The sequence below is a fragment of the Molothrus ater genome, chromosome 17 (assembly GCF_012460135.2).
Source record: "Molothrus ater isolate BHLD 08-10-18 breed brown headed cowbird chromosome 17, BPBGC_Mater_1.1, whole genome shotgun sequence".
Classification (NCBI taxonomy): Eukaryota; Metazoa; Chordata; class Aves; order Passeriformes; family Icteridae; genus Molothrus; species Molothrus ater.
This window is the reverse complement of record NC_050494.2, coordinates 6153686-6279261: the sequence shown is the minus strand read 5'-3', so window position 1 is coordinate 6279261 and position 125576 is coordinate 6153686. Positions and strand designations below refer to the sequence as shown.

Genomic DNA, 125576 nt, shown 5'->3' with positions numbered 1-125576 from the left:
GATTTCAGGTGTAGAACCTTGAAGGTTTCTTCCAAAAGAGAGGGGACGTAAGTGACCCCAGTGTGAATGGAAGAGCAGCCCGGCTCCCAGCCTTCTCCCACATACCTCTCTTTAGACACAGAAAAAAACCCTTCCCAAAATATAAAAGCCACTATTTGGATGTATACAAGCTCCCAGGCAGAAAGCACATAAACCAGGAGGTTTTCCTTGGTGTGTTACATTAAATAGGAAGGCTGGTGCCTGTTGTGGCTCAGCATTAAGCCCATTCTGCAGCACACCGTGGGATAGAAGCTGCTGTGCTCTGTGAAATGAGCACATTTTAGATCCTTCCCCAAGTCACATTTTTTTTCCGATAAGCTTTATGGAGAATTAGTGGTTCAAGACTGCCAGCTGTCCACAGGTGCTGCCTATGGCAGAGACATCACAGCATCTCCTAGTCCTGCTTTGAGGAAGGAAACGCTGTATAGCCTTATTTATTCAGTGCAACAAAACCCTGGGATGCTATTAGACAGAGTGTTTTGCGTGGTCTGCACAAAAAGGTTGCTGTTCCCTCAGGGAACAAAGGAAGATGTTCCTTGTGCTTGGTCTGTCCCCCCATCCTGATAACTAAATGTCACCCCACTGAAATGACAGGCCTGCTTGTGCTAATCCAAAAATGCATATTAAGAGTCCAATATCTCCCTTAGGAAAAGTGTGGCTAAACAACCTGTATTCTCCATTCTCAAACAGTTAATACATCAATCCATTAAAAGTTTTCTGTCTACTGAAAGTCCTACCACAGCTGTATGGTATTTGTGGCCAGTGCCCAGAAGCAGCAGGAGCAGGGCTGCTCCCAGGGAAGGGGTGCCAGGAGCAGCCTCTGCACAGGGCAGGGACAAACCTGTGGCCAGACACAGTCCCCTGCCATGGGAGGCAGAGCAGGAGGAGATGGCAGTGCCTCCTATCAACACACCAGCTCCAAAGTCATCCATGGAAAGCCAAACATCAGTTCAGGATCAGGTCTGAGACAGTCTCACCTACAGCCTAGGCAGGAGCTAGAAGCCCCCCAGGCTTGGAGCTTAAATGGATCTCCTGACAGAGGGGGTAAATGTGAGCCCCAAATGAAGGTTTTTGGGGTAATTGCAGCCAGGTAGTGCACTCAGCCCTGACATCCAGGTTCTTCATTACTGGTGATGCATCCAGAATGGCAGAGGTCATATGAATATCAGATACCAAGATGAGTTTCCAGCACTTCCTGAAAGAAAATATGTTATTTAATTCAAAAACTAATCAAAACTTGCTCTGGAGTTGGTGAGTTATATGAATTACTTCATCAAAGCTAGGCTAGGCAGGCAGTAAAGCAGAAGGAACAGAATGAACTTATTACAGACAATGATATCTCCAGGTCTGAGTTTTGAAAGGCAAAGGAATCAGTGAGGAATGTATTACCATATGTTTAAGAAGAGATTTCAATAGCACCAATCAAGGCATTAACAGCAGCTACAGGCACAAATTTAGGTGCATTAAAACTATTAAGACAGCTCCTGTCTACCGGTCCTGCCAGCACATTTGATCAGAGGAGCAAGAGGCATCTGTGAATCAAAATTTGCTTGCAGGTTGCCAGGCACAGAAGTTACCTAAAAGTGCTGACAACTGGCTTTTTTTTTTTTTTTTTCATTTAAAGACTGCAATAAAAAATTTAAATGGGGAATAGAAGTTTAATCTCAGCTTTATGCTGTGTCCATCTAAATTGCTTGTTTCACTACATCTTGGAAGCTGTGGGACCAGCCATGCTTGAGTCCTTCCCTGCTCCTGTCTGCCACAGAGTGGCTTGGGCTGAGTGCTCTAAACATCATCCCTTAGCTTTGGTGTCATCTGCTTCTCATTTGACTGCTACATTTTGCTCCTCAGGGCCAGGGCAAATATGTGTCCTGCAGGGCTCTTTGATTATTGGCTGGGCCAAAACTTCCTAAACCAAAACCATCTGCCTTAAAGTGAGCCAAAATGCACTGACAGCTGGAAATGGGATGGACAGTTAAAGGACTAATGCCCTCTGGATGCCTGGAGGAAACTGTTTGTTTTGGCTGCCTGTTTAAGGGAAACAGGGATTTGCAATGAAGCTGGAAATTGTTAATCTCTAAGAGTTCTTCTTCCTTGATTGACATGGACAGCAAGATCCTTGGGAGGGACTTGCAGAAGTGAGGATAAACAGGGAGGAAGATTCCTGTGATGTTGTAAATAAGCTGAGAGTGCAGGCGAGAACAAATAAACTCCAAGATTTACTGCCTCCAGAGCAGCACGTCTGTGGCTGCCCCAGTGGAAGTGGTTAATTGATTGTTTCCCCAGTGAAGCAGGCTCTGACTGATTGAACCATGGAAAGCTCTGATAGATTTTTCCTGCTGGCTCTTTCTCTTCCCACTAGTCACGTAGCTTATATTTTTGCCTTTATTCTTAGGTGTCTAGGTCAGCCTAGGAAGTTCATTTTTATACTGGAGCAAGAGGATATGCTGCCCTCTCTCTCTTGTACTCCCTGTGGTTTTGTGTATGCTTGTTTGGAAATAAAACCAAACTCTCTGTTTTGTGTATGTTTGCTCTTTCTGCTCTCTCTGCCCACTGCTTGCTCAAAAAATAGTCCACATGCTGGGAGCTCAAATGCAGCACAGAAACAAGCCCTGCTAGTGAAAACACATGCATAAATCTGTTCAGAGTAAATACAGCATTCCTAAGGGTGAGGAGGGTTGGGCTCCTCCCTGTCTCATGCTACCCCTTCCCTGCCCTGAGCAAAGCTGATGCTGGAGCCAGGCAGCTCATGGCTGGCAGCACACAGTGTCCTCCAGCACCCGAAAACAAACACAGACTTGACCATCCCTGCTCTTCAGGGCTCTAATTGATTCCACTTAGAAGTTCCTCTTGGCCCTTCTGGGCAGGCTGGGGGGCAGGAGGTGAAATGTGCTGAGCATGGATACCCAGAACCAGGGACTAAACAGCAGAGAAGGATCTGTGGTGGCATGGCATCAGTGCAGGGTGATGCCCAGAGGCACTGGCTCAGGTGCCCAACACACCAAAGTACCACAGCTTCACTGGGTTTGGTTGTTGTACACTTACATAGCAATATATATTTTAAGTTATTTATTCTTTCTTGCTATGTGTATAGAGGGAATACTGCAGGCTGATGGCTCAAAGAACCAGGCACAGTATAAATACAGAGTGAAAGCCTTTATAAATACAGAGTGAAAGCCTTTCTCTTCCCCAAGTGCTCACTGTCCAAGAAGCCAAGACAAAGAACAGAAGGAAGTATAATTTTTTTTAATTCAAGTTCAGGGTACAAAGCATATGAGTTTTGGTTGGCTTGCCCAACACTGTATAAAGAAAGTCTCTGTTGGAGCTAGGAACTGACTGTAGGTTTCCTGCCATAATCTCAAAACTACCTTCTGCTTTTCACTAATAGAAGAAATGTTCTAACCTTAGCAAAATTAAATTATAAGCCAGACAGGTTTTTACAACATCCTTTGTTGGCTGGGATCCAGGCAAGCCAGGAGTGCTCTGGTTTGTCACAGCTGAACCACATAATGCCCTAAAGAGCAGCCAGGCTGCTACCTGTGTGGGGCCTTTCACAATGCTCTGCACTTACTTCAACCTGACAGCCCATCTAAAAGCACAGATCCTGTTGTTTTAGTCACATCTCTCTCACGCCCTCTCTAGCTATCAAAAACAAGCCCACAAAGGTGCTAAATGACTGGTGAGACGGAGCCCAGAGGATGAGTAATGAGAGGCTGAGCCGTCAGCCTCGGGTCCCTTGCTAGCCCTGCTGCTTCTCACATTTGTCTAGCCAGGGTTCTCCTGAGGCAAGAGAGCTCAAGGCTGCACAGCACGTGCTGGGCTCTGTTTTTACTGTTGGTATCTACTAAAACTGCATGGGTTCAGCCCATTCAGTGACTTCCAAGCCCTGACAGCAGGAGTTTGGATGGGCTGGACACTCCCATGGGGTATAATAACTCAGCAGACCATCTTCTGCTTCACTGTGCCCTTCTCAGTGCTGGGGTTTGGGTCAGGCTTTTTTTGGTTCAGCCAGGATGAGTAAAAGGCTGTTAAATCAGGCTGATTCTCTTCTGATGACTAAAATGCACATCCAGACTGATGAAGTGCAGGGTAGTGGTGATGTGCAGGCACATTGTCTGTTGCAATATTCACTCACGTGTGAAAGGGAAGAGGAAGCACCTGCGTGTAGAAAGTGCTGTTAAGAGCAAATACTTGCTTATCCACTTCCCTGATTTATAATAAACAAACCATCTCCCCAGGGGCTGTGCTATTCCCCAGCTCTCCAGGCTGGGAAATGGCTAGGCACAGTGAGGAAAAGCTTGAGATCTGGGAAAAAGAGAATGGAAGATCAAAAGCAAGAAGGAGGCCAAAAATGCAGAAGTGTGGGAGGCACAAGAGGAGAAGGAAAGGACTGGGGAGTTTAGCCAGTCCAGAAAAGTTTTGCAGCCAGAGGCAAGTTCAAAAGATCTGAAGAAACGGACTTGGGCACATCCTGTGGCTGGGAGAAAAAGAGACACTAAGCAGGAGCTCATGTACACCAGCAGCCCATCTAGCTCCTCCAAAAAGAGAGAAGCCCATCTGGAAACTCCATCAATCGTCATGAGCATCAGTGTTTTAGAGCACCTGGCTGACTGGCCACACAAGAGAGAGGGGTGCAGCTCAGGCAAGGTGGGTGCCTGTCCTGTGTGGCTGTAAAAACACAGAGGCTGCTGGAAACCTGAACCACGGGGGTTTCATTCTATGAAGCATCTGACAGAGCAGACATTTTGTGGCAAATTTCCCAAGGGTTTGGGAGAGGAGTTTGGCAGATTGTGGCAGAATGAAAGGATGGAAATCTGCAGACAAACCATTTCCTTCAGTCCTTTCATTCATACCAGCTCGTGGTGTTGGCATTGTCACAACAGAGGCAATGCTGGGAATGACAGGTGGAATTTAGTGCATTTGGATTTTAATCAGCAATTATTGTAAAACACAATGATGCTTCAACTGGTGGGTAATTTAGCTCCAATTCCAAAAATATAGACTCATCCATTCTAAATGTCCAATCTCTTCCCTCCAAGCAAACTAGCACATAGAAATGTATGAATGATAACCAAGCAAAGTAATGATGGCTGGAGAATTAAGATGGCTCAGAACTACCCAGCCAAATTACATATTAATAGAATGGCAGCCATCCCAGGCCAGGCTTAGAGAGACTCAGGCTGGCTTCTCTCACTGACACTCCAAGGGCTGTGTCTCTATCTGATTCCCCTGTGCACTCACACAGGCACAGAGGAAAGGAGAGGAAATATTTAAATACTGTTGTAGCAACAATATTCAGTGCCAAGACTGGGAAGTTCTGCTACCTGTGCAGCTACAGCATTTCTTGGCAGGAATACAGAAAACAGAATCATAACATCACAGACATTTCATCTTTCTGGTGTTCTGAGTTTGTGAATTTAGCTTTTTAGCTAAGAATGCATTTGTGAGCTACCACCACACCTGGCATTCAGAAGCTCTCAGAGCTGAACATCTCCCAGCCACTCTGGGAAGCATTCCATAGCAGGGACCTGCCCATGCCCTGGACAGCACTAAACCAGCTCAGACCCTCCTTGGGAGAAACCCAGCAAATGAGGGCACATGAGCTCTGTGCTGCTGAGGCTCAGGCTACCTGGGAGCTGGTTTTGTTTGGGTTTTATGAAATTACAGAATATTTTGAGTTGGGAGGCAGCCTCGTTCCACCCCCCTGCTGTGGGCAGGGTCACCTTCCACTTGACCAGGTTGCTCAGGGCACCATCCAACCTGGCCTTGGACATTTCCAGGGGTGAGACAGCCACAGCTTCTTTGGGGAACCTGTCCCAGGGCCTCACCCCTCTCATAGGTAAGACTTTCTTCCTAATATCTACTCTAATCCTGCCCTCTGGCTTTTTGAAGCCTTCTCTCCTTGTCCTGTCAATCCATGCAAATCCTTGTCCAAAGCCCCTCTCCAGCTCTCTGTATGCCCTTTATACACTGGAAGGGGCTTAAGGGCTCCCCAGAGCCTTCTCTCCTCCAGGCTGAATAGCCCCAACTCTCCCTTTGAGCATCTTTGTGACCTCCTCTGGTGTCACTCCAGCAGCTCCATGTCCTTATGTTGTGGTCCCCAGAGCTGGATGCTGTGGCAGCAGCTCTCTGGCCACAGAGAGAAACACAACTGTCCCAGGCATCATCCTGGGGAAGGCTGTGAGAAGATCAGAGAAAAGAATGAGAAACAATTCTTATCTTCACTTGCTGCACCTGGTATTGTGAACATGGGGAATGTGTTACTGAGATTCGTTTACCAAAGGGTGGTTTCTTAATTAGCCACTGGTGATGGTGTTTGGATTTGAGGACCAATTAGGTCAGCCTGTATAGTAACTGTCTTAAAAGAACAATGGGTTTCTTAATAAAGATTATTATTGATCAGCCTTCTGTGAATCATGGACTCTATGCTAATTATTACCCATTTGGGGATGCCTTGACACTACAGGATGCAGCCCTGCAGGAGTGGTGTCACCAGAGACGAGGGAGAGAACAGCCCCCAATGTGCTGATCTTGCTGCAATCCCTGCTATAAACGTCCCTTAGAGCAGAGACCTCTCAGCAGCCCAATGATAATTTAATTTAGTTTTAATGTGAGGATTTGGGTCCTTCAGTTGCCAGAACATATAACCATGTGGATAAAATGTTCCTTACTGCCACCTGCCTCATCCCAGCATTTCTGCTTCCCTGCAGGAGGGGCCCTCCAGGGCCATGGATGCTGCTGAAGTCAGTGGCTTTTGGGCTACAGCCCCTTTGCACACAGCTCCCAGCCTGGGAGGTAACCAGTTTGTGAAATATCTCTTTTAAACGAGTCTGCTGAGTCTCCAATAAGAAGAGGACAGAAATAATCCTCTGTGAGGCTTCCTACAGATGGGTTTTAGTACCTGTAAATGTTGTAACAAACGGATTTGCTCTGGGATTGGATGGACATTGGCAGATTTATGGAATGAGGTGATGCAGGTGCAGCACAACTGGAACTTGTGGGGACAAATCCCTGCAAGCACTTGAGGGTATTTTAGATGTGTTTCTATCTTGTGCCTGCACCTGGGCTGGGGGTGGTCTCAGCCTAAAGGGTTTTTGTGCCCCACAGTGCTGGGCAAGGCACTAGGAGCCAATGGAGAAGGGAGAAAATGCCTTTTCTTCACCTCAGGTGCTAACAACAGTTTGGTGAAATGTGTTTCCATGTTTATGGCTCTACCACAGAAGCTGCTTTAACCCTTTCCCTTGTTTTGCCTTGCCTTTTCCCTCCTCCTTCCTCCAGGCTGTGATAACTGTGTCCCCAAAGGAAAGGAAGATTCACTTGTCTGCAGTTAGCAGAGGGGCTAAATTTGTTATACATTATGCACATTCTTCACGATGCAGCATTTCTTGCTTGAACTTGAGAGGAATAATGTTACATAAGAAGCCCCTAACAGATTGTCTATAGAACACTACACAAGACAAATAGTTCAAAGCTGTGACTCAAACTGTGGAACTACAAACTGAAAGCAAGGCCAGTGCTGATCAACCAAGTGACAACACATGTTTGATCATAATACCCTAAAACATTGCATCTGCTTGAAAATAAACAGAGATCCTTATGACCTGTTGTAGTTATCACCAGCAAGCTCACATTTAGCTTCACAACTCCATTCTGTCTTCTGACAGTCCCCAAAAAAAAAAAAAAAGTGAAAAAAGTGCTCTACCTTTCAAAATGCCTTATCTATATATGCCATCAACAGACTGCTCCTTCAAGTGTTGTAACTCCTCTCTTAAATCTCTAAGTATAGAAAACTATAGAAGGAAATATAGAAGGAAATGTAGGGGATTCTGTACTGGGCAGAATGTGTATCTTCTGAAAGTTTAAAATTAAAGCAGCACACTATGAAATTCACCACAAGCATGTCTTGGAAATATATTTTTACAATGATTGTTTTAGTACTCTCAGAGTTATTATATTTCTTATCATCTGCCTATAAGGATACACTGGTAGCACCAGTGAAAATCCAGATAATGTTTTCATGTTTTTACAGACACTATATTTCACCCCAAGTACTGGAATATATCACTCCATTTCTTATCTCACCTGTCTTGTTTTTATTCTCCTCTTCACATTTAATTTCAACTCTTTTTTACATTTGCAGTCTCATCAAATCATTCACCCTTTTTTTCAGTCTGTTTCAGGGCATGGTTGCCAGCATTCCTAATGCAATTCAGGCTGCGTTTCACACTTTTCACAAGGAAAAATTTTCAAGTTCATTCAGATTGCTTCCAATCTTCAAAATATTAGTCCTACTCATTCAAATACTTAGTAAAAGTACTGTAAAACACTTTGCCATATTTTGCTTTTGCTGCCAAAAATACTCCCTTACTTTAGAATTCAGCTATTGAAGTGTTTATCATCATTGCCTGAAAATCTGTCCTTTTTTTACTTCAATTCTTATCATTAATGGTTTGATGTCCCCCATTTCACAAAGATATTGTGCTGAGTTGCCTTGAATCTAGTGGAAAACATCTTCAGTGTGCCTCTGACAAAATGGAGTTGCAGCAGTGATTCAGGACTGCTGAAAAGCTGCTTCAATAAAACAGGACACTTGTCATATGAAAGCAAATATGGTTTGAATGCATCCTAGAGGTCAATAAATCTGCTGCTGGCTGGCTGTTGAGATAACTACCTTGTCTTACAAGGTCTGAGATTGCTTTTGGTTTATATCAGTAAAACTGTGGGGGTTGTAGAAATATGGGCAGGGGGGATTCACTGCTCCTAATGCATCAGCACAGATTGTTCCAGCTCCTGGCTGGATCCCTGATGGACTGGGGGGACAGCACAATCCCTTCCCTGGAGGTCCAGGTTTAGTTTTGGTTTGTTTTGGTTTTTTTTAATTTTGTAAACACCTTGTTAGTTTCTTTCTCTCCTCTCTCTCTAAAATTCACATCACCAAAGGAGATGAGGATTTTGTTTATCCAGCAGCACCTGCCCAAGGTCTTAATGGGCTGATGACACACTCCTCAGCATCTGTAGCAGCTCACTGTGGGGTTCAGGGTCTGGAATCCACTTTTGTTTTCCTTGAGCAAAGGGCCAAATTCAACCTGTATGTGTGAGCTCTTGCAGAGCTGTACCTGGGTGTGTAACCCCAGGAGATGGGGTCCTGTTTCCCAGGGCCATTGGGACTGGGCTCTGTTCCTGTGCATCATCCCAGCTCCACTGACTGCTCCACTTCTACCTTGGGCACAGATGTGCTCCTGCTCCAGCAGATGCATTGCTGCCCTGGGCAAATCACTTATTGGAGCAGATGCTGATTTTTGTTTTTCAAGGCAAAATGCATGCAATGTGGAGCCCTGGACAGCCAGCAGGAACTGCTCCCCCCAGACACACCTTCCCCATCTCCAGCTGATGGCTCTGCAGGCATCTGCCCAGCTTCCCTGTGCCAGGGGCTCTGCTTCCTAACAAAGCTGCTTTCCATAGTGCCAGTGAGTGTTAGAGGGGCCTACACATCCAAACATTTGAAGGAAATGTGAAATACTGACATAGGAAGAGATGGGTAATTGAAAACCAGGGTTAAGCCACAGCTCTGAATTCCATGCAAATTCCCCCATAATGGATTTTGCAGCAGCAGCCCTGAGCTGTACCTGAGCAGCTCTGAAGGGTCTGCTCCCATCACCTGGCTGCTGGGGGGCTGCAGGGGGCTGCAGCACCACCTCTGCTGTCCCCACCTTGCTGGCACAGGACTCAGACAGTGTGGGAACACTGCTGTCCCCACCTGTATTTTGTGGGCATTTTGTGCATTGATGCAATGGAAAATCCACTCAGTTCCTCCTCAAGCAGAGGCAGGAGCTGTCTGAACACCTCTAGGACATCTGCTCTTGTCACATCTTCAGTCCTCTTTGTGTCTCATCAGTGCACAACTTTATTCTGGAGGTTTGTCCTTGATAAGAGGAGGAGGAGCTCCTCACCAATAGTAGGGTTTCCCTGATTTTGCCTGGTTTTCCCAGGTTTTAGCCCTGGGTCACATCCCTGCTCTTCCCTGTCCCCTCCATGAACACCCAGGGAGCCAGAGGAGAGCAGTGCTGTACCAGCACCTTGGGATGCCCAAGGGCCACTGCTCCTCTTGGCTGCCAGTTAGGGAAAAATCTGGAAATTGGATCCATCTCCAAGAGACTTTGATTTCTTAATTTGCTTTCTGCTTGATTTAGCTCTTTTCTGAAACAATCTCAGCAATGAAAAGCCTTTTCAGAATAGAACAGGAAGGTTTTCTTTCTTCTGAAAACACTGAAACAAGATGTTTTGATTCTGCCAGATTTTTTGTTTGTTTGTTTTGTTTCAAAACAAAATTCCAGTGAAAAGCAGTAAATTTTGTGAAGTACTTTGATTTTGATGGCTCTGTGTATGCTGGCTTCGATATTTTTCTGGCTATCCCCACTTGGGAGAAGCAGGAGGGAAGGCAGAGCAGATGTCACACTGTGCATTGCAGAGCTGGAGATCTGGCACCCATCTGGCAAACAGCCTCAGGAAGAGTGGGAACATGGTGTGGGTGCAGCTGGGCCACAGGAAGGGACAGCACAGGAAGAGGGAGAGCCATGGAAACCTGTCTGATTACAGGGCCAGTAAGCACTGATGGGCCAGCTCTGGCAGCAGAGCTGATTCCCAAGTGACCTTGAACAAATGTCTGAGGCCCTGTGACCTGTGAGGAGGCAACAACCTCTTGTAGCACTGTGTCTACTAAAAATTGAGGCTTTTTAGAGCTGGGGCATCTTTTAATTGAATCACAGAATCACTCAGGTGGCAAAAAACCCATAAAATCACTGAGCCCAGTTTAACCCAGCACTGCCTACACCATCACCAATCCATGTCCAAGACACAATGTGTGGTGGTGTTCACAGGGGTCCCAGGACAAGGGAAGAGATGAGAATCTTGACTCCATGTTTCAGAAGGCTGATTTATTATTTTATGATATATATTATAGTAAAAGAAAATTATATATTAAAACTACACTAAAAGAATAGAAGAAAGATTTCATCAGAAGGCTACCTAAGGAAAGGCAAGGAATGGTAATAAAATCTTGTGACTGCTCACAGCCTCAACACAGGTGGCTGTCATTGGTCATCAAATAAAAACAATTTCACATGCTGGGTAAACAATTCTCCAAATCACATTCCAAAGCAGCAAAACATGGAGAAGCTGAAGCTTCCCAGCTTCTTAGGAGAAAAGATCCTAACAAAAGGATTTTTCATAAAACATGTCTGTGACAACATCACATCTACATGTCTTTCAAATCCCCTCAGAGCTGGTCACTCAACATGGCTTTTGTGTTGTTATTTTGAACACAGCCTTCATCTAGACTGGACTAGCAAAGCAAGCAAGAGCAGTAATTACCTGGACCTGTGAGTTTTTGTTAAGACAGGCAGTGTCAGAAGAATTTAAATGCAGATCCCAGCATCCTGCCGACACAAAAAGAAATCCAGGCTTTGCAAAGTCAAAGAGAAGCAGTTTTGTCCTCCTGGGAGCTACAAAATAGGTTGGGATGCCAAAAATAACCTGTTACTAGTTATAGATGCTCCAGCTCTTTTACCAAGACATGAAAACTTGAGCTGGGTTTAATACAAGACACTTGTTTAGTGTCACTGTGACCTTCTGCAGATTTGCCACCCCAGCTTTAACCAAATTAAAGACTAATCCATCCTGTCACTTCATCACTTTATTATTGCACAAAGCTTCCTCAGTGAGATTCAATCCTTCTTGTAATGGCTCTGTTTCCTCTCTGAATTTATTTGCATGAAAACCTGGTTCCTGAGTAGTTGGTCAGGAAATAGGGAGGGATTCAGGCTGCAGCTCTCAGGAACACACAAATGAAGTGGAGGCTCTCACAGGTGGTTTTGGGACTTGGGGTTGCTGCTCCCTTCAGTTTAGGGTCAGAGACCCAGCTGGCTTTGGATGTTCCACAGTTTCACACCTGCACTGACAGAGCAGCAGGCTGTGCCAGAGTCCAGTGAGAAAACATTTGGCCCTTCTGAGAGAGTCATGGCCCAAGGATTTTTCTAAGGGAATTAATCTAAAATGCAAACCAAATTCCTGTTCTAGAGACCATTCTGTGGCACAGGGAAAACAGGAAATCCTCTGAGCTGGGCCGCAGAGGTGCCCTTAGTGCTGGCACTGGAGTGACACAGGCAGGGCCCACACAGGGTCCTTCTCCTCCCCACCTTTCTCCTCCCAGCTAGTCCATATTTCAGGAGCTCCTTTCCAGTCTCTGTGTGTTCTGGAGAAACCATGAACTGGACAAGAGGCAGAATTGTGTCTGGAAATGGAGATGGCTTAGAGGAAAGATCAGCAGCCTGGTGCTCAGGGCTGGGAATGATCGCATCTCCTGCTCCTTCTGGCCTGGCTGCTGCAACGCCCAGGCCGAGGGGAGAGGAGAGGCAGCAAAGGGGGTCACTGGAACAGAGATGAGATAAACAAAGGATAATTTTTCAGGCAACAATTCATCATTTAAAGCTGAAGCAGAGAAACATTTTTGCAGCTAGCACAGCATTAAACAGATGGGCTAAACCACTTCAGCAGCAAGCAGGTGTCTCAGGGCTCTGAAAACCCACCCAGCCACGGCCACAGGGCGATTATCCTGGGTGACCCAGGTGTTTCCAAGACAAGAAGGCCAAATCCCTTCCTGCAGCCACTGCTTTTATTGATTTATTTATCTGCACAATGTGCCAGGGGTGTCTCTGGAGGATGCCTGCAATGGTACAGCCCCTGCCTGAGGAACAGATGCTCCTGGAGAATCATTTCCATTTGCAAGACCTCACATCAAGAGAGCAAACATGAGCCATCCGTGCTGCCTTCGCCCCAGCCTCCCCCTCTGTCCCAGCTCTGCCCTGCTCTTGCCATGGCCACAGCTTCTGTATTTTTTTCAATGCCAAAGCATGCAGAAACAGGCTTGGTCTCCATCTGGTTTGCCTGTTTTTTCAGGTAGAGCCCTGGTTTCATCCAGGTCGTGTGGGAGGTGGTACAGAACCAGGCAAGGAGAGTGGGAAGGCCCAGGGTTAGTGTTACACTCTGGCACTTGGCATATTCAGGAATTTTCTGAAGCCAGACAAGGGGCTGTGGAGCACTTGGGTGGGTAAAACCCAGGGTGAGGTTTGGAAGAGTGGGAGGGCTGTGGGAAGTGCAAGGCAGACCCTGTTCTGGCACGGTGCTGTGGGAGATCCCAGCTCCCCTTCCCGCTCCCTTCCCAGGTGCAGGCTGGGCCCAGCCTGTCCCAGCCCGTGCAGGTCAGGGCTCAGGCACAAGGAGGTGGCACTGGGCATTGTCCTGCCTGTGCCAGGATGTCATCCTCTCAAACATCCATGGCTCTGGGGCCGTGCAGCATCCAGGGAGCATCTCCCCTTCCCTCCTCCACCTGGGAGCTCCTCAGGCAGCAGGTACATATCAGTGCTGGGGCAGCCTGCTTGTCTGCTCCAAAATCAGCCCAGGAGGAGGAGGAGGAGGAGGAGGAGGAGGAGGGCTCAGAGCTACCCAGAGGCAGCTGATGCTGCTGTTGCCGTTGGCAATGGTGCCCTCCGCTCCCTCGGCACCTCGCTGTGCAGCTCTGACGTCAGGGGCCTCTGACAACTTTGCTGTCAGTCAAAACCCTTTTCACAAACAGACACTGACAGTTTGCAGTGCAACCACCAAGCCTGGCTGGCTCCTTTCCTTTCTGTCCTTTTTTTAAGCGCACAGATTGAAATTTTAAATTGCTGGTCCATTGCTGGCCTCTTGAGCAAATGAATTTTCCCGTGGTCCTTAGAGCTGTGTCCTCTCCTCTGCCAGGTCCCCACCCACTGCCACAGCCCTCAGACCAGCCCTGACCCTGGGAGCCTCCCTGCAGCAAGAAAGAGCCTCCAGCCTTGGATTTACCGACACCATGAAGGTCTCAGGGTGATGGTGACTGGAACAAAGTCCTGCATCTCCTGGGGCTGGTCATGTTTAGCAGGTAGTTGAGACCCTACAAAGGCTCATTTTCCCCCTTCTCTTTCCATTTATCTTTCTTTCCTTTTCTCCTTTTCTTTCTTGCAGGAGGAACCAGAGCTGGCCCTGCTTTGGAGATCCTGGGTCCTCCAGCCTGAGGCTCTGAGGGAAGACAGAGATCACTGGGGTTCAGGTGCTTGTGCAGGGAGGCAGCCAGCCAGTGCCTTTTTTCCCTTTATCCTGAGCTGTGCTGGATCCCAGGAAGTGTAATATTTGCTCAAACATCTCAGTAAATCCCCCCTGTGCTACAGGAGGTCACCTTCCCTAATCTGTGATGTCCAATTGCGTAACTGAGGTACTGAACAAATAGCTTAAATTTAATCTGTGTTTGCTTCCACCTCAGGCGTGACAAACCAATTCCTGGGCAAGCACAGTTTCAGCACAGGGTTGGGAACACACACTGGTCATGGAAACCTCGAAAAGAGCAGAAAAAATTAGGGAGATAAACCAAGGAAGGTTTTTCTGCCTGCTGCAGCACCTCTGCCTGTCAAACATCACTCCAAGGCTGGTATTTCCATGCCTTCAGCAGAGATCAAGACTTGCTGTGTCCAGGTGAGGTCCTGGGACAAAAGCAGGAGACATTGCTGTGGATCTCAGCAGGAGGATGCAGTTTTGAGGAGCTTTGTGTCAGTGTTGTGAGGCACCAACTCTCATCATCCCTGAAACCCTCCCACCCCATCCAGCACCAAGGGGAGGGTGGCAGATTAAAGACAACAGAAAAAAAGCAGAGAACAAGGGGCAGCAGGACTGCAGCAGGGCTTGGAAGATGTTCTGTTAACAACGCGGGTGATGAGAGGCAGGGAGGGATTTGGTTCTCTTGTTTCTCTCCACGCTCATTTTTCTTTGGATCATTAATGACCTTTCATTCAACAGCAGAGATATTAATAGGATCCTTCCATTCCAAATGTCCCCATCTCCCCTCTCTGCTCCCCCTCTCTTCACACTTTCTGGCACTCTAACAGTTTCCTTCTCATTAATTAAAACAAATAACAAGCTTATACATCTCATCAGGGTAATTCAGACTCTAAACATATCAGCCATCTCTTGCCCCAGGCACTGTGGATGGAGCAAAACCAGCTTTTTCTCTCCCTGACGTGGTTTCTTCTCCCTCTTGGAACAAGGATGTGCTTTAAATGTCCATCCTCAGCCAGACACCACAGTGAGCAGGAAATATTGTGCCTCTAAGCACCCACTGGGTCCTGCCTGCTCTGCTGCCCTGCCCTGAGCTGCTCTGGCTGGTGCCAGCCCCATGTCAAGAGCTGTCACTCCCTTCTGCATGGCACAGATGTCCCAGGTGCTCTGACCCCTGGTAAGCAGTGCCTCACTCCCTGCAGCCACTCATTGCCTCTGGACCCGCTTCCCAGGCTGAGGGATGGACAAACAGCCCTTGGCACGCTGTGGTTTGGATCTGGCCCTTAAATGCAGCCCCCTGCTGAGCCCCTCCATGCAGGGATACAGCCCAGCCCTTCCCATGGCAAACACAGCACAGGGCTGCTGCTGCTGATTTCAGGCACCAAATTCATGTTTTCTACTCCCTTAGCTGAAAGTCTTTGAGTGGGATCACATCAGACAGTAAGAGGGGCCGACACAGAAATGGCTGGGGGCTCACACCACTCCTGGGGATGGGAGGTAATTCTGCACATGGATCTCAGGCAGCTGGGGCATGTGTGTGGCAGGAAGATGCCCCCATGGCTCCGAGCCTGGCACTGCCAGGAGGCAATGAGCATGGTTTCCAAGGGAAAGACAGCAGAAATTGAGTGAAAAGGAGCACATGCTCTTTTATACCAGGGCTGAAAAACAGCACCAAATCTCTGTCCCTGGAGGTAGCCAGGGAGAGGAGACTGCTGCCCAGCCCACAGAGCATCTTCTGTACAAGAAAAGCCTTAGCTTCAAATCTCCTAATTTACCCTGAGTTTTTCTGTTTAATAGTATTCATAGTGGGAGCCATCTGGACTTGGTACTTTATTAGCTTAGAATAATTCAGCTGCTTTGTTAATCTCATCCCATTTCATAGGGTTCATTCCAGTTTGCTCGTGTAGCACCCCGGGACAGGGCAGGGCTGCTGCCCTCCCTCTCCCTTCACCCATCATGCTGCCAGTGTGGAGCAGCCACCTCAGTGCAGGTCCTGTCTCTCCAAACACGGCCTCACAGGCTTCTTTAACATCTCTGACTCTCTCAGCAGGCAGTTGGAGGCTTCTAAATCCACTGGGCTTTCCTACTGGTAACTGGGGACTGCAGCGAGTCCCTGCAGCTCCTCACAAAGCTTCCCCAGCCCCTGGAGGGGCAGAACTTGGCACTCCCCAAGGGCCCAGAGTTCCAGTACCACATCCCACACTGGGGGCACTCCCCAGCCCCCCAGGAGCCCAGCAAGCCAGGCTGCTCCTCAGCCACAGGAGCCACTTGCTGCCCCAAATGCTGGCCTTGTTACAAAGCCATAACTGAGCTCCTATCGTGCTAAATGATCACATTTCTCTCTATTGAGAGAAACCAATTTGCCAGCAAATTTTCTTCCGCTCTGCCTGTAGCACTGTACCACTAAGCGGTCATCAAACTGGTGCTGGGCTTCCTGAGCATGTACAGAGGGACAACTCCCATGGACATCATGTTCCTCTCCTCTCCTCTCCTCTCCTCTCCTCTCCTCTCCTCTCCTCTCCTCTCCTCTCCTCTCCTCTCCTCTCCTCTCCTCTCCTCTCCTCTCCTCTCCTCTCCTCTCCTCTCCTCTCCTCTCCTCTCCCCCTTCTCTCCACTCTGCCAGGGAAATAGCAGGAACCACGTGAATGAGATCATCTGCTCCAAAATTACTCACAGTGAATTAATCACCCAGAGCGGCAGCACTGCAGTGGGAGTGAGCCAGGGTCACTGGCAAGGAGCTGGTGGCTTGGGGAGGAGGCAGCAGCCCTGCACCAGGGATGGTGCTGCTTGGGCAAAGGTGCTGCAAGGAAGGGCCCTTGTCTTCCTTTCCTGCCACTTGCCTCCACAGAGCCAGTGCTTCACACCACCAGGGTTAGGGTCAGGCTGATGGAAGAGTGCAGCCAGCAGAAAACATCAAATTACTTCCCCCTGGCACCATAAATTAGAAGTGCTCATCCTGCTGAGAGAACCAGGTATGAAGCCAGCCCTGAACCTGGTGAATATTTCCCTGCCCTTTGCCTCTCTGCTGCCCAGCAGAAAAGCAGGGATGGGCAGGGAGGATGGTGCTGCCCTGGGAGGATGCTGCAGGCCAGGGATTGCAAACAGCATTTGCACAGCTGTAGGACAGAAAGGGGCCTTTGCCTGGATCAGTCTGTGATGGCAGGTGACACAGCCATGGTGACAAGGACAATTTCATGGCAGTGTGTTACCACACTACTCCTCAAATAACATTTAGTAATAATAATAATCCATGTACCCAGGATGCTTTCAGAGGTGCAGCTCCCTGGTACCCACCTCAGGTACCCTGGTGCACAATGCTGCCCCACTTTGCTCATCCTCTCCAAATGAAAAGTGCAAAGGTGAAAAGGTCCTAGGGACCTGGCACAAGCTGAAATTACCCAGACTCAGACAATTTAGGACACCGTGTGAATCCCCACAGGAATAAAGCAGCTGAGCTGGGCTGGAAAGAGCAAAGCAGAAGCAGCAAACAGAGCTGGGAAGAGGGTGCCTTTATAGAGCAGTGGGTGAGCCAGCAGCAGGAGGGACAGGGAGCAGAGCAGGAGGGACAGGGAGCAGAGCAGCAGGGACAGGGAGCAGAGCAGGAGGGGACAGGGAGCAGAGCAGCAGGGACAGGGAGCAGAGCAGCAGGAGGGACAGGGAGCAGAGCAGCAGGGACAGGGAGCAGAGCAGCAGGGGACAAGGAGCAGAGCAGCAGGGACAGGGAGCAGAGCAGCAGGAGGGACAGGGAGCAGAGCAGCAGGGACAGGGAGCAGAGCAGGAGGGGACAGGGAGCAGAGCAGCAGGGACAGGGAGCAGAGCAGCAGGAGGGACAGGGAGCAGAGCAGCAGGGACAGGGAGCAGAGCAGCAGGGGACAAGGAGCAGAGCAGGAGGGGACAGGGAGCAGAGCAGCAGGAGCGACAGGGAGCAGAGCAGCAGGGACAGGGAGCAGAGCAGGAGGGACAGGGGGCAGAGCAGCAGGAGGGACAGGGAGCAGAGCAGGAGGGGACAAGGAGCAGAGCAGCAGGAGGGACAGGGAGCAGACCATTCCTCCTCCTGCCGTGTCAGCTGTGACAGCGCCTGGCCCCGCGGGGTCTCACAGCCCGCACAGGAGCCCTGCCTGTGGGGAGGTGGCACGGATCCACTGCAGAGACACAGCAAAGAAGGGTTTCTGTGCTGTGGATCTGACCTGCAAACACCTCAGTGTGTGTTTAGTATTTTGCTCCCTGTCTCAGACTGCTCCTTCCTTCTCTCCTGGCCTCTGTGGTTCATTTAGTGATACGTGATCCATACCCATGTTCACCTGGCATGGACCTGCATTCCCTGTAGATAAAATGATGGTCACACGCTCAGGTCTGGCAACAGGAGTGAGTTATTTCCCACAGAGGGCCTTAAAGCACTTTGCATTTGTCACCCCACTTGCAGAGGTGCAGAGACAGGAGTGGGTTTGTTCAGTACCACCTGGCAAGAAGATCACTTGCCGCTGGGTGATGGCACCAAGGATGAGCTGCAGGGAGCTGCTGCACAGGGACCTCCAGGCCAGAACTGCCTGCATCAAGCCAGAGACACTATTTTTTTCTTTCCCAGGTATTTTTGCAGGCAGGGATGTTTTGATAGCATGACATTACCCTTCACAGAGCTGGAGAGGGATGCCACCCTGCAGCTGGGGACAACCAGCTCCATTCAGCTCTGAACTCAGCTCCCAGTCCCAGAGCTGGCTGCCAGCTGAATAAAACCACTTTCAATCAGAGACATTAATGGGGATAAAGCATTTGTCCCAGCTCCTGCCCTCTCTGCTACAGCAATGATGCTCACTCAAAACCAAACATTTGTCTTGTATCCACTGCACACCAGGACATGATATCTGTGTGCTTGGATTAATTTGTCAGGTGGAAGATGGAAATTTGTGGATACAGTCACAGGTGTGAGCCCCTGGCAGCCCCTGGGCCCCCAGCCCCCCACCAACATAACACCACACCTGCAACCACAGCTCTCTTCACTGAGAGCGAGCAGGCACAACTTTTCACAAGGATATTTTTTGGGAAAGGCAGCGAGAAGCCTGAGAGAGGAGAAAACAATTCTTATCTCTATTCTCTACTCCTGTTGTTTTTGCACCTGTGGAATGTGTTAGGATGACTGTTTACCTGAAGTGATTTGTCAATTGGATTCTGCTGAGGGTTGTTTTGTTTCCTTGGCCAACTGGTCCAAGCTGTGTCCTGACTGTCTGGAGACAGTCACAGGTTTTTCTTTAGTACCTTTTGTATAGTATAGTATCTCTTTAATATATTATAGTTATAATATAGTATTAATGTAATATAATATCGTTTTAATAAAGCAATTGTTCAGCATTCTGAATCAATGGGGTCAGATGCCCATCATCCCTAGATGCAGGGGTCAGCCTGTATGTGATGCACATCGTGTGTCCAGCCAGGGCTGTGGCCATCCAGGTGCTGGAACCCAGAAAATTCCTCTGGCTGCCCTGGAGGGCTCCAGCCCCTGCCCGGGGGGCTCAGAGACCTTGGCACAGAGCCCAGGACCCCTGTGCCTTTGATCTTGACCCATGGAAAAAATTACCAACCTTATATGAGGATTTACAAGCCACAACAGTTTAAGTAGAATGACAGTGAATTTAACACGGGGTGAAAAAATAGATTTTTGATGTTTTTAGAATGGGGGCTCAGGGTCCCAAGACTGAGGAATTTGAGCATGCCCTATCCTTTTTCCTTGTTCTTCCTAGCCTCCATCTTCTGGGTGATGTTGGCACTTTTAGATTGGTTTAGAGTAGAAGCTCACTGTCTAACATAGGTGATAGGTATTGGGAAGTTATGGTAAATAATGTACACAGAGTTTTTAGTATAAAAATATAACACCAGAGTGCCTCGACCTGACCTGCCAGACAGACCTGCAGCGGGTCGGAGAAAGAATGTTATAGATAAGAAATAATAAACAACCTTAAGAACGAGAACAGAAGAATTCTGACTCCTTCTTTGACAGCCAGGCTGGGAAAAGAGGCTTGTAGGTATCTCAGAGTCCCTGTGACCAGCAGAGATTCTGAGATCCAGGCACTGACAGAGCCCTGTCTGTGCATTCATCCCACCCAGCATCCCCCCAGAGGAGCTGGGCTGTGTTGTCTGGAGCACTAAGATAATCAGGATGTTGCTTCCCCAAGTGAATGTTTCTGTGGTGTGCCAGTGCTGGGATCCATTCAAAACAGGGATGCTCAGACATGCACTTCCCAGCAGGAGTGTGCCTGCAGAACAGCAAGGGGTGTGTGTATGTGCTCAAGGCTTCTCTGGGGTTTTAAGAAACACTAGGGAAATTAGATATTTTTTTAGACCTCTTTTTGCTTTCCGGAAAATTGCATGCCTTAATGAAATGCTTGTGTGTGGGCTCTAAGTCGTCAGCAGCCCAGATAAAGTCCAAATCCATTTTGTTCATGTTTTGCCTGTTTCAGAGAATCCAAACTATTTCAGGGGGATTTATGCCCATCATAAAATCAAGCTCCTGTCCCAAAACAGCTGTAAGAAGGTACAGCTGAAAATATAAAGGTTTAATAAAAACTTGTGGAGTAATTTGACTCTTAATCCCAAACACAATCTCTCCCCTCAAATAACTGCAGTCCCTGCAAGATTAAATTCTCCCTACGTATTGTTTTTAAGTCTGATACCTTCTATTGAGCTTAGCTGGGTTTTAAGTTCTTTAATCATGGCTCTGTAATTGCACATCTTATTCAGTTTGTCATGGAAAGAGTTCCCAAGGAAGATTTTGTAAAGATTTCTCCATATCTGGCAGTAGGGTGTGACACATGTCTGAATTTTGAAGCTGCACTGTGCAGGGAATGCAAGAGGTCAGTACTTTTGAAAAGCAAGAGGAGGCTGGGGCTTGTGTTCTCATTTTACCTCTGAGCAGCAGGTCCCAGGAAAATCAGGACAACTGCAAATTGTTGTTGAACCAGGTGCCTCACAAGTGATGGGGAGTGTGTTCCTGAGGCAGAATGGGTTTGGGGAAAGGCAGGACTAGTCACCCCCTTTGCCCTGAGCTTCCCTTTCTTCCCGTAATTATCAAAATCCCAATTCACAATGGATAACTGAATAGAAGTTTTAAGCGTGGGCTACAAGGAGAAACAGGCAGTGATAAAAAGAGGCCTGAAAAACTCAGGAGACCTGGTGCATCACCAGACCCTCCTAGATGACCTCCAGCAAGTCCTTTGATCCTTGCATTCCCCTGGAAACACTGCTGAGGAGATGTCCCTCTCCACTGCTCTCATCAGCCTGGACTGCAGCCCCTGGGGCTGATGCATGGTGGCCCATGGAGGCAAGGACACAGAGCTTGTAGCATGGGGTGCCCACATCTCCTTTCTTTTTTTGGTTCCCTCAGGCCAGGAATGCAAAGTTCTCCCTTCCCAGGGCTTATTGAAAATATCCTTCAGCTTTACTGCAGTTTGCCTGGACAAAGACAAGACCCTGCAAAAGACTGGCTGTGTTGGCTCTGTCCATGCAAAAGTCACCAAAATAGCTGCTTCACAAGCTCCCCTAGGGCTCACTGGAGAAATGCTCTGGAAACAGTGCCACTGCAACAAGCAGGTCCTGTCTGCATCTCACATACTCAGCAAAACGTCACAACCTGGTTATATTTAAGTCCTCAGCTTGAAAATCATTGTTGTAACCTCCCCTGTGATCTGCCTGGGCAGTGTCATAATTAATGGTGCCCTTGCTCAGAGTACAAGTGGAACATGTGATGGCTATAAATCACGACAGAGTTTCCATCTGGTCCAGCATCTATTTATACCTCACCAGCCCCAATTAACTTTGAAACTTGGGGCTGGTGTTTAAGGAGAAAAATGGTTCTTGAAAAGTGTGATGGGATATGTGGAGATGTGGATGGGAAGGAAGAGATGGTGGAGGCTGACACTTCTCCACAGAGGGAACTGTGGGCTGGTCTCTGCAAGCACCACAGGCCTGTCACAGGGGTTTCCTACCATCAGCTGAAGGCTGTGACTCTCTGCTCTGTCCCAAAGTGTTTTATGATGCATTGCTCCAACCCCTCTGCATCTTCCTCACCAGATTCTGGGATTGCTTTGGCTGAAATGCTTATGTGCCATTCCAGCAGTGCCCAGGTGTGGATGCACCTTGGGCCTGGCACAAGGTATGCCCAGAGCACAGAGTCCTGTGGAGCTGCTGAGGGCTCTGTGTGAGAAGCTATGGCTGGGACACAGCAGTGAGGGATGGTACAAGGGGTGCCTGGCCCAGAGCATCCCCTGGGCACATCCCCAGCTCTGCAGGGAAATGGAGTGGCTGGGAAGGGTACAGCAGGCACACACATCTCTCTCTCCATCCTTGCTGGGTCAAAGCCCCAGCAATGGGCACAGTGCAGAGATGCTGCCTTCCTAAAGAGAGTAAAAATCTGTGCCTGGTTCTCTCGTACAGAGAGCCCACCCACCTCCCCCATCCATCACTCCCTCACGTGTTTCATCTTTTGCTCTTGCAGCACTATGGCTCCTGGAATCCTGGCCAGCTCCCAGCTCAGGTAATTACACACTGTCTTCCAGTATTTGAACAGGATATTTGTTCTCCTCGGTTTCCTGTCCTACACGCCTGTGCAGGGCTGCAGGCAGCCTGTCACCCTGAGTGAGTGTATTTCCCTGGCAGAGGCACTCATCTAGCTCCAGCACTACATGGACATTTTGTAAACATGGGATTATGTGGATGCCCTCCCCAGGGACTCCAGGTGGGCTCCAGCTGGACACAGTGACCCGAACAGGTGTGGAGCTGTGGCACTTCCATATTTCCACCTTAGCAGGACAACACTCAGCCTGGATCTGAAAACTCCCAAACCCTCAGCTCCCTCTTTGGAAGGCTCTTTATGGCTCACTCCTTGTCACCTCCTCTTGTTTATGGCTCACTCCTTGTCACCTCTTCTGTTGACATCAATCCTTTACAGATGCAATCTCCAGCTTGTACAGATAATACCTGACAGGAAGGTCAGAGAAACAGAGTTCATGTGCATCTGCCCTACTTGAAAATCCCACCAGGTGATCGTGAACAGAGCAGTAGCACAGAGCCCTTTGCCAGCACTCCAGGAGCTCTGCTGAGCCAGGGATACACCACCTGCCTCTGGGCTTGTTCCTACCACACTCCCAGGTGCAGGTGGATCACTGTGCTGGAGCTTTCTCTATGGCAATAGGAACAAGCTCTAGGGAAAAAAAAAGTCCTACTTTCTACCAAATCAGATCTATTCCTGTGCTTTATTGGACTCCTTGTAACGGAATCTTGAAGAAAGTTGGCAACAATTTACTCTTTTTTTTCAGAGTTTCTGGAGCGGGGAAGTCTCGTTAACTAAAGACTGCAGGGAGAAAAGAAAGTTCTTAGAGGAAAAAGTGGAGCACAGTTCTGTTTCCTGAGGGAGGAGAGAAAATGTCCTGGATGGTGGAGCTCAACCCTACTCTCCAAGAAACAGCTAAATGTCCACTGCACAGCCTGCTGAGCTCACCCTGCCCTTGGGCAGGAAGGAATTGATTGTCCTGGCCAGGCTGGACTTGACATTCCACCCTTTTGATGGAGAGTCCTGGGGCTCGATCCCTCCAGCTCTGTGAGGTGCCCATGAAGCAGTGCAGCAGGTCCATGTTGTTTGAGTAGATTTGGAGCCTGTCCTTGTCACCAGTTATCAGCCCCATGCAGCTGCAACAGAGCCCCGGTCTGCAGAAGGACAGGCAAGGGGCAATCCTAAGCTTCCAGCTCTTTCTGTCCAGCCTCTGCTGACTGTGCCACAGATTTGTATTCGCTGGAGTCCTCATGGTGCTGTCAGGCTGCAGCTGATCACCGTAAACCCCTGGAGAACAGGAGCTGCATTGAAAGCCACATTTTCCTTCTTGGGAAGGAACTCACTACTAAGCAGTTCGGAAGATTTGCATTTTTTTCTTTGCAAAGTTTCTGGATTTGAGCTGGGTGGCAGACAGGTGCCAAGCAGCCTGGGAACCAAGAAAGATGCCTGGCACAGGTTTTCCATGTGCAGCAGTGATTACACAGAGCAACTTCCCTCTGCTGCCAGTCTCAGCTTCCCAAGTGAAGGGAGAGCTCCAAGATGATGATTAGGCTGGGCCTGCTATTTTCTCACTCTGTTCCCACGAGGCTTCCTCACTCTGGTGCTCACAAAGTCTACTGGTTCATAGCTTTCCTGTATTCAGGACTGCTTGGAGATATTATAATCCCAAGGGCTGAGCCCTGGGGCAGGCAGAGCAAATGGCTGTCTCCAACAGCAAGAAAATTAAGAGAGGAAAGGGAGAAGATAGAGAACAGTAAAATCTGTGACACCCTAGTGCTCATCAATAATAGTTTCCACTTAAAATGTCAAATTCTTCTATTTCAGGGGGAGTTCTACCAGTAAAGAAAGCAAAGGACGTGGGAGACAGACCCTATAAAAAAGCAAACACCAGTTCCAGCCTATCTTGTGCACCCATGGCAGGGACCAGTGTGCATTCCATGTCCACACTGTGGATGGAAGGGAGAGTCATCCCTGCAGCATCTCATGGGGAAACCAGGGGTGTCTGAGCTGCAGAAGAGGAATAGGTTGGCAGAGGAATCAGCAATTTGATGGACCCTGTGCTGGCTGGGGAGTGGGCTCCAAATCTGCTCAAACAAACCAAGGTGCAAGGGGCTGCACGTGCACATGTTCCACCACCCCAACACAGCCCAGAGTCAACCTGTCAGTGTGAGCTCTCTCTCCTCTCTCTCTTTAGGGAAGTTTCTTCAGACTTTTGTGAGGAAGCCACTGATGAGGAAGTCACTTTGCCCCGTGGACATGGTGGTTGTGTGAGCTGGGCAGACTGGTGGCCAGGACACTGTGCAGTGCCCCTGGCTCAGTTCAGAGCCCACATGGGGTGGCATTTGCTACCAGCCTCCTTCTCCCAGAGCTAATTGCAGCCTTGCTTTGCAGAGCAGGCACACGTTGAGGCTGTGCTTGGGGACGGCTGGTGGCAGATGGTGTGTGTGTGGTGGCGAGGCAGTGCCACGTCACAGGCTCTCTGAGACATTTGGCCAGGCTTCCTGACAGCCGTGTCCCACCACCCAGGAGTTCAGCTTCCTGGCAAAGCCACTCCTGCACTTCTGAGGAGTGCTCCTGTCCTTGTCACCAGGCTGAGCGGACACCAAACCCTTTCTCTTTGCTTCCTTGCAGGTGAGAGGCTCCCTGGTTGCCTCCTGCCCAGGGCCAGAGAGATTTGCCCCACAGCCAAGCAGGGAGTGATGGTCCCTGCCAGCCTGAAACACCCCCACCTGTTGCATCACATCCTAAACTGCACTCTGTGTTCCCTCTGGTGAGGAAGATCTTATTCCCATGCTTTTGGATAAAACCCAGCACAAACAAACCATAACTGATGGTAGATATGACAAATAATGATGATCATGGGGATAGTGGCATCACTGCTGCTCCACTGTTTCTTCTGATTTCTTCCTTTATTTAGATAAATGTGAAGAGAAGAGCACAGAGGCTTGGCCATAGAAAGAGAAGTGGGCAGATAAAGAGGCACTGAAGGGATGTGTTATGAAGGACCATAACACCAGTCCTCTGACAACCAGAGGAGTGTAACAGCCTGGGCAGTCTGAGCTCAGCTGCTCAGGAGCCCACTCTGTGCTTTGTCTTGCTGCCTGCTGGTCACAGGATCTGCATCTGCACTCTGGACTTGTCATCACTGAGATTTTGGAGTGCAGTTCCCAGGACATTGTCCTGATCCCTCACAGTTATTGCCTGGGTTAATGCCATTAACCACAGGGCCATACATGCCACAGGAGGTCCCTAGGCACTGTGACAGGGTTGTCACATCTTGCATAGATCAAGGCTTGGCTGCCTCAATCTATGCATGATGTGACAATGCCCATCGTGGGGCTTCTCCAGCCCCAAAGTGCAAAATGACAGCTTTGTCAGATGACTGTGATGTGATAATGTTGTAACAGGTCTTGATTGTGGCTCCTATGGTCACAGACAGGCTTCAGAAGAGCAGGGCTGCAGCCTCTCCTGCCTTTAGATGGCGTTAACCATCAGCTGCCTGGCAGACCTGCTGACTGACAGCTCTGTCACCAGCACTGCTGCACTCTGTGTGTCCGGTCCGGCTGTCTGTCTCTGCCCCAACACGGGTAGGGTGGTTCTTGGGTGGCACGCGTTTCAAAGGACGAGTCTGGACTCTTCAGCTTTTCGATCTTCAGGTTGTTTATTATTTCTTATCTACAAAATTTTCTGTCTGCCCAACAGAGGTCTGATCTGCAGGCAGTCACAGGCACTCTCTGACCACCCACGGGGCGGTCATGTCTTTTTATACTAAAATCTACGTACATAATATTTACCTTTATTTTCCAATGCTTTTCACCCAGGTTGGCAAGTGCACCTTCACCATAAACCAATCCCCAAGTGCCAACATCACCACAGGAGATGGAGGACAAGAAGAAGAAAGAAGGACGAGACACGCCCTGATCCCTCCATCTTGTCTCCATAACCCCCCTGTACCAAAAGCCTTAAAGTCTATATTTCACTCTCTAAATGTGTCTCTTTTACACCTTTTACTCTAAAGTGATTCTCTTGTCCTCAAACTCTTGTTACTTCTGTGGATGGATCAAAATCAAGCCACCAAACACTCTTGGCAACATTCCAGGATTTTCGAGACCCCCAAGGGTTCTCCTGGCATCTCTGGACATCGGGAACGATGTGCTGAGTTCCCACACCTGTGAAAGGGTTTCATCCCTCTTGCCTGCAGCTTTGGCTGCAGAAATGAACTCTCTGAGCACTCCCATTAGACTGAAGCAGAGGATCACCTGAGACCTGGGCTAGTGTGCAGCACAGGATCAGAACAGCCAGAGCAGTAGATGGCAGGATTTGATTGAGTCCAGGATGTGGTCGCCTGACAGGGGTGTATATTTGGCTCTGTTCTTACTCAAAGGTCATTAAATTAAGATTTCATGAGACCCCCACACTGCTATAAATGTTGCTGAGCTCATTTCCCGCACTGGGTAGTGATTTATCTCACAGCCTTGATAAAATGACTAAGATAAAAATGTCACCCAGTGTCACAGAGTTGTAAGTAAGGTAGAAGGAACAGGAGACTGACACGATGGATTTTCCTAGCAAGGGAAGCATTAATAAATGGTTTCTTTCTGATGTTCTCATTAGTTCTCTCTCATTCATCCTCAGGACCTGCCAAGCACAAATGACACCACCATTCTGCACCAGAATGGAGAGCAGATGCCCCCATGCAACCTTTCTGCATCCAAAACCCCATTTCTATCTCACCCTGCTTAGTAGTTGATGTATCAAGGGGAAGCAAGCAAGATACCACAGTACCTCAAGAACCTTTTACTGTCACATCCAGCCTTGTCTCCTGAAATTTTTTACACTCTGGCAGGAATGGTTTAGAGGAGGCAAGTGGCAGCACCACAGTTCTCTGACACAATCCTTTCTCCCTCCTCATCCAGCAGTGCAGGGGATCACTTACAAAAAAAAAAAAAATTATGTCCTGGATTCATTTCCCTTCCTTTCTGCCTGTGAAGAGGTTGTAGACTCTTCTACTTTCTTAGAATCTAATCAAGAATATATTTTTTTCCTTGACTCTTTACTCCAAGGAATGAATGCCAAAGAATTAGTCGTGTCATGATTAGTCCTGACCATGAATCACATTAAATTGCTTCTGTTCCTTTATTGGACATGCTGGCTGGATCCTGGCATGTGTTATTAAATTACTGCTCTGACAGAGAAGAAATAACAATTGTGTGGCAAGTGAGTGCCATAGGAAAGAGGCAGATTTGGGAGCATTGCAGGAGCACAGTTTCTCTTTTCCCTGATAAACAGGAAAAAATCATGTGTAGGAGATGACTTCAAGCAGGAAGCAGAGCATTGGGCTTTCAGGATTTTTCCCCAGGGTTTCTGAGCACCCCAAAATCCCAACCATGTGTGAGGGGTGTGTTCAGAGCAGGGCCAGGGTATGCTGTGCATGTCAGGTAAAGTTGTTCTGCTTGGGCTGTATCAGATGGATCAAGCAGCAGAGCAACATGGAGAAGAGAAATAGGGGAGCCCTAACACAACACTCCAGTGCTGCAGAAGGCTTCATACAAGCAGAGATATGGCTGATCATCATAAAGATTGTTCAGAGAGAAGAATTAGCCAAGAACTGGAGGTGAAGGGAGGTTAAACATATGCTGAAGGAGGCCCTGTGAGCATCAGGATGTCAGAAAAGTGAATGTTTCTAAACCACTTCTGTATGGAATGAGCACAAGCCATGCTTGAGCCATTTTCTGGATTTTTTCCTCTGAGTGAGCTGTTCACAACCTTCTCCTGAGTCAAATGCAGAATCACAACACTTCTGAACATTATAGCAAAGCTATTAAATGCAGGGAGAAACAGTGTGCAAAGAACAGCGCACGTGTGTAGAGAAACTTGCATCATTGCAGCTTGCTGAGCAGAGATGCTAAACCACAAATGAGGAACAGGAAAAGAAAAGCAACTTGACATTGCACCTTCATGTGCACGTGCAGATCCCACAGTTACACCAGCTTGACAAGATCAGAAATATTTGCCTTCTGCTCTTCCATATTGCTGTTCTGAGGAGTTCATTAACACTGAAGTGTCAGCTTTCCCACCCCTCCTTGCTTTCCTGTTGTGGCAGCAGTGTTGCTGTACCCTTGTTTAAGGTAACAATAAATGAAGAAAGACCAGCTTTGGGATGTGGAAACTCTTCCTCAGATCCATGTGTTCAGATCCCTTGTTTCTTTGCACCATCAGAGGTACAATACAAGCTCCAAAGAAGGACATATATGTGCTGATTCCAGACAAATCAGTGAGTCTGTTAAATTATACCTTGTCTCCTGCACTGCCAAGTTTGCCCTCCCTCTGTCTGCAGCTGATGGGTGCAGTTTGAGTGCAGCTCTGGGACATCTAGTGGCTGGTAGCACTTGTAGTTAAGGGCTTACAGCAGTTTTGTGGTGCTTCCCCCAAGAAATCTGTCAGAAAACCAATTTAAAACAAAAAGACACACACTGCTTCTATTCCTGGGACTACAAAGACTTCATCCCTTGATATATTCATGTTTGCAAAATGTTTAGGTGTGCATTTGTGATGATTCCTTTGCATCTCTGTCTCACCCAGCCTGGGAAGACATCTTCAGCTGTTCTCATTTCATTGTTTCTTTCCCACAGTTTTTTCTGTATTAAAGGCTTGCCATGTTCCAAGCAGCTGCCATTAGCATAGATAATTGGATAATGTTTTGGCAATCCAAGAGTGAATGTGTTAACACATTCCCATGTACTGCCCTGGCCTTTGGCTGATCTGTGAGCATTTGATAAATGAATCAGGCCCGAAATAAAGATGACTTGTAAAAACCAGACAGATCTTTAATATTAATAGAGAAGTGTGAATTGGGATTTTCAAGAAAGCCTCAGTCTGCTATGAGCCCCAATCCTTATTCTTTCAGGATTAAACTTAGACTGGAACCTAAAGGAGTCAAAGAAGCAGCAAGAGGCCTGGTGTGTTTTATGAGCCTGGATAGTCTCCAAGGAGCTGCAGTATCCTGACCAGAGCTCTAGTCACAGTTGATGGCTTTCTGGGGATTGAGAAAAAATTCAGCTATGTCCTCTCTTCAGTCTTCAATGCAGCCTGTACCTTTCCATCCCTGATGATACCTATTAGCCCTGGACAAAGCAGAGAGTGTATCTCAGCCCAGGAGATTGCCACGCTACCAGGAAAAAGGATTCAGTGCTGGAAAGAGCTTTGTAACTGTGCAATCTTTTCTGATTCATGTTTGTGTCTGCACTGCTCTGAAAATGTGACTTGAGGCACAGCTGAAAGTGCAGCAAATGGCCTAGGGCAGACCCCCTGCTCTTTCCCTTGCCAAATCCTTTATCAGCCATTTGGGAATCTCCTGCAGTGAATCCAGGTCTGCAAGATCAAATTAATTTTGTTATAAACTCCTGGGTGTCACGTACTCCAGAGTACAGTTTGTCATGGGTTAGATACTGAGTCAGCTGTACAAATGTTAAGAGCAGGATCAATTTTCCATGATTCTTTTCCAGGAATCCTGCTGAGGAAACTCAGGTGGCCCAGTATCAGCCTTCAGACTGTTTTCTTGCTCTGTTCCTGGAAAGCAGGAGAACAATGCTCATGATGTCAAAGGGTTCATTAAAAGGATGTCAAAAGTGACTCATTTGGAGAGTTCCTCCTGGAGTCAAGGGACTGTTTAAACAGCTCCTTAAAAACACAAATGAATCTGCAAAATGCTGACTTGCTCAGGAACCCAAATTCTGGCCATCTCAACTGCCCCCCACTGCTCACATCAAGGTCAGCATGAAGGAACTTTTTGTTTATGCTGTTGTTGAATTCTGCCGGGGATAAAAATATGTTCTGTGCTTGGAAATCATTGTAATTTCCAAAAGCATGTCACTGAGTAAGTCACAAAGCTAAAGTGAATCTTGGTTTTGGATTCTCTTTTTTGTTTTGCCAGATCAGACTGTCTTACAGTTCAGCAGGGAAATGACATTTTGTTTTGTAAATACTCACACAGAACTTGAGGTTTCCCTTAAAGGCTTTAAGCTTTGTGGAAAAGTAGATCAAATCTAGTAACATATTGAATCTGGTTAGTGAAATTTCAGGAAGTGCAGTGTGATGAAATGTCCTTACTTCGCCCTTGGGAGAAATGGTACCTTCATTATAACCAAACAGCTTTTTCATATGGAAATAGCAGGTGGCAGGAGTAGAAACAGACTTTCATTTTCAGAGAAACAGACGGAACAATTCCAGTAAAAGTGGAATAGCAGAGCTAGGTTGAAATGGTTGGCAGTTTTATTCTGCAAAAATATTCTACTTCTGCCATGAGAAGACGTGTCACTCCTTCCCCTCTCTGTTTTTCAGCCCCCTCAGTACAGCTCAAATAAAAGTGTCTACTGTAAGGACCAGAGTTTAAATATAATTTAGGAAGAAATCTAGTTCAGTTTGTTTGGGAAAACTCTCCAAATCTATCCCAGAGCTGCACACAAACTTCCGGGGAGAAAAAGCAATTAAGAGCACTGAATGCACAAAATAATCCATGGAGCCAGTGTCAGACAAAACTGAACTCACAGCTCTCAGGGCTATGATTTATTAATCCTTTTATCAGGCCTATGCCATTCTCTGAGTTATTTTCCAGCTCTGACTGCTGGCAAGCATTTCCTTGGAAGCTGTGAACTGTTAAACTATTAACAGTCTAGTGGTAGGTGCTTATTAAGAAAAAGACACCTTGAAGCACAAGCCAGAATAAAGAATAGATATCCAGCTGGAGTTGTGCTACTTCAGAACTCTCACCCTGACTCGTCTGAGAAAAATCAAGTTTTTGAGAGTCAATTGCATGGGGAGGTGGATGAACAGTCATCCCCTCCTCTGCAATTGATTCATTGCACTCTGGAATTTGGGATTTGGGGCAGAAATGGAAAGAAGGAAATTGCTGTCCTATTTAGGAGCAGATAAAACTCCACCCTGTGCTGTAAATTCTTTTTTAAAAGTCAGGGTTTTCACAGGATGAAGGTTAAATATTTAATGCATTTATACTAATTATAAAGAAACACTTTGGAGCTCCAGGCAGCTTGTATAGTTCTTTAAACTCACATTTTTAGCCCTTTGGATAGTTCCTGTTTAAAAGGAGAAAAGCAAACACCAAAAACCTAGGCTGGACTTTGAAGTATGGCCTGAAACAGATCCATATTGCTGGGAGAGAAGCTGCCTTTCCCCAGAGACATCCAGAGAAAACGTCATGCCAGGCTCCCCTATGCATTATACCAAAGAAGGAGCTCCACCACTCTGTGTATTAAGGAGATTTTTCTCCCAGTTTTCCATAAGGGGCCTGGACTTGTCCAAGCTGATCTCACCAAATCCCAAAGGGACCCATCCCTCTGCCAAGCTGAGGCTCCTCATCTGGCTGCATCTTTCCATAAAGAATTCCATAAAGAATTTCCATAAAGAATTCCATCTTTCCATAAAGAATCCTGCACATGCTGAGGAGTGAAACATCAAAACCGTAGCCGACCTACCTGTCATTACCCCAGGGAGGGTTATTCCTCCCATAGCTGCTTTTCTAGCAGAAATCCCACTTCAAAGGCACCTGAAGATAGCTGCTTGTGAGGAAGCTGGAGCTCTGTGGGACCCAGGCAGCCAAGGCTTGGAAGAGACACTGGCTTGGAAGTTCTACACAGCAGACTGGTATTAAATACCAAAAGAGAAAAGAATGAGAAATCAGGAAATGGAATAATATTGGTATTTCCTAAAGATCAGAGTTTCCTATGAAAATGAACACATGCCATGCAATTTCAAAATATCAAGACATTTGCCTTTCTTTAGAGCTTCTCAGAAACAGCTAATAAATAAAGTTCAGGGGTTGGGAAGTCACCTCTTCAAACCTCTCTTCATATGCTGCTTTGAAACTGGATTTCCTTAGGGTCACTGAGTTGGCAGTTTTGAAGGGTTTGCTATGTGTTCCTTGGCTTGAATTTTTCTTAGGCATTACCTGGCATCAGAAGTACACACTGACTCTCCAGGTCCCAGCAGCTACAAAATTTACAGCAATATATTCCATTCCATTTCTCCTTGTTTTTTTACACTGCCACTTTTTATGAGCAGAACATAAATTACCTGAGTTTAATTCATGACCTAAAGTTCAGTGCATTTCCCCAGAAATAGCATTCTCTGTTTGGGGCACTACTGCCAAAATTGCATTCCTGGAGCTGAATTCCTATCCCATCCAAGACATTTGTTCCAACCACATTTCCCATCATACTATTTTATACTATTTAGGTCATTTATATTTTCATGCTCCCACAGTTACTTCTTGTAAGTTGCTTTGCAATTATGCTCTTAACTGAGTTCTCTAAAGTCACCTTCAGACCTTTAAACACCTTCAAATTAAAACAACCATTTGACTTTTGTCCAAATCACATTTAATAGAGAAGCTGCACTAAACCACTTGCATTCCTTGGACAGAAGGAAGGACTGAAAGATGCCCAAACAAAGTATTATTTAGTCTAGCATTTAGTTGGCAGGGACCATGAGGAAAACCTGATGCTCTTTGCTTTAAAGGTTGCTTTAATTAAACTTATTAATAGTTCTATCCTATGCAAAATGCTTATGCTTGAGCCCAGTTTAGTTGTAATTTTAGTTCTAACTAACCTAACTCTAGTTTTAATTTCATCCCAGTAGTCTGTAATGTCACAAGCAGCCTATGCACACAGAAAATACATGACATTATGCAGAAGTTTTTTCCCTTGGAGCTTTTTAAAATTTCCTATTGCAGAAATATTAATTTTAAAAATACTGTTTTGCTCTTTCACGTTCCTTGTTGATTTCTTACAAGTCTCCTTTCTTAGAGCCATCATGTGCAATTCAAAGCACACCACAAACAGCACTGGCAAATGATGGAATTCTTAATATTCTGATGAGACTTCTGGTGAACATCCCAGCTGTCAGCTCCAGCAGGTCAGTTGTGTCAGCTGCCACAAACCACTACACCAGTTCCATGTGGGATCCATCACCTAATCCACTATTTAGTGATCTGGGAGATCAGCTTAGAATAACTGAAACATCTGGCTGTACACTCTCATACACAGAGCAGAAGATTGGGAAAATGAGTACCAGAACAGTCAAGAAATAAAATATACTCAGTTGGTGGCGATTGCATTTTGTGAGTGTCTTTCGTACAGCTTGGAAGTGAAACACCCTCGTTTTTCACTCAGGCTGTAGGGAGAGATCAGCTGCAGGGACAGCGATCATGCACTGCCATCAACTGTTTGCTTCTGGTACCCACAGCAGCTGAGACCTACAACTTTCAACACAAATGACCAAAACCAAAAAAAATCACAAAAATTGAGCGACTGGTCAGCATGCATTTTTGAACAAAGCTTTATGCACTTATTTTAGTACAAATCTCAGGTTCATTTTTCCTGTACCAGCAGCCGCACACCTGAGGGCAGGTACGGGCTGCCGAGATCAGAGACTGGAGCACTCGAGCTCTGGTGCCATCTGCTGGGAACAGATATCAGAATGTTCTGACACGGCTGCTCGCACGGGAGGGGAGCCAGCCCTCCCTGTTTGGCAGCTGACACCTTTGTCAAAGAGCTTGTTCCACTTCTTCTACCTGCTCTTGATGTTAAGTACTAACTCAGTGCTAGAGAAGTGGTTTGGAGATGGAAATTCTCTCTCTCTAGTGAATCATTTGCAAAAGACATGAACCAAGTGTCCCTGCAGCCCCAGCCGCCGGCAGAGCCTCCTTTGAAGGGTGAAGCCTGGGGTGTATCCAGGGAAGGGTTCGGGTCTCACAGTCCTTGTGAAGAACCTCTCCTCCAGCAAAGGGACTCCACCTCGGCCATGAGCTGTCTCCTCTTTCAGAGCAAATCCCGTGATCTCCTCCCTTCTGGTTTACTCTTTGTGAGCACTCTCTCAGGGCAGCTGCTCTGTGCTCCCCACGGCAGTGACAGGGTTAACACTGACCAGCTGCTAAAGCCAAATTCCATTTATATCTCACACTTATCTACCTGAAATGTGGCTCTTTGGAAAAACACACGGCAGGATGTTTTCTGCTGGAGAGCCAGGGCAGGCTGGCCTCTCTGTTGTGCTTGTTTACTCATGGATCCAGCCTGTCCCTGAGGTAAAGGCTGTTCTTGCACAGAGTTTGGTGTCTCCTGTTTTAGATCCTTTGAGCTGATGTGCACTTCCTCCTCTGAAAGGTGACACATTGAACCTTGCTGCTGGTGCAAGCTTTTCCAGAGTTGAGGTTTGCTGCTGGTATCAGCCTTCACCATCCCTGGAGGAACTGCAGGGTGCTGTGGTATTCACATTTTTTGGACAAGATTTTTTCGTTTAGGATTTTTTTTTTTCTGGGAAGCTGAAAAGCAGCTAGAGGTTTTAGAGAAAAGAAAAACAAATTTTATTTCATTTGCTTTTCTTGTGTTGTGTTTATTTAGAATGTGTTTGGAGATTGTTTACTTACAGGTGATTGCTTAATTGGATTTTGGTGTGAGTTGTTTTAACTCATTGACTAATTAGGGTTAAGCTGTGTTGGGACCCTGAAAAGAGTCACGAGTTTTCATTATTTTTTTTAGTATTTAGTAAGGTTTTTTTGTATTTTTAGTATAGTATAGTATTTTTAATATAATATAGTATAATATCACGATTTCATTTTTTTTTTTTAGTATTTAGTAAGGGGTTTTTTGTATTTTTAGTATAGTATAGTATTTTTAATATAATATAGTAAACATCATGAGTTTTCTTTTTTTTTAGTATTTGGTAAGTTTTTTTTATTTTTTAGTATAGTATAGTATTTTTAATATAATATAGTATAATATCACGAGTTTTCATTATTTTTTTTTAGTATTTAGTAGGGGGTTTTTTTTGTATTTTTAGTATAGTATAGTATTTTTAATATAATATTATATTAAATAATATTATTTAATATAGTATTTTATTAGTATACTATAATAAAGTAATAAATTAGTTTTTTAAGAACATAGAGCCAGATGCATCATTATCTTCCCTCATCAGTAGACCCTATTTACAATAGGGTGCCCTGCTTATCTCTTGCACCAGAGCAGCCATAGGACTGGGAAGGCCCCAGGGTAGGAAGAGCTCAGGGAGGAATGATCTGTATCATTAACACAGTTATGTCTCAGTGGCCTCTGACCCAGCAGGGACCCAGCTGCAGGAGCTCAGTGAAAGCAGAGGGTGATGCTTCACCTCCATGACTACACAGCATGGAACTGTCCCACCTGGATACCGTGGTGGAGATTGCATGTTCCAAAAGTACCAGTTGAGAAGGACTGCGAGCACCTCAGCGGTGATGATGAGAATTTTGTGTGGACAAATTGGAGGAGCTGTATGAAAGGAGCTCAGTGCATCTCACTGCAAGTAAGAGGCATGAGCTGTAATAACACAGGCAGGAAGGGGAGAAGGGTGAGGGAGGCACAGTGGGAGTCTAAATGAACAGGTGTCGACAGCACACCTCTGCAAACTGAGTATGATACACAGATATGCAGGCAAGGAGTGCAAGGAGTGTCAAAACCAAGTAATTCTGCCATGAATCAGCACCCCCAAGGCCTCAGCAAGAGCACTGGGAACGGCCCAAATAGAAACTGAGAAGATAAGGACTATGGGGAAGATCAGGGGAAAAAACAAGTTTTGCCTAGAAAAGAAAAAAGAGAGTGATGACAGCAACTAATGGAGCTGAATCAGTGTTTGCAGCTTAAGATAACTTGTGGGTGCCAAATAATTTTCCTTCTGACTTTCCAAAGTAATTAACCTTTGGACTGAGACTAAGCAGGAAATTAATGAAGTCCTTCCATCACCAAAAAGGAATCTGACAGTGACTTTGACGGGCCCAGGACTGTATCTGAAAGTAGAAGAGAAAATTGGACTCTGGGATGCTGTAATTGAACTGAGCCCAAATAATAACACTGACGAGTGCTGCTGCCATAGATTTGAGATCTGGGTGCAGCGCAATTGAGTTGTGTGTCCTGTCACTTCTTATCCAAAAGGATTATATGGATTACAAAACTGAATCACTTTACTTGGATTCCTTTTTGGAGACCAAGCTAGACTTCTCCTCATGGCCCAAAAATGTTCTCTTTTGCCATTTCCCTAGAAAATGTAGTTTATTAGTTGCAAAAAACTTATCTAGCCAGTAAGGATCTTGATTTTTCAGTGAAAACATGCAGCTGAAGGGAAGACATTTTTCAGGGAAAACATGCCACTGTTGTAGGGAAGAGTTGCTACTACAACAGCATTTAAAGGTGATTTTGCAATTCAAAGCATTTGTGAAATTTGATTTTGAGGGTGCACAGAATAACCGCAGTTCCTGTTTTCCGAGGATACGTCCCTTCTATGTCCCTTTGAATGGTGTGCTCAGGGAGGTGGCAGGGTCACTGTCCCTGCTGGTGTCTCGGGCCGGGTGCAGCACTCCGTGCCACGCTCTAACTGGCACGGCGGTGGTCAGTTATAGGTCGGACTCGATGATTTTAGAGGTCTTTTCCAACCTAATCAATCCTGTGATTCTGTGACTACCGTGAGGTCCAGCCAAAGAACAGCAGTGCGAAAAGGCAAGAAAACCAGAAACTCTTTCTTTTGTTGCCGGAGAAACTGCTGCACTTCCAGGCCGCAGCACCCCCTGCCCAAACTCCCACCCCAGCGCTTCCCGCCGCACCAGGGAGCTCCGCGGAGACAAAGAGCGGCGGGTGCGGGGGTGTGAGCGCACCGCGGGCCGTGTCTGGGGGGTTCTCCCCGCTCGGGGTGCGCTCACACGGCAGGCGGGCCCCGGTCACCCCGCTGAGCCCCGGGGCCGGGCCGGGCCGGGCCGGGCGGGATGAGCCCCGTCGCCATGGCGACCGTCCCGCCGGGGCGGCGCGCGGGGCGGTGGCGCCCCCTGGCGCCGGAAGGGGCGTGTCGCGCGGCGGAAGCGGGGCCGAGCGCCGCAGGGTGTGTGCGCGTGTCCGTGCGAGCGGCCGCCGCTGCCGTCGCCTCCGCCCGTGGGATCCGCGCGCGCCGCCAGGTGAGGGCCCGCGGCCGCCATCGCGGTGGGCATCGCCATCGCGGGGCATCGGCATCGCGACCCGCGGGCCGGCCCGCCCCGGCCTGCCCCCGCCCGCTCCACCCCGCGCGGGGAGCCGCAGGCCGCGGCGGGCGCGCCGTGCGGGGGTCCCCGCGGGAGGGTCCCCGCTTCTGCCTCCCCGCTCCTGCGTCCCTCGGGCCGGGTAACGGTGCGACCCTCGCCCGGCGGGCTCGGGCGGGCGGCGCCGCCCCTCGGCGAGCGGCCGGCGCTGCCCCGCCCCGCCCCGGTGAGTCACTCGGTGCCCGGGGCGCGGCCGCGCTCACCTGGGCCCGCCCGGCAGGAAGGGCTGCGAGCCCCGGGCCCCGAGCGGCGCTGCCCGGAGCTCGCCGACACCGCCGCACGGCTGGGCCGGCCCCGGGCTTCCCAACGCCGGGAGCTCCGTGCCCAGCCCGGAGAGCGCAGCTGCCGTGGCCGTGCCCGTGAGCCGGCCCACGTAGGTGGTCATGGCCCTGTATGAGCGCTTTAGAAGGGAACAAAATGCGTTTGTTAATTTCCGATTTTGATCATTCGTATCTATTTGGGAATAGGGATGCGTTTAGGGAGGACTCCACAGGGAAAGAAGGTTGGTTCAAGCCAGTCCCAGCTTACAAAAAGGCTGGGCAGTAGCCCAGATCTAATGGCTATGGGTTTTGTTTGAGGTATGTATAACCAGGTGTTAATTGGGATGTTGAAATAACAGTGGTACACAACCATTGTATTGGCATAAATGCATCTCACGCAGAGATCACAATATAGATCGGTTGCTTTTAGATAGATTCCTTATTAATAGTTAAAATACAATTTCCAGTGATAGGAAAACAAAAAAATACGTCATGTAGCACCATAAAAGCTAAATTCCCATGGAAAAGTATCAGAGACTTTGGCAACGTTTGTAATGGTTTGTATCTTCAGTGGCTGTAGGAATATTTGTGTTTTCACATGTTCACTAACACAGGATACCTCAGTCAGAAATTGTAATATTTTATATGGAAAAAATGAGCTTTTATTTTAAAGCAATAATGAGATATAATCTGGTCTAGAAAAGAAAACAAGAACACAAGTGCCTTTTTCTCCCTTCATATTAAAGGACTGCAAAAATATCCCCTGTATCATATTTTGTTTATTAAATGGGTACCAATAAAGTGATAGACTCGTTGCACAGATGGGCCTGGTGCAGTTTTCTCAACCTCATTATGTCAGTACCGCATGTTCTGATCTCTGCTATTTTGATGTTGAGTCGTTTTATTTTTTCCTGAGCGGGCCTGTGCCAGTATGCAGCCTTTTGTGATGCATGTGAATAAACTCGGATGAGGAGGAGCTCAGTAAATAATTATTTGGTTAATGAGGTAAAAGCTCCTGCTCTGATCCGTGTGGTATCCTAATACCAGGCATTACAGTAGTGTGTCTGTTACATGGCCACATTTCTTGCCCCACCCTGTAATATAAATACTGTCAGTTTATTATTAACAAAATTGATTTACCTGTGATATGAATACATTAGTTTGGCATGAACTTAATGCCTGGGGGAAGGTTTTTTGGGTTTACTCACAATTTCCACCTGGATTCTAGCCAAAACCAATTTTGGTTGGAACAAAAAGGTGTTGCCATGTGGGGATGTTGTGCTGTGGAAGTGCCAGCATGTCTCCACCTGCAGCTGTCCTGAGCAAAGGGCCATAGGCAGGAGCAGAGCTCTGCTTTTCAGCCTGGCATTAGGAAGAGCAAGGCTGCTGTCACTAAATTTGAGATGTCCCCACATGCTGTTGGTAGTGGTGATAGGCATTTTATAATTCTCTATGGAGACTGAAAACCATTGAGTGTCATTTTATTCAATTTTACGAAGCAACAAGTAATGATGGCAGCAGATGGCCAGAGCAGGGTGAGGCATGGCTTTACAGAATGTTAATTTTATCTCAACATTTGCATAGAGATTTGAGCTGAAGGCCAGGGTAGATGCAGAGGAGGCTGAAGTTATGTGCTGCACAAGGTCAGCAAGAATATCACAGCTGTGAAGTCATGTTCCTTTTTCCCTCATTATGTTTGCAGGATATTTTACTGAACTTGTTATACCCAAGCTTCTGACAGGAAGATTTTGCTGTTCAGATCTTAACAGAGCCATTCATTTTCTAATCAGTTATTTAACAACCCATGGTAGCCTTTGAGAGAACCATCTAGAGAAACACAACCAATAAAATCAAATGCCTCATACTGCAAGAAAGCAAGGAAGGTTCCTTGCACTCAACTGAAAGAGTTGCACTCAATTTCCTATAAAAAATAAATGTTGGAAGCACTGTCCAGTTGACAGGGAATGCTATCCCCATCATGCAGGTACTTGTGTCAGCATGTGTGTACCTGAATGGTGGAGAATGATTTTCTGTTTATTTTAGAAATTATGTCCCCAGAACTCTTACTCTCTGTAGTTATAGAACTGTAATTTGAGATACCACTCACCTCACGTGAATGTTTATTTTCAGAATGAATTGCCTGTCCAGAAATCAAATAAGGTGTGTTCACATATTGTTTGAATACTGAACTGCAAATTCTGTACCAGTCTGCTGCTTCTTTTGTTAGAATTTGAGTGGACTTACAGAGCTTATGACTGGGAGGTATGATTGCCTCCCATTTCACCAAACCTCCTTTTGTTCCTTTCTCACAGTGAAATATGCAGGTCTGGTTACCTGCAGCTCTGCTCAACTTGTTAGGGACCAGTATGTCAAACCAATAACTACACTGCTTTCTCACCAGTTCTTTTCTACAAAGTGGAAGTGTTGGTCTGATAGATTCTCATGCTTGCTGTAGAGAGAAAAACAGTGCACAAAAATCAATGAATTAATTAGCATCAGAAGAACAGGTCATCAAGAGCAGCAGACTTCAGACCAATGTAAGCTTATTAGTATTGTCCTGTCAGTTCAATATGTTATATAAGCCAGATTATTTTCAGTGTCAGTTTTCATTTGATTTTTACAGACTTTAAGCACAGTTAGTTCTGATTCATTTTGGCTTTGTCCTAAAGAGCCCATATGAATGGGAGCCAATAAAGGCTACAGAGCAGATGGAATAAGTGCTAAGGAGTAAGCTGTAGTTCTCAAAATCCTGCAGTCTTCTGGAGTACAGTAGCTGCATGTTTTACCCCTCAGCTGTTAATGGCATGTAAACCTCCAGTTTTGTGTGTCCATCCACTCTTGAAAGATCCATGGACCTGATTCCAGGTGCTGTTCCCAGGCTGGCCACACAATCCTCTTCTCACTGCATCTTCCACTCACTGAAAGATGCAGGCAGCTACAAACTAGTGAGTTTTGCAGGTCCTGACCTTCACCTTTGGTGCTTTGTGATGCGTTTCAGTCTTTTCCACACGGGTGTAAAGCTTTTCTGGAGTGTGAGTAAGCACTTGTAACTTACAGTGCCTGCATACATGCTCTTCTGCATTTGTAAGAGAGATTGAAAGAACTCTAGGCTGTATGGGAGTTGAGGGGAAAAAATAGTAAAAAAATTGCATTTTGAGTGTGGGACTTCAGGTGACTGAAATTTCTGTCAGCTGGTGCTATTGGCTGTGACTGCTGGGCAGTGGTTGGCATTCCTTATTGTGAACAGTGTCCAGCCACTTTTTCGAGGGCTGCAAAGTCGTGTCAGGCAGATTCTTAAGAAGACAGTGTCTTAAGAATTTGAACTGTGTTAATGCATCTAATATCAGAATCTTCTGCTTAGAACAGGCAACTTTCAGGACTCCTCCATGGCTGTGATCTGCACGTCTCTGCTCCTTTTTCCATCTTCCCTCTTTTCCCTTTGCCACCATGGCATGGCTTTATCAGTGCTAGAATAGACCATTCTGTCAGCCTCCTGTTCATCACCTCTGTGTGTTTTGCTCCTAGCTGCAGGTAACCTTTGGTAGATGGCTTCTGTGTGTGGCCTAGGTGTATTTTTAGCTCTAGGCTTTGCTTGTTTCAGACCGTGGCACACTGGTCCATTGTTAGAGTGTGGCTTTCATCTCCTCTCTGGGAGGGACCAGTTATAACTGATAGTTGCTTCTTTGCCTTTTCAAACATCACTCCTTTCCTTGTATCTTTTTTCCTTCTGGCAAACACTTCCCTCTTTTGGAGCTCAAGCCAGCATAGCTCTGCAAAGCTCTCTCCAAGCTTCTAACAAGGTAAGCAATGGAGAATCAAATGAGGATTTTAAGTGTTCCTTTATGCAGCATCCTGGGAAGGAAGTAATGGTAGGCTTACTGTCATTGGCAGATATTTTGGTGTGGGCAATGATTTTCTTACTGCATTTGAGTTCTGTTAAATCCATGTTACTGAATAATATTTGTGTTTCATAGCAAGCTAACAGTACAGATATTAACACAAATTAACTAAAATCAAGCCTCTGTACACTGAATTCTTGTGTCAAAACTAAGCCAGTGAAGCACTCGGGAGCTCCATCTTTAATGATGAGTTTGAGTTTCATATATGCATAAATGACTTTCATGTGCATAAATTAGTTACATTGCTGAGGAAAGTTGCTTGATGAGAAGCAACACTCTAATCTTTGTGCTGGTATTTTACTTGTATAATTGATATGTTAAACTGGTTTCTGGATCTCTTTTATCCATTAGGTCTTTGTGTTTTCCTTCATGTGCAGTTCCCTTTGTGATTTCCTTCATGTGTCCTTATATGAACCAATTGACTCCTGTGAACTGTCTTGCATCTAAATATAAATATGTTAGTGAGCTTGATAAAACAAACTGCACCCTTTCAAAACTAAACCATATTGTTTGTAAACAGAATTCTGCACAGATGACTTGTCTACAGATTACACCACTATTGGCAAAGTGCAGCTCAAAGATAAAACTAAGTGACTTTTCAATGGCAAAATGTAAACTCAGTTGAAGCTGCTTGCCTCTGCATTTCAACAAGCAGTCTGCTTCCACATAACAATCACATTCCATGAGAAGAAGAGGAGAAGATAAAATGTCTGCAGTAGAAATACTTCTAGAAGCTGTGCAGACAACGAAGAAACTAAAAGTGCTCTGAAACGGTTTAGTTTCAGTGTCCTGTTGTTTAAAGTTGGCTCTTGTAATGTAAAAAGCATTCTTCAGGTGTACTTTGCTCATGTTCAGATGTTAGTGAGTGACTAGAGAAATGCCACTCACAAATTACTTCCTGCCTTGAGCACATAGTCTGCAAATAGTGCTGAGTTAAGGGAATGGTTTACAAGGTTTGAAAGACCCAACAGGGAAAAGTGGGATGGGCTATCTCAAGGGGAAATGGTCTGATGATTTCCTTGGGCTTGTTCTGCATTGGTGCTGTGATAGCCTTTAAAGTAGGAAGAAACAAAGCACATCACAAATCCCACTTAACCTTTTCCATCATCAGGAGCTAGTTGTTTGATAAGCCTGTGGAAACCAATGGTAATATCCCCAGGGTAAAAGCTTACTGGAGAAGAGAGAACCAAATGAATCATGCTTTACCACAAGTTGTCACTCTGCTGCCCACAGTCACCCTGTCATGAAAACAAATTTGAGGGCTTTGATCTGAAGTCTGTGTGGCACCTTTCAATAGGACCCAGAATCCACTGGTTCAAACACAGCAATTGAAATGGAGCTGAACCAGAGCCCAACTTTATTTACCAGTAAAAGATCCCTTTCCAGGAAGCTGGTTGTAGTATTCTTTGTCATTCCTTTGAGTGCCTTAAGGAGATGGATGTCTTAGAATCTATAAAGGATCAAACACAAGCAGGAGTGAGTGTGACTCGCAGATACAGAGCAGGTACATTTGGTTGCTGGGTTTACTTCAGGAACTTTTATGTGAAATAACAATGTTTGACTTGATATCCTGGGTGATTTTTCTTTTTTGCTAAAGTGGAATATCGTCAGCTGGAGGTACAGAATGTGCTCATCTCAAAATAATTTTGTAGTTAGGACTCATCCTCAGCAGTGTGAGCAGTGTGTGAATTTGGGGATGTATCACAATTGGAATTTGGGTCTGTGTCTCATTGTCCTGTTTGAGGATTTGGTTTTCCAGGGGACTGGTTTTCCTCTCTAATAGTGTGGTAGGTGATCCTTGGAGTAGAATACAAGCTGAGCAGTGTGCAAGATGTTCTCCATCAGAAGCCTGTCAGACTGGAATCTTCAAAGATGAGAGCCAGGGAAAAGGCTGCAGCAATCTCTTTCAGCGTGTTGGTTCTTTCTAATAGGACTGTAGGTGCTTCTGTAATGAACAGAAGTCTGTGAAATACAAATGAAAACTTACTGTTCTTGTTTGCTTTTTATTTTTGTTTTAGAAGTGGTTTTTAGGCTGTAAGTCTCAGCCTGACGACTTACCTGGATAGTGAGAGCCCTGATTAGGATTTAGGAGTGGGAGAGGATAATTATGCTTGGTACTGATGAGAATAACAGTTCTGGATGTGTCAAAATTGAACCTGCTCACCTGGAGAAATTTTACAGATTAATTTGGGTTGTCTGTAAGTTTGTGAAGTATTGAGGTCTATTTTGATAAAGGCAAAGAAGCTGCTTTACTTTCTCCTGTGAACCTGGCCCTGGATGGTTTATTTATTCTCCCTCGCATAAGCTCTTCAGTGACCCTGTGGCCATGTGAAGTGCTTTCACAGCTTTGGTTGCTAAACTGCATTATGAGAAATGATAAACAAGCTGATTCCATAAAAGCAATTTGCTTTGTAGCAGTGGCCATTGTGTGGGCCACGTCCTATTCAGATTTTATGAATGTCAATGTTATTTAAAAGGTCTTGAAAACCCGAGACTGCAGCCACCCTAGCTGTGTAGAGTCGTCCATTGTGTGTATGTTGATGCATATGTAAAATAACCCACATTATTTTCTGGCAGAACATTATAAATGCACTTTCCACAGTTGCCAACACTACAGCTTTCCTGGGTATGGTTTATGTAAACCCACGGAAACATCTCCTCTAACTTTGCAAAAATCTTCAGTATCAGAAGGAGCTGTCCAGTGTTTCAGTGCTCCTAAGTAGTTGCTCTTGTACTGCAGTGGAGGGAAACAAACAACAACAGCAACAACAAACAAACAAACCTGAAAAAGCCCCAGCAACCTGGTGGTTTCTTGGTTAATATCTTCCCAGCTGAGTGAGCTGTGGCTGGTAGAAAGAGGAGAGATTCACATAGGACTGTGCTTAATACCAAAATGACTTTTGCTGCATTTTGAAGAATGATGCTTTCATATCTTCAGGATTGTCATTAGTCATTTACACATGGAAATTATACACATTTGGCAAAAGGTCAAATACATTCTTTAAAAGAAACCCTTTGTATTACTTTATTACAGTTGATAGATTTCCCTTTTATTACTAACTGTGAGATCTGCTTCAGCATGAACTTTCCCAGTGCAGACCACGGAGACATTTTTCTCTCTTTTTATTCCTCGCTCATTGCAGGACAGCCATGGATAAAAGTGAGTTGGTACAGAAAGCCAAGCTGGCTGAGCAGGCCGAGCGTTACGATGACATGGCTGCTGCTATGAAGGCTGTCACTGAGCAGGGACATGAACTGTCCAATGAAGAAAGGAATCTCCTCTCCGTGGCCTACAAGAACGTGGTCGGTGCCCGTCGCTCGTCCTGGCGTGTGATTTCCAGCATCGAACAGAAAACAGAGAGAAATGAGAAGAAACAGCAGATGGGAAAAGAATATCGTGAGAAAATTGAGGCTGAATTGCAGGATATCTGCAATGATGTTCTGGTAATAATCCAACAGCAAAAATAACAGTAGTTAGTACTGCAGCATTCTTCAGAGAGACTTAAGGAATTTTAGTAGTGCTGTAGACACTGCAGCACCTTAGCAGGGGAATAATTTTACATAGCTACATATTTGGGTCCAATTCTAGCTCCTAGAATGGAGCTAAGTCATTTAGCTTGCTTCTTAGGGAATATTTGTTATAAAACAGTGTATTTTTTTTAGCAGCAAATAGCAAGCAAGGCCATGTTAAAGACCCCTGGCTGCTGGCTGGAGGGGGTTCACCATGGAAACAAATTTAGATCTGGGGCACTGACATGAGCCCTGCTAAAAGGCCTGCTCTTTAAATTACTTAATTAATGAATGCTGATGTCCTGAGCCTTGTTTAGTACCTTTTTTTAATGGAGAAGGTGTGTAGTTCTTCTTCCAGACTGATTTTGCTCTTTCTTTCACTCAGACAGGAGGGATTCCTTTTATTTTTGTTCCATTTGCATAAGATCAGTCAGGAGCAGATGATGTCAGTCAATCTTTGCATCTCTTTCTGAGTGCACATGTGCTGCCTATGCCACTGTCAAACTTTTCAGCTGAAGCTGGAGATAGAATCAGTTTATTGTGGACAATTTCACAGCTCTGCACAGAATTCAAATTTGTGGCAGCAAAAGTGACCAGATGTGCTAATTTCCAGCTGCTGCTTTTCATTAGCTTGGTCATGGATGTGGGTTTGCATCAGCAGGCTTAAGCCCTGATAGCCTTCAGATCCTGCAGGAGGGAATTGTGGGTAGGATCAACATAGCACATTTTCAGCTCTCCATAGATTAGGCTACAAGTAGTTTATGGTTTTTTTCCCAGACTTTAGACAGCAGTAGGCAAAGAGATTAACACAGGAGTCTGCGTAAGTCATGACAGAAGTCATTGTTACTGTTTGAACAGTTCATGCTCACCATTGTAACAAAGGCTCTGTTTCAGACATTATTTTTATGACTCAGGAAACACTACTTTTTTTTTTTAATGTTTCTCAGGAACTCCTGGATAAGTACCTTATTGTCAATGCCACACAGCCAGAAAGCAAGGTCTTCTATTTGAAAATGAAAGGTGATTACTACAGATACCTCTCAGAGGTGGCATCTGGGGACAATAAGCAAAGTAAGTAGAAATGAAATCTCTCTCTCTCTCTGTGGAGCAAGCAGAATCAAGTATAAAACCCACTTGTATTCTTTTCCCCAACATCCTGTATTTATTTGTTTTTACTGCTGCTCTGTAGTTATGAAGATAGGTGCAGTGCAAGTCACTTTTGGAGAAAGACATCACTGAAATTAATTGACAGATGTTCATCAGTACAGTCAAACTCTGCTTGCAGCCCCTGACCACAGTAGCTAGTTTTCAAGCATATGTGGCAGTGTAAAATCATTTTCCTGGAGAATGTAGGTTTCTTTCTCATAGAAAATGCTTCGTTTGTTTGATCTTATGTGTAAACTATGAATTCAGCTCAAGTCTTCACTGTTTGCAAACTTTCTCTATTCAAATTTGATATATTGGGCTTCTGGATTCTGAAGTCATAAATTCTGAAATGGGAAAGCAGTGCTGAACTGTCTGAATTCCTGTGAGTGTCTGATGTAGTCCATGAATTGCAAACTTAGCTTGATGTCAGTATGGAGCTTATTGTTACTCATCAGCTGGGAAGGGACTGTTGGCTTTGCCAACCTGAAATACAAAGTTCATGACCTAACTACAGCAGTTTAGTTACCTCTTCTTCCCCATATGGTTTTGTCTGGATTTATTATTGATAACTGTGACTTCTTCAGCTGGGCTGAAAATGAATGTTTTAAACCAGAACACTTGAGTAGAGTTTGTGTCCATTCAGATTGGTTGGAATTTGTTGAATAAATTTTATTTTAAGTTTCTATTTAAAAAATCTATTTCAGCATTAGTTGTTCAGCAAGTGGAAGGCTTTTGCTTGTAAAAACATTGAAAGAAGTGTATGTGCATAGGTAATTGTATGAATTTCTGGTGGTGTGGTAGTCTAGGCTAGGAATATAATTGCTTCCCCAGTGAAGTAGAGGGATGTACTGTGTATTGATGTGGTTGTAATTGCTTCTTTGCAGCAACGGTAGCAAACTCCCAGCAAGCTTATCAGGAGGCATTTGAAATTAGCAAGAAAGAGATGCAGCCAACACACCCCATTCGACTCGGTTTGGCTCTAAATTTCTCTGTCTTCTACTATGAGATCCTAAATTCTCCTGAAAAAGCCTGTAATCTGGCAAAGACGGTAAGCAGACTCTTCATATCACCAATTTTTGTGGAGGCTGAGGAGGTAATTACATGGTTACAGTAGCACTTTGTAGATGATTATGCTTTCTCATATCAAATTCCTTAAAAATGCTGTCATAAAATGGTTGTCATTGTAGTATATTTTCAGGTAAGTTGGTTTGCTGGACTAGCTTAGCTTTGGGTAAGATAATTTGCTACTGCAGCTGTTCCAGTGACAGGGAAGACAAATTGTCTCTGTTTAATGTCCACCTAATTCTCTTAGAATGTGTTTGTGTCAAAATTGAAAACACTTGAATTAATTTAGCTATTCTAAAGTGAAATATTTATTTAAATTGAAGCACTTAGCCAGTACATGAAGTGTTGTCTGTGTGCCAGTCTTTGTAGCCCTAAATGTCCTTGTTATCCATATGCATGTGTGCCTCTCTCTCCAGAGACCAAAAAGAGCTTTTGTGATGGGTTGTGAAAAACAAATAGCCAGTCATTTTTTCCTTAGCCTTTTTCCTAAAATGGGATTAGTCTTCTAAATGGAACATTTTGTGTCTGTGAAAATTGTCTGGTAGTAACTTGAATAATATGGCATTAGGTGAATATTTGTGTTCTTAATATGCACTTCAGTAAGACTTTGTAGCAAGAAGTGATGCTGTGCTGTAAAATGCTGCTGCTGTTCTTGCCTTTTTTAGTTAAAATGCTTACATCTGTTTGAAACCTGAATGAAGAAATAGCAGCTACGGCTCTCAGACTCACAGTATTGATTTTCAAGGGCAACAGATGGATGGGAAGAATGGCTTTGTTAATCTCTAGTGGAACATACCTGATTTCCTCTGCTGTTTTGAAAAGAAATTGGAAACCGTCCTCCCCACTGTCGAAAAGTCTCGTGTTCCATTTTCTTGTCTACTGACTCATGTGCAATATATATAAATATATACTCATTCAAGTAATGGTACCTTTGTCTTTCACTGCTTATTTAGACCAGGGAGACCTTACTTTTTAATGAAAGTCCCTTTTTTGTAAATGTTGTCGTAAACATGACTTCAAGCTATGTGAACCATTTTTCAGCATGACGCATAGAGTGCTCTTGCCTCTTCAGTATTTGGTATTGGCATTTAGTAACATTTTTCTGGGCTTTTAACTGGACATCCCTGAAGACTTCTGTTTTCCCTGGGCTGTCTAGGATCTGGTGCTCACTTTGTTTTACATTTCTTCTTGTGGTGGGAAAGAAAAATACTGGAAGCTTTTTTATAGAATGTGGATAGTAATGTGGCAAATTTTAAGCTCTGTATAAGCAGAAGTGACTTCAGGAAGCTGAGTGTGAAAGGGCTGTGTTTATGTTTTTAGGCATTTGATGAAGCGATAGCAGAGCTGGACACGCTGAATGAAGAGTCCTACAAAGACAGCACCCTGATCATGCAGCTGCTTAGGGACAACCTCACTGTGAGTACCATGGGGCAAACCACTGCACTCTAGGCTGCTGCACTCTGAAGTGGGACTCAGCATCTGAAAGCTAATGCGGTTCTGTGCCGTTAAAAGCTTTTTCTGAGGCGTTAACTGCATGTGTTAACTGCGATGCTTTTTGTAACCAGACCAGTTAGACTTGCTTGTTCAAACTACGAATCACTTGTTAACTGCTGTAGCAAACTCAGATTCCTTTTGTAACACAGAGTGGAGTTTGTTCTCAACAGTTTTATGTGGAACTTCCTGGCTTGTGCTAGCTTCTTGCTTATCTTTTATTCATGTTCTAGTTTATTATTCTTCAGCTTTACTATTAAGTTCAGTTCTGCATTGCTCTTAGCTGAGAAAATTGCACAGCTACTACTAATTACGCTGTCTTCCCTTTCCTGACAATTGTAATTAACTGTGCTTCCAGCATAAACACATGTTTGTATTTCCTTACAGCTATGGACGTCGGAAAACCAGGGAGATGAAGGGGATGCTGGGGAGGGAGAGAACTAATGGCTGTCACGCTTCACTATATGTTCAATGTCACCCTGTATCCTACACATAATCCCTTTGTGCGACAAGCAAAAAGAATAGTACATTGACTTTCACAACCTCAACGTAGCAAAAACTGTCTGTGGGGTAAAACCGGTTGGTTGGTGTTTTGTGTACCTAGAGCGGAGGTCGGTTATTCCAATGGCATTCCGAACTTTCCTATTCTGAACATTTACAGTTCCGATTACCGTGTTTATATTTTTAACTGAACACTGTGATGATAATAATAATAATAAAGGGTTTTGTGATTGCAATTGACTTTACAAAACTCTTCTTGGTAGAAAAGTAGACATCAATTATGTAACTCTGGCGAGCTTAATTTGGCACCAAAATAGTTGAAGTACAATTCTTTTGTAAAGTTGTACAGAAAGTTATAGAGATTCTATTGTGACACTGGGGCATGGAAGGAAAACAATCCAATGTATGGCATTTCAGTTAGGGACACTGCTATGAGGTAGTTGAACAGGCACACTCTGTAGACATTTGTAACCTAGTCTGAGGCACCACTTTCAGTCAAAAGCTCACTTTGTCAATCCTGTCTTTCTGGGGATGGGGTTTGTTTTGGGGAGGAGGGAAACAGGGGAGTTAGCAGCTTGATTTCCAAACTCTACACTGGCAGATAACTGGGGTTTGACTTCTCAAAGTGCTTTCATGCTCATACCACATGCATGACTAAGCCCCTTCCCACAGCAATAACTTTTACCTAGTTACAATTTAGATATTCTTCAGTAGTAAATATTCTTGGTTCGCTGCCATGGACTTGCAATAGGAGAAGATTCAATTTTTTGAATGGCCTTATTAATTTGAATGATACCATGAAGTGATCTGCCACTTTTGCATTACTTTACTCTTAGGTAAATCAAAATCTCCATGGTATTCCCATTCTCAATTTATCCTGAAAACTTCTAAAGTAATCCACTGAGCCATCTTTTAGTTCACTTTATTCTCCCACTGGACTCTGTTCATCCTTGACCCTGTCACCTGTTTAAACTCCATTAAAGCAGTTTTGGACTCCCATATGCATCATCCTTTCTTTGGTTCCTGGTGATGTCAGGATGGTGGATGAGGCCTGCACCTCACCAAGGACAGGTTTCTTCCTTGGGCGTTTAAGAGCTGCCAGTGCTGCTGTGTTCTTCAGCTCTTATCTGCCATTCTTTGGTAGTACCAGGAAACTGGCTCAAGTACTGGCTCAAATATTCAGGATTTCCCATCTCATACTGGAATGCAGACCTACACATCTGTAATGCTTGTAATATTTGAGCTCCAAACGTCCTCACCTTGTCATGTTTCAAACATGTCCCATTAAACAAAACCTAGTAAGAGTTGCGTGAATAATGCAGTGGAAAAGATTAGGAATAGTCACCTATCAGTCCTGTGGTATCATCCCCTGCCTTCACATTCCACTTAGGTATAGGATCCATCTGTTTGTCCATCTGTCTGCTGAAGAGAATTTCATGCACTGATTTTAAAACTCCCCTCTACTAGCTGAACAAATTGTGCAGTTAATACTTGGCGCTTGATAAATGCAGTAGTGAATGTGGAACCGAGCCTGTCTGTATATCTGGTAGCTCTTTTCGCTTTGTTTTTACTGACCAGTATTCTGCCTAAAGTTTGCTTCTGTGACGGTTATATTGCCTAGCACACACGTGGTTGTGAGAATAGTATAGCAAAAAGAAATACCTGGTTATTGATGTACTAGATTTGTGTATGTCTTTTAAACAGTTCTAGTTTCACCTTACACAAAATAATCAGGAAAGTGTAAAAGAATTCAAAAGTGAATAATAAAAAAAAAATTTTATCATTTGGTTGTCTGTTGTCTTTGCTGTAGTAGTGCCGAAACCTGTGGTAGTAAAATCACCACTTGTACTCGGTTTTCAGTTTGTGGACTGTGTGAGTTGATTCATGGTTTACAAATACTGAGTTACTCATTCCTTTAACGAGAGACTTTCCCACACACCCTCCCAGATTTGGAGGAGAAAACACTGTTTCTCTTTTTCATCAAGGGCATACTTGTAGTACATTGCCAGTGCAGAGCTTAAATGCAATTCTAAATAACCATTGAACTTGCCACGAGTCATTACGTATTGTAGGGTCAAACACACTGTAAATGAGAAAAGCCTGTTGGTTACATTTAGAGATTTTTCTAGGGAACCTTTTAAATACCCACTCTGTGCACAGAACTGGCCTCACCTCTGCACACCCAGAGGTCTCACACTGGGCTGTGCTAAAGGAACACCAAGAGTGCAAAATAGCTGAGATGCACTGGACATAAGAGCACATGAAGGGATGGATGGCAGTAGCCAGGCAGCCTGAAAGCTTCAAGGAAGCTTGGTCCTGCTCCCAGAGTGTGGCAACACAGAAGTGTGCACAGTGGAAAATGTCACTTGGCTGCTCTTTATTGACCAATGAAGGCATTAGGACAGAATCTAACCAGCTGTTGCTTGACCACTGTTCTGTCCTGTGCCATGGCTGTGCATGGCGGTCCTTCCATGTCTGGAATTATTGCTACTTTGTCATTTTCTTCAGCCTTCATGGACATACCTAAATGTATGCACATACCACACAAATTATTTTATAGTGTGCACCAACTCCCAGTCTGACTCATGCTGATGGCATTGTCAGCTCTGAGAAGAAAAATCCCTGCATTTGCTAGCTGCTCCTGTTCAGAGACCCCTCCTGTCTTAGTCCTTTCACATAACATCTCTCATCCTGGCTGTCTCTTTTGGGGAAATCGTGAGCTGAGGAGGCTGGTCTGCAGCAGTGATGAGTTGCGGGGGTGTCTCCATTTTTGTTTAATTCTGTCTTTCTGGGAAAGGGCACTGCAGCTGGTCCAGCCACAGTAAAAGTCCAGGTGCACTCAACATGTTCAAGTCATCCAACTGTTGCTGCTGCAGATTCTCAGTGCTGACGCTGATCTGACCTTCGGGTGAGGCCTCTTGGTGTGATAAACCACCAGAAAGCTTTTGTGAAGGTGATGGTTCTGATTGCCTCGCAACTGACCCTCCCGAGGGTGCAGGATGGGGTGGAGCCGGATGCTGGGGGAGCTGCTTTGGAGTTTCACTGCCTGCGGCTCGAGGTTCCTGTGTGCTTTCATCCGGCGTTTCAGCAGCACAATCACGTCCAGAACAGCTGGGGTGCGATCTCAGTGGGTGAAAGTGAGCTTACAGAGCCCCTGGGCCATACAGACAAGAGGTGATGATGGCAGAGGCCATATTCCCTGGCACTCTGCTGGGTCCTGAGGGAGATTGCTGTGGAATTCAGAAGTGCACGAGTGCCCGGTGATGAGGGATTTGTAACCCAGCTGTGTACGGCTCCTGCCTGAACTCCTTAACTTCAGAGAATTACATGTCAGAAGGTGAATGCGATTTCCTAAAAGCGCGTGGGTGGGACACGCTGTCAGTGTTCCAGGGTGACACGCAGCTCAATTCCCCTTTGGGAAGGCAGGAGATGCGCAGGAGATGCGCAGGAGCTGCGATTCGCGAAGATGAGGAGCTGCATTGCACCTGCTGAACCCCTGAGCGCTCAGCCCCGCGGGGGCCGCCCCTGCCCTGCCCTGCCCTGCCCGCGGGGGTGTCCGCTCCGCACCTGGCCGGGGTGGGGCGGTGGGCGGGGGTCCCGTCCCGCCCCCGGGGCCGCCGCGGAAGAGGCGCCCGGTGCCGGCAGCCTCAGTGGAGCGGTGCTGCCTCGGCGGGCGCTCGGTGTGAGTGCGGGGTCGGCTCCCAGCGCCCAGCTCCGGCTGCCGGGGTCGGTTCTCCGGGGCGGGCGGCCTCGGGCAGGGTGAGCAGCGCTCCTCGGGCAGCCCCGGTCCGTGGCCGGCGCTGTGTGCTGCCCGGGGCTCCCGGCGGGGCTGTGCCGCCTCTGCCCGCCCGCTCCCCGCATCGTCGCTCCGGCCGCCTCCTCCCCGTTTGAGCTCCCTTCCCTCCGTGCCCGCTGGCTCTGGAGGGGCGCTGGGGCTGCTCTGTTACCCTGTGTTTGTTTTTGGGGGGCTCTCAGGGCGGTGCGAGGAGCGGGGCTGTGTCACGGAGCCGGTGCGCGGCTCCGCCGTGGGGACCTACCTGCCTTTGGCCGGGGGGTTGCTCGATACACCTCTCCTATATATGTGTATTAATTTTGGGTATCTACAGGTGTCTAAACAAGTGTCTCAGGACTTTTGAGCTTTAAGGTAAGAGCCCCAAGGATGGATTTATATGCTTTTTGGGCAGGACCTGCGTTTCTGTGTTCCTAGGCAGTAGCCCGGCGGTCTCAAGCACTGTCTGTTGTCTTCACACAGAATTTTATGCTCAACTGAAACCAGGCAGAGACTGAGCATCAATTTGCCTGCTCTGGGAACAGTAGTCAACAAGCTGAGAAACTGGGAAGGGATGGCTAAAACCCTGTGTCTGCCTTGTTAGACATGGACCTGTTTGCAGGGAGCACGTGGGCTGCAGTTCTGCTCCCTGGCCATCAGTACAAACCCCCACTCCTTGGGTCTGCCCCAGCTGGAGGGAGCCATCAAGGAGTTAAAATAGAAGTCTCTGGTGGAGAAGGGCTGTTTACCTTCTGAGAAATTAAACTCCATTTTATTTCTCTTGGGCTTTGAGTGTTTTAAGGAGCAAATCTCTGTGTGTGTAGTGTCCCACTGCATCCTTCCAGGGTGTGTAAGGGCTGTGAGGTGCAGACCACTCCAGCTCAAGTTTTGTACCAAAATTGTTATGTCCTGGCAAGTTTTGAGATTGCAGCTTCCTTGGGGCATTCCTGATCCTAGTGCTGCTGGTGGGAAGGGAAGGGCATTGCTTTGACTTGTGCTGCTGCAGTGGGGCCAGCCCCAGTGTGGGTCTGTGATTGCACAGGCAATCTGAAACCTGTGCCCTGCAGCCTCGGGTCTGTCTCCTTCTGCAGCTGAGCTCTGTGGGTGACCATGAATGCCAGTGGCCCTGGCTATCCCTTAGCCTCTCTCTATGTGGGAGACCTGCACCCAGATGTGACTGAAGCCATGCTGTATGAGAAGTTCTCCCCTGCTGGGCCCATCATGTCCATCCGAGTGTGCCGGGACGTGGCCACGCGCCGCTCGCTCGGCTACGCCTACATCAACTTCCAGCAGCCTGTGGATGGTAGGTTCCTCATAGCAGCTCTGAGGACCTGCCTCGCAGCAGGGACTTGGGTGGGCCTTGGGACAGGGGGGAGCAGTTGTCTGAATGGTTGTGTTGCTGTTGGGGGCTCGGTTCTCACTAATCCCAGCCTGCTCTCTGATGGTGACCCATCCTGCTTCCATCTCTTCTTAGCATCTGGGAAAGGATGCAGCTGCTGGGCTCTGGTGACTTGCAAGAGTTGCCTCCGTCCTTCTTCTCCTATCAGAGAAGGGCACCAAAACCCCTTCTGCCCTTCTCCTGGGGTACCCAGCTGCCCACTGGCTCACAGTGTAAAGTGAGGCCACTCCCCTGGCAGGCATTACCATGACACAGTGCTGTAATTGGAAGGTGTTCCACGCTGAAGTGAGGCTGTAATGATGGGAAGGTGTTGATTTAGTTGCCCTAGAGACCAAAATCCTTACTGGGTAAATTAGCTGGGCATCTGCCAGACTGGAGCTTGTTGTGAAATGGTTGATCCTTGGGAGTCAGGGTGCCTTTGGAGAGAAAAGAAGTAATTAGTCAAAGAGTGGTGTGGCTGGAGGGGTGGGGAGGCAGAGCTGCCTATCCCATTTAGGTTAACAAGCCCCTGTCCCCGATTCCTGTGCCTATCTCAGCTGCTGCAGAATGTGAGGCAGATCTGTGTCTGTTACTCCCCTCTCCTCCCCCTCCTTTGCCAGCTGAGCGAGCCCTGGACACCATGAACTTCGAGGTGATCAAAGGCCGACCCATCCGCATCATGTGGTCCCAACGGGACCCCGGGCTCAGGAAATCAGGGGTTGGAAACGTCTTCATCAAGAACCTGGATGATTCCATTGATAACAAAGCCCTGTATGACACATTCTCTACCTTTGGAAACATCCTGTCATGCAAGGTACATATGCCCAGGGCCCTGCAGGAGAGGACTTGCTGCAGAGCTGCCCTCACTCTTGGAAGCATGCTCCAGCCAGCTGGAATTCCCTTTCTCATTTCACTTCCCACATCTCCTTTCAATTCCCAGCTGCTTTGAAGCCAGAAGGCTTTGCTATGTTTCCCCTCAGAATGGGGGCTTTCCCCCCAGTCCCTGCACAGGGATGTTATGTGCCATCCTGTCCCAGCTCAGTGCACCAGTGGCATGTGGGTCTTGGGGAGCCACAAGTTCCTGGATATCATATAAAGCAGCATAGATCTGGTCCTGGGATTGCCCACCTCCCTGACCTGCTGCCAACATCCCTAAAGAGCTCAGCTGCAGTGGAAGCAGGATGTTGGGGGGGAAAATGCCCCTGGAAAATGGGGCTGGGTTTTCCTCTGATGTACTCATGTACAAACATGGAGAAAAACAGTGTCTGTCTCTTTCCTTTGCCCCTCATGCTGTGTTTGTAGGTGGTTTGTGATGAAAATGGATCCCGTGGCTATGGCTTTGTCCACTTTGAGACACATGAGGCAGCAACTCGGGCCATTGAGACCATGAATGGGATGTTGCTCAATGACAGGAAGGTGTAAGTGGATCAAGGCAAGGGAGGAGCAGAGCCAAGTGCAGAGCCCAGACTCCTCTCTCTGGCACTATCAGGCATCCCCTTCCTGCTGCTCTGTGTTCTTCCCTTTTCCATCCCTGCTGGGCATGGCAGCTCTGCTGCTCTCTGGGACAGTGAGTCACTTGTGGTGGGTGCTGGGGGAAGTGTGATAGTGGTTTGGAGCTGCTCCCAGATGGTGGAGAAGGAGTCCAGCCCCAGGCTGGGTTTTATTGCTGAGGAGGTGTAATGAGTGCCCACAAAGTAGAGCTGGTCCCTGATCTTGGCTGTTGCCATCAGATAATCAGGGCAGGAAGAGGTTTTGTTGTTGTTCCTCTCTCTGTTTGCATTGCATCATCTCACTCTACATCCCACAGAGGCAAGGGCTGCCCAGAGTGTTGGAGAATGTTTTGGAGGAAGAGAGCTGGCACTTGGTGGTATCCTTTGGGGTCTTTTGTGGTGGTGGCCTCCTTTGAAGTCTTTTGATGTCTCCTGGGGTGACACATCCCTACTTCTGGCCGTGGCAATGGGGAGTTTGGGTCCATGTACGTCAGAGTGGGACATGCAGAAGGTGCTGTATGTGAAGCTCATGGTGAGTCTGTGGGTGAGCAAAGCATGGCCTGAGGTGATGGGATCTCTCTTGGCCTGTGCTGACACAGGTGTGCCTGAGTCCATCTTCCCTCTGCAGAGGACATGCAGGGTTTGAGGCCTCTTCCTTCCTTCCCACAGATTTGTTGGACACTTCAAATCCCGCAAAGAGCGCGAGGCAGAGGTTGGGGCTAGGGCAATAGAATTCACCAATGTCTACATCAAAAACTTCGGGGATGACATGGATGATGACAGACTGAGGGAAATATTCTCCAAGTTTGGTGAGTGCAGTTGTTGAAATGTCCTCATGTCTGATAAACTGGAGTTGGGGCAACCTAAAATGAAGTGGGGGAGTGTTTGGCTGAAATAGCAGCTCCTTCTCTTGTGAGATGTGACTTGTTTAAACATCCCCCACATAAAAGGACTGCAGTCACTTCATTTGTCAGGATGTTACATGTGCTTTCCTGCTGTGACAGAGGATAACTTGTACTTGGTGCTGTCTTGAAAAAAGTACGTTTTTTCTTTCTTGGATAGTTTTTTTTAAATTGTCTTGTTAACAGTGTACTGTGGGGTTACAGGAACCCTGGGAATAAGAATTGTTGAGTCTGAATGTAAGGAAAACAGGTTTTTCAGTTTAGTCACTACTGGAGGATGCCCCTTGTGATGGGTTTTAGTGTTGTGCTAATCCATGGGCCATACTGTCCATGCTTGGTCAGTGTCATCCTGAGTAATTTGTGATTAGCCTTCATATGAAGCCAATCTGTGTTCATATATAAAGAAGATGAGATTTTCTAGCCAAAGGAATTCACTGCACTGGCTGGAGAGGCTGAAGAGGCCAGGGCAATGAGAGCAGCAGCCTGGGTTGGAGGGATAACCCTCACCCAACCTCACAGCCTGCTGTCCCTGCCTCTCGGGGATCCCTTTGTCCGTCCTCCTGCTGGGCTCTTCCAGCTGCCCTGGCTGTCCAGGGTCCTTGCTGGGCTGGTGTCTCCTGCTGGTTCCCAGCACAGTGCTGCACGCTGGCAGCACCCCCTCACTGGGCACCCCTCAGACTCTGCTTTCCTTCCCTGCTGCAGGAAAGACCTTGAGTGTCAAGGTCATGATGGACAGCACTGGCCGCTCAAAGGGCTTCGGGTTCGTCAACTTTGAGAAGCACGAGGAAGCCCAGAAGGCAAGAGGCTCCCCACTGCCCATCTCCCTCCTGAGACTGTCACCTGGTGATGTCCCCACCTCTCCTCAGGGGGAACCTCACCAGCTTTGTGCCTGTCTGGCTGCTGGTACTGGGCACCTGGATGGGCAGGGCCTGGCCAGGGGAGCAGCTCTCTGCCTGTGCTGGGGCTGCCCTGGGGTGCGGGGTGAGGAGCAGAGCTGTGGCCAGGGGCTCCCTGCTGTCTGAGAGCCCTTCCCTCCCCGGCAGGCGGTGGCTGACATGAACGGGAAGGAGCTCAACGGGCGGGTGCTGTACGTGGGCCGCGCCCAGAAGCGGCTGGAGCGCCAGAGCGAGCTCAAGAGGAAATTCGAGCAGATGAAGCAAGAGAGGGTGAACAGGTACCAGGTAAGAGAGAGCAGGGGGCTCCATCCTGCAGGACTGCAACAGGGGCACTCTCAGCTTGGGACAGCACAGAGCTCTCCAGAGCAGATCAGCAGGGTGGGCCAATCCTGCAATGAGGGGTCAGTCACTGCCTGGGAATGTCCTGGGAAGCAACATCAGGAAAGGGGAAAGATTTAAACCCAGGGTGGTGTTGAGAGGTGAACACATGGGTCTGCCAATTTCCAGAAATATCAATCTGGAAATGAGACAGCTTCATGAGGTTCAGCAGGGTCCCAGTGATGGTGTGGGTGCCTTCTTCCCTTGGGGTGTTTGCATAAATTCTACTCAAAATACACAATCCTGGCCCCTCTCTGTGCCTCTGCTCCTGCAGGGGATGTCTCTGTGGGATGTCCCACCCTCCATCTGAGCTGCTGGTGAAATGTGCATCCAGTGTAACAAACTGCTGTAAACTTTGGGATCCCAAGCTGCTTTTTTTTCACCTCTGTGCAGGGGGTCAACCTGTATGTGAAGAACTTGGATGATGGAATAGATGATGAGAGGCTGAGGAAGGAGTTCTCCCCTTATGGCACCATCACCAGTGCCAAGGTGAGGGACTGGAGCTCCTGGGGTCAGTAAACCAGTGCACTCAGCCCTTGGGGATGGGTAGGGATTATCATCCTCTTGAATTACACTTCCCTGCTGATGGCTTGTATCTCAAGCCAGGTGTAAGGGACATGCTGCTTCACCTCACACTGTCCTGAGGAGCAAATATTTGTTGGGCTTTGTTGAATTACCCCAGCCCTGGTGAGGTGCCAGGTATGGGACCTTAAAGCTGCAACATTCTGAGTATTGCCCAGCTGCTCTGTGACACTGGTACACATGAAAATGACCCACAAGCCACCTCTCTCAGGACAGTGGAGGGACAGGCTGGTGTTTGGCCTTTTGGAACACCAGGGACACGTCACTCTTTTCACTGGCACTGGTGTCAGGATTCTCTGGAAGGCAACATGTAAAGGATGGGCAACATCTAAGGGTCTGACTTTAAGGCCAGCTGCCTGTAACCTGCCAGGGACAGAGGCTGCCTGGCCCTTGTCAGGGCACAGAGTCCCACTGATCCCCATCCCTTGCTGGCTCCTGCAGCATTAAGCACCAGAGCATTTCTGGTCCACAGGCCCCTGTGAGACTGAGGCACAGATTACCCCCAGATGATCACAGGCTCCTGATCCCAGGCTGGTCCTGGCTCTGCCATCTTCATTTCCCAAACCTACTGCCTGAGCAACTCCTGCCCTTCCCCAGAGGAACCTGTTTGTGGGAGAAGCGCAGTCCCATCCATCCCACGCTGGGTGTGGGGGCTGAGATGGGCTGCCTGTGGCTGGATCACACACACCCCCCTCACACTGTGTTTTGTGGATGCTGCAGCGATCTGTGGACTGAGCTGTCTTGTTCTAATCCTGTTTTAGGTGATGACAGAGGGTGGCCGCAGCAAAGGGTTTGGGTTTGTATGTTTTTCCTCCCCAGAGGAGGCCACCAAGGCGGTGACAGAAATGAACGGGCGCATTGTCAGCACCAAGCCTCTCTACGTGGCGCTGGCGCAGAGGAAGGAGGAGCGGAAAGCCATCCTCACCAACCAGTACATGCAGAGGCTGGCCACCATGAGGGCCCTGCCTGGCCCTCTCCTGGGCTCTTTCCAGACCCCCCCAGGGTACTTCCTACCCCCCATGCCTCAGGTGAGTCCTGCTCCCCAATGGCTGCCTTGCACAAGGACCCAAATCTGCCCTGGAGCGGCGTGGCTGAGGGGGGGCTGAGGAGCAGAGCTTGGGTTGTGCAGATCTGGGCACACTGTGACCTTGTTCACAGGGGTCTGAGGATGAGGAAACAGATGAGGATATGACTCCATGTTTCAGAAGGCTTGATTTGTTATTTTATGATATATATTATATTAAAACTATACTAAAAGAATAGAAGAAAGGATGTCATCAGAAGGCTAGCTAAGAATAGAAAAGGAATGATAACAAAGGCTTGTGACTGACCAGGGTCTGAGCTAGCTGGACTGTGATTGGCCATTAATTAGAAACAACCACTTGAGACCAATCACAGATCCACCTGCTGCATTCCACAGCAGCAGATAATTATTGTTAACATTTTGTTCCTGAGGCCACTCAGCTTCTCAGGAGGAAAAATCCTAAGGAAAGGATTTTTCATGAAAGATGTCTGTGACAAGCACACCCTGTGGAGCCAGTGGGATCTGATGGGTGGGGTGCAGGTGCTGCAGGAAATGGGCTGGGATTTCATAGTTACTGCTATGGAAGGAAGGCAGGAGGCGTTTGGTGGGAGGGAAGCATGGAGAGCAAGGGAGAAGGGTTGGTTGCACCTACAGAGGTGCAGAAGCTCTTGAGGAGGCACGAAGCAGAGCTGCTGGAGGCCATGCTGACAGCAGGGCTGGAGCTCAGTCTTTAAAGTACTCTGGCACCCTGTCAAAGCCATGGTTTTGGCTTGTCTGTCTGTGTGCAGCAGCCACCAAGAGGCTCTGGGTTAGTTCTGGCTCAGCTCAGCTCCCCAGTCATGTTGGATGTGTTCTTCTTCCCCAGCCACAAACCAGAGCTGCCTTCTACGGCCCCAGCCCTGTTGTCCCAGTCCGCCCTGCCACTCGCTGGAGTGCGCAGCCCTCCCGGCCTCCCTGTGAGTCTGCCTGCCTCTCCCTGGGGGCTCTTGGCACCAGGTGGGCTCAGTCAGGGACTGAGGGTCTTTAAAGGCAGCAGGGAGTGTGTAACCATGAGGGTTTGTCTTGGAAAAGCGTGCAGGGGTTTGGTGCAGGCCCACGGTGATGGACACCAGGAGGTGAGGTGTTGGCAGTGACACCAGAGGGGAGGTGCTCCTGAACTGTCCCCAGCCACAGCCACTCTCCCCATGTCTCCTTCCATGCCTCTGCTACCAAGCAGCTTCACTGTGTGTGTTCTCTGTCTCTCTGCAGCAGTGTACCCTGAAGCCACCCCCATCCTGAGGGCTGCGGTGCCGCCCCGGCGCCTGCTGTCCAACATCAGCACCACCAGACAGGCCTCCACCCAGGTGCCCCGAGTGCCCCCCCAGGCCCACAGAGTGGGTGAGTGGGGGAAAGACCCCCGTGGTATCACCAGGGTGGCAAGGGTGCTTACTGTGAGCTCAGGTCTCCAACAGGATGGATTGGTTTGTGGGATTGCTCATGGAGGAGTCTGGTGGTGTGATGGAGTTGGAGCAATGTCTGTAGGAGCTAAGTAACTTTTTGGGGAAGGTTGGGATCTTTCAGGTAATGGGACAGGTGTCTGATGTGCAGATTGGTCTTGTTGGTGGCTAGGCCTTGAATATGATCCTTAAAGCAGATGGTGATGCAGCCACAGCACCTGGGCTTAGTGCCTGGACAAAGGCAGGGGGTTGGAAAGGATCTTAGGGGCACAGGAAGGGGATCTTACAGGCTGAACTGCTGCCAGTGCCACACCTCATGTTAGAGGGGTTTGGAGCTGAGACCCAGACCGTGCTGGCATCCCCAGTGCCTGGCTGTGCTGAGGCTGGCCCTGGGTCTTGGGGTGTCCCCTCCACACACGACCAGCTGGGGCAGTGACTGCCTTCCCATCTTCATTGGGATTTTGCCCAAAGTTATCTTTGTCACTGAGTGTCTAATTGCTGAAGTGAGCAGTGGGACCAGGAGGGCTGTCTGTGGCTTGTCCCTTCTCTTTTTGTCGTTGTCCTCTCATTTCTCTGTCTTTACCTCCCTTTGGGATGAGCTGGCAGACCAGGCTCTCACAGCCCACCCTCACAGCCCAGTGCTGTTCCCCTTCTCTGGCTGCTGATGCTGGTGGGTTTCAGCAGGAGAGCTGATGAGCTGTGGGTGCCTTTGCCAGCTCTCCTGCCCTCTGCACAAACCAGACCACCCCACCCCAAGGGCAGCAGTGCCTGCCTGTCCTGGGGAAGCTGCCTTTCACCTGGGGGCTGCCTTGGCCCATGTAGGACTTTTCAGGCTCTCCAAACAAGCACACTGTCCTTGTGGCTTCAGCCTCCTTGGCACAGGCATGCATTTAAGGACCCCTCCTCACAAATGTTCTTGTCCCCACTGCAGCCAACATCGGGACACAGACCGTGAGCACCCGGATGCCCTCCTCGTCTGCCCTGCCACGGGGGGCCCAGCAGTACAAGTACTCCTCCTCTGCCAGGAACATGCAGCCCATGGGGCACATGCCACCTGTGATGGCCCCACAGGTAAGTGCTCTGCAGCCACCAGAATGTGACATTCCTGGTCCTGCTCTGGGATAATGTGACTGCTGAGCCCTGGGATCCCCATTGTGGGGCTGTGGCTCCAGTAGCCACACAGCTCCAGTGCTTGATTCCAGCTTTTCTGCAAGCTGCTGTTTGAATACAAACTGACAATGCATCTTGGAAGGCTGAAATGCCCCGTTGTGGTTGGTATTGAGCACCATTCCTGCAAGTCAGGTGACTCGCATCCCTTCCAGCCTTTGATTGCTGTTCTTCCCTGTTTTTCCCCCAGGTGGGAGAACCTGCTGTGCATGTCCAGGGGCAGGAGCCACTGACAGCCTCCTTGCTTGCAGCAGCCCCCCCTCAGGAACAGAAGCAAATGATTGGTGGGTGCCAGGCTGCTCTGCTGGAGCAGGTCCAGCTGCAGGGCCCTGGGGGCATTTGGGCTTGTATGCACCAGGGCAAAATTAACTGCTGGGAGAAGCTCTAAGGCTTTGTGGGATTGCTCTGATATTATGCTGCTTAAAAAAAAAAAAAATAAATTCAGTCTGTGTTGGAACTGGATGGGAGCAATAAAGCCACTCCCTGTCTGCATGAGCTGCCTGACAGTGAGAAGTGTCTGGTGAAGCTTTGCAGAGAGGCAGAGCTCCATCCAGGTGCTGCCAGGCTGTGCCAGGGCATTTCCAATTCCCCTGAGCTCTGAACCATCCTGCACTGATGAACAGCTTGGTGGCCATGGGGGTTAAGGTCAGCTGTGCCACACAGCCCTTGGGTTTCAGGTGTTCTGTGGTGGAGCAGGCAGTGCCCTGGTGTGGGACAGCATTGCTTGGCCTGGCCAAAGCACAGCAGGTCACAGACTGTGGTGGTGTTCACAGGGGTCTGAGGATGAGGGAAGAGATGAGGATCTGACTCCATGTTTCAGAAGGCTGATTTATTATTTTATGATATATATTATATTAAAACTATACTAAAAGAATAGAAGAAAGGATTTCATCAGAAAGCTAGCTAAGAATAGAAAAGGAATGATAACAAAGTCTTGTGACTGACCAGGACAGTCTGAGACAGCCGGACTGTGATTGGCCATTAATTAGAAACAACCACATGAGACCAATCACAGATCCACCTGCTGCATTCCTCAGCAGCAGATAATCATTGTTTACATTTTGTTCCTGAGGCCTCTCAGCTTCTCAGGAGAAAAAAATCCTAAAGACAAGATTTTTCAGAAAATATCATAGCTACAACAGACCAGCTCTTTGTTCCCAGGAGGAAACTGCTCCTGCAGAAACTGTGCAGGGGTGGGCAGGTGTGCACAGCTCCACTGCCCTGTGCCCACTGTAGGTGCCTGCTGCTGACTTCACCCAGCAGCTTCCTGTGGCTGAGACGTGCTGGAGCAGCTTTGCCTGTGAGCAGTGGTTTTCCCCACCACCATCACCACCTTGTGTCCCATTTCAGTTGAGCAGGCAGGAGGGCTTGCAGTGGGTTAAAATGCTGGGGGCTTGCATGGTTCTCATGTCCTGGCTGCTGTTTGGAGCAGGTGAGCGCCTCTACCCTCTGATCCATGTGATGCATCCCTCACTGGCTGGCAAGATCACTGGGATGCTGCTGGAGATTGACAACTCTGAGCTGCTGCTGCTCCTGGAGTCCCCAGAGTCCCTGCGCTCCAAGGTAGGACAGACCCAGTGCCCAAACAAATCCCTCTCCAAGGGGCTGATGTCCTGCTGCTGCCAGGGAAGGGGGGCACAGCCCAGGACACTGATCACTGCAGGAAGAGCAAGTAGCTGCAGGTTTTATTTTCAAGTGAAAAAGGAGCCCCGGGTTGATGTCACCACACCCAGTGCCTGAATGTCTGCCTGCCTTCAGCAAAAGGAGAAGCTGGAAGCAGCTCCCTGAAAGCACATGAGGATGAGCTGAGGGTGGTTTGGAGGTGGCTGGGAAGCAAGAGGGGAAAAGTAGGGTGGTATCTCTGCATGGAAGCAGCTCTTTGCTCAGAACAGAAACCAGCAAACTGCTGCCTCTCTGCAGTATTTCTTCAGTTTCCTTCTTACTTTTGGTAAATATTTAGCTTTGGTTCCCATCAAAGTAGTTGAAGTGAATTGACTGCATCTTTTTGTTGCTCCTTGGAGACAGGAGCTGCTTTCACCCTTCCCCTGCTGTATTTTTGAGGAGCCTGGGCTCTGCTGGGTGGTGTCAGGTAGCTTCACCTGCGAAAGCTGACTTCTGTCTAGCAAGTTCTGACTTGATAATAAAGGAGAGATGCCTCAGAATTTCCCTTGGTAAGAGACAGAGAAGGTCTTTAGGCTGCTCAGTCTCCTGCAGAAGCTTGGATTTTGTAATTATTCCAGTTCTTTACCTTTTGAGAGCAGCTCTGTGTGGAGGCTGCATTGGGACCTGAAGTGTTGAGTTCCTGGTGCAGTTTTCCACTGGAGCAGCTCCACTCCTCCCCCTTGTGCTCTGTTGTCAGATCGAGGAGGCAGTGACTGTTCTCCAGGCACACCAGAGCACCGAGACACCCCACAAGGGCCCTGCTGGGGCCTTCCTGCCCTGACTCCAGGTGGGTGCTGGGGCCCTGCTGTGCTCAGAGCCTCTGGGCTCTTAACTCTGGAACTGGGGATTGGGTTTCTCATCCAGGCCAAGCGAGGTTTAATGAGCAGTATCAGTGTCTTTGACTGTAATATTCCATTTCTTAAATTGCATCCTCTATTTTCTGGACTTAGTCGTACCACGGAGACCTGTGTGGGCTCTTTCTATGTTGATGAGGGCAATGACTCTGCTACCAGAAAGGAATATAGGAAAGATCCTTGCTTTTCTGTAGGTCTAGTGGAGACCAGCACAATCTTTCCTGGGAGTTCCCAGTGGGTTTTTTTTTGTAGATATCCTATAAAATATCCCTTGTGTGCTTGATCAGGGAACTGGCCCTGCTGCTGAGGCTGGGATAGACACACTAACAAAGCAATTCAGACTGTATCTACCACTTTGAAGATATTTCAGACATCTTTTTGACTTATGATATCAAAGTAACAGTGTTAATCCAAGTTCAGGTGAATTTCATGTTTTCTGATTAAACTCTTCCTCTAGCAGTTAAAAATTACATGTGTGGGTTCTCTGTTTCTTGCAGACTATGGGACTGAGAGCAAGCCCTGAGAGTGTTGCTGCTGAAGAACAGGAGCAGGAACCCCACCATGCTGTTGGAATCATGCCCATACAGTGACCCTGGCTTGTCTTCACATGCCCCATCCTATTGTTTGTGTGTATTGTAACCCCTGTAGAATTGCCTCCTCCTGCACCTGTAAAAATCCTCACATTAAATCTCTTCTCACCACTGAAAGCACCTTGTGAAATGTGGTATGGAACCCAGCCTGGGGCAGCTGCCCAGAAAATGATAAGTGCTGATGAATCATCATTTTAGTGAATTTATTGGGTTCTGTAGTTTTATTTGTTCATGTAGCTGACACTAATAAAGAGCTGATACTTCCACCCCCACAAAGGGTTAGTTCCCTTGGCAGGACAAGCCAAGGTTTTGCTTCTCACAGGTGGAAGGATGGACTCAGGCTGCAGTAATTAGGGATTGAAGTTGGTGGTGCTGGTGGGGTGTCAGTCTGGAGAGCTGACAGAAGGGACATACAGCATTACATTAACAAATTGCCAACCAACAGGCTCCTCTAATCTTTTCTGATTCCCTAGGAGGATGGATTTAAGCAAAACAGGATGGATGGATTGCTGCTGTTCTCCTCCAGTAATGAACCTTATAGACCTGCAGCAATGGCCTCGAGTGTCTCCTGCTGCTCACCACAGGGTCTGTCTGTGTGTCTGTGCTGCACAAGATCAACTTTCTGAGGAATTGTGAGGCAGCTGTAAATCAAAGCTGTGTTTCCCATGTGTCTCTGAGCAGAGGTTCCCAGGAGTCACTGGAGAGCCTGCAAGCATTCATGACTGCATCGTGTCCTACAAGGACACCTCCTGCTTGCAGGGGGAGCTGGGACCTGTTGCTGCTGTCTTTGTGCTCTCTGTGTTGCTGTCACCACCTTGGCCTTAATGCTCTGCTCTTCCTAGTTAGGAAAGGAATCTCAGTCCCTAGAGACTCCTCAGTGCTCGAGGCTGGTGATGCACTGACCTCACTTGACTGCTCCCTGGAGCTGGCAGGAGCACCCCTCCACCAGCACCACCCACCTGCTTTCTGTGCAGCTTCTGCTGGTTTTGCTGTCTCAATCTTCCTTCTGTGCTGTATCATACTCTCCCTTCAGCTCCCTGCTGAGTCACCCCTCCTACCTCTTGTTTTCCTTCCAGCATTTTAATAGAACCACTTACACATTTGCTCCTGCATGGTGTCTGCTCTGCTCCACTGGGATTCTTCACTGGGGGTTTTCATCATTGCTTTTTCTCACCTTCATTTCACCAGTTCTTCCTCTGACGTCCTTAAATATTTATTTTCCTCCTAGTGGATGCCTCAGCCTGAGCTGTTCACTGTTTAGATATCATCTTCTCAGTGAGATGCTTATAAAGGACTTTATTCACTTAATATACAGGACCCTGATTTGTTATTTCTCTCTTAAGTGTCACGGGCTGGAAGCTTTTCTGCTTTGTGTCTAGAGGAAAAACATCTATTTGCAGGAGTGTAATGCACAAAAGGAGAGCTGGAATGGAGCTGTACAAGTAAACTTCATTCTGCTGTTGTTTAGCTTGGCTGCAGCCTTTGTTCAGGTGTAGCAGGGCACTTCAGGGGTGCCTGTGACACCACCTACAGGGCCAGGTGGCTGTGCTGGGTGAGCCCTCCTTAAAACCAGAGGTGGGGCCTGGGAACACAGGGATATCAGAATAGCCTCTGAAAGGATATGAACAAGGAGAAGAGGATTCAAAATCATCAGAAAAGGTGAAGCTTGGCCCTTGGATCCCTGATGACACTGGAAATGATTCAGAGTGGCTCCCTGGCTGCAGTCCTGGGTGAAGTCTGAGGCTTTAGGGAGTTGAGGCAGCAATGCAAATGAGTCTGGAGCAGCTGCTGTGTCTGAGAGGGGCAGATGAAGGTGAGTCCCTGTCACAAAACCCCTCTGCTGCCCTGTGGCCAGCACTACCCTTGCCCACCTGGGCAGTGTCAGCACAGACAGCAGCACCTCAGCAGGAGCAGAGGCAGAAGTGCCCCTGAGCTTGCAGTGGTGTCTCACTGCTGTGCATGGCCTTTGTCCACCTGCTGCTGTTGCTGGGGAAATCTTTGGTGTCAGGCACAACCAAAACTGCTGTTTTGAGGGGAAGGAGATGGTGGCTGCTGCTGCTTGGGGGTGCTGCAATGAGCTGCTGTTGAACAGTGCAGGTGTCTGCCACTCAGGTACCAGCAGGGCTGCCAAAAGGAGAGCTCCAAAGTGAAGCCAGTCCTACTTCTGGACTCCTGGACTCCCACTCCTAGTGCTTTTCTGCTTCTCTGGGTACTGCTGTGTGCTTCCCCACCCTGGAATCCATCACACCTGCCCCAAGAGCCTGGGCAAGGGCTGGCTGTGGGATCAATGGAGCTGCCAAGCTTAGAAGCAGGAATGGAGTGAATGCAGCAATTTGTGCCCCTCAGGGAGGACTTGTTCCAAGCCCTGGCACATTTCAGCTGATGGAGTACAGCCCTGGGAACACCAAAAAGCTGTTTAATGTCAGGCTAAGGTAAGAGGTCTTTGTCTTCAATGGCATTAGAGGGATTGCTCTCTATTCAATTGCTCCCAAAATTGAATTCAGTGAGGTGCCTGCCTGAAACACTGCTGGGAGAGGCAACGTAGGAAACAAATATTTTTCAACCCTGACCAAGGGCTAGCTTCTTATTATCTTATTATTCTGTATTATGAGTTATGAATTATTCTGGATTATTCTGGATTATGAGCTGAGGCAGAGGGCAAGGCTGAGCAAGGGCTGGAAACCATGATGCAGTGCTGTGCTCTCCTTGGCATGCCTTTCCCAGCCCCAGTGTCCCTGGAGCTTTTGGCTCTCTGAACTCTAACTTGCAGGGCAACTATGAGCTGAGGTCACTGTCTGAAAGAGCAAAGCCCTGTACAGTGCCTGAAGTCCTCTGACAAACAGAGGGGACAGGATGAAATGGTTAAACAAGCGTTTCCCTTCCCCTATTCCATCCATCACAAAAATCACAGTCCTAGAGTGAAAATAAACATGGCTTTAATGAGAACAGGTTTTAACAGTTCACAAAGTAACTCCAACTATCTCTTTATCTACCATTTAAAATCAGTGCCATCAATATCAGATCAGGAGAAATTTCAACATGCATTGAAGTAGTAAGCCAGACCTCAGCTGGGGTGTTACTGTGTATTTTCCTCCCTGTAACACCCCATAGCAACTGCTCCAAAAGGCACAGAGGAGCTAAAGTGTTTTTGGTTTTTTTTAATTTTTTTTTACAAAAAACACAAGACAAAAAAACCATTGCAAAATTCCCAAGCACCCAGAATCTGAAAGAATAGTGCACAGTGTAACAAGGCAGGCCCAACTTGCTGCTGTTTTCTTAAATGTGCAGAATAATTAAAGAAAGCTGCTACTGTAAACATCTGCCCAGCCACACTAAGCAGCAGAACCCAGCTGAGGGCCAGCAGGCATCAGGGGGGAGAGGGAACAAGCTTGGCCCTGTGCAGTAACTGTGCCCCTGCCACAAGAGGGGTATGTGGTGCTCTGGCAACTGCAGCAGCTCTTGCAGCGACTTTCAGTAATAGCAGCACAAATGCAGCAAAACTGTCACCTGAATAAGGACTAAAACCCCTCTGCTTGTAGCTCTTCAGACAGGAGCAGCCACTCCTGTGCATCTTAGCCAACATGTAAAGAGTCCCTGAGGCCAATAGTTAGAGGCAAGTTGACTTCAACCAGGAAAATGAACCTAAATGCCTCTTGGGGAGGGGCACTAAAGCTATGCATGATCACAGAGCCAGCTGAATAGAGTTTGATACAGATTATGTCTTAGCAATCACTGTGCTGGTACAGAACCTCTTAGATCTCAGCAGCACTGGAAGATTTCAACCCCAATCCTGCATTGACTGGTCCCTGTATCAACAGCAGAAGGGAGAAAGCTTTTCTCTGCAGTGGAAAAGAAAGCTTTCCTGGTTGCTTGGTTACCCTAGGCTCTGTTCAGTTCTTGCAGTAATCTCAGTGCAGCTGTGTTCTTTGGTTCAGTTTTCAACAAGCTCTTGATGTCAGCAATACTTGATTTGTAATCCTAGAAAGAGAATACTTTATATTTTTATTTCATTAATAATTTATTTCATATATATTTTATTTCATTAATATGAAATCCTAGAAAGTGAAGGGGTGTTGAATTTGCAGGCACCTCCGACAGGGGAAGAGATGAGAATCTTGACTTCATGTTTCAGAAGGCTGATTTATTGCTTTATGATATATATTATATTAAAAGAAAATTATATATTAAAACTATACTAAAAGAATAGAAGAAAGGATTTCATCAGAAGGCTAGCAAGGAAAAGAATGGAATGATGATAAAGTCTTGTGACTGACCAGGGAGTCTGAGACAGCTGGACTGTGATTGGCCATTAATTAAAAACAACCACATAAGACCAATCAAAGATGCACCTGCTGCATTCCACAGCAGCAGATAATCATTGTTTACATTTCATTTCTGAGGCCTCTCAGCTTCTCAGGAGAAAAATCCTATCGAAAGCATTTTTCATAAAATATGTCCATGACAGAAGGGGTAGTGCATTAAAAAAGTCTAAGGCAGAACTACTGCCCAGCAAGAGAGGCAAAGACAGCACAGTCAAGCCTGTGCCTCCCTCTCTGTGACTGCTCAAGCACTGGCATTGATGTAGCTATTCTAAAACATGTTCCAGCTAGGACTGAAATGATAATTTCATCACTCAAGTGCATTCTGAGCCCAACACCAATGCAATATGTACTCCAGTACTGACTCCAGCATTCCTCATGAGACAAAAAGATAAAGCTCAACCCTGGTCTCTGTGGTGACCAGGGACAGGATCTGTGGGAATGGCCTGAAGTTGTGTTGGGGAGCTTTGGGTTGTGTATTAGGAAAAGGTTCTTCAGCTCTCGGGCCCAGGGTATCATTGCTGGGGGTGGTGCTGTGCAGGGTGAGGAGTTGGACTCAGAGGCTCCTGTGGGCCCTTTCCAACTCAGCATAGTCTGTGATTCTGTGAAAAGCAGTTGCCTTCAGCATCTCTAGAACTAGGATCTAACTAGGATCTGATAAACTCATGAGATTCAAACAGCAAAGTGTGATGTCTGACTCTTGGTCCTTAAAGGTCTGATGGCAGAGGTTGTCTAGCACAGGAACAAGCCCTAAAGGGTATCTCTGGCTCTGATCGTGCAGCAACAGCTATCTAGTCCTAGCCTGAAGCCCTGCAGAAACTCCTGACTTACCTTCAGTTCTTTAAGTGCTTGAGCACGCCTGTAGAGTGCCTTGACGTTCTTAGGATCCAACTTCAGAGCTTCAGTGCAGTCCTGTGCTGCTTCCTTGTATTGCTTCAGGCTCAGGTAACAGAGAGCTCTGCAACACACACAGCTGCTCAGAGACCTTTGGCTGGAAGCAGCATCCAGAGCCACAACAGAGCAGCTGTCAGGGCAGCACAAAGCTGGGCTCCAGAACCATCCTCGTGTGCTGTGTCATCTTACTCTGGAACTCAAGTTTGTTTCGTTTACAGGGAGGAAAAAAAGGAAATGGTTTTTCAAAGAAACAAAAAGGAAGATGTTTAGAGCAACCTGCCCTAAAGACAAAGTGCACTTGCAGTTGGAGGATGCAGGTTCCTGCCTCTGCCAGTGCAGCACCTGCTCTGCCTGCTGCAGCTCCATACAAGTACTTTGAGTGTTTAAGAACAGCAATCTGCAGTTTGAGGTCTGTAGGACAGCAGAGACAAAGTAGTCAAGGGAGAAATGCCCTGGCAGCCCAGAGGGAAGGGTCTCCAAGGGGTTCTGTAGCACCTGATCAAAGAATGTTACACTACAGAGGAAGCTGCACTTGGGGTGAACCTGAGGGGGTGGTTTTGTTTTATTTATTAGTTTGGGAGCAAATATTAAACAGTTCTGCCAGGAAGTGCCATGGTGGTTTTTATACAGGGCTAAGAAACAGTTGGGCAAAGAGCTGAACAGTACCTGTTGGTGTAAGTTGCACATTCCTTGTTGAGCTTTAAACTCTCAGTGTACTTCTCAACTGCTTTTTTATGGTTTCCTTTCTTTACTAATTCATTTCCTTCTTCCTTAAGCACTCTAGCTCTCTCCATGCCAGCAGCAGTCTTGTCTGGAAATGGTGTGAAAGGATACAGAACTCTATAAAACCAACAAGAATATCACAGCCTCACAGAAAACAAATATCCCCATACCAGAGACAAGACACAGAGACATCAAAGAAATCAGAATCAACAGAAAAGGCTGTGGCAGAACCAGGCCTGGGTTTCCCCAGGCCTCAGCCCTGGCTGCAAACACACCAAGCAGGTGTGGCAGCTGTCTTGTTCATCACCCTTGGGACTACAGGGCTCTCTGCCCAGCCCAAGGGCACGTCCCCACCTCCTTCTCCCCGTGGTGCAGTTGCAGGAGGAGTGTTTGCCCCAGGGGCCTGGGCAGAAGGAACGCTCCACCTCGTCTGGGCAGAAACAGGCACTGTGGGGATTGGTGGCAGCTTCTGACGCCAGTTCACACCATCCTTCTCCAGCAGGGCTTTAGTCATCCTGGAAGAGACAGCTCCCAGTCACCCTGGCTGGGCCATGCAGTACCAGCCCGGTCACTTTTAACCTGGCTTGTGTATTAAGAACAGCATCTCTCTCTTTGCTAATTTCTTTACATGCATCTCAGCTAGGTTTATTCTACAGACAGGACCTTTGCAAAAAGATTATCTTCGCACCAGCAGGGCTAAAAATACAACTGGACACGGGCTGGGGCTGTGACTGCTCAGGTGAGCAAGAGATGCATTTCACTCCTTGGTCTGGCAAGCAGCGGGCATCAGAAAGTGAACAGGACTATAGCAGCCTGTAAACATAGCGAGTCTTAAAGGATAGAATACTGAACTTTAGTTCATTATTTCCTTTAAACCAGGCACTGAGCAGAGCAAAAACAGTCCCACAGCAATCATTCGACCAGCACCCCGAAAGGCACCAGCAGGCAGAGGGAGCGCAGCCAGGGACCCGTGTGCCTGGGACCCAGCTTGGTCCTGCCAGGGCAGCAGGAGTGAGCACGGCTGGAGCAGCAGCACCCAACTGCGGGCACTGGGCACCGTTCCTTACCTGTTGACTCCATCGTGCGCCGCCTGCACGGAGCAGTCCACCTGCAGCGCCGTCTTGTAGTCCACATAGGCCAGCGAGTACCTCTCCAGAGCCTCGTACGCCGCTGCCCGCCGCAGGAGGGGCTTGATCCCGAACGGGACGAGCTCCAGGGCGCTGCGGAGGAGGGCAGAGCGCCGTGAGCCAGCGCGCCCCGGGGCTGCGCCGCGCTCCGCCCGCCCCGACCGCGCCGGGCTCAGCGGCTCAGCGCTCCCCGCGGCCCCGGCCGGTGTCCCCGGCCCCGCCGCCGCTCACCTGCTGCAGTCGGCCACGCAGAGGCTGCAGGCGCCGTCCTTGAGGTGGCAGGCGGCGCGGTTGGCCAGCAGCACGCTGCGCTCCTCGGCGCTGGCATCGCCTGCGCGGGGCACAGCCGCGATTCAGCCGCGATTCAGAGGGGTGTCCCCGCCCGCCCGCCCCGAGCCGTGCCCTACCTGCGGCTTCCAGCTGCGCCAGCGCCCGGGAGTAGAGCTCGGCGGCCGGGCCGTACTGCCCGCGGCGGAACTCCTCGTTGCCGGCCCGGCGCAGCGCACCAGGGGGAGCCGGGGGACGCGGCCATCGCGCCGCCACAGCCGCCGCCGCCGCGCCCGGGAAGCCGCGCCTCTGCCGCCGGAGCCGGGGCGGGCGCTCCCCACTGGCATCCGGCGGCGGGCGGAAGCGGCGGCGGAGCGGTGCCATGGAGCAGTGAGGGACGGAGCGGCTCGCCGACAGGACCGCCATGGAGACGGTGCAGCTGCGGAACCCGCGCCGGTAAGCGCGGGCTGTGTCCCTGCCGGGAGCGGGGATGCTCCGGCCCGTGTCACCCCCTTGCTGGCGGTGCGCGGCCGGGAGCGGGGCTGCGGGCGCGCCGAGCTCCGGCCCCCTCGGTTCTTTGGAGCCGCGGGGCCGTGGGCAGCAGCCCCTGGCACCGGGCAGCGCCTGCTGGGACAGCCCCGCACTCAGGTGCGGGAAAACGGCTGAAACCGGAACGCTGGGGAGAAGGCGCTGCCCGCGCTGCTGCGGGAGCTCCCGCCGGCTACCGCGGCTGTACGAGCTGTGCTGTGCCCGTGCCCGTGGGGTGACACTGCCCCGGTCACTTGTTCTCCCGTCGCGTCTCTCTTTGGGTGAGTTTTGTGCGGGTCTGTGCCCCCAGTGCCGTGTCCGGGCGTGGTGCCCAACCCTGGCACTGCCGCCTTCCCGCCGTGCCCGGGCACACCGAGCACACGGGACATACCGGGTACACCGCGCAAACTGGGCACACCGGGCACACTGCGCAAACCGGACACAGCGAGCACACCGGGTACAGCGGGCACCCTGTGCACAGCGAGCACACCGGGCACACTGAGCACATCAGGTACACCGAGCACATCGGGTACACTGAGCACACCAAGTACACCGGACACACCGGGTATACCGAGCATACCGGGCACACGGGGCACACCGGGCACACTGGGTACACCCGAGCAAACCGGGCACACCGGGCACAGCAAGCACAGCGGACACACCGGGCACACAGGGCATACCGGGCACACCGAGCACACGGGCACACAGGGCACACCAGGCACACCGGGCACACCGGGCACACTGGGTACACCCGGGCACACCGAGCAAACCGGGCACAGCAAGCACAGCGGGCACACCGGGCACACCGAGCATACCGGGCACACTGGGTACACCCGGGCACACCGGGCACAGCAAGCACAGCGGACACACCGGGCACACAGGGCATACCGGGCACACCGAGCACACGGGCACACAGGGCACACCGAGCACCCCGGGCACACCGAGCACACCGATCCCGGACCCTCGGGGGTTTCGGGGCGACCCCCGCACGAAGCCGTGAGTCCGTATCTCGGGCTGCCAGGCCGGGCCGGGCTGCGGGGCAGAGCTGGGATGAAGTGTCAGTGTCAGAATCCTATCAGTGCCTCGCAGCTGGGGCCCGGGGACGCTTCGGCAGCGAACAAAGGAAGCTGCTGGCGCTGGTCCCCTGTGGCATTGGCCCCTTTGGTTAAACAGTGATGTGTATTCTGTTAAAAAACAAAACAAGCTTGGTTTTATTCTATAATTGCTTATGGGGCAGGTGATTAAGATTAGATCTGAATAACAACAGAGGTGAGATTGGGTTTGCGTTGCTGTTCCATCTGTGTGGTATAAACATCCAGGAGAAAGGCAGAGTGTGTCAGACAGCAGTGAGTGCACTCGATGGAGCAGGACAATGCAAAGTAATTGGGCTCCTGGTCTGTAGTAGAAATTAGGCTGTTTGCTGCAAGCACAGTAGTTGTCTGGTTATTGTGTTTGGGTATATGAAAAGTCTTTTTTTTTTCCTTTTATGCTAGTAGAATTTAGGCCTCAACTTGAACAAGAAGGGTCTGCCTCTTGTGTCACCACATTTTCGGCTCCTTGGAAATGGTGGCTTATGTGTTTTCTGGTGCATGTGTTACTTGCTTTTCCCCTTTTCCCACAGCTTCTTCCCTCTCCATTTTCACAGGGACAAGTAAATTCTGTTTAATGCTTATCTGAGCAGGGAAGCTAGCAGCTACTTTCAGTATTTCACCACTTCCTGAGTCTGCTTCTATATAATGTTTCCTCTGCTTCAGGAAGCCATTGTATGTGCTCCATGCGTGAGCTGTTCCTCCCGTGTGGCTTTTGTACATAAACATAATAGCCAGGGGTCAATGAATGGTTTTTGATTCTATTTCTGAAGAAATTGGGTTAAAAAGTTATATATTTAGTATAAAAATTAGTATTCCTGTGACTGGAGTCCTGATCTTTAGCAGCAGCTGTAAGAGCTTTCAGGAGCAACTCGCAGTTGCAGGCAACCACATGTTTTACTTTAAACACCAGCCAGTGCTAAAAACTCTGACTCTTTTAAGTTTCTGTGTTTAAAAAACTCGAACGAGCTGATTTAGGGAGTTTGGAGGGGGTTTTGTTGGCTGGTTTTTGTTTTTGTTTATTGTTGTTTCAGATTTTTTTTTAGTTCACGTGAAAATGAAAGAGCACTTGTTTGTGAGCTGTTGGATACTCTTACAACTGACAATAAAATACTGTTTTCAGACCTTTTTGTTATGTAGTCCTTAGCTGTTTCAGGAGGTTTGGTGAACAGCTCTCCAGTGTAGACTCAAACAAATATGATTGAGCTTCTTGTTGCTTTGTGTACAGGATCTCCCTAAAAGCTGTACTGGGGGAAAGGGTGGCCACGTGAAGAATCACAGCACATAGCAGGTTTTTATTCCTAGAAATTATTTCAGCTGACTCTTATTAGCAATGCTTTAAGAGGGATGGCTTCAAGATCCTGAGAGTCAGATACAGTTTCCTTTTTCCTGGTAGATTTTTCCTAGTATATGTCCAGGCCCATGAAGTTCCCTTTTTTTGGTAGGTATCCTTCCATTCCAGATATTGAAATTCAGCAGATATGTTCAATGGCTTCAAGACTGTGCCATGCTGAGATGTGACCACCAGCATATAGATCCTGAAACTGATTTCTGCCTAGAGGACCTATAGATTTATATGCCTGCTCACATTCTATTCTTTGTAATTCCCAGTCCTTTTTTGCTATTGGATGCTAATAATAATGGGTCTCCTCATCAGGTGAAATAAACTTACTTCATAATCAATTTACTTCATGCCAAACTTTTTGTATGTTTAAGTGGTGCTATTTATTCTTCTCTTTCAGCAGAGCCCAAACTGCCATAAAATCAAATGTAATAATTTCTTTCTTCTTACCCATACAGGCAGCTGAAGAAGTTAGATGAAGACAGTTTAACCAAACAACCTGAAGAAGTATTTGATGTCCTGGAGAAGCTTGGAGAAGGGTATGTGTTGTGTTCCAGTGGGCCAAGTGTACATTTCTCTAGGAAAACACATCTGTGTAACAGAGATGTGTTCAGTGGACTCTGATGTTTCACTTTTGTCATGGTCCTCTTTCTGAAAGGTAGCTACTGACATAGTTACACTGTTTGGTTAATAACAGAATAAAGAATTTGATTCCCAGGAGCTTAATTCAAATAGCAGGTTATGGGTCAGCAGTAGGGAGTGTAAAAGTTTGTCCAAAATCCCAGCCTGGAGTTGGTAGAACCCTTGGGAACTCGAGAGATTTTGTAGTTCATCCTTGGTACCTCTTGAGGAAGATCTGCCTGGTGGAAGTGAACTTGTGATGCTGTGCCCTTTGGTGAGGCAGAGCAGCATGGGAACACTCCTGCAGTGACATGTTCACTGCCTTGAGCAGTTTGAAAAGACTGAGTTGTAAATCTGCCTGGCTGCTGTAAGTAAAGAAGCTGGAAATAGGAGTGATAATATCTGACAGGAGCAAGCAAACCTCTGTGACCAGAGCTGTAGTTCTTCCTGATGCTCAGCTTGTACTCTATGCTGGAAAAAGAGACTTTTTAGGTGTTGAATTTGTGTGAAAGGCCATTCCAAAGCTATGGTCAGTGTAATGATGGTGTGCTCCTTCCTCACTGTCTAAGTTTTCTGACTTATTTGTATTACAATGTTTAAAAGCTAGTGCGCTGATTATTTACATTAAAATACAAAATATTTTAAATAAAAAGATAGTTAATATTTTCCTGATGGTTACACTCGCAAAAAGCAAAACCATAAACATGTGCATTTTTTAAACCATTACTAGATTCAGTATTTGTTTAATGTTTTGTTTTCCAGTTCTTATGGCAGTGTGTTCAAAGCCATCCATAAAGAAACGGGTCAGGTTGTAGCAATTAAACAAGTTCCTGTGGAATCTGACCTGCAAGAAATCATCAAGGAAATATCCATAATGCAACAATGTGACAGGTAAGTGTGTGCTGCAAAACCCTTTATTGGCATGCAAGGAAAAGCATCACCCATGACCTGGCATTTAATCAAATAAGAGCCCTGATCTTGTGTAGGAGCAATGGGGGTAGGATGGTGGGGATGGACAGAGACGAGAGATCTCTGCAGCCAGGGCTGGAACTTGGGGTTTATTGCAAAGGGCCCTGCTGGGAGCTGCCAGCCACAGCTCAGAGCAGGGCTGAGAGAAGAGAGGGGTAGAGAGGATGAAAGGGTGAGAGAGTAAGGGAGTAAAAAGGGTAAGAGAGCAAAAGTGTAAGAGAGTGAGGTTCCCGTTACAATACAATAAATCTTCTGTGTTGAATATTCTAATTCTCACTAACCAATCTAGTACAATATACAAATCCTATAGCATTTACACACAGCCTATAAGAATCACTACATTACCATACTGTGTTACATTTTAAACCCTAAAAACTCCTCTTTGGGCCCCTTCTGCCAAGCTAGTAGGGTCTGCTCTGACCCTTGGATCTGTCTGCAAGCAGAGGGTGTTGTTCCATCAAAAGGGGATCACCTTCAGCCAGCCACAGCATTGTTTTCCAGTTGTTCAGTAACTGAGGGATCTCAAAGCTTGCTTTCATTTCAATCTCGCTTATAGTTTCTATATTCTCAAAATCTTTTGCCAGACAATCATATTGATAAGGCTTTCCTGTTTCATCTTCCCCAACAATCTTGCCTTAAATGTTTTTTGAAAGGCTGGACTTGTACAATCAAGTTACATGGTATCAACTGAGCCACCTTAGCTGACCATTTGGGTAGTGCAAAGGTAAGAGCAGAGGTGTAGCTTGCAGCAGGAGAGGGCACTCAGCTGAGAGGAGTAGCCCTGCACTGGCTGCAGCTGAGAGCCAGCCCTGTGAGCAGTCACTGCCTCCTGCCTGGGCACCGTCACTTCTTAGACAGTGGGACCTTGACTGTGTGCTGGGCAGCAGCTGCCCTGCCCACAGGGGTGGTGGTGCCTTCCCAGCAAGGCATAGAAAGCTGTCAGAGGGAGGTTTTTTGTTTCTTTTTTAAAGGGCGCGTGGATGAGAGCCGCTAATGCATGACTGCTCTTGCGTGTGCACAGCTCCGTGCTGTCACCTGCTCATGGCAGCACTGTCCTGCCTGCTCCTGTCCTGCCTCTGCAGGCTCTGCTGCAGTGCAAGCTCTCTGCTGATCTGAGCATCCCCTGAATAACCTGCTGGCAGCTCTGTGATGGTTGTTGTTCCCCTTTGTGCATGTTTTTATAGGAAGAGGTGCTGCAGTGACTTAGCCAGTGAAGAGCTTGTGGGTAGGGAAGACCCTCTCAAAGTCCAAGGCTGAAGGTTTTAAATACACTCATTTCTTCTGGTGTTATGAATCTGGCCTTAGGAAACACTACTTTGAAGGACTTCCTGTGTGGAAAGCCATTTAAAATAAATTGCATGAGCAGTATAAAACTGTGGTCCCAGTCACTTACTCTATTGGATTCCACTCTCACTGTAGTTACATGAAGATGACTTAGGGGCAGGCAGCAGAGTGTATCTTGAAAAGAAATTGTTCCTGAAAAATCTTCCTGTGTAACTTGAAATGCATTACTACTTTCTCTTAAATTAAATATTAGTATTGTAAGGCCTAAAGTGAGACCTTAGAGTTGTGAGCAGCAGAGGAGTGAATCACTGGAGCATCACATTTTCTGTGCAATTAAGGGACACTGTACAGTGTGACTGACCTGCTAGGTTTAAAGCTTTTTCATTAGAAAATGTTCAGCAGAAAATAAATTAAACAGGTTTTTGTTCCTTAGCTCCATTCCCATCACATCAGGGACAGTCTTTCTGTTAGTTTCTGCTTTACCTTTTCCAGAGGACACATGATTTTTCTGAGCAGTATACTTTACTAGGTTTTTTGCTTTTTGGGCAGACAGATAGCTGACTGAGACAGTCTTAGGTTGTGCTGAGATCCTAAAATATATCCTGGACTAAATCAAAGAGACAAGTAGGTTCACGTGGTAGTGGGGGAACATTTTTCTTAGTGAGCATGATAGTTATTTTCCAGCACATTGTGGGCTTTATTTATTGTTTCTATTTGTCTGTAAATGTTCTGCAGCACCTTTTCCAGGGGCTGCTGTGGCCTGTTTCCCATTCCCTGTCCTGCCCCAGCCCTGACCCTGCTGTAACCTGGTTCAGGGAGCTGAACCAGACTGAAGGCTAATCACCCCTTGTTTCCGTGGGATTTGTTGGACACTTTAGCTCCCTGGAGTGACTTACTGGCAGGTCATATGAGCCCTGCTGTGGGAACAGGCTTGGCAGGACTGGGGAGCCCTGTGCAGAATTCAGGGTGTTCTGGAATACTTCTGCTCTGGGTTGGCATTTCAGCACTGAGTTTCTAAAACGTACTTAGGGTCTCTGCAGTGTATTGTGCTTATTCAGTGATGCTGCTTCCTGGTGTTTGACCCTTTGTTTTATCCTTCTTCTTTCCTAGTCCTCATGTGGTGAAATACTACGGCAGCTATTTTAAGAACACAGACCTGTGGATAGTCATGGAATACTGTGGTGCTGGATCTGTGTCTGACATTATTCGGTTACGAAATAAAACTGTACGTGTGTCCTTTCTCCTTCGAGTGCAGGGGGTGGGACTATGGCTGTCCAGCAGCTCAAGGAAGCTGAGTAGTTGGGGCATAATTCTCAGAGTTCAGTGCCTGACAGAACCATTGGTCATAATTTGAGATGCAGGTCCTTTGTTACTCTGAAAATGAGAAAACTGATTCCATTGAGTTTTGGTTTTTTGGACAATTTAATTGGTGTGTTGGTTTTCTTGAAAACCCATATTGATTCCAAGTAAGACCCTACTTTGCCTTACTTAGGTTATTTAAGGATAAGAATTATTAGTTGAGAAAGGGTTATGGCATATGAAATGTGGCAGTGTATTTATTTATTTGTGTATGCTGGTTGTGATCTAATTCTGCTCCATAACGCTGTAAGTCACTAACTGATTCCCCATTGGTATGGCAACCTTTAGTGAAGGCAATTAGGTGGCAATTAGTGAATCTAAGTAAAATACAGACCAAAGCACAGTAGTGCTGTGTCTCATCCACTGGTATGTTGGCAGTAACTCTTCCCTTCTTCAGCTCACAGAGGAGGAAATTGCTACGATAGTGCAATCAACTCTGAAAGGACTTGAGTACCTGCATTTTATGAGGAAAATACACAGGGACATCAAAGCTGGAAATATATTGCTAAATACAGAGGGACATGCTAAACTTGCTGATTTTGGAGTGGCAGGACAACTCACAGTAAGTAAAACCAGGGTGGCTGTGTGCATTTCAATTTATCTTTTTAACCTGCGTGTGTGATGGGAATGTGGAGTTGGACAAATTGTTCATAGCTGGTTTTTAGCACTTTGCACCATGAGATGCTAAACCAGCAGCAAATTAGAGCAGATCTTCCTCTGTGGAAGCTGTTACAACTAAGTAGTGGTTTGCAATAGCATTTGCTGCTTTTTTTAGTATACTTTTAAGTTCTGTGAGCACATTTTAATTGATCTTTGCAGACTTCTGTATTCTAGTCTTGCTGAGTCTAATAATCTGCAAGATAATTAGGGTGATAATTAATGATGATTAATCATTAATGACTGTTTGTGGCTAATACAGTTGCTGTTGTCTGGATCTTTATCCTTTTCAGGACACCATGGCAAAGCGGAACACAGTCATAGGGACCCCATTTTGGATGGCTCCAGAGGTGATTCAGGAAATTGGGTATAATTGTGTGGCAGACATCTGGTCCCTGGGAATCACTGCAATAGAAATGGCTGAAGGAAAGCCACCATATGCAGATATTCATCCCATGAGGGTAAGGACTATGGCCTTAAATGTATTGCTCTATGGAAAAGGTTTGATATCCCAGCTGGCTGAATCATATATCAGCATGCAATCTTGTTTTTAATGTATAGAACAAGTTGTTTTCTGTCAGTTCTTTGTACTGTTGATTAAATTAAAAACAGGTCTTTGTCAAGAAGAATCTGCATGGGAATAAAAACAATCACAGTTCTCTTCTGTTAAGACATAGCTGGTGCTCTGTGTTGGATGTGAAGGATATTTTCAGCTGGATTATGCAAAGTGGATTTTTAAATTTTCTTTTTTTAATGCAAGCACAAATTTTAGGGACTGAAAAATGTCAGATTCACACTTTTGGGGCACATAATGGCTCAGCCAGGTGTGAGCACCTAGGGAGAAAAGTCTGTTTTCCTGCTACTTGATCCCTGTGAGCAGATTTGTGTGTAATATTGGCACAAACTCCTCAGAGGCAGCACCTTGAAAAGTAGACTGTTCTTTAGTACCAGCATGTGTTTGGCTGTATTTATGTTGAACTGTTGGTTTTAAGCTTTGTTGTGGAAATCTGAAATGCTCTTCTGCTTTAGGCAATTTTCATGATTCCTACCAATCCTCCTCCAACATTCCGGAAGCCGGAGCTGTGGTCGGACAATTTTACAGACTTTGTGAAGCAGTGTCTTGTGAAGAGCCCGGAGCAGAGAGCCACTGCAACACAGCTGCTGCAGGTCTGCTTTTCTTAGGAGAGCATAAATTCTGGGGGAGGCTTGCCCAGGGTAGGCTGTGCTGTGTGGCTCTTGAGATGTTGGTTTCGTTTCTTGCTGCTCCTGCTCACTGCAGATTTTACTTTTTAGTAACTCGTTGTAAAAATTTCACACGACTTCAACTTCTCAGTTCTTCTCCAAGAACCAGTCTGACTTCAACTTCCTTTGTCTTCTCCGGGGTGTTTTTGTTGTTTTGGCTTTCAGAGTTTGTTGCTGGTTTGCTGGTTTTGTTTTGTTTGGATTTGTTGTTTTACTTTCAAATTCCCACCAGCACTGCCAAGAAAGTGTCTCTTAAAACACAAAACAGGGCAGGCTAAGTCTAAGTGGTTGCTCAGAATGTTCCAGGCATGGTAATGGTCTGTGTAATTGGTTCTTGACAGCTAAGCTAAGGAAAGAAGTGTAGAGCTGTGGGTGGTGAATGAGCCCAAGGTCTCACATCAGTTGTGCCCTTGGAGCTTGATCTTGTTTGGAGGGTGGAAGGTCTCCCTCCTGTGCCAAACAGAAGGACTGGGTAATTATTTTAGCAATGTTTCGAGTTAAACCTTAATTTGATTTGAAGTAGGCCATAGTAACAGTGTTCTACTGTTCTGTCCTGCTTTGGATGCAGTGCTTATTTGTTTTTAAAATACTTCTCAGCATCCATTTGTTAAAAGTGCCAAAGGAGTATCAATTCTGAGAGACCTGATTAATGAAGCAATGGACATCAAGCTGAAACGCCAAGAGGCACAGCAGCGTGAACTGGATCAGGAGGATGAAGAAAATTCAGTGAGTATTCAATAGCAGCAGTGTGCAAAGTCCAAACTCTCACTCCTTTCAGAAGGCTTAACTGCTTCGGGTTTTGTTTTTGCAACATTTTGTCCAATTGCCAGTGGATTTGACTTAGTTCTGGAGTTTTCTACTTTATGACTGTGTAACCTGATGGTTGGTGCCTGCTCAAGCTGTATTTGAGTAGGACAGGCAGCATGAGTGGGGTACTGTTCACCTTATAGTGTAGCTTGAGGCTAGGCTACAGAGTGCTGTATGCAGAAGACTTGATTCATTTTGCCCAGTTGGATTATATTATTTATGCAGTAGTGAGAATGTTTTCATTGTAGATTCAGGTCTTAGACTGCTCTCCTTGTACAGAATAATAATATCATCTCTGATGCACTGTGATATAAGTCTGTTGTGTTGTTTTACTGTTGTGCTTTAGAACATCCCTTATAGAAACTTTCTTCTACACAAGAGCAACCGACAGAAGCCTGAGGTGAGGGCATGGGAAGTGTTCAGGGCTTGCTGTGAATTTCGGTTTGGCTCTCTGTTTCAGTGGTTACAGCATGTGGATTTGGGAAGCATGTTGAAAGCTGGTTTTTGAGCCTCTGCCTGCTTCAGCCTGAGTAAATGAAATGGGCAGCACAAGGCATTGTATGCCAGCCCTGCCCAGGGGTGACACTTGAGCAGCATGGTCCCTGGTGTCTGTGCTGAACACATTGTGCATCTGGTTTTGCACTCTAGGACTGGATATTTATTCAGTGTGGAAGTAACTTTATTGGTCACATTGCCATGATGTCAATTCTACGAGTACTGTCCCTACCCTGAGTTTTGTCTTTGCCATCCCTTCTTCATTTCTGACTGATCTGGGGTCACAGTGCTGACAGGCGGTGTCTGTGTGGTGGAGTTAAGTCCTCTCTGTTGGTGTGTGTGTTTTCCTGAAGCTTCTCTACTCCATGTCTGCTAGCAGAAAAGCTTCCCAAACATTTCCCAAGTGATGTGAAAACTTCTGATGCAGTCCTTTGTTAAATGATGTGTAGCTAACAAATTTATTACTTCCTCTCACCCACTCAACTCCACACAAAATTAATTCTCCTCTATTAGCATCTTGTGTAGTTTTCTCCTCTCTTGCTTTTGGTTTTGAGGTTGGAAAGTAAATTTTATAGACACTCCTGACAGAACAGGTAAAATGCTGGGAACATGGAGAGGTGACTTCTCTCTTTCCATGATATTGAGATGGAATATCAGAGTTTGATGTGCAACACCTGTGTGTTTTCCTTCTAACACTAACACAGATCAGTAAGGCAATGGTCACATAAAGAATGTGAACTTCATTCTGAGAACAAAACATGAGCATCTCAGCTAAGGTGAGATGCCTAGAAACTCTACTGTAAACCTGGAAAGGGACTTCTGTTCTGCAGTTGGATAGCTGGTCCACAATTTCAAGAAACCAACTGGATTGTGGAAATCTTGACCCTGTTCTTCATGAAGTCCTAGTCACAATACACACTTAGTGAAGCACACACCACCTGATGAAACTGCCACCTTTGGCTAACATAACTCTGCCAGGAAGTTGTTCTTCTCCCAAGCCAGAATTGCTTTGAAGAGGTTGTGTTTTCCTACAGAATCAGTCTCCTAAGCCTTGGCAGCAGCAATTCCAACTTTTGTTATTAGTCCCTTTAAGCAAATGGAAAGATAAAAAGTAATTTTCACTGAAAAAAGTTATGCAACTTTGATCATTTGTTTGAATCCTTTTTAAAGATTTGCAAATGTAATTAATTTTTTTTCAGTGCCCCTGAAATTTATAATGAGTTGAACTACCTAAATGTTAGAAATGGAAAAAAACAAGATGAGGGGCTTTTCTTTCCATGTGTCACATACTCTCCAGACTTAGACCTGGTGACTCCTCAGTGAGCTGTACCACTGGAGAACAGTGGGTTAGGGTCAGCTCTCAGAACTGCCTGCATGAATAGAAACACTGGTGACTGATTGAGTGCTCTAATCTACTCTTACAGACACTTCACCAGCTCAAAAATGAGGTACAGCTTGCACTGAGAAGTTTCTGCTGATTATTTATCTGTTCTCTTACTTATCATGCTGGCAGAAAAGCATTCATTAGTTTTCATTACCTGTTTGGAGATGACAGGGAGAGAACAAAGTGCATAAACCAAACGTTGCTTCTGTGTGTGTCTGTAAAAAAACCCTCTGAATCAGTGTGACTTAAACACAGCCATTCTTCATGGCACTTCGTCAGTAAAATCTGTGTTTGTGGCATGTTTGAACAGGAGGAGGATGAGACAGATTCGGGCACCATGGTGAGGGCAAGTGGAGATGAAACTGGCACAATCAGAGCTGTGAACACCATGAGTGATGGAGCCAACACCATGATAGAACACGATGGCACCCTGGAGTCCCAGCTGGGCACAATGGTCATCAACACCGAGGAGGAGGAGGAGGAGGAGGGCACCATGAAAAGTAAGGAAACATCTCTGACTTCTAGAATATTGCTTAAAGCTTCATGTGGGCTATGATATGTATTCCCAACCTGCTTTGATATTTTTGGTTGATTATTGTGTCTTTCGGATGTAGGGAGCCAGAACTCTTAGGTCAGTGCCCTCTGAGAAACCTTCCTAGGCCCAAGTTTCAAGCCATGTTATAGCTGAAGTGCAATTTCCACAATCAGCTTCTGCGTTAATCAAATGAGATCTGATTCTTGGTAGTAATCTGGGGTTTTTTTTTTGTCAGTTCTATTTTGCTGGTCTTGTATTTTTCACAGAATGTAGAGGGGACTCTAACAAGGGGTTAATCACAACGTGTGTGTTGCTTTAGATGATGATCTGGCTGTAACCTGGCTCTGAAAGCAGAAAGTCTGTTTTAGGAGTGGTGCATTCAATGAAGAGACAGAATTATGAAATGACAAATATATTGAAGGCTTCTTCACATCAGGACATGCAGGGAGGGGTTGGCATCTCTCTGGAGTGCTGCTCTTCTTTTGTGTTACTGCAGTCACTGAGGACAGCCCAGTGAGCTCTGTTGCTGTTTTAGACATTTGAGTTGAAATCCATGCTGCCCTAAAACAGGAGAGCTTACTAAAGCCACAAGCCTTGTCAGAGGTTGTAAGATTTAAAATTGTGACTGATAGCCTTACAGCTTGAGCTGGAAAAAGGTTGAAAATATTTCTTTGATTAAAGAAATGTCAGGAAGTAGAAAAGTATGACTACAAGAAAAGGAATTTTTCTGAATTGTGGGTTCTCACAGAAATCCATTCCACTGGTTTGTTAACCTCCCAGCCCTGAGGCAGAGGCAGTCAGGGATGACTCGATGGCCAGCCTGGATGTTTGTTTGCTCAAGGACTGGAGAAAGTGCTGACTGAGGGCTTAGCAATACTCAAGTGTGATCACCACATGCAAGGCTTGTTCTTTTGGCTCTGGCACTGCTTCCAAAGGCTTCCTTGGCCATCTGGTATTGAGCCTTTAGCTGTTCTTCACAGGAGTTTGGAAGAATCCTTTCCTCAGGAATATCTGTGCTGAAAGCTTCTTCCCTGTCAGGGCCCTTTGAAGCTTGTGAAATAATGTTGGGTTTGAGAGGGACATTTCAGCAGAATCCCTTTAAAGATTTTTCCAAACTTTGATAAACATGATTCAGCACATTAAAACCCAGAGGTGTCAGTCCATGTAGCAGCTTGGGGCAGCAAAGACAATGGTGTGGTGGAACAAGGTTGGTCTAGCAAGGAGATGGATGCAGCAAAAATGGCATCCAAAGAAAGGGACATTTCAATGGTATTCAATAAACCTGGGGAAGCTGCAGTTTCTTTACTAACAGCCAGCACTGATAGTTTCTCATCCTCAGTGTGTATTGTTCCATTTCATGGCTCACAGTATCAGAGGTTTTGCCGTCTGGTGCTCCTGCACTGTGGCAGTAAAGCACCTCTTGGATTTATCTTCCACGTTTGACATGTGCTTATCTTCTCACTATCTTTTTAAGGCTGCAGTGCTTGTATCTCAAAAGCACCTGGTGCTGTGTGTGAAGTGGTGTTCAGGGGCTTGAGGAGATGCCTTTGATAGTCTCTCTTTAGCAAGGACACTCAGGTTTTGAGCAGAGAGTTCAGGATGCAGAGAGTTTCAGGGATGCAGCGATGCCTTTAGCACAGGGCAGGCTCTCCCCTCAAGAGGGAGCTCCACAACAGGCTCTGACACCACCAGAGCTCCGTGACTGCAAAGTGCAGTTTTATTTTAAACCCTCCTGAGACTTCAGGCTCCTTAAGAACTCCCTGCTCCTCAGCTGCTGCTGTGCAAGGCGTCCACAGCCAGGTGTGTGGCAGCAGCCCTGGAGGTGGTGGCTGGCACTGGGACCACTTCCATGCCATGGGCTTCACACAGTGATGCCCGCTCAGTCCATTTATTCTGCATTTTGCCTGTTTGTAGCTCCATTCCAGCAAATCTGATGTCAATGATAATGATAACCTTATCTTAACACCCTTTTCTCCTCCTCTGGTGGTGTAACTCTGAAATGCTGGCTGCTGCACAGAGCACTTCTCAGTTTGTTTTGGGGATGCAAGGCAGTGTCTCTGAGCGGCTTGCCCTTTGTGAGGATTCCCTGCAGCTCCATTTTTCAGCTTGCCATTTACATATTCATAACATTCAGTTAAATGCATTTAGCCCTAAAGCTCATCAGCCTGCTGCAGAACCCTCTGGAGAAAGTGCTTTTTTGTGATCTTAAATATAAATATAATAATGCTGTTTGAGGACAACTGAGTTTTAAGGAGCTTCATCGAATCATATTTTTAAAGGCACCTATAATTTTTTTTTGGCAGTTTGTCTTATGACTCACAATAGAACCTATTTTTAAGTCAATAAAAAAACTTCTGGTTTGTTTTTTTACACGGCATTATAGCTTCCCTAGGTGTCCTGGGCTTTTTAACTGTAGGTTTCTGAAGTTGTGTTCTAGCCCTTCTTTCTAATTAAAAAGTATAAATCTGTGTCTTAACGAGTTTTTTGTTTGGTTGTATTTCTTTTTAATGTAAAAAGTGTGTAAAGTGTTGTAGTTCAGTGTTTCATAGATAGGATTGTCTTAGAAATCTCTGGCAAACAACTTCCAATAGCCTTGAAAGTAAAAATAACTTCCAGTAGACTTGAAAGTGATTCTTGCATAAATCAGTTTGTGACTTTTTAGGCTCAGAGGAATCTTAAATTCCAGTATTTTACATTGGGGGAGAAGTTTTGTTTTGCAGTCAATTGAGCTGTAATTGTGTTTGCTTAAATTCTTTCGTTTGCTTGGCTTTATTCTGGGCACTCAATATAAATAGTCAGGCATCATTAAAAATGTCACTGTGACATTCTGTTACACATTGTGAAAGCACTCAAGTGATTGCCTGAGACTGCAGGTACTAAATTGTGCTGCGACACATTTTACCTCGAAATCGATTGCTGAAAGATTACTTATGGATTGCAGTTAAACTATTCCAGGAAAACTTTAAATGTAGCTGGAGAACTATAGATGAGCAATGATTTGTAATAACAGGCATTTCCATTGTGCTTGAGAGCTGGAATAACTTTTGGGCTGTTAATATGTCTGCAAATGTCCTTTTTTAATTTTTTCTATGGGAGAATATATAGTGCTAGTAAACAGTGAAGCATTTTTTATTCTTTATGCTTTTACTCTTCCTTTTTCTGCTTTACTTGCTGTACTTGTTTAGATAGTGGAATCTTGGCATGAATTTGTCTCTTTGATTTAAAGAGTGGAACATAATTTTATTATAATGTTGCCTTCCTTGAACACCGCAATACAATCAGATCCAAGTGAAATTGGATCTAGTTTGTCTAGTACTATAGTCTGCCCTATTTTCTCTGTTAAAGTACATCTTGCTTGTTTAAGCATCAAATAATTGGTGAATTACATTGGAGAATGCAGAACTGCCAGCAGCAGCGTGAGTTGGGCTGTCTGGTGTTTGGGTTGAGGTGAATGAGGAATCTGGAGACAGGGGAAGGATTGTGGCTCTGGGGTTCTTCTTCATGAGGCACACATTCACTACAGGGTCTGGTGCAGAAATAGACCAGAAGCTTTAGTAACACTGTTGTCTCTACCTTGATAATGTAATGTGCTGGTAAAAATTCTTTAGAGTCTGTAAATGTTCAAAATAAAAAAAATCCAGGCTTCATTCTTACACAGTTTGAGGTGGCTTGGGTTTTGTTGTGCTTTTACCATGCCCACACTAAGCATGGTTGTGTCATTTTAAAAAAGTATTTCCCCTTTTGAGGGGGAATTGGGCTTCATTAGCAAATTAAATGAGCTAAGATGCAAACTTGGCAATTTCCTATTTGAAAAATGATTCAGAGTAAGCTTGTCATCTTGGTGGCTGTGTGAGACATCCAGTGGGTGACACTTAAACCTGAGCCAGAGAAATGTTTCTGCCAAGACTCAGGAAACATTTTTTCCCCGTGAATTAACCTGAGATTTTTCACATAAAGCAATGGCTGTAAAACCTGCAGTGTGAGCAGCAGAATGAGAATGGGTGGCAGGAGGATTATGTGATTGCATTAATATTGTAATTGACTAAAGTATTACTGATGTATAGCTGAGGTAGCTATAATATCATTAGCTGTCCAGAAAAGTGCAGTGGCACTTTATCCAAATTGCTCATGCAGCTACTGTGGAGAATAACTCCACATCTTGTCAGGATTTCCATCACGTGTGTGTCAAAGATACTGACCAAAGGTTCTTGGTTTGCCTCTGCTTTTCTCCATGGACAACAACAGCTCTTTGCAGCAGCTTCCCACTACTTAGTGTTATTAATGTCCAGCGGTGCAGTTCTGTGTTTAAAGCAAATTGGTCCATTTAGTCATAATTGAACCATAAAACACTCCCAGCATTATAATGCATTTAAATAACATGCTGCTTATACCAACTCCTACATTGATTAAATTGTTCTCGAGCTGTAAGAATCATCCTACTGCCACTCTTGGGGTGTGGAGAATACAAATCTGCACAGAGGAATGTTCCTCTTGCTTTTTGACTTTAATAGCAGCCTTGCTGGCAAGCTTGACATAAGCAGTGGCCAGCAAAATTTGTTTAAGAGTATTAAGCTGTGTGAACATGAAGACTTAGGGATGGGAGGTGTTGTGTGTGCTGTCATTTTGTTGTGGGGTTTTTGTTGTGTGTTTTGTTTTTCTTTTGGAACACTGGCCCTAGTAATTGAAATATTGGCTCTGGGCAGGCTGGAGAATGAAGGGAAGTTAATCCAGGATCTAAGGGGGATGCTTGTCCACCTTTGGTTGTCCTGCACATTTGACAAAGCTTCATTGCCATGACAAAGTTTATTACCTGTTTATCTCAGTGTCAGAGATACTGAAATTGGAGAAAGGATGTATGTGTTTAACAGAGCTATTTTTGCTGGTTTTAACAGTTTATTATTGAGCACTCCTGTATTTAGTTAGAAAGTAGGGGATTTTTTTTTTTCTGGACAGAAGCATTTTTCTTGGTGAAGATGGGAGATGTGATTAACAGGGTCCTGAGCACTGCACAGGAGGCAGTGTGCTTCAGGAGACTCAACCAAGAGAGTAGTAGTAGTAAATCACCTACTAAGTACATCTCTGTCCCATGCACATTCATGCATTTGCACATACAGGCAAACTGCAGCCTACCTGTCTCTTCTAAGAATAAACTTATTCCCTACTGGATCAAAATAAATCCTGGAGAAAGCCTTACTCCTAAGCAGGAATAAGAAAAAGTGTAAACTCTTAAATTCCTTCATTGCAGAAGTTCAAAACCAAATTTGTTTCTACCAGCAGATTTTCAAGCTTCAGGGGAAAAAAAAATGTTCATTGCAATGTTGTTTTCTGTTCTCTCTAGATAAGCAAATGAGTTTCTGGCTTATGAATAGAAAGGGAGTTAGGAAGTGCTTACTTGGTTCTGTGCCAGCTGGGGAGCCTGAGCTGTTACCCACAGGTGCTGGATGTGAAGCCTACATCCCTGCTGATGAGGGTGTTTCTCATGAAGATTTATGAGGAGCTGAGCCAGAGGATGCAGAATAGGAAATGTTCACTTTTTGTGGATGCACCTTCACATCTCACTGCCTGTCACGTGCAGTGGCTGCTGGACTAAATTAGCAATTCAGGCTAATGAGGTGAAAGACGTGAGCTGGCCACTGAAAATTGTGATGGAGGAAGAAAGCTGCTCTGTGTTTATAATCATGTCTGAGATTTAAAGCAGAGGAGACATGAAAGGAGGTAACCTGACCTTAAGCACCTTCAATTACTGTGAGGATTTCCTCCCCTATTTTTGGAAGGGTTCTCACTATAGATGTTGCAGCTTTGGGTAAGTGTTGGTGCTCTTCTCCTTAGATGACTTTCACACCTTATTCATCCATAGGTTGATTTTTATGTTCATTTAGGAGTTTCTTATTAATAGCAGAAGCTGTTGGGAGTGTTTTGGTTTGATTTAATTTGAGATAGGCCATAATTATGGGGAGACTTGTCCTCATAAAGAGATAAAAAGTGTTACGTGTTCTGCTTTTAATGCGTGGAAATTTCAGCTCCTCTTGCCATGGGATGAACTTATTAATGATGGAGCAATTTTTGCTCTGGTTGAATAATTTGACATCTCTCTGCTCTGCTGCTTAAAATGACTCAGTCCTCTTCAGACTGTACAAATTATGCTGTCCAGCTGCTAAAGTTCATCTGTGATCTCTAAAAAATAGCCCAAAGCAAAGAAAACTGCAGTTCCATTTGAAATTTAATATTAATGAAGTGTTGCTTACACATGACCATCAGGCAATTTTCTGTGCATCCTAAGTATGTATTTTCAGTCTCAAAGTTACATAATTGAATATAAAGCAGCAGCTTACTGAGACTAGTGAGGGCTAAGGCTTAGTAGAGGTTGCAGCCTCTGAATTTTTGACAAATGCACATACATATACCAAGGATCATGTCTTAGTTGGAAATCACTAATCACTTAGTTGATCACTTAATTGTTGCTGATTTATGCCAGCTTCATTGTAAATTAATTTGTAGCATTATCTCCTGTGCCCAGCCATAACTCCAGCTCCAATTTTTGTGGTGCAGGGAGGAAATCTAATCATTGTGACTTCAAGAACAAGTATTTAACTCTTAACTATATAAGCTGCCTTGAGTAAAGTGCACACAAAATGTGTTGCTGAGGTTCTCTTACTCTCCCTCTCATGACAAGCTTTGTAACTCCAAAATATTCACCCCAGGTAGACCTTAGCAATCCCTTTCAAGAGGAAAGAATAATAAACCAAGGAATCTTCTGATGTCAAGTTTGAGTAGAGAAGAATAATTTTAGAGAAAAGCAGAAATTTTAGTTTCATTGCTCAGCAAGCTTGTTCAGATAGATAGAAGGCCTTTGTAAATCTCCCTTTCTTTTTGAAAGCATCCTTTGAAGCTTGTAAGCTTCTGAAAATTTTCAATTGTGAGAGCTAATTTGGCAAAATCAACAAAATGAGTCTTTTTATTTCTGGGGCTAGATGATAACAAGTGATCTGGTTCCATAGATATTCTTTACTGCTGTGTATGAAGAGTAAATCTGTTGCTGGTTTGATTGACTGGGCTGTTTCTTCTTTATCATTTTCCTTTCTCTGCAGCATCATACGGAAATGCAAATGACTTGCAGGCTCTCCACACCTCCTTTGTCATCTTTTGCTTCATGTGAGGTGGTTTGTATGCTGCAGCCAGCCTCTAAGACTGACCTATTCCATTCCCTCAACTATTCAGACAGGTGGCATTTTTGGAAAGGAGTGGACTGCTGTTCAGTTTTTTCCTTACAAGTTGTCCTTGCTGTAGCCTGGCAGAGGAGAGGATCCAGGTGCTGGCTTCTTGCAGAGCCCTGCCTGTACCTGTCAGTTGTGTTTGGGCTGTTTGTGCTTGGAGAGGGACCTTGCCACGTGGAGTTGGACATTGCTTTCCAGTGCTGAAGGATAACACAGAAATTCAAGTTTACAGGGATATTTGTTGTGCACAACTTAGAGCATTCTCTACCTTTGGACCCACTAGTTTCACACCTTTTTCTGTTCTCATACACAATAGTACTGGTGTTTTTATACTTTTTAAGCATGACTTTAAAACCAGCCCACACCTGTGAGTTTTCCATGGAGGGCTTCTGCTCCTCACAGAATGCAGGCTGAGCTCTGGCAGCCCTCCCTGCTCTGCACAGCCACTCTGAACCTGCAATTCTGCAGTCAGTTGGACCAGCCCCAGCAGAGCTGTGGTGTTCCATTTGTGTAATTAATATAGCTCCTAAAAAATGACTGCATATCTAAATGATAGACCTTTAATGGCTCCAGGGAGCTCTCATGGCTCATCCTTAGAAGCAACTCTTTAGATTCCAAAATAGATGCAACAGTGAAGCCTTTCTTGTCACCACGGGGTGACCTTCTCATAAAAGGCTCTTCTCCACCACAGTTGTGATCTCACTTTCTGTCAAATGCTCATATTTTAGCCTAACCCTATAAAATTAGGAAGTTAAATGCTTTTTGGCACGGACACGTTTGGTGCGGTGTCATCTTTCAGCAGCATCTGCTTCTGCAAATAGCAGGGATCGATTTTGGTCTTTGGCTGCCTGTTACCAAAATTTTAAAGATATAGTGGTGTGACTCTTGTGTTGAATTAATAGCAGGTCATCTTTGGAAAGATGACACTGCTGCTAAGTGCTAAGATTGACAAAAAGAAGTTCAGTTGTGCTGGGATGATAATTGATTTGGTGTAATGTCTTTCTGTCTCCAGGAGCATTTCTGTCCATCTTGCTGCATCCACACCCCTACAGAGATCATAGCAGCAACTAAAATTTCAGATATCTTAGATCTGCATCACAGCTATTTCTCCTTTTATATTGCCATCTCTTTTTTCCCCCATTTTTTTGTCAGTTAGCAATCTCTGCTTTATATCAGTTAAAAAACAAAGAAGCACTAAGACACAGTGTTATGTGTTGATGTGTGGAAATGTACTAAAATTGATGACTAAATGTACTTAAATTGGTGACTAAATGTATTTAAATTGGTGACTAAATGTTGCTTGTGTTTGCAAGGCCTAAGGTGGCTGCAGGGTGAGAGGTGTCTGATGGTGGGTGTGAAGAGCATGTGCCACAAAAGCACTTGGGTGGGCAGGGAGCTCTGGTGCTCATCATGCTGATTCCCTGTGTGCAGTTGTCCCTGGAATGGGACAAGTGCAAAGTCAGATCTGGTTGCTTGAGGCCTTGAAAGTCACCCCAGTCCCATCCTGTTGCACAACCATCCTTGCTGTGAAACTTCCTTCCTTTTGTTCAGCCCAGCCCAGTTACCCTTTGCAGCAGTTCATTTCCCCTCGTCCTCTCACTGGGAGATCACACAGAAACTTCATTGCCCTGCACTTCAGGAGAGCAGATTTTGGCTTCTTCAGGAATAAGCTTGGTAGAGTATCATGGAATAAAGTCATGGAGGGACAAGGAGCCCAAAAAGCTGGTTCAAACATCCAAGGCTAACTTCCTCCAAGCTCAGGAACAATGCATCCTGACAATGGGAAAGTCAGGCAAAAATGCCATGAGGACTGCATGGATGAACAAGGATCTCCTGGACAAACTCAGCCACAAAAAGGAAGCCTGCAGCCTTGCTTACCCTTACAGAGGGTAAAAGCAAGGACAGGTAGCATGGGGGAAATTCACTTAGATTGTCCAAACAGCCAAGGATCACGTTAGGAATGCTGAAACCCTGATAGAATTAAGTATGGCCAGGGACATCAAGGGCAGCAAGAAAATCTTGTATAGGTCCATAATTTTCCCTGTTCTTCCTTTTGTCACCGACAGCCCTGAGCTGAGTGGTGCAGTTGGCATGCTGGAGGGAAGGGATGCCCTCCCGTGGGACCTGGGCACACTGCAGAGGTGGGACTCTGCAAATCTCTTCTGCCCAGTGCAAGAGCTGCAGTTCTTGGTAAAACACAAGATGTGAGGAAATGGGCCTGGTTATTTTAACTGACACCCTGAATTAAGCTCTGGTTTGAGTGAACAGTTTTTTAGAAAGTAAGTAGACAAGAACTGAATAAGCCAATGTCACTGGAGTGAAACATTTGCTTTCACAGTCTCTTCTGCTGCAAACAGTGATCTTCAAAACAGAATACAAACATGATTTAGATTTTCTCTTTTTCTCCCCCTAGGAAGTCTTAATTATTGAGACTCAGGCTGGCTATCAGTGAGCTGTGCATAGATTAGCCTGACTAGTTATGAATTCCTCTCTTTCTACAAAATTAGTTGGTGTTAAACATTGCCATGATTGTCCATAATAACTTACCTCCTGCTTCAAGCAGGCTGAGCTGCAGCAGGGTACACGGGGTGTGTTTACTTCATTCTAAATAAATGTTTTATCACTCAGCAGTAATTGGATTGTGATTGTATTTCAGTAATTATTCCCAACAGCAAAGCTGTTCTCCACTTTGCAGACGTGTTCTCTGCCTGACCTTCACGCTGCTGGTCTGAAGGTGTCTTTCTTGATCTAATTATGTATGATGAGTTCTTTAGTTTTGTTTTTTAAAAAAGGGGAACTACTGCCAGGGGTATAATAATTTGTCTTTGCTCCAGTTGTCATGGTGCAAAAGTATCAGCACTTCAGTTCATGCTTGAGCTTTTAGCTGGCCCTGGAGAGGCAGAAAGATGCGGGGCTTTTTCAAAATGCATCATGACATTTAGGCTGTGCAGAACCACACTTCTCTCAGTATCACAACCCAAATATCCTGCCAAGATTTCTCATACTTTGTAGAAATTTGTTCTGCATTTAACATGTCTATAGACAAATAATTTCCTAGAATATCTTGTAGCTGACCAGGGACTTCATCCACTTCTCTAAGGTTCAGACAGATTCTGCCAGGGAAGTTCTGGATCACTGGGTGGCAATTTTATATGCAAGAATAATATTCTGTGATTAAATCTTAATGAGTTTCCAGAGCAGCTAATATTTTTTCAAGAGGAAAGCGCTGCTGAATGTCCTCAGAGAGGACTGTTTTGTGACAGCCTGCCTTCTGTACAGACTCTTGTGGGAGAGTCTCTGCATTACACAGACCTTGCCAACCCATCACAGGACATCCCCTGTGTGCCTGTTTGAAGCTCTAAACTCTTGGTTGGTTGCCTGCCTGACAGATTATATTTATTTCAAACGTATGGCATTCAGCACTGAACTTATTTCTGCACTCCAGACTTCAGGCTGTTCTGATGCCATTTTCTGCTAACTCCAGTCCTGATCCTGCTTTCTGAAAATTATGGTTTCTGCATCACCTCAAACATATGTTTCAAGTATGAGTAACTTATTCTAGAGAACCCTGTGTTACAGAACAGAAGCATTCAGTGGGTTACAGTGCTTGCTTCCGTGCTGCTCACAGGTTTTGGGGATTGCAGGAGCAGGGCAGTGGCACTGAGCTGTGAGCAGCCTTCAGCTGTGCCTGCAGCTCTCATGGTCCTGTGCTGCAGCCCTGCTGAAGCACATTTGCTTAGTTTGGATGAGACTCTTTAGGAATTAGCTGTGCTGGAACTCAGGACAGCCCAGTTGAAGTGTGCACAGCCTGGGCAGCATCTGGGGCTGGACTGGTTGCACTACTGAAGAAATCTTCCCTTGGAGATGCTGGAAGCCTTGTAACCTTGACTTGGTGTGAAGTTAAATTTCGTGTTTTCTTCCTGTTTTGGCTTTTATTGTTGCTGTCTGTGTTGGGAATTAGCCTTTCCATCCTCTCACATTTCATCACTTCCTTCCTTATTGTGCTGTCATCACCCTACAAATGAAGCCATCCTTCCATTTCTTGTTACCCCAAGTTTCTTAATTACAGCCTAGAATTGAATGGTTAATCTGCATAGCTGGCTTGTTTGAGTCCAAGTCTAAGCATTTCTTCCACTAAGAAAGTTGGTTCAGAAGAGCTAATTTACAAAAACCAGCGCAGTAAACTTAAACACCTACTGACTATTTATAAAAATTAATTTAAAAACCCCAAATTTTGAAAGCTAAATAAGCCTTTCCACCCAAACAATATAGAAAAGTTGACTGCCTCTACCCAAGGCAAATTTTGTGGTATTTATAAGGTGTTTGTGGTCTTTGAAAGCCTCATTTTTGTCCTGTTCTGTTCACAAATGTAAAGGTGAGTTTCTTGTAGAACAGCTCTGTTTATTTTTGAAGCTTCCTTTGCAGTGCATCCTGGCAGGGATGGAGGAGCCCAGCCTGTGTGGCCAGCAGCTGTTCAGTTCTGCCTCTCAGGCCATGGACTTGGTTACCTGGAGTGTTCTGGCAGGGATGGATTGCAGGTCTAGAGGCCAAGGCCTCCAGCACTGTAATCACTTCTGTGCTGGGCTCTCAGCTCTCCTTCTCCACTTTTCCCTCTCTGCCGTCAGTTTTATGATGGAAAAAGCTGCTGAAAAATAGTATTTTAGCAAGTGCTTTAGCAGTACTGTGTGATTTAGTGTGTGCTAAAAAAATAAAATCACTTCTGGGTATGATGTAGGGCTGTATAACCAAAATTGTATTTTTCAAAACAACTATTTTTTTTTCTTATTTTTAATATTTCCAGGGAGGGATGAAACAATGCAGCCAGCCAGACCATCATTCCTTGAATACTTTGAACAGAAAGAGAAGGAGAATCAAATCAATAGCTTTGGGAAGAATGTTTCTGGCCAGACAAAAAATTCATCTGATTGGAAAGTACCACAGGATGGAGACTACGAATTTGTAAGTCTATACTTTGAAATTCAATCAATGTGACAATCTTGAAGAATTTTAGTCAGCTGCCATGAGATTATTTCTTGTTTTGACAGACTAATGGAAACTTGAGGAGGTTCTAATTGCTAATGCATTTGGATGGGGCATTTTGAAAAACTGGTTTTCTTTATGTATTTCTCAGTAATCACAGCCAGTCATTATCTGTAAACGTTCCTTGTTTAAAAGCAAACAAAGGAACAAAAAAGCCTGAGGACATGAAGGTATAAGCTGTCTTGCTTTACTTCCCCATTATGCATTTAAAATTAAAAAAAAAAAGTTCCAGATGGCAGTTGGAAAATGCAAATCCTCAGTGTCTAGTGCTTGACAAAGAACAGCATTAGAACTATTAAATTTCCTTGTTTTCTCAAGCTTTGGCACTGGTTTTTGTTTTATTATACAAACATCAAGCTTGTCTTCATTTCTCTTTTCAAATCCTTATTTTCATTCTTCCTTCCTAAGGCTGACGTGCTCAGAAGTTTCAGGAACTTTTCAGAAGTTTAAAGAAAGACCTGTTATTCATAAATTTGATTTAAATTTTTGTGTGTGTGTGTGTGTGTTTGAGGATGTAAAATTTCATGTTTGATTTCAGAAAGCCAGGAGATACTGGGCATTGTTCTCTCCTCATTTTTCTGCAGTGATCTTCCACTTTTTGCCTTTTCAGTGGTTCAGCCTGTCACTCTGGCAGTAGCTGGTGATACTCACTCCCCAAACTGTGCAAAGCAAATTCCCTCTGCTGTTCACAACTCGAGGAGATGCCTCCCTTCAAGGCTGGAATAACAGCTGGAGCTTTTCTTTCCCTTTCTGTAGATTGTATAGATTTACTGCTGTTATTTTGTTGTCTTTGCTCCTGCTTTTCTTATTTTCTTGCTCAGGCTGCAAAGAATAGCTGAGGGAACCTACTGCATTCCCTCCCTCCTAGCCCTTTGCACTCTTATCTTTGTTATCTTTGGTCTCAAGGCATAAAGCCACTGCATAAATGTGGTTTGTGCAAAAGTAACCCTCAAGCTGCCTGTGTCTCACAGGGCTTGGGCCCAACACACAGATACTTCATTTATCTCATTCACCTCATGCTGTACCTTAATTGAATGATAAACAATTGGTTTTTAATGAGTGGCATTTCCCAGGAGACAAGGGCTGCTTCTGAGGATCTTCAGAGTCTTTTGTAGCCTGCAGGGGATGGCCCAGGGGGAAATTTGCTGTAATTATTTTACTTTCTCACTGGGTTGATAACAAGTTTAGCAGTGAATTTCCTCTGAGTGGGATGCACTCCCCTGGGAGCTGTAGGTGCAGGGAACACCCAGCCAGCACAGGCAACCCAAGCAAAGCTCTCTGCCTTTCCAGCAAGCAGGACCCACCAATATTTTTAGAACATGAAAAGCAACTCCTGTGCCATGTGTGACCCTGTTTACTGATTTCCATTAGTACTGCAGTATTGCCATGTGCACAGATTCCCACTGTGCTGGAAGCAATAGAAGTGAGCAATTAATTGGCCTTTGGGTCACCTTTGTGAAGGAATTTGTAGAAATTTCACTTCCAGCTCTGTGTTTCTCTAGTTCAATTGTGTATCAATGTACCAGCCTGCCTTGCATATAAATTTTGGAACAGAGCTACTTTTTTTCCTGTAGGATGAGAAAATTGCTTGAAAGCAGCCTTAATAAATAACGTGGGTGTTTTTATTGCCCTTATCTGAGGTTTAGTACAAGCTCACGTTGTATAACGTAGTCAAAGACTTAAAATCATGGATTTTTCCCATTTGGCTAAAAATTGATTGATTTGATGACTATCTATGGGTAAAAGTCGTGTTTATTAATGATTTATTAATTGAAAGCATCAATGTAATAAGCACTGTGGAGTAAGAAAAAAAAAAGGCATTAATCAGGTGTATCCAGTAGCTCTGTACCTGCCTGCAGCTATAATTTCTGCATTGCCAAAGTAGGCAGGTTTGAGCAGCCTTTTTCTACAGTTTGCAGCATTCCAAGCAGAGATGAGATCAGTGAGATGCCAGTTAAATCTTTGTTCCTCTGGGCCTTAAGAAATGATTGAAATATTATTGCTTTCTGCTACTGCAGACTAGATAAATTTGCCTTCTCTCCTTTTCTGTATTCCTCTCCCTCCTCTGTGACTAGCACCTGGAGTCTCCTGTCTTCCCAAACAAAAAAAAAAAAAAGGCAATTAAATTACAAAAGATTTTTACTCTTTTTTTGCCTGTGGCAAAACCATTTGACCTTTTCTTGACTAACATTGTTGTTCTGAAGCAGGCAAATAAGACACTATTTATATCACAATGGCAATGTCACATTAGATGAGGGTTAGATTGAGTCAACCCCAACCACTGCAGAGCTGAAAACCCAGAGATCCTCTTCTGAAAGGTGATGAACTCCTAAATTCCTCCTAACTGTGATGCTTGGCAGTGTTCTGGTTGTGGTCAGAGATGGCTTTAATCCAGAGTATTTCCAGAAAAGTATTTCCAGCCTTGGATTTCTGAGGTGGAAGTTGTTATTAAATGATTAGTCAGTGCTTGATGCTGTTAATGTTTATTCCCTCTCATGTTTGAGCAAGGATCTTTAAGCCCTGTTTGACTGTGAACAATATTTTCAACAACGTTATGATTTATTTAACGTGGGGAGAAAAATACTAATTATGGGCAAAAATTCTTGCTTTTAGGAAGAACATAACAAACTCTAGCAGAGATTGCTGCAGGGGTAGGCTGATAATAAGCAGGCTGCATTGTATGGATAATTCCTAATTGCCATAATCAGATCTCAAAATTTTTGTTGTTGCAATTGATTTTGCCAGTGAACATTAGTCACATGCTGTTGCACAGACTTAATAATGCTAGAAGATTTGTTTAGACAATGTCCTACATTTTTTCACTTTAATCTTTCAGTAGTACTGTAACATACAGGAAAATTAGCTGTGTAGTGTTTCCTGCCCTTAGACACAACAAATCCTTTACTTATTCCTATTTTAAAAGCCTTTTAACTGCTCTGAGCACGTCAGTATTCTAATATCACTTGTGGTTAAAATACAATCACTTGTTTTTACTCTGGCCCTGCTTGAAAGGCCCTCAGTGTTGCCAAACCCCTTGTAGAACATATTTGTGGATCAGCCAGTCATGAATGTTGTGTATTACATCAGTAATCCTTTTATTGAAAGCCTGTTTTGTTAGCAAATTAGCAGGTGCCAGCCACTCCTGGCTTGTGGGAGCTTTGACAACACTGAAACCTTTTCAATTTTATTCCATGAGTGTGGTTCCACAGGCAAAAATCAGTGGCACTTGGGCCCCTGTCAGTCTCAAATTTCGCTGTCATGATGTGGCTGTGGGTTTTTTAAAATACCTGTAGTGTTGAGCTCAGGTTTTGCTGTAATTCTAAGTCATATTTTTTTCATTTATCAGTGAATTTTTGCTATCCTAGGGGCTTGTTTTGGATGTGAAGTCAAGTAGGACATGAACTTCTGACAGAGATTAGGGCAAGAGTGCTGCAGGACATCAAATCTTGATGGAATTGGAGCTGTTTGCTCCAAGGCTTTCTTTGATTCCAGCACCTGTGGATCTGCCAAGCATTCCTTGCCTTGTGAGGTGCCTGTTGAGAGCTGGATCGGTGCAGACACGTCCCAGGACTGCAGCTGCTCTCTGTGCTGCCCTGCAGAGCAGCAGGAGGCAGCTGGGCTGTTGGAGGGGGGCAGTGCCATTCCCCTGCAGGTACTCCTCCTTTTCTGCACTGGCATTCTCCATCCTGCTGGGAAGGAAGATAACAACCATGGTTTACATGTCTCTTTCCTAAGAAGTGTGCTGCTTCTTTTGGGAAAACCCTGATTTGCTTGCATCTGCAAGGTCTTGGTGAGTCAGACCTGTTCCCATTCCTGCAGTTAGGATGGACCCTGATATGGGTCCATCCTTCTCTCTCCTTGGCTTAATGGAGTGGATCTGCATTCACAGGTCCTCTCATTGAAGCAGAAACACATTGGAGCAGAGCTTCTGTCCTTAGGAAAAGAAAACTAACGTATACTGTCACAGCCATATTTTCTGGAAATTCCCTTTGCCAGGGTTTCTTCTCCTGGGAAGCTGAGAATCCTCAGAGAAAAATGAAAACAATAATTATCTGATTTGCTTCTCCTGTCTTTTGCTGCTTTGGAGTGTGGTTTGGAGATTGTTTATCCAACAGTGAATTGTTTTTACTTAATGACCAATCATGGTCAGGCTGTGTCAGACTCTGGAAGGAGTCACAAGTTTTCATTATCATTCTTGTTAAGCCTTCTGTAAATATCCTTTCTCTATTCTTTAGTATAGTTTTAGTATAGCATATTATACTATGATATGATATGATTGATATGATATGAGTCACAAGTTTTCATTATCATTCTTGTTAAGCCTTCTGTAAATATCCTTTATTCTTTAGTATAGTTTTAGTATAGCATAATATACTATGATATGATATGATATGATATGATATGATATGATATATGATATATGCCTTCTAAGAACATGGAGTCAGATTCTCAATTCCTCCTTCATCCAGGAGACCCAGAAAATACCACAATATACCCTGGAGGATGTCAGGCTCTGCAGAAGTGGAAGCAGTAGACGTGGCCAGTTTGTCACATTTCTGTGGAAGGTGACAGTTGCTGTGGCCTTTGGTCACAGTGCCACCACCCTCAGCCTGCTGGGGGTGAACCTGTGTTTGTTTCAGCTCTGTGTCTGTGCTGGGAGTGCCATTCTCTGGGCTGGCTCATCCCTTCAGCTCCCTCTGAGCTGTGTCTCCCTGGCTGCTGATGGGAATTCCTTTGGACAGCAAAGATTGCTGTGATTTCCCTGCATTCCCAAGCAGCCTGCATCACTTCTCAGTGCACAGTGTCATCTGCTCCTCTGCTGCTGCTGGGGAGGGCTGTCCTGCAAGCAGCAGAGCTGTGGCTTAGGAAATTTTTCCAGGGGGAAATAAAAGATGAGCAGGAGGTGTTAATTGCCTCTAATTGGGAGGAAGAAGGCAAGAGCTCATCAGCTGCCACTTCTACCAGGGCTGCACAGGCAGAGCCCCCAGGTACAAGCACAGTTCTGGTCTGCACCCTGCCTGTCAGGGAAGGAGCCGCAGTGATTGCAGGAGCTCTGGGATCACACCCAGCTCTTCCCCACCTACTGATCCCTTCCCAGCTGTTTCACCTGCTGCTTCCAAAGTCTCAGGCCACAATTTGCTGTCCATGTGTGACTTCTCTGTGGAATGAGCTCCTTAAAACAGACCAGTGTTGATATGAGAAATCTTCATATCAGAAGTGTCTGTACAGCACTTACTCTGGCCTGTCACAGACACATTTTATCAAAAATCCTTTCTTTAGGATTTTTTCTCCTGAGAAGCTGAGAGGCCTCAGGAGCAAAATGTAACCAATGGTTATCTGCTGCTGTGGAATGCAACAGGTGCATCTGGGATTGCTCTCATGTGGTTGTTTCTAATTAATGGCCAATCACAGTCCAGCTGGCTCAGACAGAGTCTGAGCCACAAGCCTTTGTTATTCATTCTTCCTTTTCTATTCTTAGCTAACCTATTGATGAAATCTTTTCTTTTATTCTTTTAGTATAGTTTTAATATAATATATATCATAAAATAATAAATCAAGCCTTCTGAAACATGGAGTCAGATCCTCGTCTCTTCCCCCAACCAAAAACCCCTGTGAACAGGGTCACACTGGCCTCTGGTTCTCTTTGCTTACCCTGAGAGCTGCCCAGGGCTCCTCGGAGCTGGAAGCTGTAGGAGTTGGATGCTGGCTCACCAAGTCAGTGGTCTGACAAGTGGTTGAAGCAAAACATCAAGGAAACTCTTAAAATTTAATTAAGTCCAATTTCCAAAAGTATATTTGCCTCTTTTGGAGATCTTAAATTGCAGAAGGTATCACAACTACAGTCTCCTTCAAATAGCTGAATAACTGCATGTCCATTTATAATTATTTGATAGAAACTGATATTTTCTCTGTCTCTAAGCAGCTTCTGGCTAGGGCTTTTAACAGCTACTGCTTAGATTTTTCTTTTTTTACAAGTGTAATGTAGATAAAAGCAAACCTTCCTCTTCCCTGAGTGAAGATATAATTATTTTTCTTGAAGTAGTAAAGAAAAATAAAATTTTCTGTTTACTGGAGACAGTGATTGATTATGGTGATCTCACCTGGGATATTCTGTTATTATTCATATCCTCATTTCTGTGATTTTACTTAGTAGTTCAAAAACTTTACATTGGAAACAGATTTTTTAAATAAATAAATAAATAAGTAAACCCACTTCTGGTATCTTTACCAGCAAAAAAGGGAAGTGTGTTGGTCTAATGGTGTCTTCAGCTTGAACAAGAGGCTGTTTGTTTGCAGTGAAAATGGGAATGTGAATCTGGTTAGACAAGTTAGGTATTGGTGTGATAGCAGGAAATTGAAGTGTATAGAAAGCTGAATTCTTTCAGAGCAAGGCTGCCAGAGCACTAGGACCATGGTATCTTGTTTATATGTATTTTATTCTGTATTTTATGGGTAGACAGCCACCTGCAGATCAGAGTGTGCCTGTGTGTGTCAGGTGTGGTCCAGGCAGGCAGGACCCAGCCAGGGGGGATGGCAGTGGGCTGGAGTCCAGGCCAGGGAGTCTTGGGGCTTCTGCTGCTCAGAGTGACCCCGAGATGTGTTAGAAAGTCTCTTTTCCCAGCCTGGCAGTCAGGGAAGGAGTCAGAGCTCTTCAGTTCTCGTTCTCAAGGTTGTTCATTGTTTCTTATCTATAATATTCTTTCTCCTGTCCAGCCGAGGTCTGCTCAGCAGGACAGTCAGAGGCACTCTGCCTGCCCCTAGGGTGGTGTTATCTTTTCATATTAAAAACTACATGTACATTATTTACCATAACTTCCCAATACCTATCACCTATGTTAGACAGGGAGCTTCTACTCTAAACCAATCTAAAAGTGCCACCATCACAGCAGAAGATGAAGGCCAAGAAGAAGAAGGAGAAGGGCTGGACATGCCCAGATCCTCCATCTTGCCCCCTGAACTCCCATTCTAAAAACCCCAAAAATCTATTTTTCACCCATGACAAACTAATTATTATTCTACTTAGACTTTCGTGGCTTGCAGATCCTCATCTAAGGTTGGTGATTTTTTCCATGGGTCATAATCAAAGTTACAGGTGTTTTGGGCTCTGTGCCAGGGTCTCTGAGCCCCCTGGCAGGGGTCCTGGCACTCCAGGACAGCCAGAGGGATGTCCTGAATTCCGACAAGGGAGGTGCAGTGAGGATGCCCTCTGGAGCACCCGGTGCTGCTCAGCCTGGCCCCACCCAGCCACAGTCCCAGTGGAACCCCAGGTGCAGGAACTGCAGCTGCTGCTGCCCTGTGCAATACCTGCAGTGGACGTGGCCATGGCTCAGCACAGCCCAGCCCCTCTCCCAGCTCTCATGGCTGCACACTGGAACCATCTGTTTCTTTCACTGCAAGTGATTTATGGGGAGGAACTGTTGGAGGGCAGGTGATTTATTGCTTATCAATAACAGTAAACACACGCTGCTTTACAATGACCAGAGTCTCTAATTTATTGCATTCTGTCTGTGAAGGTGTCATTTGTCTTGTGAACAGCTCGTTGTCTGCCAGGATCTGGAACATCCAACGGCTTTGGTTTCTCTGAACATCCATTTGGATAGCATTTGTTAGCAATCTAATATTGATGCTTTATAGCTTTACTACCTTTTGTCCTTTTAAAAGTTCAATCGATTAAAAACTTGAGAGTATTTTCTGTGCAGTTGCCAGCTTTGAAAATGATGGCAGACTGAATAATTGGCTCTTATTTTGTTGGAATTGGTCTTTGGGTCTTTGCTAGCAGTAGGAGGAAGGCATGCTGAGGATGCAGGGTTAAGGCAGATGCTAGGAATACTTGCATTATATGGGAAAGCTGCTGGTGTGTGACTTTTTGTAATTTATCATTTTACAGTGTTTCCTGACTTTGCTGTGATCCTCTTAGGTTTATCTTCTTTTTACTTCTGCCTTTTAAGCAGCTTGGTAAAGGTGTCAGATGCAGGCCTCTGCCCTAATCTTTCTGTTTCTCCTTTCTCCCAGACAAATTACTCAAGTGAGTAATTTGAGTTGGTTACTGGGACACCAGAAAGTCTGTCTGCTTGGACAGCAGCAAAAAAAGTTGTGTTAGAGTGTGCACATTTGTAGGTCATTTAAACAGCATCACTGAAAATCAAATAATCTTGTGACTTCTATTGAATTATTATGAAACTTAGATTATATTCTTCATTTTCTAAGAGAGCAAGTTTCTCTGACCCTTGTGTGATGAATCAAGATTGATTGTTCAAAAAATTCGTCTGAATACATTAGTTTTGTGTAGAAGAATAAAAAAGTTTGGTTAAAGTAGAGCATTTTTCAATAACATTTTTCGAAGACTAAACCAAACACTTTGAGTGAATCTTCAGGGATTTCCCTGTCCAAGTGTTTCTTCCCTTCATCTATCATGAACTCTCCTTTTTCCCAGTGGTGACTGGAATAAAAATTACTTCTCAGACACTGACTTCTTCCAATAGTCTTACTTTGAACATAAAGTGAACTTATTTGCTGGGGCATTCATCAGTTTGAGAGATAAGGCCAGATCTGGGATGGCTGATTGATATCTCTGTCCAGGCACTGTGGAACTAGGGCAGGTTCCTGGCTGGGAAGCAAGAAAACTTGAGGTACTTGTTTCTGCTGTGCTGGATCTAAAATAAAGATTTCTTTCTGTGGGAGAGCATTAAGGCTACTATTTTTTTCCTTTTTGTGGGAGGGAGGAATAAACAAACTGGAATAAAAGGACTGTTTTTCTGACAACAGGAGGCAGTCCAGGATAGAAAATTATTAACTTTCAAACCTGAATTGTACCCCCATGGTATCTCCTGGTTATTGAGGAGGATCTTGAAGTGTATTGCTTAGATGTAGTTCCACTGTGAAGTATGATTTATAAAAAGAGACAGGTTTTCCTGATGTTTTATTCATTGGTTTTAAATGTCACCTGTCTTGATTCATAACACTGACATTCCTTGAATGGATTTCCTTTTTTTTTTCTCTTCAGCCATCTGCCAAGAATTTTTAAAGCTCTGTTAATTGTTTATTTCTCTTTTAGGCATTACCTTTCCAGCATACTTAGTATGTTATTCCCAGCAAATACTTTTAACTTGTGACATCTTTATTAAGGACAAATGGTTCATTCTTGTCACCTTGTAGTCAAACAATCTTTCTAAAAATAAACCCACGAGCAGCTTGCTTCTCCTTTTTATTGTTTAAGTAGTCTTGATTGTTCTGTAACATTTGCATGAGGAAGACACTCTGAACCTCACTGCAAACCTCATTGGATTTGTGGCCAATGTGACTCACAGCAAGTTCTGTGTACGTAGGTTTGATAAACCTTTCCAAATTCCCTTTATAACAACAACAAAAGAAGAATATACCACATTTGTTTTAAAAATTTGTTAGCAATATTTAAAATTGAAAAAGGTACTTCAGAGACATGACTCTTGTCTCTGCTGGGGAAGAGAATAGATTCTTGCTCTCTCCCATTTGGTAACAGGGTCATTGCTCACCACCTGCTTTCACTTTGGTGCAAACTGACATTGACTGCAAAGCACTTACTGCCACAGCTTGCTGTCAAATTTTCATTTTTTGCTATATTTTTGTATATAGCAGGCCTTCTGTGACATGAGGCTTTTAGATGAAACCTGCAGTGAATGGGAAGTAAAATGAGTTGCTGTAGTTTGTTGCTTAGGTCATAGCCCTTAATGGAGACTGAAATAATGTAACCTGAAATTAACTTCATATCAGAGTACTCAGACTTGTAAATTCAACTTCCTGGACTATCTTGGAGGCCCCTTGCCTACTGTAGATTTAATCTGCTAAGACATTGACTGAAAGTTTTGCAGATGAGCTAAGTAACTAAAAGAATTTCATCCTGGGTCTGTGCTTATTGGGTTTGTTCCACTGCTGCTGCATGGTTAAGGTCAGGCTGCAACATGCATTTCTGCTTTGGGAGAAAGGGGAGAGGAATTGGTAGCTGAAGGTGTTATGCTGGAAAAATGCTCTCTGACCACACTGAATTCTTCAGAAAACCTGTTTGAGCCTTGTTGTGCCTTGAGATCTGTTTTCAGGGCTGGATGTGTTCTTGGCACAGCACAGCATCTCCCTTAAAGAAAGAACACTGCTGCTGAAACAAGATCTATTTGAAATGCTTCTGAAATCTTCTTCCAGCTCATCTGTCAGTGCAAATGTTTGCAAAGGGTAATGGAGCTTGAAAAGACAAGCTTGTCCAGGTTTTTCTCATCTGTACCAAAAAGGGCTCCTTTTGGAGACTCTTTGCATGGAGAGTTTATTTTAGCTGCTCTGGGTTGCCTTTGGGGGATGGAGTCTGGGCCATCTGGAAAAGTCAGGGCATGAAGCTTCCATCAGGCCTCTGTGAGCACTTTCCAGTGGGCAGGTTCTCACCTGGACCAGTGCCTGAAGTGATGAACTGTGAGGGGAGCAAAGTTCCCTCAGCTCTGACTGCTGGACCTGGTGCATTTGACCTTGTGCAGCCTCTTCTTGTGTCCCTTTAAAACCTGCAGGACCATCGAGGCATTGCTTATTGCCACACACTGCTCTGTGTGTGTGTGTGTGTGTGTGTGTGTAACCTTGGGGTTCTTGGATCAGATATTGGGGTGAAATCCTTCCCTGGGAGGGTGGGCAGCCCTGGCACAGGGTGCCCAGAGCAGCTGTGGCTGCCCCTGGATCCCTGGAAGTGTCCAAAGCCAGGCTGGACAGGGCTCAGAGCCACCTGGGACAGTGGAAGGTGTCCCTGCCCATGGCAAGGGGGGCACTGGATGGGCTTTAAGGTCCCTTCCCACCCAAACCATTTTATGATTGATAATCAAAGCTTTCACCTTCAGGAAGAGGGAGAAAGAGCAGCTTAATACACATAGACTGATACGGTCTGAAAGGAATATTATTCAGGAATGAAGTGTTTAATTCCTTGTTTTGTGTCCTGCCATCACGCAGGATTGTTATAAATGGACACACAAGTAAAAGTGAACAACTGGGGAAACCTTTCATAGTGAATTGTGCAGGTTAATTCAAGACAGATTTTGTGGAGATGGCTCACTTGGGGACTGTCCCAAAAAATATTCGCCTCTTAAATATATGCCCCTGGTTTTAAAGACAACTGCATGGACATTGAGCTATTTATTTTTCCAGAATGCCCTGGAAATCTCTGTATTTCAGTCTTTCCTCAGAAAGCTTTTAATTCTCCTTCCTGTCTTCTTTGCCTTCAAGTTGCAGCTGTTTCCTCCTTTCCCTGAGTGAAACGGGATGCAGGGCAGCATTGGACCAGGGTTTTTAATGAGCCCCTCTTTTGGGTAGACAATGTGGAGTCTTCCTGAAAGCAAACCCCTTTCAGCAGCTCTCCTGGAGCTGGAACTAAAATGAGAGACTAAGACTTAAAAATGTTTGTTGAATAAAGTTTAATACTCTTAAGATAAATAGGCCCAAGTTATTTAAAGCTGTGATGGCTGCTTGCCATGGATGATGTAGTCTGAAGCCTTTGAAATTGGAACTCTCTGTTTTAAGCACTCACTTAAAAGTGAAAAGGCCTAAAAATCTGCCTTGCAGATTTGAGTGTGTGAAGTCTTCAGATATGTTAATGATGCTTCTTACTCCACATCATTAGTAAAGGCTGTATTCAAGTACTGATTTAGTGTTAATTAATTGGTTACCACTTCAGTTACATTTGTATTTCATACTGAGAAATATCGTATGAATTAATCACTCTGAGTTCAGGTATTCTTACTTCAGTTATTCTGCTTTATTCAGGATACATGATGCTGAATGAAGAAATTAATTGTTAATCCTTCAGCAAGTAGGGCCCTTAGGACAAGGGAGAGAGGGGTGAAGGGTGCCTGGAATTGGAAGGGAGCTCCTTTATAGACATATGTACCCTTCCTAGAAGAACTTTGTTAAAGTGAAGCACCTTATTGTTATGAATGCCAATAAGGATTCCAGTTTTTCTGAATTTATAAAAAATTATTTGATTTGTAAAAAAATTTTGTTTGATTTGAAGGAATCAGCATTTTCTGACAGATTGCTCTTCTTAAAAAAAAAAAAAAGAGAAAAAGCCCACGTTGGTCAGCTCTGTAATTTATAGCTGAGTTGTGCAGCTAGCCAGATCCTCATGGCCTAATGACATGATTTATTTTAGCATGTTCAGAGGTATTTTTGTACTCTTACTTAAGAAAATTAAATCATTATCACTTAGAGGAGGAAAAAAACCCTGCTGTTTTTATTTAATCAAACCTCTGGCAAGCAAGTGCTTTTTAAAAGCAAACGGTGCTCGTTTTTTTACTTTTTTTTTTTCCCTTGCTTGCTTGTCCAGACAGGCTGACCTTTTAGCTTAGTTTGTAATTCAGTTACTGAAAAAAGAATAGCAGTGAGATAACTTGTCTTTGTGGTTATAGGATTAGTCAGCCACTTTCTAAGTTGCTAAAGGGTTTCAAGGTTTGGACTTCCTGAAGTTCAGTACTGCAGAATACCATTGTCATGACCATTTGTCATTTCCTTTATTTACACTAAGTGTGCACAGGACTTGGGATGATTTTGGAAGTCAGTGGGGCTATTCACACTCATAATTGACACTAAGGCTAAAAAAGGAAATTTAATCTTGGACTTTAGAAGATTGAAATGAATTGCTCTTTTTTTTAAAAAAAAAGCTTCATTTTTTTAATGATCACTCAGCACTCATATCTACAAGTAGACCTTTGGATGGGTTTTCTTCCTTAATACTTCAGGCAATGCTGAGGGTAGTAGCAGCTTGCAGAATTCTATAGCTGGGCTTCCAAAACTTCCCTGAGCCTTGTAAGGATTACAGCAGGGATTAGTGAAGTGCAGTTCTTGGCTGGGAGCAGCCCAGGGATGCCAGTGCTGTGGATCCAGGCTGTGGTGTTCCCACAATTCTGTCAGGGTAGCCTGGGGGAATGGGATGTTGGCTGTGATCCTCTGAAATTGGGAATTTCCTGATACCTTGCTGTTTTGGTTTGGAAAGACAGGTGTGTGCTAAGGAAGGCAGGAGCCTCCCCTGAAGTGGAAAATGTAAACCCTCTCCCTCTGAATTATTATAAATTTGAAATTAAGGGGCTCTCATTCCTCTTATTCCTGCTCCCTTTTTTTTTTTTTTTTTCCGGAATAACAGTTCTTTATTAGGGAAGAAAATAAAAAAATAAAATAAACAATGCAGTAAATCAAAACAACACTGACAGAGTCAGAACCCAGCCTGACACCCTGTGGGTCAGGGTGTTGGCAGCAGTCCCATTGGAATTGTGGCTGCAGTCCCCCAGGAGTGTCAGGGCTGGTTCTGCTGGAGCAGGGATCCTGTAGAAAGGTGCAGTCTCTTCCTCTGAAGATCCAGGGGAAGAGGCAGCTGCTCCTCTGGGAATCCAGTGGAGAAGCTGCTCTGCTGTCCCAGAATCTCAGATTGTACCCAGGTAGGAATGCTTGGCTCCTCCCCTGGGTGGAGCATCTCCCCATGGGATGATGGAATTTTATCAGCCATGCAGGGAGACTCAATGGCCCATGAACAGAAGATAATTAATAATTAATGGCCCATGAACAGAAGAGATCTCCTGGAGGGAGGACTGGTTTATGGAAGAGATAAGGAAAACTGCCCAATTAACATAAGAGAACTGCCACACCTCTAACAGATGGCAAATAGAATACACATTGCCCTGCCACAGGGGACACTTGCCAACAGCAAAGCTGCTCTCTGGTTCCTAAAGGCTTTCAAGGAATAGGGGAAAATGTCCAAAGTGTGGGGAGGGTGGGAAGGCAGAGGTGCCTCTGAGCTGGTGAGGAGCAGTTGTGTGTCTGTTCCAGAGCAGCCACAGGAATGGGCTGCTCAAGGTGGGATTGGGAAAGGTCCTTGCTGAACCAGTAGGATCAAACATTATGGGTGTAAATGTAGCCTGAAATAAGGTATAGTGCAGTAGCAAACAGTGGCCCCAGCAGGCCCTGGTGAGACCCCAGCAGTGGAGCAGTGCTGGAGCAGAGGGGCAGCTGCCCCTGGAGCTGGGATCCTGTGCCTGCTTGGGAGAAGCCTTGCTCAGGCTGCCAGGCTGGGGAGAGGGGTCTGTCATTCCTGCAGAGGCAGTTCCAGTTCAGACACGATCTTCCCAGTGTGTCTGGCAAGGAGAAGGATGGCACACATGGCCCTGCAGGAATTCTGCAGGGGTAGTACAGATACCATGGTCTGGTGTCACGAGCCTTTATTTTAATTAAGTAAGCAGAGCTACATGGAAAATGACCTGGGATCCTTACTGGTATCATAACAATAAGGTGCTTCACTTTCAGTAGCTCCACATCTGTGCCAGTGAGGTAGAGCCATCCCAAACACTTCTCTTGAGAGCCCCTGGGTCCCCTCTGATATAACTCTCTGTTGAGATGCACTTCTCCAGTTCAGCTGGGGATCAAAAGCTGAGTGTGTGGTAGTGTCCATCTTTTCTTTCAGAAAAGTGATGCTGTGATTGCACTTAAATATTCAACTGGCTGAAGCTGACTTGACCTGTGGGTCACCTGATGATCTCACTGACAGGGGTGCTTCTTTGTGGAAAGCCACCTGCTGCTCAGGTGAGGGGGCCTCAGAAGAGTCTCCAGATGTGCACTGATCACAGCTCCTGCTGTGATCTCTCCATCTTTGTGCAGTTGTAGCTGCAGTGCTCTTTTGGCTGGTGCTGGATGCTGCAGCCCTTGATGTGCTTTGCCAGTATATTGCCTAAATAATTAAGGTGCTTTAAAAGCAGAAGCTTGTGCTGCTGAGACTTATTTTTCAAATCTTTTGAAAGATTAATATCTGTATTTTTAATCTTGCATGAAATCCCACAATGAGTGCATTTCATCCACTGCTTTCATAACAGTGAGAAACTTCACTGACATGCTGATGCTAAAAGGGAGGAAAAGCAAGATAATTAGTGCTTGTGTAGGCACAAGGGCTCGTTCTGATTTACTGCAGCCCCTCTGTAGCATGGCTGCTTGACAGATCTGTGAAGTTGTAGGGACCTGATGGATGAGGAGGAATGGTCAGAAAGTGCCAGTAGGTCCTTGTGTCCTTTGCATTTGACAACTTAAAGTGAATAAATAGTTAATGCCTGCTCATACATTACATCAAAGCTTTCTCGTGCTGGAAACGTAAACGAGAACGAGGCACTTAATTTTTAGAGCAGTGATTGAAAGTATGCCAAGTGATATTGAGGCAGCATTTCAGGAAAAATGCTATGGGAAAAAAATGGTATGCTATTCCAACACCAATTTATATCACCATCTTCAAGATCTAAAGTCTGGAGCACTGCTGAGCCTGAGAAATTACCTTACTACAATTTAATTTTGGCTGGAGAAATTGAGGACTTTTTTTTTTCTGGTTTAAAAAAAAGTGCATAGTACTTTTGAGTAATCTGTGTCCTCAGAGTATATTTGATGTGAGCATTTAATGGATACCTTGTTTAACCAGTCTTTCAAGTTACAGGAAGCTAATTCCAGGATAATCTCGGCTCTTACACTTGTCAGAGCTCCCACTGATGAATCCCTGGGTTCTGCCACCCCTCCCTGGCTTGTCTCTCTGTAGCACCACTGCAGTCCTGCAGCTGCAGGCTGAGCTCTGCCCCAAGGTGGCTGCTGCAAACAGTGGCTGGGATGGGAGAGCTCCTCCCAAAAATAAAACTCTTCTTGAGGAGGTGACAGCACACGAGTTCAGGAGTTGAGGTGGATTCACACCAAGCTGACCTGCAGGGTTCTGGAGAAGGAAGTGTCAGTGCCCTTGGTTTTATCAGTGGGGAAGCATCTTGGTAGCCTTGGTGATAGCCAAGGTCAAGTGAAGCAAGAGTTTAATTATTCTCTTCTGTGAAGAGCCTCCCTTCCTAAAGGACACCTGAACATTTAATTGAACTTGTAGGAATTGTTTTATACTTGTCTCACATGTAGCCACTTCTGCTGTGTGATCATCAGCAGCCTCCCCTGAGGGGTTTCCACACCATTGCAGTCCCAGTTGGTTCTGGTTTTGTTTTTCCAAAGCAGACTGTTGCTTCTGTATTACTGTGGAAATGCTTTGCATTATCTCTAACAGCAAATTCTTGTTTGGCATTTAATGTTTACCATAGCTTGGGTAACTTGATTTGGGTAAAACCCATCCTCAAGCCACACTTAGAGTTTGCCTGTCTAAATACACACAAAAATTGATGGGTTGTGCTCCCTGCTGATGGCATTGATGAGTTTTGTGGGGGGCTTTGATCACTGGGTATGCAGTCAAGAGCTGTTAGATTGCAGCATAAAACTAGGCTTAAAAGGAAACTATAACAATAAAAGCTGTGCTAAATAGACAATTAATTTGTTTTTCCTTGGCTCCCATCTAGCTTGTATCTTTTCTACTAAGAATTTATTTCCCTGTGTAGCGTGGGAAGCTGCAATTTTATTATTTCTGTATTTTAGTCTTCAAACTCCCACTGCCCCTTATGAAGTGATAATTGCCAAAGCCAGTTTTTCTAAAGGCTATATAAAACTTAAAAGTTTGACATCAAGTTATGTTGAGCAGTAAATGCCACCTGGAATCTCTGGGTGAAAGGCAGGCAGAGCAATTGCTACAGCTGGGTGTTTGCTTTCTAAAAAGCCACAGGCTCTTGGTGACAGTGGGAGGAAATTTGGAAAACACCCTGGGCATGTGGAAGACAAGTGTTCAAACTCACAGGAATGATGGTAGAGGAATATGTCTAGAGGGCTAAGGAAAAACAACTTCCTAATTTTATTTGTAGGATTGGTTGTAGTACCAAGACTTAGAAATATTCTCTTTCTGAAGAACTGTTCAAATGCTTTCAGCAGGAGGAAAGTAACTTCATCTTACCAGTGTTGTACTTACTCCAATTTTAGCTCCAGAAGCCAGGGTCCATCTGCACAATTGAAAAGTGATGGTAGAAAAGCTGCATCCACCCAGGGGATGGAGGGTTCCTGTTTGGCACAAGCCTCAGGATTTCAAAGATAGTATTTAAAAGCAAAGCCCAGATAGCTTGAAACCTTGCAGACATGCAAAGAAAAGGCTTTGTGCTAAATGCAGGGGTCAAATTCAGTGTCAGTGAGTAAAAAGAAAATTTCAGGAGGAACATGTTTTCCACTTGTCCCAAGATAATATTTTTTTGATTCCTGTGCAGGCAGTGAACTAGAGCTTGGCCAAAACTCTTTGTTGGGAGAGAAATGTGTGAAAGCTGCTGGGAAACAGCTCATTTCTGCTTGATGCTTGTAATTCATGCAGCAAGGAGGTTTGGCTGGCAGTGGCTTTGCCAGAGGAGCAGATCAGAATGATGGCTGAAGCGGCTCAGGGGTCACTGGGCAGCTGTATTTATGTCAGTAGTGCAGGCTGGTCCAGGCAGTGGTGACCTTGTGCTGCTCAGGGGCTCTCGAGGGACCAGAGGATGTGCCAAGCCCCAGACTGGGCAAGCTGCAGACCTTGCTGCAGGCAAACCAGCACGGCTGCTCCTTGCTGTGAGGGCTCTGGGTACTAAAAGGACTGGGATAAACTATTTCCACCAGCTTCTAATTCAAAAAGTTTTCACCATTTTTGGGGGTTTTGTTTGGTTTTCGTGGGGACGGGGCAGAGGATGAGTTAATTCTCTAGGCTTTGTGTTTTACAACAGATTTTTTTTGTTGTTGTTTTATGTGAAACAGAAATCTGGCATGGTGGCAGGGTTTTGGGCTGTGTCCTGCTTGGGACAGAACAGTAGAGCTATAAAGTTCAGACCATGGTGCCCTTGAATGCCAAACCCGTGGCTGTGTCTGCAGAGAGCTTAGATTATTCTCCTTTTGCTGCTTAGGCTCCTTTACATTCAGTAGAATATCATGTTGCTGTGACACTTTACCTGACTGTAAGAAATGAAGTGGGGTTTTTCCCCCCTGTTTTTAAAATGCTGATTTGAAAGAACTGCAACTCAAAAGCAGTTTGCTGAGTTGAACGTTATTCAGTGGGGTAGTTGTCTGCAAATCTGTCAGAAATGCTGACAAAGGAATGTCATGAATAGCTTACAAACCTTCTCCTTGAGGAAGAAATTGTATTTCAAATTATCTGTTCCTGATTTGTCCATCACTACTGCATAGGCATGGAAAGGCTGCAGGTTATGTCCTTCTAAAGGATATAATTATGTATGTCCTTCTGAATTATACAGTAGAAATCATCAGCATGTTAAAACAAGATGTTGCTGTCAGTGGTATCTGAAGAAAACAAACAGTATCCAGCAGCTGTGGGTGAGAGGCTTTCAGATGAGCACTTCCACCTCTGGCATATGTCTTCAGTTGGGCATTTTTACAGAGTTAAGATCATTCTCAAAATCTCAAGTAAAAATTCAGCTTTTGATCAAACAGTTAAAAATTAGCTTTCTCAACATACAGGCTTGCTGGAAGAGTTTCATGTGCTGCCTCCTCACAATTTTGATAGATTTGTTTGGCCAACCTTAGAACAAGTATTTTTTATCCAGCTTTACATTTGAAATGAGATTCCTTCCTTTAGAAGTTTGTCTTAGGTATTTGATCAGCATGGACAAAAATAGAGACAGTTAGACTTCTTAGAGCAGAGGAAATGCTGAGAAGTGAGAGAGGAATGGGACTGAGCCCATGGCTAAAACCAGCTCTAATTGCAGCTGCTCAGTGCTGAGACTTTACCCTGAGTAACTGTCTGTCATGAGATGCTGTCCTTGTCCTTCTTGCCTTATTTTGCTCCTGGCATTTCTCTAAGAGAATAATGTCATTGTCCCAGGAGTGCAGAAACAGATACACTGGAGTCTAAAGCTTCATTTCTGTGGCATTGCCTTACAGCGCAATGCCAGGCAGCAAAGTGAAATGGAGGCCAGCTCATTTTGAACAGTTTGCTGGGCTTTTGTTTCCTTCTGAAGATGTGTGTGTGGGTGGAAGGACAGGCTGAGTGATTGCCCAGGCCGGGTCCCCAGGCTCTTGCTGCTGCAGCAGGAGCAGAGGGCCGGGTGTCCCCTGCTCTGGGTGGCTCTCGTGGCTCTCACTGGGCACCTGCCAGTCTCCCATCTGGGCTGAGCAGTCACCTCCTGGGCCTTGCACCAGCGCTGCCCTTTGGCTTCTCCCCCCCTTGCAGGAGCAGTGTGGCATTCACAGACCGTGTGCCATCGTTCCAGGTGAAAGCTGTGAGTTGTTCATGCTCACTGTCACAGCCCTGCACACAGGTGTTCCTGTGCTCCCAGGCTCCTGGGCACATGGACTTACCTCCCTTCCTTCCCCCAGCCTCCCTGCCGTGTTTAACCCATGACCAGCTCTGTAAGCTCTGCTGTGCTCTGCATCATGCAGGTAACCCACTTCCAGTTGGCTCATACTCACATAAATCTGGGGCTTTGCCCACTCCAGACTTAGCTGTGCTCCAGCATCTTCCACACTGTTCAGCCATCTGTCCTGGCAAGCACAGTCCCTGGGATTGTCAAAGCTGTTGTGTCCCTTGGCAAGCAGCTCCTACACTTTGCAGGAAGGCTTGGTGTGTCAGTGGAGGATGTCCCTGATGCTCCATCCTGTTCAAGGACAGCTGTAGGGCACTGTTTTCTTACTCCACGTGTCCTGGAGAGCCCATTGCTGTACATCTGCTCTGCCAGCTCAGGCACTTTGTTTCTGGCTCTGAGCAGCACCCAGGCACTTCAGGAGGGTGGCAGAGAAGGCTCAAAGGGCACTTCTGGAAGATTGCAGCCCTAGGGCAATTTCTCACATCTAACAGTTGGCTTAGACCTTGAGCAAGGTGGTTTAGATTTGTTCCAAAACTCTCTTTAAGCAGTCCAGCACTGGGAGAGGTGTAGCTGCTTAGTATATGTATTCAGTACTTGTATTAATATTTTCTTCTGGTTTGCATTTTTATTTGACTTTTCAATTCCCTGGACTATGAGGAAGTGGAATGTTGAATAATTACCTGCTCCTTAATAAATTAGTGCGAAAAGGCAACTGGTGCCATGCATCAACTTAAACTGCTGCCTGTTAAAGTTGCATTAATGTGTATAAATAATATATATCTTTGTGGAGGAAGTGCTTTGTCTTTCTAATGAACAGTTGCCTGATTGGAAAGGCTGAAATACTGTATACCCTGGGCAGAAAGGTTGTTTCATGTGTGCCTGGATTATTAAAATGGATTTGTGATCTTGAAGCAGCAGAATATGAAGTTATTTAGCAGAATATGCAAAAGAACTTCAAAAGACATTGTGAGAAATTAGATAGCAGGTGACTTTGTGATTTAGGGACTGGTATCTTTTCCACTCAGGAAAACGCATCAGGAGTTCCATATCTTAGTTTTAAGGAGTGATGCAAACTGCCATTAAACATTCATTTGTTGCCTTATTGTAGGCAGCAAACATTTCACTTCATGTTTTGGTTCAGAAATGGCTTGAAGAAAAATCATGACAGCTGATTAATTAACAGCTAAACTAGGACAGCCCCACTTGCAGGAAAATAAAGATAAGTCACTTAATTATGACATTTGTTGAAAACAACAAAAAAATTTGACAGTTTTTTGTGCACAAGAAAGAACCCACATTATTTTGCATATTCTTAGCATCCACAGCAGGTGTTTAGTGATAGCAGGTGCTGCACAGTCATTTCTGTCCTGCTGGAGTGCCTGTAAAACAGTCTCTCCTGTGATCACTTGGTCTTGGATGGGGAAAGGACTGGTGCTTAGGTAAACATTTGAAGCACTTCCAGTGTCCATATTTTTAACATTATACTAAAATCCTGTCTGTTGCACCAGTTATAATATTATAACATTACATAAAGGCTGTAGCTGTGGACAATCTACACTGTCCCAGGCCATACTTGGCATCTGTAATCACAGAGCAAAACTTTTACTTGGCAAATTGCCACAAAGCAAAAGAGAGCCAGTAAACAAAAAGGTCAGGCAGAGAGAGAGAATTCAGGGAGAGGGAGCTCGTCCAGATGAGCCTGACTTCTTCACGTGTACAGGAAAATACAAATTGTACTTGCATATCTTATCAGTACAATGCTGACCCAAAGTGACCTGGTGTGTGTTTGTGCTCTGGGATTTCTGGTGTAGCAGAGTCTGAATTCCTCACCATGACTGAAATTCAGCCTCATTGTACATAATTGCCTTTTTTTTTCACATGCAGCTTTTGTCAATGATATTATTTTCTTCCTGTTCCCTATGTCTTAGTCTTTTAGCATAAGGAGGTTTCATTGCAAAGAAAGGGGAGGAGAAGAGAACTTTGCTTTCTTTCCATCTCAGTGCAGCATTTTTGTCCTAAGCCTGCAAAACAAAGCATTAAAAAAGCAACTCCATGGGGGAAACATTTCACTGGTTGGTTGTGTGCTCACACTGCCAGCAACCAGAGCATGTAATGTACCTGTGAAATGAGCAGCAGCAGTATCCTGGGGCTCCCACCACTCTCACTGAGGGCAGCAGCCTGGAGCAGAGCTCTGGGTGTCTTTCCCTGCTGGAAGTTGCTCTGTGGCCGTCCAAGGAGCAGCAGGATCCCTGCAGGTGTGCAGGTGATGGTTGTGCTGATTTATGTCTCTGTTCCTCTTGTGTCTCCCTGCTAGCTGAAGACTTGGAGCGTGGATGAGCTGCAGAAGAGGCTCTCTGCCCTGGACCCCATGATGGAGCAGGAGATCGAGGAGATTCGCCAGAAGTACCAATCCAAACGCCAGCCCATCCTCGACGCCATCGAAGCCAAGAAGCGGCGGCAGCAGAACTTCTGAGCCACGGGGGGAGCCTTCCCCCAGCCTCAAACAATCAGCCCCTTGCTTTTATGACTACTGAACAGATTGATTTCTATTGAAATATGCTAGCAAAATAGAGGGCAATACTTCTGCTCGTTTATTTTTCCATAGCACCTTTTGTGAACTCAGGAATGCCGTCACGTGGAAAATCCTGATTTTATGTTTTAATGTTAGACACGTATTTAAAACGTAATTCCAAAAGAGTTCTGTTACTGTTTTTAGGAGGGTTGTTTTTAAACCAGAGGAACCAGATAGAAATTGGCTAATGAAAGTTGGCTCACTCTCTTTTCAACTGAACTTTCAGGAGTCTATTTTGGTTTAAGTTAATACAGATGGTTGTCTGTAACAGCTGATTCTTTTGTGGGTTTTTTGTTTTTGTTTTCCTTTGTGAATGCACAGACTCGATTTCAAGCTGTTAACTGTTTCTACTGTTAAGGTACTGATAAGTTTTAGGTCACTGAAGAGAGCAGGTGAGAACATGTACAAACTGTTCCAGCCTTTTGAAAGAAACTTAAATCTCAGTTTTTAAAAAGCCTGTAATAAGCCCCATGCCTTACACTGTGTGCTTTAAGCAAGTGTGATTTCTTCAAGACCTCAGTTTTGTCCTCGTTTTGTGTACTTCATGAATTTACACGAGTAGATAAAGCATGTTGTGCCTCCATAAGAAATTACATTCTGTAATTTAAAATCCACACCCACTTAAAACCAAAAGCCAGTCAGTGATCTGATACCCCTTTGTCTGTCTGTTTGGAAATGTCCTTCAGGGAGACCCTGCTGAGAATGGAGTGCTGGGAAAAAGAAACAGCGTTTGAATGGGTGGAAGTTGTGTGAACCTCTCTCAGGAATTAGGTACTTCAGCTGTGTCTAAGAGGACTTAAAAATCTCCACAGCTTGTGAAATATTTTATAGGCTTCATTTCAAATTTAGACCTTTGGATGCTTGAATAAAAACTTGATTTCACAATCCTTCACATTTCTGCAAGGTTTAGCACATCAGGATAGTCAAACTGAAAGTAAGGACTGTTAAATTAACAAAGATGTGCATTTATGGTGGTGGAGCAAAGGCGGAGTCGATCTGGATGAGAAGACAATTACCAGTGTCCTGCTGGAAGAGGTTCAGTCTCTTCCAGCTCATCTGGATGCTCTTGTGTTGTTGTTTTTTTTTTTTTTAATTTCCCTGCCATCCTGCCCAGCATAGCTCAATCAGCCACAATGCCCCAGGCACGTACAATCGCTGTGGGGATGGTGCAATCAGCTCACATCAGAGTGGAGAGTAAAACAAGGCCTGTTTGAGGGCAGAGACTGAGCCATGCCTCTGCCCCCTGGGCTCTGACAGCACAGCTGTGCAGTTCTAGGTGTGCCTAGCATATGATGGAATGTTTGGGCAAAGCAAGTCTTTCTACCAACGTTATTTTTGTTTTGTTCTGATAGAGGGAATGGTTTCCACATCCTGCTTCTGAACTAGGCCTTGGTACATCACCCAGATGATTAAACAGCAGTGTCTCCTGAATCAAATGCTGCTACAGAGGTGATGTGTTTATTTCATGTTTCTGTAGGGTCTTGTTTCCCCACTGGAGCAGGCTCTTGGCTGCTGCTCACAGTTCTGCTCCACAGCTGTGAAAGGAACCAAGCCATCCTTACCCTCATTGCATGGCTTTGTCTCAGTTTGCTAATGCAGTGGGATCACAGCTGTCCCTAAGGAAAAGGGAGGCAGTAAGCAGTGTATGTAGGGTGCTGCAGGAGGAGCACATCCTGGGATAGCCAGCAATCTGACAGCCCCAGGTACTGGGGAACATCAGGGCTCCTGCCATTGCTCATCTGGAATCTGTGCAATGGGCTTTGCCCTAACCATGTCTTCATGATGAGCAATTTTCATGAGCATCCTTTGCATCAGAGAAACTCCTCCAACTCAGCAGGGAGTTCTCTGGTCAGTGTTAGATCCTGTATAAGTCATTTGGGTGGATCTGGCCCAGTACCTCTGGTGTGACAGACACAGAGGTCTGTGACATGGTAAATTGTGCACTGCCCATGTGGCGTGGGTCAAGCCTGTTCTGCTGGAAGGATTTTTCCTCTGCACTGTATAGATAACTCTCTAGAGATCAGAGGGCATTAGAAACCCCAACTTTAAGGTGAAACACCACGAGATGGTGTCTATTTACAGAATATGCAACCTGTGACTGCTGTAACTGAATGTAAGCACTCTTGAAATACTCTGCTTTGCTGACGTGATTGTCTTAAAATATAGCAAACGAACCAAAATAACTAAAACTGGTCCAATGGCTTAACTGTCTTTGAACCTTTCTAAAATGCTTGCAGTGGGTGAGACTTAATGATGTTTCTTGCATTTGGAGCTGTAGTGCAGAGGAATTATTTTCTCCTTCACTGATTTTCCATTTGTTGGAGAAAATGTTTCCCCTTTTGGTCCCTTTGTAGAATGTCTGGGAGCACAGTACCTGTTCATTCCTCAGAGTCCTCCAAGCTATGACCAAGGCTGGTACCATAAGGGAAGGATGTTTTGACAAAGTTTTAAGCAAAAAACTTGCATAATTGAGAATTCATGTGCTCCTTGGGCCCATCTGCATTTGGAAAGGGTTCTGGACAAACCATTCTCTTTGCTTCTAAAACCCAGAGATACTGATGGTGTCAGTCATGTGAGACTTACAAATGTGAAGTTTGTAGCTTTAACTTTTTTTGTAACAAAGAAATTAGCAACACTGGCATAAACTGCTGACTTGAAATGCTGTTTTGTAAGATCTGGCTGTTTGTATATAATAGTGTTGGGTCTTTAGTTTGTATATGTATGGAACAGTAACTTTTGTTGCATTCCTCTCAGTTTGATACAGGAGATTTTGTTTCATCTTTCTCAAATATCTTGCCTTATTTGTTCAAAGGGGCAAATAAACTGTCCCTACCTGAAAGCATCAGTGTTGTGTCTCATATTTATGCACTGCAGTGTTTGGGGGTGTTGCTGTTTACCAGGACAAGTTTTAAGATGATGCACCTCTACTCAGCCAATGTTACACAACGTTCTGGAGGAGAGCACAAGCTTTCAGGAGCACGGGCAGTGAACATGTTTTAGAACTTTACTAATTCTGCAGCTCGGGGTGAGATTGCTTGAGCGGAGGGGCAGTTCCACGTGCTGGGTTCAGGAGGTGATGCTCAGGCAGTTCCAACAGGGAGGAGCACAGGCAGCCCTGCCTGGAGCTCCAGCCATGCAGGAGGGATGATTTCCCCACGGGGTGCTTTGGCAGATGGGGATGCTGAGCTCTGCTGTAGGTCCTTGCTGTCTGCAGCAGCTTCCCTGAGCCTGCAGGCACATTTGGGGCTAGGTACATACCAATCTATCCACCTTCCTACACAACAGGTGAGGCTGGAGGCTCGCTCCTAATTCTGGCTCACTTGCTGCACTTTGAGCTTTCTAGCTCAGGGAAAGATGAAGCTGACAGTGAGTGGGTGCTGCCTTCCAATGGTGAACTGTTGGCTTCGATGTGGTTTCCCTGAGCAGTTACTAAATCTGTCCTGGAGGGATGACTAACTGGAGCAGAGACAGAATTCATTCAGGAGTCAGCTTTGGTTAGCAATTCCGGAAGAAACAAAATAGATCTGAGCTTTTAAGTGTTGGGAAGGAGCTTGGAAATCAAAGGGAGGGAGGCTGCGGGCTTTTCTAGTAACTGGGGAAGCCTGGAGCTCTCACATCTTCTCAGCAGCATTACCAGGGTATTGTGGAGCCCCAGAGCAAAGGGAGGGAGGGTTGTGCAGCCGTCGCAGGGGAGGGTTTGTGTGCACCCCCTCTGTTCTGGCAGCACTGCACCTGCTGCACAAACTTCTGCATGTGGCTAACAAACCCAGCAACAGCAGCTACCCATGAGCTGGGGCTGGTGGTTAGCCTTGGTTTCCTCCCCCATAGAGGAAAAAGTCAGCTCTTCACTAAGCCCATAGCACCAGCAGTTTTTAATAATTATAAGCATTAAGCTACACGAGCTGCTGTGCCAGTGTCCTTTTTGCCCAAGTACTCATTTCCTACACCTTTATTTTGTACCATTTCCTGCTGTCCAGAGGCCAAAAGAGTCTGAGCTTGGATAAATGCTGAGTGTTGGCTGACAGCCCTGCCTCGAGAGTTGACAATTTTTCATTTCACTAATCATTTTGGCAAAATTCTGACGAGTCAAACCAGGAAATACCCATCAGCTCTTTCTAGACTGAAAGTTAATTGCTCTTTAATTTAAGAGCCCAGGAAGAAAGCCAATGTGTTTAAAAACTTTGAAACAATTCAATTTCATCTATGAAGGACTGCCCTGCTCCCCTCTAGGGTGTTGCTGTCCAAACAAATACAGTGCTGGACGTGGAGGCAGCCCAGAGTCCCTGAGTCCCATCCTCAGAGGTGACAGGAGCCTCTTGCAGTCCTGTCTGTGCACAGCCAGCAGACAACTGAGCTGTAGGGTGCATTTTCCTCAGCCCAAGGGGCTCACAAGCTCTGGACCAATATTCCTTCACTACAGAGAGTATGATCTTGAAAGAAATGTGGGGCAGTTTTTCCCACTGTGCTGCTCTCAGCAGGTCTGGATGTGAACATGCATTGCTGATGCTGTGCCTCCCTGCATGCCTGACCTGTGGGTTTTATTCCCTGAAATGGTGTGACCTGTCTAGGCACGTTTGGTTCATTTCATTCCATGCCTTCAAGGCTGCTCATTTGGCTCTCTCAGATGGTTAGAATAGAAGTCTTGATTTTGTGTTTTTCCTACAACTAAGTTAGCACTTGGGTTCAGGTAAAGGCTAAAGTGAACCCATAAGTATATGTAGACCTTGGGGCTGTCTCACTACAAGGCAAAAGTGGTTTAGCATTATTTTGTAAAAAAAAAAAAAAAAAAGGAATTACTGCACTGTTTGTTTTTACTGATCTCCTTCCATAGTTCAGCAAACAGAAGTAACACTGATTCAACATGCCAAGCAGTGTGCTCAAGCAGTGAGAACTGATTTTTGCTGAGGTCAGCAGGGTTGTAGGATCTGTGAGCAGGAGAGATCCCAGAAACACTACCAGTGAGGAGTCTTTCCTTTCTCTAAATAAAGCCCTTTAAATTCTCCTGGTTTTCTCATTACCAGCCAAGTGCACAGACCATGCTCAGGGTAGTCATGATCTGAAAGTTGGCAAAGGAAAAGAAGTTTTAAACAAAGGTAATGAAGTTTACTTTGTCTCTTTGAGCAGAGTTGTCTAATTCTCAGCTGCATTAAACAGCTTAATAAGGTCACTCCTTAATCACCATTCCCTGGAGGCAAGAGAGTCATGCTTTAGTCAATCATTTGGTGAATGTGGAAAGCAGCTTTGTAGGAATAACCTGATAAAGTGTGTAATTGATTTACCCACTGTATCAAATGAAAATGCAGCCACTCAGGAAAACTGATTAGGGATTAGCAAAAGAACACGAGTTTCCTGCTTGCCTTAGCACTAGTAAGAGAGGCCTGTCCTTGCAGCCCAGAGCTGCACAGCCTCGCAGGGAGCGTGGGCTGTGCTCACCCACTCTGCTGCTGGGCACCTTCCTGCTCTGCACAGCTCCAGCTCTGCCAGATCTGCCTGCACAGCAGTGGGAGGATTTTCCTGGTGCACTTACTCAGAGCCATACAAATCCTAATGTCTTCACAGGGAGCAGGAGGCTAAAAAAAGAAAACATCTTTCGTGGCTTTCCCAAACCCAAGCTCGGAGCTCTCGTGCCCCAGCCCCCTCTGATGTGCCCTTGCCATGGGGCAGAGGGGCTCACAGATCCTGCCTTGCTTACAGCCCCCAAGGTAGGGCAGCTTTTGCATTGGAATGATCGGCAGAATGTGGATTTTTAATTTTTTTTATGGGAAAGCTCTCAAAGGAATAAAGATTGAACAGTTTTTACCCCATCGTGCCCAGCAGACAGGGAGAGCAGTGGTGCCCTCCCCAGCCAGCCCCTGCAGAGCAGCAGCCTAGAGACCCCACCTCATTTCAGAGCATCAGAGAGCCACAGACAGCACCAGGATTCCCTCCCTCCCAGCTGTGATGCCTGTGAGTGGCTTTTCCCAGAGCCCACCAGCTCCAACACATCCCCAGGAATGCCTGGTTCACTGAGCCTCAGGAAGGTGAGTTACTCCAGCCAGGATCACAGCAGTGCTCCAGGCATGAGGACAGCTGTCAGCTAGAGAGCATACA

At 45.9% G+C, this 125576-nt stretch overlaps 4 protein-coding genes across 5 annotated transcripts; 3 read left to right on the top strand and 1 right to left on the bottom strand.

Annotated features, from left to right (window-relative positions):
- The first annotated feature begins 37584 nt into the window (after positions 1-37584).
- On the top strand, positions 37585-51466 carry YWHAB (tyrosine 3-monooxygenase/tryptophan 5-monooxygenase activation protein beta). Its single transcript, XM_036395501.2, has 6 exons — positions 37585-37691; positions 45114-45414; positions 46428-46551; positions 47511-47674; positions 49012-49107; positions 49570-51466. The coding sequence occupies exons 2-6, from the start codon at positions 45121-45123 to the stop codon at positions 49624-49626; spliced, it is 735 nt and encodes a 244-aa protein (XP_036251394.1). The 5' UTR covers positions 37585-37691; positions 45114-45120; the 3' UTR covers positions 49627-51466.
- A 3096-nt stretch (positions 51467-54562) lies between these two features.
- Positions 54563-61424, top strand: PABPC1L (poly(A) binding protein cytoplasmic 1 like). Its single transcript, XM_036395630.1, has 9 exons — positions 54563-54755; positions 55451-55644; positions 56133-56248; positions 56990-57129; positions 57925-58019; positions 58266-58403; positions 58890-58985; positions 59840-60106; positions 61351-61424. The coding sequence occupies exons 1-9, from the start codon at positions 54563-54565 to the stop codon at positions 61378-61380; spliced, it is 1269 nt and encodes a 422-aa protein (XP_036251523.1). The 3' UTR covers positions 61381-61424.
- A 7301-nt stretch (positions 61425-68725) lies between these two features.
- TOMM34 (translocase of outer mitochondrial membrane 34) lies at positions 68726-73567 on the bottom strand. The gene is made up of 7 exons (XM_036395867.1): positions 73282-73567; positions 73106-73205; positions 72815-72967; positions 72102-72262; positions 71691-71835; positions 70962-71088; positions 68726-69789 (listed from the first exon to the last, which is right to left on the bottom strand). Exons 1-7 carry the CDS (start codon positions 73565-73567, stop codon positions 69691-69693), a joined length of 1071 nt encoding a protein of 356 aa, XP_036251760.1. The 3' UTR covers positions 68726-69690.
- On the top strand, positions 73507-122325 carry STK4 (serine/threonine kinase 4). Of its 2 annotated transcripts, XM_036395579.2 has the most exons (12): positions 73507-73597; positions 76558-76638; positions 77483-77611; positions 80084-80198; positions 80730-80894; positions 81283-81450; positions 82019-82156; positions 82829-82957; positions 83385-83438; positions 85228-85417; positions 97468-97625; positions 119229-122325. In XM_036395579.2, the coding sequence occupies exons 1-12, from the start codon at positions 73566-73568 to the stop codon at positions 119385-119387; spliced, it is 1518 nt and encodes a 505-aa protein (XP_036251472.1). In that variant the 5' UTR covers positions 73507-73565; the 3' UTR covers positions 119388-122325. The 2 variants fall into 2 exon arrangements, with proteins under 2 accessions (XP_036251472.1, XP_036251473.1); XM_036395580.2 differs by lacking the exon at positions 83385-83438.
- Positions 122326-125576: the final 3251 nt, after the last annotated feature.

Coding starts and splice junctions, on each gene's coding strand:
- YWHAB (XM_036395501.2), top strand. CDS start 45,121: ATGGATAAAAGTGAGTTGGTACAGAAAGCCAAGCTGGCTGAGCAGGCC. Junction 46,552..47,510: donor ATCTGGGGACAATAAGCAAA/GTAAGTAGAAAT, acceptor GCTTCTTTGCAG/CAACGGTAGCAAACTCCCAG. Junction 49,108..49,569: donor TGCTTAGGGACAACCTCACT/GTGAGTACCATG, acceptor ATTTCCTTACAG/CTATGGACGTCGGAAAACCA.
- PABPC1L (XM_036395630.1), top strand. CDS start 54,563: ATGAATGCCAGTGGCCCTGGCTATCCCTTAGCCTCTCTCTATGTGGGA. Junction 58,404..58,889: donor AGAGGGTGAACAGGTACCAG/GTAAGAGAGAGC, acceptor ACCTCTGTGCAG/GGGGTCAACCTGTATGTGAA. Junction 60,107..61,350: donor TCCTACCCCCCATGCCTCAG/GTGAGTCCTGCT, acceptor GTCTCTCTGCAG/CAGTGTACCCTGAAGCCACC.
- STK4 (XM_036395579.2), top strand. CDS start 73,566: ATGGAGACGGTGCAGCTGCGGAACCCGCGCCG. Junction 77,612..80,083: donor ATAATGCAACAATGTGACAG/GTAAGTGTGTGC, acceptor CTTCTTTCCTAG/TCCTCATGTGGTGAAATACT. Junction 82,157..82,828: donor CTGCAACACAGCTGCTGCAG/GTCTGCTTTTCT, acceptor AATACTTCTCAG/CATCCATTTGTTAAAAGTGC.
- TOMM34 (XM_036395867.1), bottom strand. CDS start 73,567: ATGGCGGTCCTGTCGGCGAGCCGCTCCGTCCCTCACTGCTCCATGGCA. Junction 72,968..73,105: donor TGCGTGGCCGACTGCAGCAG/GTGAGCGGCGGC, acceptor CCTCCTCCGCAG/CGCCCTGGAGCTCGTCCCGT. Junction 71,089..71,690: donor TGTGCAACTTACACCAACAG/GTACTGTTCAGC, acceptor TGTGTGTTGCAG/AGCTCTCTGTTACCTGAGCC.